The sequence below is a fragment of the Halichoeres trimaculatus genome, unplaced genomic scaffold (genome assembly GCF_033239565.1).
Source record: "Halichoeres trimaculatus isolate MK-OKI-2021-1 unplaced genomic scaffold, fHalTri1.1 fHalTri1_scaffold_18, whole genome shotgun sequence".
In the NCBI taxonomy this organism is placed as follows: Eukaryota; Metazoa; Chordata; class Actinopteri; order Labriformes; family Labridae; genus Halichoeres; species Halichoeres trimaculatus.
The window spans coordinates 6804137-6932400 of NW_027437196.1; the positions used below are offsets into that span (position 1 = coordinate 6804137).

The following is a 128264-nucleotide window of genomic DNA, read 5'->3' on the forward strand; positions in this document are numbered from 1 at the left end:
ACAACAACATCTACAGAAACTGTACTTCTTTAAGCTCCATTTTGACCCCTTTTGAGCTGGTCCACTGTGTTTTCTGCCCGGCGACAAGCTGTCAGCTCTTATTTGGAACAAATGAGTGAGAAAAATACATTAATGTTCAGTTTTCTGCTTTTACAGAGGTTTTATGAAATGCATTTCAGGGGAAAAACACACACGGCAGAGAGGAGGTATTAATTATAGATGCAGAAAATAGTGCATTGTTGGTGAAATCAGTGACCTCTTAAATATGAAAACGTGGAGAGCTGAGAAAGACAGAGGAGAGATTGATAAATAAAGTATATTGAAAAGTGGTTTGAATAAGTAGGTTTGATTTGTCCTTTTTATTTACACACAGGGTCATATTTACATCTCTATCAAAGAGGTTTGTTGAGCACAGCCTCAGATCCAGGTTTTTACCATGTTTCCAGATCAGATCACTGTGAGTTTAATGTAAATTAATCTAAAAACACCTCGTCCATGACTCCCCTCTCTGCCCATTAAATAGTGTGGTTAAAAAAAAAGTTTGTGTATAGGAGGATAATGTATAATGAGCAGGCAGTTATGAAAATCAAAATCCCCTCAGGGTGAGCAGAGGGTCCTGTTTATCCTGTTCATTATTTCTTTCTTAACTCCTAGTTATCATTCCCTCAAGACTGAGACAGATAACTGAACATATTCACAAGTTTCTCCTCATACTAACAACAATAAATGAATATAAGAATATATATAAAAATAGATAAATAAATAAGGGGTAAGTAAAAATGATTGAGCACCTGTAGTGATCAAGTATTCACACAAGTTCAAATAATTTGATCATTTATTTATATTTATTTTGTTTCTTTAAAGTTTATAACCGAATAAATATGCTACTTTTTTATGTGTATGGTGGCCTTGAAGTGCAAAACACAACAAACTTTTAAAAAAGCACAACAACAAAATAAAAATAAAGTAAAAATATTGTCTTATTTTGTAACTACTTTTGATTTTTTCTTTTTTTTTCCTGTTCATTATTCTGTTGTAGACTCATTATGATTATTTTTTTTGTTCATTTTTTGTTGTAAACTAATTTCAAAATTTGTGTTTATTGTTGTTGTTGTTGTTGTTTACAGATTTTTTTTTTTTTGAAGATTTTTTCTTTTTGGTTCTTAACTACTGTTGTTGTTTCCTTTTGTTTTTTTCTGCCTTTTCCTAACTTCGTGTGGTTCTAATGTTTCTCTTATCATTTACTTTTTGTTGTTGTTTTTTCTCTTAATGTTTTCTAACTTATTTTCCTTGATGTAATTTGTGATTTGTTTAGTTTTTTTTTTTTTTTTTAAGTTTTTTTTTAAAGTTTTTTTTTTTTTTTTTTTTTTTTAAGTTTGTGCAATGTCTGCTACTTGTTGAGGTGTTTTGCATTTCAGGGCTACCGTAGTGTTCTTTGAACAGACTCAAATCACAATAGCTGCTCAATCTAACATAACTTCAGCTACTTCTTCTTTCAAAAAATAAATAAATAAATAAAAATAATGACAACTTAACGATATATGTATTTGTCCTGTAAATGTACAGCAGTGGAAGTGGGAGGCAGGAGGTTTTTGGAGGTGTGGACGCAGAGGAGGTGTTAGGAGGAGGTGTGGACTTCTCCGCAGACTCTCGTTGACTCCCGCAGCTCCTCTCACACAGACACACGAACAGCTCCAGCTCACTCTCTCTGCTGCTCATGGAGAAACTTTCCGCTGTCTGTGCTCAGACTCCACCTGAAGACAAACTTTACGGATTTTAACCAGAGGGGACATGAGGCTAACCGGAGGCGGAGCGGCGCTGCTGCTGCTGCTGCTCGGCCGCTGCTGCTGCACGAGCCCCGGCCGGAGAGGTAAGAGTCAGCCCGGGGACAGAGCTCCGGAGAGAGGGGGAGGGAGGGCTCATCTCCAGGCTGCTAACTTCACTGTTTTATTACACAACTAATGAATGAACGCTGCAGAGGGCTGGAAAAATAGATAATAAGAGTAAAATAAAAGCTTTGTGTAAGATTAAATATGTTAAGATTCAGACAAATGTGAAGTTTTGTTGCAACAGTTTGAGCTCTTACATAAATATTACAAAGTTAAAACAACCAACATGCAAAGGAAGGTTCTTAAAGAATTCGTCTTTTAATGTGTCTTTTATTGCCAATGTTTGAAACATTCACCACGTCTTATAATAACGTAGCTGAAGCAGAGTGACATCACTTAATAACATTTTGTGTCTACAGTAAATAAAAATCCAGAAGCTGCATCTTCGACCTTTTTTTTAAAAAAAAAAAAAAAAAAAGTTAGCAATTGATAAAAAGTTACAAAAGTCTAACTTTTATTTATCCCTTAAAATATATTGACACACATATTATATTAAGTGTCAGATAAACAGGTGTTTTCCTATATAGAGCAATTAAGCTGATAAATAATGACAAAAATGCATTAAATTCAGGAAATTTCCAATAATACAGCTTTAAATAATACAGTTAAACCAGTATGCATATGCCAACAATAATATATGAGCATTAGTCACCCCGTTCTCTGTGGTGAAATCTGTTAAAATATTACAAAAGGAAAATTCAGAGACAGTGAGGGTCAGTAGGTATCGAAAACCTGAGCTGACATGAACCCTGAAGTCACTAAGCCCAGTTTGTCTCATCACAGAAACTTTACAGGAGATCTGTTTCACTACAGACTGAATAATCACCAATTAAAGCTTCATTTCCTGCTGTTTACTTTGAATCCGAGCCAGATCGCACCGACTTGTCTGTCCCAGATGAGGGCTCTGAACCTGCAACAGAGCAATCTGACGTTAGCATACAGGAAGTCCAGTAACAAAACGATGCTGTACGACTGCACACCTTAACATGTTTATATCAGGACAGGAGCTGATGATTGTTCTCATCATCAGTCGTAGAAACACCTGATTCAGTCTTTGCAAGTTTGTCAATCAAGAAGTCCCAAACAGAAGATTAAATCTCCAGATTGAGTCTGAGATTATTGATTGTTTTCCTTCCCAAACACTTTTAGATTAGACTGTCCAATGAAGAGGACAATGAGAACTCCAATGATGCTTAGCAAGCTTGTTTTTTTTATGATGAGTCAATTATGAATTTGGAAATATCTCCAACCAATCAGGTCGTTTGTCTGAGGAGAACAAATAAGTGAGTGATGATGGGAGGAAACGCTGAGCTCGACCGTTCAGACTGTTATCTCAGTGTGTGTCTGTGTGTGTGTGTGTGTAAGTGAAAACAGCTGACTGCTCCGTCTCTTTGTCTTGACAACAATTTGATTATGTCGAGGACTTTTAATGACTCTGTTTGTCCTTGTTTTTCATAGACTCTCCTTGTGTTCGACGCTCCAAAGACGCAAACAGATGCTGAGTCTCATCTCAGACTTTAGGGTTCGAGTAACCCCGATAAGGCGGCCAATCAGAGAGCAGGATTCTCTGTGTTAGCATGAATATGTACGTGTAGTCTAAGCTGGAGCTGTAGCTCTGGTTAATCTGCTGCTACAATGTTGTAAAGCTCTACCTAGTGTTAGACAAACTGCAAAGACTTTCATGCAGGTTGCAGAAGTCTCAGAGGAGTGTTTGGACATATTTTGAGAAGCCCATGAGAGAAAGGGTCTCCAAAGAGGTTCAGGTCCCCAAACTGAGAGTTTTTGAGGGCCATAAGGATCTGGTTTAAAGGTCCCATATTGTGCTCCTTTTCTGCAGTTTAATACGGATCATTGATGTCTTCATGAAATGGTAGTAACATGTTTTGGTCCAAAAAAACAATAAATCAAGCACAGCAGCATAGTTTCCAGGCTCTCATAGTCCCTCTGTTCAGAACGGTCTGATTTAGTGGGCGTGGCCTTCATATGTAAATGAGCCACCGCTGATCCCGCCCCGCTCTTCCACGTCACTGAGAGTGGCGCCACGAGCTCTGAGTGCACAATGTTTAGAAAACAGCAAAGCTCGTTTACCGTAACATTACAGGCTAAAACAACAGGCTAACCGCAGCTAGAGTTAGCATCCTGAAGCTAACACAGAGACAGGGGGGACACTGAGGAAAAGCTCTGCTCCACAGCACACAGCATTTAAAATACTCACATTTCCAGGGTCCCAGGTTTGTTGGAGGATGGTTGGTAATGCGCCTGGATTCAGGACCAGTCTATTCTCTAGCCCTCTGTTGTACTGTCCAAAGTTGGAAAAGCAGTCGGCTGTGAAGTGACTAGCACACATGCACAGTTTTACTGAGTGTAGCTGGCACATTTCCTTGATAAATGAACTCTAGACACTTAGTCTTGTCTTCTTCCGAGATGGGAAGCTTGTGCATTGAACTATGTGGCTGTTTACAGCCAAAAACAGAGCAGTGATGGCTCTTCAGCTTTGGCTTTCTTAACAGCAGCAGGGAGGGCAGTGGGCGGGGAGGGGGTGCGGGGGTATCTGCTCTGGTGGACCAATCAGGTCAGACCTGCTCCTGATTGGTCAAAAAAGGGAATCGCTGATGTCGATAAATCCCCAAAATCCAAACAGCTCGTTTTAGGTCAGGATTTTACATTCACAAGCACTACTAAATACAGGTTTTGTCATTAAATATCACATTTTGTGGGCTGGGAGGAAAGCAAAAGACCCACAAATCTCACTAAAAGACTTAAAGCGATTTTTGCATAATATGGGACCTTTAAGGGCTTGCAGAGACTTTTGCAAACTGATTTGAGGAAACTTTTGAAAGTCTTTGAGAATTACAATGTGATCACGAATGGTTGATTTTGGACATGGATAGTGTCAAAGAAGACATGCTCTTACCCATAATGCACTGTGTCACACCCATCCCATGCCTCTTGTTGATGTGCAGACCTTTTTTTATGTAAAATCTGATCATTCCTTATCATTTTTTTTTTTGCATAACAGACTTTTAAGGTGTAGCATTGGCTCTGATTGGTCGTAATACGTCAGTGATAGTAATCTGCACATTGTGCAACATTTCAGAGCCGACCTGTAAGTGATGCAACCACTAACACTCTGTTCAGATCAGAGAGTTTGGTTAGTTTACTCCGTGTGTGTGTGTGTGTGTGTGTGTGTGTGTGTGTGTGTGTGTGTGTGTGTGTGTGTGTGTGCGTGTGTACTGGATGTTAAAGCTGCATTTGGACCTCAGCTGCTGGTAAACTTGAACACTGACTGTTATGTCTGCAGAGATCTGACCTTCAGTCTGCAGCAGAAACCTCCACCAGGCTCTAACGTGTATTTGTGTTTGCGTGTGTGTGTGTGTGTGAGTGTGTGTGTGTGTGTGAGTGTGTGTGTGTGCTTACTCCAGCTTCATTCCAGCCTGTTGAGTTTGACTTTTGGGAAAGACCTTGGCGCCGTGTTTGTGCGTGTCAGTGTGTTTCTTTGGAGGCAGCTGAAATGAAACCCTATAAAGAGCAACGTCGGAGCTTTGTGGTTGCCATGGTAACACTATTAGCATACTGAGCTGAACTGTATTGACCGAAAAAAAAACTTTGACAACAACCAGCCAGTCTGAGGACAGCCAGAGGACATGCTGTGCTCATGGACGGATTATAAGACAAGAGGCCGACAGGGACACAGATTGATTAGCATGTCTTTGAGTCTCAGTGGCTCATTCACGTCTTTGGACTGAAGTTTTCATGAGTTAAAGTTCTGCTTTCTTATATTCAAAACATGGATATAAGGTCACAGAAATGGATGTTAGTACTGAAAGTGTGCAGATTTTCAGACCTCTTCATATTCACTTGTTGTAGGAATTCCTGAATCTGTAAACTTCTTGAAGTGGTCCATCCTAAAAATAGCATGAGATCTTAACGAGATCTTTACGAGACTTGCTGAAATGATGATGTCATCAGCCATAAGGATCTGTCTGTTTTCTTGACACACTGGAGGGCCTGGCCTCAAACACCAAGGTCTGCCTGTAGCTCTGTTATAACTGACCTCCAGAGGGCTGGCCAATCAGAAGGAAGGGGGATCTCTTAAAGAGACAGTAACTCAAGAAACAGAGGCTGAAATAGAGGGAGCCAGAGAGACATTATAAACCCTCCTAAAAGGACAGTACCCACTCTTTTGCTGAGTGTTATATCAATATTTTGTCCCACAGAGTTGCTTTGTATCGTTTTGTTTGGTAGTCACGTGTCTCTGTTATTGCTATTTTGTGACCTCTGTTCAGGTTGTTCAAGTTTCAGGTGGTTTTAGTGAATTGTGGGTGTTTTGTATCTAAGTTGTGTTAAGTTTGTATGTTCATGTTCTTTTGTGACCTTCTTTAATTTATAGTTTTTTTTGTCTGACACCTCACTCTGGGTTTTTGTGGGTTTCTTTGTTGATGTAGATGTCGTCTAAGGCTGCAGCTAATAATTATTTTAGTAATAGATTACTCTAACAATTATTCGATGAATCAGGGAAAACTAAAGGATGAGAATGAATAATAGCAAAATTTGCAAAACCAAACATGAGTTGATATATTAGTTAATGACTATTGTTTGTTTAAAGATATATACAAAGAAAAAACATGTGTTATCACAGTTTAAGCTAACCAGATGCTACATTTATAAAGTATAAAAAGTGATATGAATGTGTTATCACTACAGATGGGTACAGAATTGGGTTCTTTTATAGGTACCAATCGACTCCTGTCTATAGTACTGGGTACCCTTTCATGTAAAATCAAAAGGTAACATGTTAAGGTACTTAAATGCATCCTTGTGACTGTGAGGGAGTGGAAGAGTAGGTGAGTTTCCATACTGGACACCAACACAGCATTGCAAGGTTATATATATAAGAATAAATATGTTAAATTGAAAAAAAAATGTATACCTTATTGTTAAACAAATAGATATTTTTTACCAGTTAAACACAAAAAAGTACCAAAAATTGGTACCGTTTAGTACCAATACTGATCCCAGGTACCGGGCATCGGTACTGTATCGTTTCAAATGTGAAATTGTCACTTAAAGGATCAACAGTTTGGGCAAAATAACAGAAAATATAATATTATGTCATCAGATTAAGAACTTATTGGGCCAAAAAGGCAAATAAATAAAAATGTGTCCTCAATCTTTTCACCTGCAGGTAAAACAGTTCACCCCCTCTGCCCTATCACTGTCTGTAGCAGGTAACGCTAATGCTAACGTTAGTTTAATGACCTTCTAATGGTTTTTCAAACAGGGTGATGATTTAATAAAAAGACTAAAAGTGTTAAAAGACAAACCATGCATTTCACAGCATTTTAAAAGAGTGTATGTGGGATTTTGTAGCTCCCGGCTCGTCATCAATGAGCCCAACATGTTTGTGTTTTAGGTGCTGCAGTCGCACTGCCGTGCCATGCGAGGTCACATTTGTCAATTAACATGCTGTGTGCTTTTACTCAGCGTGAAATACTCACAAACTCTGGCATTTTTTGGACGAACAGCTTCTCCAGCTCTGCCATTATTTGTGTGTTTACTTGTTTCCCTCACCTGCTGGCCCGGCTTCCCCTCCACCACGCTGATCTGTTTACTTGTGACGCATACAGCCCCACAGCCCAGTTGATCAACTCCAGATCCAGCTCCAGTCAAGCAGGTGGTGGTAATGCACCTTCAGCTAGTTGCTAACCGCTAAATAATCCAACAAAAAGGAAGAAGACAAGTGAAATGAAGACAAACTGATACAGTAATGGCGAAACACAGTGCATAGATGATGGAAAAACATTGTCAGCGCTTTAACTAATTGATTTTTATCAATTTTATTGATTTGTTGTGGCAGACCTAATGTTGTCCTTTCACTTTCCTGATTCAAAGCACAGCTGGAGGCATTTCCTAACTGGAAGAAGTGATTTGTCATCAATAATCGTTTGTTTGCTGGACTGAGTCATCTTTTTAAACACATACATTAACTTGCACGTCGATGTTGCACATTGAAAGAGACTCTAACAGGTGGAGGTAGATTATCACACGCTCTCTGACTGGTCGAGCCTGTCTGTTGAAGTCTCACTCCATCACCTGTCACTCTGCGGGCTTATTAAGGCTTTAATTAGGTTGGGTTATGAGTTGGAATAACAGCGTGCAGTTTCCCAGCGGTGACAGAGAGGACACGGAGCGGCAGAGCTGCAGGTGTGACCTCAGGCTCAGAGGATGGAGGGTGTGGCGTGCTCGTCGTAAATCCCTGAAGGTATTTCTTTAATTGTGTCACCGTGCTGTGCGAATCAAACTCACTCCACTTCTTTTTGGCTTGACCTGCTGCAGCAGTGCAGCCTGGGGGATTTCAGAGCAGGAATTTGAGGAATGTCAATAATGGAGCTGAGAAACTGTTAGCAGGATTAAACAGGCCGCTCTCGCCGTACTGTAACATGTAAACACGATATTTGGAGCGGGAGAGGGAAAACATCTTTAACCTGAGTTTGACTTTCACAATAAACCTTTCACCTCAAGGTCAGAGGTCGCTCAAAGCTCCACCTGTCACATGTTTCACCTGGTCATGTTTCTGATATTTGCACCTCGTATAGAATTCAGAAGACTTTTTTTGTTTATTTTCTTTCAGATCTTTACCCTGGTTGCTCAGTTTTAGCCCCTTAAAAGCAGAGAGAAAATTAAAGCTGGTCATTCGAAAGAAGAAAAACATACCTGCTTTGAAACGGTGTGCTCTGGTGTCCCACAGGGCTCACTGCTCGAGCCTCTGAGATTCTGATACCCTGAGATAAATGTTTGTTGTTATTCAGATTATCTCTTTTTACACTTTGCTTCTGTTTGCAATCTGAAACGCCTTTTTAAGCTTGAGCATAACCCTGCTTCCACAGCTCTGTTCGGCTTTTAGTGACCCAAAACAGCTCCCTAAAAACTGGAGGTGTTGGCAGCATTTCAGAAGTTTGAACCAGGCTGTAACTGTGCAATCACACGAAAGCCTCTTATGAGAATTATCCAATTATCTTTGAATCGAGCAAAAGTACAAAAATCTCAGTCATGATGGGATATTTTAACCCTTCAGCTACTGCCTGATAAAGATATGTGCATCTTAGAAGTGGGAGAATGAATATTTCTGTGGAGTTTTTGGGGAGTTACACCCGTCTCGTCTGCAAAGAGAAAGTTGCCGTCCTTAAGGAGTAACTTCACACAGCAGTATTCAAATGAACGGGAGCAGTATGCAAAGTACTAGGGAGATAAGGCAAATTTAAGAATAGTGATGTCCATTTTCAAGCCATACTCAGGGTTTCAACTGCCACCTCCCTCAGATCAAAGGTAATCCAGCTGTCTCTGGGAAGAAGCGAGCGCTCTCAGGTGTCTGGCAGCAAACATTCGACAAGAAAAGACAAATATGACAATAAAATAATTCATGTTGGGAAGGACAGTCGTTCCAACAGTTGAATTTTTTTTTTTTTTCTTCTATTTTTTGGGGGGAATACTTGAAGTGCCCCCTATGCAGGACTAAAAGTGCTAAAATGAAGTAAACATAAAATAAATAATAATGAAATAAAATGAATAAAAATAAATAAATAAATAAAAAAATAAAAAAATGTGTCACTAATTGTTTAAAATTGGAAATAAATCAATAGATAAATAAATATAAAATCAACCATTTTATTACATGAATGTTTTATTAAATACTTAAATAATTAAATGTATTTTTTATTGTTTTTAATGTTAATTTGTCAATTGAAGCAAAATTAATTTATTTAATTATTTATTTCACCATTTAATTAATAAATTTAGTCAGTCATGGTTACTGAAATATGAAATACATGAAATAATTTTTTCCTGTCACTCTCACCCATCAAACTCAGTCGGCGGGACTTACACTGGTCAACTCACCAACATTACTTAGGCCGTGAGCTCTCCTGTGAGTTGATAACAGATTTTTTTTTAGACCTGGCAGAGAATACTGATGCTGCAATTTCGGACTCTGAACATGTGGCCTGCAAAGCAGAGGGATTTAATGAAGCCATTTGTGTTATTTCCGATCTCTTTGACCAAGATATTGACCGAAGCGTGTATGCTAACTTAGAGGACTTGTTCTGTGCCTGGAAACAGATTAAGCTACATCACTGTAGCAATAGATCAATAAACTTAAACTTAAACCTTTTTTAGGAAACTGGATCTAAAGACCCCTCTGTCTCCACCCCCTCTCAGCTGATAGGGCCATTCATTGCCGACATAACAACATCATAATGCAGATTAGTCAGAAGTCAAGATTTGTCAGGTCTGAGGCGAGAAAAGGAGTTCTAGAATTCTGGGATCAGAATTCTTTCTTTGATCTCAGAATTCTAGAACTCCTGGTGTTACTCTCTGTCCAGACTGTTTTTCCTGCTGACACCTGATTGGTTGATACTACTCAGACGACAAACAGAAACTAGATCACGCTGGAAATCCAGACCTTGAGTACAGATTGTACATTTTTGTGTAAAATCTGGGAATAGAGATTAGCTGTATTCTAATCCTTGCACACGTCAGTGATCATCTGATAAAGATTTAGTGCTGAATGCAACCAAGCTAACAATCTCCTCTAAGATGTTGACTCTCACGCTCTATGCTCTGGCGGGACTGAGATCCTCTTAAAGTTCAGGCAGCGCAAGAGACCCACTGCTAGTTAGTAAAACTGAGGCGCAAGTCCTCGATCCTCCCTCTGTTTTTCTGAAGTGACAGAGACTTAAACGTCTGCCAATGAGTCTGTTAATCACTTTGCAGCATGTAACACCTCCAGCTCTGACAGACATGAGGGGACTTGTCATCCGTCTGTCACCGGTCCACATTACCGACTGTCAAAGTGTCAAAAAAACACAAAACGGGAGTTGTTGGTTTGGAATTTTCCTCTCACAGCAGCAGAGTGCGAGAGGAGCAGCTTCAGCCCGGCAGACAAGCAGAGTCTCGCTCTGACCTGCACACACTGCTGCAGGCAGGGCACACATACACGATACACACATACATGACCCGACACGAGCTGCAAACACCTCCACATGCACACTGCAGATTTTATGATTTGTTTTTGATTAGGGAAGCGTTTGTTTAGGAGTTTTCATTCACTTATTTTCCTCTGACAGGATCGTGTTTCTGCTCACAGCTGAGAGAGAAGAAAAAGTGTTTGCACTCTGACAAACCGCACAAGAGACGTTTTTATTGGTGCATTGCAGAACAAAGCAGACAGAAGCAGCTGGACTGGTTTTCAGTATTTCTGATCCAAACTCACACAGCCCTGAAAACATGATCAACAAACGCTCGCTGAGTGAATCTGTCAGAGTGTTATCTCATCCACAAACACCGAGAGCCATGTCATGTTTCTGTGTCAGCGCAGAGCCACTCTGCTTCCAGGGGAACCGAAGAGGGATTTCTCCGAACCTGCTGAGTGTGTGTTCAGGAGGGTGAGCGTTTCTCAGCTGGTCGAGAAATTCCTGAAGAGTGTGTGTGTGTGTGTGTGTGTGTGTGAAAGAGAGAGAGACATTCACACACAGAGACAAGGCCGATGTGTTTCTGTCGTGGCATCCTGCAGGACAACATCGTGTCTGTTTTGGCCTGAAAGTCCCAACGCAAACAGAGCACGGCATGAACACAGTTTATTTCAGCTGGCTAGAGGGTGCAGGAACTTTTAGTTCCTGGTAAAACATTCCCAGGAACTTATGTGTTTCTGTGGCCCAATGTTTGTTTACATTTTGACCCTCGGTCCGAAAACAGGACAGTTACGAATGGAGAAGAAAATACAGGTGGATGCAAAAACCACCAGACCAGTAGAGGGCGGTAAGACAGCAACGAAGGTCGTTCAGCAAAAGTAACACCATAGAGGGAAACAAGCTGCCATCTTTATGTGTAGCATTAATTATCATCAGGACTTTTTCCGTGTTTTCACAGCTGTTGTAAACTTGATATCCAGGTGGAGGACTCCACTTTACAGGGTCACTCTTTAAACTGGAACACCAGGAGCTGAGAGAGACACATTCACACTATCAGGCTCAAAGAAGACCGTTGTTTAGGAGTTATTAAACCAAGTCAAACACAGCTGTGGGTCATGATTTTGTGGACAGATGGAGAACTTTAAACACTGGCTGCTCCACCAATCAGGTTGCAAAAAGTCCCTGGACCACTACACAGCACGACCCCAGGTTAGGGCCGTTTTCAGGGGTAAATTTGACCCCAGAACTAAATTTCTGCCATAGGTCCGACAGTTGAAACACAGTTATAGGTCCTCTACTGAGGCTAATAGCTCAAATAGACCAGATGCGTCTCTGGTCTGGTTCCATTCCATTGCCTGTTGGCAAGGACCAGGGATGGGTACCGAATTAGGTACTTTTATAGGTACCGGCTGATTTCTGGCTATAGTACTGGGTACCGATCCGCATAAAACCGAAATGTATCATGTCTGGATACCTTTCGATTTTTAAGGCATCCTTGTGAGTGTGAGGACATGAACACATCATTGCAAGTTTATATATTGAAGACTAAATGTGTTAAATTGAAAAACTTTTTGTTTTTATTACTAAACGAATTGATATTTTTTTCCACTTGAACACAAAAAAGTACGGTTTGTTTTATTTCGAAAACCACTGGGGTGTTTTGGGGTAGTTTCCGTGCACTACTTCCTGTCCCGCTCATCTACTTTTTGTTAAATTGACAGCGCTGGCATCAGGCAAAAATGGCTGGGCTCCAATGGAGTGGATTCAGTGTAAGTTGACACTTCAAGTTGACTGGAAACCTATCTGATCCAGTGCTGTGATAGAGCCGAGCCGAACCAGAGACTCATGTGGTGTATTTCAGCTGTAAGGGATGTAATTGAGCAGAGGGAACCATGAAAAGCAAAAAATGTATTCTCTGAAAAAGTTCTCAATGAAAAAAAAAAAAGCAATGGCTGCAGTATCTGATAATTTCCATAAATGATAAAGAAATATTGCCAAGTCAGCATTTTTTTTCATTACATAACTTTTTTGTCCATAACTGTAGTAAGAATTCAAGTTTTCCTGTAGTAGTTGTAATAAACATTCATCTTGCTTCTCTGTGACATCACCCACCAGTTTTCAAAGCAGAGTTTTGAAGCCTGTCTTTGTCAGAATACTGCATCAACCTCACTTCTGGTTGAGGTAGTTAATGCAGAGAAGAGGTCTTTAGCCTACTTGCTAACAGCTAGTGTTGGCCTGTCAGTTAGATCAGCTTCCCCTCTGCCTTGGCTAACTCGTTACTCTAGTTGTCAAATCTGTGAGACTATAAGAAAATTCAGTCCCGTAAAGCATGTGCTGTTTGAGAAATGAGCTATTCTGATTGTTGTCATTTTTTGAACCAGGGTGTAAACATGTTTACCGCTGCTGTATAGATCAACATTTTTGAACAGGTGTTTATCTGGTTTCTGTTGCTTTGAGACCCAGCCTCTAGTGGACACTTGAGGAACTTCGGTTTTTAGCATCAGCCTCATTTCTTTTCTTTCAAACTTACAGTTAGACTGTACCAGAGCACCATTAGCTGAGTTCAACCATAAAACTAAAACTGTGACCAAACTGGTCTCAAAGTCTCGTTCCTCTCCACAGGTTTGAGTCACCAACTTTATCACCTTTGTGTAAACCATCATTCAGTGTTTTGTTCCCTGTAGTTTTTTCTGCTGCTGCCCTTTTAAAAACATCAATAAAAACATGTAAAGCACACTTTAAAATCTGACGTTTGATCGAGCAGAACGATAAACTTTCATTGATTTTTCTGGAGTGAATATTTGATGTTCGGCTGCCGGCAAGGTGACTGCAGGTCAAACACTCCACGTATTGATCTCTTAACACAAGCTTTTATGGATTGTCTTCCTGTTTTTATCTTTTTGTTTTCAGCTCAGCAGCTCTGGCTTCTGTAAATCAGTCACAAGCTACAAGTTTTGATTCATCTTTGAGTCTAAAACAGTCGGGTTTGGTGTGCAGATTTGCTTATACCTCGACTGTCTGAGCTCTCAGCTTCATAAATCTTAACCTCAGACTTTTATTTCTTCACTTTTATCAGGAAGCGGCAGTTTTTCTGAACACAGAGGAGCTCAGTCAATAATTATCGATAATTATGTGACTAACTCACCCAGTTTCTTGTAAATCTCTCCCTGCAGGCAGGTTTCTAATCCCAGACAAAGATTGTTTATAAGAGTGAGACGCTTCACTCTGTAAGTTTAATTTTTATAGTATCAAGTCAGGACAGAGAGGGAAAACCACTCTTAGCACACCTGACACTTTATCATAATCTGATGATACAGATTTTGCTGACTTTTGTAGGCTGTAAATCTGCTTGATTATTTTGTAGTGCTCACCTACTTTACTCTAAATTTCTGAGATTTGTGGATTTGATTAGGCGTGCATTTCAGTTCCAATTCATAAATCAAACCGAAATAATTTCTCGAAAGTTTTAAGCAAGCTACTGTGTTGATATTTATATGGTTAGAAAAGAAGAAAGGCAGACCGCAAAATACAGTTTGATGATCGCTGCCTCACATCAGATGATATAAAGCCTGGTTTGGGCCTGATTTGCCTCCCTCTGCAGTTAAAAGACGTGACCTGAATCTGGGCTCGTGGAAACAATTTATTTGTCAAAATAATCCTGACATACGTGCAGTCAATATGAAAATTTTACTGCTCCTGAAAGCAGCAATAGCATTTTCTGTTTTTTCCTCATTGAAACAAAATAAAAAAGGAAAATTCCTTTATTTTTTACTGTCCTAGGCCTGTATGCACGCTCAGCCATTAAACAAAGAGGACCATTAGTCCTTCTGTTATGGAACAGCCTGTTTGGCTGCAGCATTAGCCGCATGCACGACTGCAAATAATCAGCCAGTCAACTAATTACACCATGAAAGAGACGCAGGTGCAGATTATGTCATAATTCAGGGGAACCTCCTGAAAAAAACCCATCAAACAAAGTCAAACAGGGCACGCCTACCACTCAAAAAGTGATAAACCTGGTGAGCAGTAACCAGTGGCGATTGCTCCAAGACTGCAAAGGAAGCTCAGCTTCCCCTAAAATGTCCCTTAAAAAAGTGGTGATATGTTCTGCTGTGTGTACATTTCATTGACAAAGTATGCGCTAGAATTCCTTCATCTTTTGTTCAGAATCAGCTCCTATCACAGTTAACTGGCTCCACCTCCTTCTCATTCATCCCTGCAGCGTCTCAGTGATTTAACACAGTCGGACGCTGAGCGTCTTCTGTCTTCACCGGGGAAGTGTAGAGTGGGTTGTTCCACTGTGGAAACTGGACGGTCATTGGATAAACGCTGGGCTTTGTCCCGCCCATCGGACGCTCAGCGTCTCTGGGGGTCTATGAGGCAGTGGGCTGGCCTGGACGCTGGGCTTCTGCATGATGATTGGATGATCTGTCTGAGGCCGAATCCCTTTTTGATTGACAGTGAAATGAGCCAAGGAGCGATCTTGAAGTATAACCCTCCACTGGAGCATCTTCTCAGTTATACATTCAGTTGTTCTGGACTGATCCGGAGGCGAGTTTACTTTTCTTAAAAACGACGAGCGTTGAGTTTAAAGATTCTCTCTCTTTCCACCAATAAGCAGCTACAGCTACAGCTGTCGAAGTCTCACGTAGCAGCTCCAGCTACTAACAAGCTGGCTCGGAGGGTAGAATTCACGTTTAAATAAATAAACAAATTTATGATGGAGGCCAGAAAAAAATGAGCTTCCCCCCCCTTGACTGACCAGCAGCTGCCACTGGGGGTAACACAGTGACAGAGAAAAGATCTAGAAAAACATTTTTCAGCCAGAGAAGTGGACATTTTATTTCAAGAATACACAAACAGCTGTTATCAGTGAGTCAATCAGGTAAACAAAGAGAAAGAGAAAGTTTGGCGATCTTCAACCTATGGGGATTATCAGACAAACTAAATAATAAATCAAGATCAGACCCATACCTGTGATTCAACTACCCTTTATATGGTCTATATAAACAAATGAGAGGAAAAAAATAACAAATTTTCTTTTATTTATATTTATTCATGAAAGAAAAAGAACAAAAATTAACCGTTTATAAATGTTCTGTTTTTTGGTTCATATTTAAATATCAATTTAACATCCCTTGCTGTTTAGTTTGTGTTATTGTGTTGCTCAGTTTTTGTAAGACGTCTAAGTTTCTTTTGATTAGTTTTTCAGTCCCAACACCAAAGATCCTCTTCCCTGAAAATATTTCTGCTTTTGTGTTTTCGTTTCTCCGTTCTGCAGAGGAGCAGAGATCTGTCATGTTGAAGGTCTCAGCCAGGATCCCTCTCCATCTTTTTTCTCCTCTCCTCTCCTCTTTGATCTTTATGAAGACTGATTTCATCCCGCCGCCCTCTGAACGAGCCGCCACCTCGCAGTCACTGCGCTGACTTCACTTTGAGCCTTTTCTTTGGTCTCAGAGGGTTTGAACGCCTCAGTGAGGGCCACATAAATTCAGACGGCATGAGGAGAAAGAGAGAAGAGAGGAGAGGAACTCACGGGGTGTCTGTTCAGGTTTTCTGCTGATGTTTTTTTTTATTAAGGCTCAAAGTTGAAGCACTTTGGTGATATTTTAATTTAGTTTGACAGAAAGTGCAGATTACTTACTTTAAAAACAAGTCAGACAAAACACAACGGCATAAGTCCAGCAAATTCTATACATGAGGGGGTGTTATACTGTCCCTCTCGTCCCCAATTTGTAGCTTTAAATGATTTACAAAAACGACCTATTTTTCTCACACTGGTGATTTAGGGGCCGTTTACACCACAACAGTTTTAGGGTGAAACCCAAAAGTATTGTTGCGTTTCTGTGCCACGTTTACACAGAATTTTTCTAGAACACTGCCGACACTGATGCCGTCAAACATTAAGCCGGCTTTTTCATTGGACTACCATGCTGCACTTGTGCTGCTCAATCTGTCTTTGTCTCTGTCTTGTCTTCTAACAAAGTGTGCATCTGTTGCTCCACTTCTTTACTTAGCATTCACCAATACACCAGATGATCTGCCCAACTCTACTTTGGTGGAGATCTACAAAAGCTTCCTCTGGACAAGACAGCAATAGCCCCAACTACAGGCCTGGCATGCTTACTACAGCATTTTCAGACCCTCAGTGTCTCCGTGCAAACTAGGTTTTAGCGTTTTCGAATGTAACGTCGTGGAAACGGGGCCCCAGACACCTTGTTTTAGCCCTTGTTTGAAACATTTATTTTGGTTGCTGTCTCTTTAAGGCTCCCTGCTCCACAAACCCCCTTCACTCTGATTGGCCAGCCTTTTGGAAACCTGTCAGGGGTTGGAGCCCTTAAAGTTTTAGACTTGCCTGTCCTCTAACATACCATAGGCTGTCCCTTCTTGTAAAAGGGGCCCCAGAAAATCTTGTTGTAGCCTTTTCTTGAAACACTTTGTTTTGGCTGCCGTCTCTTTAAGGCTTTACCCCCTTCACTTTGATTGGCCAGCCTTCTGGCAACCTGTCAGGGGTCGAGACCTTAAAGTGTTAGGCTTGGCCGTCCTCTCGGGACCCCAGAAAACCTTGTTTTAGCCTCTGTCTGAAACACATTGTTTTAGCTGCTGTCTCTTTAAGACTCTCCGCTCCACAAACCCCCTTCACTCTGATTGGCCAGCCTTCTGTAAACCTGTGGAGGAGTGGAGACCTTGATGTTTTAGGCTTGCCTGTCCACTTGGGTACCATAGGAGGTCCATTTGTGTAAAAGGGACCCTAGAAAAAAACTTTGTTTTAACCTCTGTTTGAAACACTTTGTTTCGGCTGCTGTCTCTTTAAGGCTTAACCCCCTTCACTCTGATTGGCCATCCTTCTGGAAACCTGTCGGGGGGTTAAAAACCTTGATATTTTAGGCTTGCCTGTCCTCAAACCTACAATAGGAGGTCCATTTGTGAAAAAGGGACCCCAGAAAACCTTGTTTTTGCCTCTGTTTGAAACACTTTGTTTTGGCTGCCGTCACCTTAAGACTCCCTGCTCCACAAACCCCCTTCACTCTGATTGGCCAGCATTCTGGAAACCTGTTGGTGGATGGAGACCTTGATGTTATAGGCTTGCCTGTCCTTTTACATACCATAGGACATTTTAATATGATGATGTCATAATTTCAGCTTGCCTCGTGTAGACCTTGTGGTACTTTGGAAAGCAATGTTTTAATCAGTTTACAGACAGATTCATGGATTTTTTTCAACATATGAATATGCAGCGGTTTGAAAATTTACACAGGTTTAGTTTTAACATCCAGTGTTGTTGTTTTTTTACACTCATATTTAAAATATGTGAAAGCTAAGTACCCCCCTCTTTAAGTTCAGGGCGACCCTGCTAGCCTCAATCTCCTGCTGATACACCTGTACTTGTGCTGCCCATTAGAAAGCACAGTGTGTGATGACGTTAAACTAAAACAAATGTCTCTCTGTCTTTTCTCTGTCAGCGTACCATCACATGTATTTAACAGCTGTTATTGTAAGCTCAGAGTGCGACGCCGTGGTTGATCTCAGGTGAGTCTGAGGTCTTCAGAGTCCATCAGCAGCTGATTCAGACGGTGAATGAACGACAAACAGCCTCAGCGCTGAAAACAACATGTTGACGGGTTTTATGGTGAACAGTGACTGTGGTGTCAGAGAGCAGCTCCTCACTCATTACCCATAATTCATTTAGAGACGAGGCTGAACGAGCAGCACATTCCTCTGACAGAAACACACACTGAGACTTTGTGTGTGTGTGCAGGTACTCGTCCCTGTGTTATCTCATCCTCCATCTCTCGCAGGTTGTGAAACATAAATTCTTCTCTCCTCTCTGAGCTCTGATTGGCTGCTGCTGCGATTCGGATCAGGAGAACTTCCAGTGGAGCAAAAAGACATCGATCATCGTAAAAACCACTGACGGCAGTAAAATCAAACCTTTTCCCTCCGCTGCAGAATACGGGTTTGATGAGTCATACTGTGTTTGTTTATCAGTCAGGAGCTGACAGATTAAAGAGTGATTGAGAAGTAATAATCTGTATTAACGTGAGAGACTCCTCCAGCCTGTCAGATCAGTTTATCCAGAAACAACCAGAGGAGCTGAGCCAAAATACCTCACCGCTAGTGCTCCTGAATCTGTTTCTGTACAAGATTAAACAACACTTCAAGCCAGTGATGCATGATACAGTATCCAAGTATCGAATAGAGTTAAAATAAAATGTTCTGAATGGGATGTTTGAGAAAAAAAAAACAATTATTGGGGTTACATTTTTTTTTAAAGTTTGCAAAAAATATGAGACTAAATAAACAAAAAGGAACAAATGAAAGCAACGTGAAAAATAAAGTACAGAATTTTTTTTCAAAAGTACAACAGGCAACAAACTGCAACAGAGTAAATTAAGACAATATCAAAGTGTACACTTAAAAAAAACAACTTTAAAGAAGAAAAGGAAAAAAGAAATGAAAAAACCCTGAAAAGTAACATAATTAAGCAACATTAAAAGTTTAAAAGAAGTTAAAGTAGAGAAAGTTCAAGTGGCAACGTTAAAACATCAAAGTATGAAAAAATATCAACAAAGTACCAAACATGTATACCACCCCCCCAAAAAAATAAATAAAAATAAATAAAAATAAAAATAAAAAAAATAATAAAATAAACTAAATAAAGTAAAATAAATAAAAAAATAAATAGATTAATAAATAAATTGAAATCAATCAATCAATAAATAAATCAATAAATAAGTAAATAAATAAAATAAATAAATAAATAAAATAACATGCAAAACAGGAACAGAGACCACCTGAAAAGGGAACATGCAATAAAGTGACATAAAAGCATCAGAAAGCAACTAAGAAACAAAATTCATCTGACACATTTAAACAATAAGATATCAGCAAACACTGGAACTGCAAAAAAGTAAAAACAACAATTAAAGCACAAAGCAACAAGTCATAAGTGACAAACATCTGAGACTTAATTAAAGGATAAATAGACATACACGAAAAGAAAAAAGCAACCTTCAAAGAATTAAAGAAACAATCTGCAAAAGAACAACAAACGTGAAGTGGGCAATAAGAGATCCCGAAGCAACAAAAAGCAGCTCGGCAACAAAAGAAGCAAAAGATAAGACAAATGGTGACATTTGAAGCTACAAGCAAACAACAAAGTTCACAGAAAGTAAAAAACATGAACCGAGCTACAGAAGAAAAAAGACGCTCCAAAAGCAGAAATTTCATTAATTTTTGTTCCTTTCTTACTTTGAATCAAACAATTGACAAAAAACTTCTTCCTCAAACCTTTCAGTGCAACTTTCCCACCTTCAAACCATAAAGTTGTTTCTTCTCATCCCTTCTTTCCCTGGATTAAACAACCAGTGCTTAGCATTTAGATAATAATTTCAAAGGGGACCCAGAATGGAGCCCTGGGGGACGCCACAAAGAAAGAGTAACTTCAGTTTCCTGCATTACAACATGGTTTCTTTCAGTGAGTACAGTGTTTGGTATTTTGTTTGGCTTTTACAGGTGAACAGTTTTAACAGCTCTTAAAGGAGAAATGAGTCTCTGTTTCAGATTTTAACTCAAACTAAAAGATTTATAACTCAGGCGGGGATTATTTGTTAAATCAAAACCTCTTGGGATTAAGGAGTGTAGATTTGGTCTAAATTCATATGATGAACAGCGGGTGGAGTTTTTAATTAGTTGTACATTAAATCAGGTTGACTGTCAAACGTCAGCGTGGAAACAGGTGACCCTGTCTCTGAAAACATTCAGTGTTTGTCTAACCCTGAACAAAGGTCCAACCCGAACAACGTCGGCACATTTCCAGGCAGAAGCTTTCCTCTAAAACGCAACAACTCTGTTTGAAGAACAGTTGAGTTCAAGTTTAGTTTCATGTTGACATCAAGAAACATTACAAGGCATTTATAGCTTAATTCAATAAAGGGGAAATTTTGTAATGGTCCTTTAAATCCTGTATGATGCTGCTGATGATAATAGTGTGTGTGGGAAAGATGAGGGTTTCATAGAGATAAATAAGGCTGGTTGGCCCTGAATTGGAACAGTTTGTACCACACACACACACACACACACACACACACACACACACACACACACACACACACACACACACACACACACACACACACACACACGCACCTTTCATGTGCAGTGTGCCATACAGCGACTGAGGACGTCATCCAAAAAATGATCCAACAGATCAGACCTGTTCCTGTGCAAACAAGTGTGTGTGTGTGTGTGTGTGTGTGTGTGTGTGTGTGTGTGTGTGTGTGTGTGTGTGTGAGTGTGTGTGTGTGTGTAAAACTTTAGGGATATGTTACTTTAAACCAGTATATTATTCTCATATTCTTAAAGGAACATTCTGTAGTATTTAAAGGTACAGTCTGTAATATTTAAAGTTGCGGTGTTTTATATTTAAAGGTACAGTGTTCCATATTTAAAGTTGTATTAAAGTCTTCCTGCTTTTCTTTCGAAATCCTTCGAAAAGATCATTTTCTCACTGTTCTTTTTCACCATTTTAATTTTCAGGGTTGAACAAACTCATAAGGTTCCTGTGAAGTCTGAATGAGTTGTGAAACAGTTTTTTGTAAAGAAGAGGAGGAAGAAAGAGGGGGAGACAGCGGATGAAGATGTGGGAGGATTGATGAGTCAGGGAGTAAGGGAACAGGGGAGGAGAGGAGGAAGGAAGAGGAAGGAGGAGAGCACAGGGAGAAGAGAAAAGAGCCCACAGAGGAAGACAGGGGGGAAGTGAAGAATGAGTAAAACGAGATGAAGACTTTTAATCTATAATCTAATTTAGCTTTGTTTGTCAGCGTGATGACATCACACACGCCTGGATCCATCACCATTAGAGTAAAAGAGGACGTGTGATGAAATGTGTGTCCAGCTGTGTGCAGTGACCCCTGAGGCTCTGTCCAATGAGCTGCCCCAAAAGTTGCATCATTAGCCAATCAGAGTGAGGCGGGGAGAGGCGCTGGCTGCAGCTGTGTTGTCTTTGTGACATCACAGCAGGGAGCCGGCCAATAGCAGCACAGCAAGAAAAACAGAGAGAGAGGAGACAAGTTCAGACTCAGTTTGAGTCAAACCTTGAGTCGTCTCTTTTATTCATGTTCTGACATCGAGGTTTATTTATTTAGTTTAAAATCTCTGTCGTATTTCAGAGGTTAGCTTTGTTTCTTTCTGATCTGGAGACTTCAGACACCTGCTCTGAGCCACAAATCAAACCTTCTCCCTGATCTGTTGAGCAGCTGAAATCCTTTACCAGGCAAGAATAAAACATTTGGGTTGACAAACACTGACAGAGGGTCATTAAAGGAGGATGCTGTAGGAGAAAATAAATACTTGTTTACATAATGAATGCGTAATTTGGGGCATGGGAACACAGCCTCTGTCTGAGCTTTCTGTGTCACCTTATTGCTTCATATCCTGAACCACCTGTTTAGTTTCATCCTTGGTTTCTCTGATGACACTTTCTCACCTCTGATCCCGTAGAGTCTCATTCCTCAGGAGCTGCTGCTGAACTCGTTCTCAGTTTGAACGCTGTCACACCTCTGCGAGCTCCTCCCTGGCCAGTTTCTAAAAATACCTCTCTGTAATGACCTCATATGTTCACACAACCGTGTCACCTGGTTCAGCAGAACGCCGCCTGAGCGGATGTTTCCGAGAAAGCAGACACCGATGGTTTTGCCTCCTCAGTTGTAGTCCTGTGAAGATTATGGAAATCAGAAAAGTGACGTTAAAGAAAAGTGGTGAAATGAGCTGCACTGCACCACCAGGCCAGTAGAGGGCGGTAAGAACGAGACAAAGGCCAAAGACGGAGACAGACAGGCTGACATCGTCATGTGTGATGCTACAGTTAGCCTGTTAGCATGGGGGAGCTTGATCAAAATGTATAAAAAGTTTGAATTATTATTATTTTTTTTTTTTTTTGCAAAACCGAAAAAGTTTAAAAAAAAATCAAACTTTCATTTTTACATCTACAGTGTGGGCAGATTTAAATGATTTAAAGCATCATATAAAATATGAATTGATATGATTTGGAGAAAAAGAGTCCATAGTTTTACTGCAGAGGTGAAAAAAAAGCCACAAACTCCATCTTTCAAGTCAAAGAAGGAAATTAATGATTCTGTTTACGTACTTACTGTGAAGAAGAAAAAAAAAACAAGAAACCAGGGTCTGACAGAGGGGGCTGACAGAGACATGTTTACAGTATCAGGCTCAAAGAAAACCATTGTTAGGTCTTAATACTGGTAAATCAGCAGAAACTAGTATCTCTTGTGCTTGCAGCAATATTTTTAAGCATTTAACAGGTAAAATAAAAACATAAATAAATAAAAAGAATAGAGACATGTTTAAAAAATACTGATTTAGTGTCAAAAGAAAAAAGTGAAAGCATTGATTTTTTTCTCAAAAAAGTTGCACTAAATGGCTCTATCGTTTACTTTTTGTTATTGTTTTGCAGACATTTTTTTTCTTTATTTTTTTAAAGTGCAAAAAGACAACACAGTGACACTGACAGACAGACAAACAAGTGGTGAACAAAGTGTTAATTGCACAGATAGTTATGGTGATGTTAATAGCAATGGCTATATATATATATTTTTTTTAAAAATAAAAATGAAAATATAATAATAACAGTAAACACAATAAATAATAATAATAATCATAATAATAAATAAAATAATATTAATGATAATAAAAATAATAATGATACTACTAATAATAAAATCACAAAAAATAATGATGATAATATAACAATATATAACAATAATCACAATGAAAATGATAAAAGCAACATTAAAAACTAGAGAAATAATATTATTATGAAAAATGATAATGAATATAATTATAATAATTATAATAATAATAATAATAATAATAGTAATGATAACACTTACTACAATAAAAGCGACAAAGAAAATAAGATTTATTTATTTATTTTGGAGGGGGGGGGTTATATCTTAATGTACATACACACATTTTTTAGAAATATGTATATGTTTTACAAATGCATTGAAATTAGTGTAACACTGCCTCAGAATCCCCACAGATCTGCCCCTCACCCCAGAATAGCCCAGGATGCATGAGGCACAAGCCCCTGTCTTGAGTATAATAGATATAATTTTGCAGAAATTATTTTTATCTAATAATGTTGAAAAAAAAGAAAATTGATAAAATAAAACCTATAAACCAAACCAAAGCAGTTTGCAGAGTTATTATTTCCAAAAACTGAAAATTTTGTCATTTGATTCCACTTAGGAGAAATTTAGAGGAATTAGCACCCTCTGGTGGCCGTCAGAGGGAGTGTGAACCAAACAAACCTCAGCTCTAAACTTTCAAGTGTTTTTCTTCTTAATGTGTGTGTTTCAGTGTGTCAGGGGATGAGTAACCAGCTGACTCTGCTGGGGACTCGTGAAAATCACTACGAGAACATGGTGAGGATGTACTCCAACTGCTCGGTGGTCCTGGAGAACCTGGAGGTCACCTACACCCTGGAGCACCAAGACCTTTCCTTCCTCCAGGTCAGTGCTACAGTTGATGTTTTTTTTCTACAGGAAGTTGTGAAACTTGAGAAATCTTCCTCTCGTGCAGCTGCAGATGTGAGCAGGAAGCTTTCTCTGAACTCTGAGGATAAACATGGAGTCTGAGGGGAGTCATGGAGTCTTTTCCCCAGAGGGAGATCAGCCTTCGCTCACAGCTGTGTGTGTAACTATGGATCAAACTGACATGAAAATAATCCTGTGTTTTTCGCATCCTCAGTCAATTCAGGAAGTTGGCGGCTACGTCCTGATCGCCATGAATGAAGTCGCGACCATCCCGTTGGTCAACCTCAGGCTGATCCGAGGTCAGAATCTCTACGAGGGTCAGTTCGCCCTGCTGGTGATTTCCAACTATAACAGGAACTTCTCGTCTATTACCACAAACTTCACCAGCGGGCTGAAGCAGCTGCAGCTCAGCAGTCTAACAGGTACGCTCAAAGAAACACACAAAACATGACACAGGCTCAGTCTTCAAAGATTTTAATTGTTTTCACCTTGACTTCCTCGTTGACAGGAAGTCCCCGGTCTCTCTTCAGGGATCACGTTTCATAACTGTGTTTACTGCTCATTGTTTTCTGCCTCATTTCCTTTAACGACCTGCTGAGGAGTGTCTGTGGTGCTGGCAGCAGGCCGCGTGGGCGGAGCTGCTACAACTTTTAGAAATCTTCAGTCAACATGGGATTGAGCTCTGACAGCAGGAAGTAGACCTCACCTGAAGACGTAGACGCCTCACTGTTCATGTACTCAGGATTCTTTCGTAACGATATCCGGTGGATTAACTGTTCTGAGTGTGAGCTCTTTGTTTGTGGCTCTTACATGCAGATACCTGAAGTGTCATTTCATCAGGTTTGTGTGTCCTAAAGAAAAGCTGATGCATCAGAAATCACAACGCTGCTCACACTGTTACGGTTGGATCATCTTTAACAAGGGTGACAAGTTTACAGATATTCTGTATTTTGTGAATCATTTTCTCCAAATCAGCCTGAAATAGTCAAGATGTGAAAACAGAAACATAGTTATCACTCCTCTTTAGGCGTCTTTGATTCTTGCTTGTTGGACTTAAATTGATGCAAAACGACAGAGAAGCATTGGCGACTGACATTGGCAGATAATTTGCAGAAAAGTAAAGGTTTGTTAAGAGGTGAAATATTGGCCGATACTGGAATTAAACTCAGTGTGAAGACGTTACAATGAGAGTCCAGGTGTGGTTCTCTGCAGGAGAGCGGTAGGAGTGAAGGAGCTCCTCTGGCTCTTGTCCACGATCCTCAGAGATACAGTTTATAAGACTGGTGGAAAGAAAAAAAAGGTTGTGGACTAAAGAATCTAACATGAGTTTTCTCAAAAGAGTAGCTTAGCTTAAGCTAACAGAGAGGGCCAGAATGCTATCTCAGAGACCTTTAGACCGTGAGAAACGAAGCCAATGTGAAAAATGCTTCACTTCATTAGGTAGACTTTTCTAGTACCAGGTTGGACCCCCTTTGCCTTCAGAACTGCCTTAATCCTTGGTGGCATAGATTCAACAAGGTACTGGAAACATTCCTCAGAGAGTTTGGTCCATATTGACATGATAGCATCACACAGTTGCTGCAGATTTGTCGGCTGAACATCCATGATGAGAATCTCCCGTTCCACCACATCCCAAAGGTGCTCTATTGGATTGAGATCTGGGGACTGTGGAGGACATTTGAGTACAGGGAACTCATTGTCATGTTGAAGAAACCAGTCTGAGATGATTCCAGCTTTATGACATGGAGCGTTATCCTGCTGGAAGTAGCCGTCAGAAGATGGGTACACTGTGCTCATAAAGGGATGGACATGGTCAGCAACAATACTCAGGTAGGCTGTGGACTTTAAACCATGCTCAGTTGGTACTAAGGGGCCCAAAGTGAGCCAAGAAAATATCCCCCACACCATTACACCAGCAGCAGCAGCCTGAACCATTGATACAAGGCAGGATGGATCCATGCTTTCATGTTGTTGACACCAAATTCTGACCCCACCATCTGAATGTGGAGCAGAAATCCTGACTCATCAGACCAGGCAACGTTTTTCCAATCTTCTATTGTCCAGTTTTGGTGTTGCTGTGTGAATTGTAGCCTCAGTTTCCTGTTCTTAGCTGACACGAGGGTCACCTGGTGTGGTCTTCTGCTGCTGTAGCCCATCTGCCTCAAGGTTGGACGTGTTGTGTGTTCAGAGATGCTCTTCCAGTGAAAATCCCAGTAGATCAGCAGTTTCTGAAATACTCAGACCAGCCCGTCTGGCACCAACAACCATGCCACGTTCAAAGTCTCTTAAATCACCTTTCTTCCCCATTCTGATGCTCGGTTTGAGCTGCAGCAGGTCGTCTTGACCATGTCTACATGTCCTAAATGCATTGAGTTGCTGCCATGTGATTGGCTGTTGGAAAGTAGTGTTAACCAGCAGTTGGACAGGTGTGCCTGATAAGAGTCTTTCAGGTTGACCAAAGTTAGATTGACTCTCGATTCCCAGTATGTCTACCATCAACGATAGGCTTCAAAGCTCAGCCATCAACGTCACAAAAACTACACCCATATTTCATACGCTCTATGGTCAAACGGACCAGTTGAGGAGGTTCTGGTATTTCGGTGCTTTCCTGTCAGAACTTTCCTGGGCTCGTATTTCTAAGAGGAGGCCAAGATTAGACCTAACCTGCAGGTGGAAAACATTGCTTTAGAGTGGTCTCTTGAACTTCAAACCAAAACAGCATCAACAATAGGAAGAGGTGTTACCACTCGTCAGTCTAATCACGACTGAACTGAACAGTTTGAGAGACTTCAACCTGAATTCAACACCTTAACTGATGATATTTCAACCGTCTCTTCCTCAGAGATCCTGAAAGGAGGGGTGAAGATGAGCCACAACCATTTGCTGTGTAACGCCGAGACCATCCAGTGGTCGGACATCCTTGACAAATCCAGCAACCCCAGCATGCTTTTCAAGACGGACGATTTCCCACGGAAATGTATGTAGACTTACCAATAGACTGCTACAGTCTCTGAAGTGTTGCTAAAGGTTATTGTGTTTGATTCAGGTGAGAAGTGTGACCCAGGGTGTATTAATGGCTCGTGTTGGGCAGCAGGACCAGATCACTGCCAGAAATGTAAGCACACACTTTTCTTCCTCCTTGACCTGAGAGACATTGATGAAGCATCAAGATTTACTTTAAACCCCTTTCTGTATCCTCTAGTCACCAAGCTGCAGTGTGCAGAGCAGTGCAGCCAAAGGTGCCGCGGCCCCAAACCCAGCGACTGCTGCAACGAGCATTGCGCCGCAGGCTGCACCGGACCTCGAGCCACCGACTGCCTGGTCAGTTTCTCAAAGTTCACACATCATAGTCTGCTTTGCTAACGTATCACTGCCTCGTCCTGATTCAGTTTGTCTCTTCCTTCTTCTTCTTCTTCTTCAGGCTTGCAGAGCTTTTAACGATGATGGAACCTGTAAAGATGCTTGTCCTCCTCTGACGCTGTATAACCCCAAAACCCACCAGGTGGTCAACAACCCCAACGCCAAGTTCACGTTTGGGGCCACATGTGTCAAGGCGTGCCCACGTACGGACATTAAACCTCCTATAAGAGCAAATCTAACAGTGTTATTCAGCGTTAATGGATGTTTTATTCCAACTGTGGCGTGATTAAGTCTCTCAGTCGCCCCCTGTTGGCAACAGTATGTATTACAGCCGCAGTATCAAAGTGGTTGAAGAGAGGTTTTGTGCTTTTTTAAGGCCTTATACTGTATCTGTAGACCTTAGTGTTTGAGGCCCAACCCCCAATTGTGTCATAATCCTTATGCGATGATTTTCTCATTTCAGAAAGTCTCTTGAAGATCTCTACGATTGCGATTTCTACAACATATGAATATGTAAAGATTTGAAAATTCCCAGAATTTTCCCATTTAATATTTTAAATGCAACTTATTTTTCCTTGAGTACAGATAACTACGTGGTGACAGGTGGATCCTGTGTTCGAACCTGCAGCCCCGGGATGTATGAGGTGGAGGAGGGTGGAGTCCAGCGCTGCAAAGTCTGCGATGGACCCTGTCCCAAAGGTCAAAAAGGCGAGAATTAAAGACAGACGTGAGTACTTAAAAAAAATGTCTGAGTCTTTCTCCTCTGTCTTACAGCCTGTGACGGAGTCGGGGTCGGCCCTCTTGTCAACACGATGGCCGTCAACGCCTCAAACATCGAGCTTTTCAGGAACTGCACAAAGATCAATGGGGACGTCCCGCTCATAGAGACCTCCTTCACTGGGTGAGGAGACAATTATCCAATGACCGCTCAGCTAAGCAACACAGATTGTCTTCTACGAGTTGACATGAAAACAGTTTCAAGTTAGTCTGAAATGTGACAATATGTCAAAGAATTTATGAACCATAAACAAACAGCTGCAGATCAAGAGCAAGGTGAGTCATGCTTCTAAATCAGAAATATCCGCATCTATATGACATTAACATAATCAGAAAAATCACTTATTTATTTGTGAACTTTACGATAAGGTTCCTTGAAGTCTGTCAAATTATAAAACATGAGGATTAAAGATCCCATATCCCATAGTATGCTCCTTGGTAGTAACATGTTTTGGTCCAAAAAGCCAATAAATCGAGCACAGCAGCATTTTTTCCAGGCTCTCATAGCCCCTCTGTTCAGAACGCTCTGATTTAGTGGGCGTGGCCTTCATATGTAAATGAGCCACCGCTGATACCGCCCCGCTCTTCCACGTCACTGAGAGCGGCGCCACGAGCTCCGAGTGCACAATGTTTAGAAAACAGCGAAGCTCATTTATCGTAACATTACAGGCTAAAACAACAAGCTAACTGCAGCTAAAGTTAGCATCCTGAAGCTAACACAGAGACAGGGGGGACACTGAGGAAAAGCTCTTCCATCTGCTCCACAGCTCACAGCATTTAAAATACTCACATTTCCAGGGTCCCAGGTTTGTTGGTGGATGGTTGGTAATGCGCCTGGATTCAGGACCAGTCTATTCACTAGCCCTCTGTTGTACTGTCTGAAGTTGGAAAAGCAGTCGGCCGTGAAGTGACTAGCACACACATGCACAGTTTTTCGGAGTACTGGCACATTTCCTTTATAAATGAATTCCAGACACTTAGTCTTCTCTTCTTCTGAGATAGGAAGCTTGAGCATGGAACTATGTGGCTGTTTACATCCAAAAAACAGAGCAGTGATGGCTCTTCAACTTCGGTGGGGAGGAGATTCAGGGGTATCTGCTCCAGTGGACCAATCAGGTCAGACTTGCTCCTGATAGGTCAAAAAAGGACTTGCTGACGTCGGCAAATCCCCAAAAACCAAAGAGCTTGTTTTAGGTCAGGATTTTACATTCACAAGCTCTACTAAGTACAGGTTTTGTCATGAAATATCACATTTTGTGGGCTGGGAGGAAAGCCAAAGACCCACAAATTTCACTAAAAGACTTAATAAAGTGATTTTTGCATAATATGGGACCTTTAACTTTTGTCAGTTATGACAAAAAATTAATAAATAGGTCATGAAAATGTGGTTCCATCAGTGTCCACTAGAGGCTGCTCTGTGCAGCGAGTAACTCCCCATAGAGGCCTATGTTAAAATGTGTCTTTACTCCCTGTTTTATTTTATAATCCTACACCAAGGGCCGTGGCTGGGTTTTAGAGACAGGCTGGAAGGCCAGTTTGTTTTTTGGACCAATCTAAAATAAGTTGCAGTTAGCATTTCTGATATAGCACCCATGATTTTTGCCACTTCCAAAGCATTTTGATCCGTCAGATTTTTCTGATATTACAAATTTTTGACATTTTAAAGACTGAAGGATCATCCATGAAGGGATAAACAACAACATGTTGATCTTGAAGATTATTTTGTTTCAGGGACGCACACTATAAAATCCCTCCCATGGACCCGGCCAAACTGGAATACTTCAGGACAGTGAAGGAAATCACAGGTAGGTCAAAGCTCAGCAGAAGGGAAAATAAATTCATCCATGGTTCCTTGCAGATGTGGTCATGTTGAGATGTTAAATCTTTGGTATTTTAATTCTTGTTATCATGACTTTTACCTCTGGAGCTTCACATAAAGGTTGTTATCCTGTGTGCGAATATGTTTTCAGGGTTCCTGTTGATCCAGTCCTGGCCGGAGAATATGACGTCTCTGTCCGTGTTTGAGAATCTAGAGATCATCCGAGGGAGAACAACACGAGCGTGAGTCGGCTAGTTTTATTAAAGCCAGTTGTGTTCGTCTAAGAGCATTTTTTAATGCTTGCTGTAGTTTGTATTTGGTGGTAAGATTTTGTTCTGGGAGCTCCCTCTCCTTCCACATGCACATGTGGAATCCCAATGTCTGAGGCGGGCAGAGCACACCCCTTTCTTTGTGCATACATGAGAAGTCAAAGCGTGCAGAGCCTACCTTTTCCTTCTTTTCACGTGCTGATGATAAACAGAGTGAGGGAGAGCATCAGCAAAGACCCCTGGGGTTTGAGCAACAGAGACCCTTTTCAAATTAAACACAGAATAAAAGAAAAGCGAGGTGGGGGTGGGTTGTAAAGAAGTTTGCAGACTAAAGTGGATTAAAAAGAAAAAACATTTTGCTGATGTTCTGTCAGCCAAGCTTGACTTCATGGCCTGCCTGTGTTAAACCTCTCCCCAGCCAGCACAGTCTAGCAGTGGTCAGAGCGAAGCACCTCCGCTGGCTGGGTCTGCGCTCTTTGAAGGAAGTCAGCGCCGGCCGCGTGTTGATGAAAGACAACTCCGAGCTCTGCTACACCCGACCCGACCAGTGGACGCGCCTCTTAAGGTCGAAGGACCAAGTGGTCAGTATGCGTAACAACGCCCTCCCCGAAGTCTGCGGTGAGTCTCTGGATGTGTGGGGGGATCTCTGCTGTAGATAAAAACAGACTAAATCAAGTGAGTCTCTCTTGCACAGAACAACAGAACCGAACCTGTGACCCAGAGTGTACAGACGGGGGATGCTGGGGTCCAGGTCCCACTATGTGTGTCTCCTGTCGGCATTTCAACCGCAGGGGGCGCTGTGTCCCACACTGTAACCTGCTTGAGGGGTGAGCAACCTCAGCATGTTCTACTTGTTTGAAATCTGTAGTACAGACATTTCTTTAGATGATGTTGGCAAACTAAGAAGTTCCTCTGTGTGTGTCTGCAGAGAGCCCAGAGAGGTGGAGGTGAACAGCAGCTGTGTGGAGTGTGATCCCGAGTGTCTACTGCAGAGCGGGACCCCGACCTGCCGGGGCCCGGTTAGTCTGTGTTATGTTTTGTGCAAGTTCCATAGTTTCCCTGCAGCTTTAATGAAGAGACCATATTCATTATTTAAAAAAAGGGTCTGCAGGAATTTTCATGACTTGTTAGTACACAAGGGCTCAGTGCCAGCGGCAGCACACACCCACTGCCTCCGACCGCAACTACATGAGCCCAGCAACCACCTGTAGCATCATGTTTCTACGTGGAAGAAGCTTCAGAGCTGTGCATCTGACTTGGCATGTTAGCACAAGCTAATCATTGGTATTTGACACATACCTGGTTAGCAGAAAGCTAACTTGGGCGAGTAAAAGTCAAACCAAGCTCCATCCTCGTTAGGAAAAAAAGCTTTATGTGTTTGGCGTTTCGTGTCACTTTGGTTGTGTTTTTTCCCCTCCGTGCTACATCCACTATCCTAGCCACTCAGGATAGCTTCTGCTACTTGCTAATCAATATGCAAAGCTACTCTCACTCTGGGCGCTCTTGGTTGGCTGAGGTAACTACACTTACTCTCTGCCCAGAAATATCCTCATCAACATACAGGCAGAGGAGAGGGTTCAAGGCAGACACAGACACTAACACACTTTTGAAAATCCTGCAGACTCTATCTTTAATTAATACAACAAAAAACTAGAAAAGCACTCAGAGAGCGCAGACCTCCACCAAGCGTATTGTGATTGTCACCAACACTTTAGTCCGACTTTAATGTTATACTTCCTTTCAGTAGACTGTCTGCTACAATTTGGTGTTAGCTGCAGGTTTGTACGATAATTTGTTTCCTGACAGTGTTGAAAATTAGGATGACCCAGTACATATTTCATATTCTGGATCTTAGTATCCAGAATATTACCAGGATCTGGATCGTACTTTTACATCTGTCAGAAATTATGGTGACATTGTCTTGTATTGTTTTGCAAAGCAATTTGACCATTTATGGTGGAGTTATATACACATATGGTGAAAACGGCCCTATCTCACAATGATAAAGAATCCTTTAAAAGAATCCTGGATCCAGACAGGGATCTGGATCACTTCCAAAATTTTATCACTTCTTCCTTATCCCATTTGGAACATTTCCTGAAAATTTCATCAAGATCTGTTTGTTACTTTTTGAATTATGTTGTTCACAGACAAACAAACTCTCCCAAAAACATAACCTCCTTGGTGGAGGTAAAAATCTGAGGCAGCCACGCCCCCTACAGGAAAGAGGAAGGAAGGACAAAACTGACACCTGTCACTTTAAGATATTGTGGAAATAACCTCACACCTCTCCCCTCTTCAGGGTCCAGACCAGTGTTCCCAGTGCGCACACTTTAAAGACGGTCCACACTGTGTCCCTCGCTGTCCTCACGGCGTGATGGGAGACAAAGACCTGCTGATCTGGAAATACCCTGATGGGACGGGACAGTGTCAGTCCTGCCACCTGAACTGCACTCAGGGGTGAGGGTCCTGCAGCTGATTGGTCGTTTGGAGCCCAGTGCCATCTTTTATTAAAAAATGACTCACACTTTATTCTTTGTGTGTCTGCAGGTGTACTGGACCTGGACTTTCTGGATGTAATGGGTAAAAACAGCAACTTCAAAAGTTTCAGAGATAAAATGCTGTAACATGTAACATCACTTTAAAAAATACAGAAATATCCCTTTAAGGAGGAGAAGGATGTAAAAGTACATCCTGTTTCTTTTGTCTCCTCACAGCGATCACTCTCACTCCACGTTGGCGGCGGGAGTGGTTGGAGGGCTTTTGGTCGCTGTCATCGTGGCACTCATCATCTTTGTGCTGACGCGGCGACGCCGGATTCGGAGAAAGAGGACACTGCGCCGCCTCCTTCAGGAGAGAGAGGTGAGTGGGTCAGTTTTTAGTAGAGACTCCAAGTTTGCTGCTCAGGTGTGACGTTTTTAACTGTGCTTCCTGAAGCTGGTAGAGCCGCTGACGCCGAGCGGCGAAGCCCCCAACCAGGCGCTGCTGAGGATCCTGAAGGAGACGGAGTTCAAGAAAATCAGGGTGCTGGGCTCAGGAGCTTTTGGGACTGTGTACAAGGTGAGAAAGATTTTCACTGTGTGAGTGTGACAGAGAATAAAGGAGAAATAAGAAGAAATGAATTTCTTTACTGTTGTTTTTATCATCTTTGGTTCAGGGTCTGTGGATCCCTGAAGGAGAGAACGTGAGGATCCCAGTGGCCATCAAAGTTCTCAGAGAGGCGACTTCACCCAAAGCCAACAAAGAAATCCTGGATGTAAGAGACGTCTTCATTCTCAGTCTACTCTTCGGTTTTTGTTTTCTTCTCCTCCGTGAAAAGATGAAGGTCAAAGGGTTTAAGGTCAAAGAAATACACTTACTGGCCACTTTATTAGGAACACCTTGCTAGTACTGGGTTGCATTGAGTTGCTGCCATGTGATTGGCTGATTAGAATTTTGTGTGAAGGAGCAGTTGGAAAGGTGTGCCTAATAAAGTGGCCGGTGTGTGTATATTAAAGACATCTCCCAGTGATTGTGGACTTCATTGTGACTTCTTCTTTTGAATAATTTATTTGTGTATGTTCACAGGAGGCGTTCGTGATGGCGAGCGTGGACCACCCCCATGTGTGTCGTCTCTTGGGAATCTGCCTCACGTCGTCGGTCCAGCTGGTGACTCAGCTCATGCAGTACGGCTGCCTGCTGGACTACGTGCGGCTCCACAGGGAGCATGTTGGGGCCCAGTGGCTCCTGAACTGGTGTGTCCAGATCGCCAAGGTGGGCACAGATAACGCTTATCGTTAAAACCTGCTGTCTGTGTGTTTCCCTCTCTGCCCGGGGCGTCGTCTCTGCCTGCAGCTCACGTTAAGCCAGCTGAGGCCTATTAACCTGAACACAGCAGGGAAGTGTGTGAGTGTGTGTGTTGGTGCAAAGGTACTTTCTGCATCTTGTTTGGATCTTAAATTGCTGGGAAAATCACAAACAACAAGGTCACAGGCTTAGAGTAAATCTTCATGATGCAAGTTAACTTCATTAGAGCTTCAGGAAAATCTCCCTAAAATAATCAGTTTGTAAAATGAAAAAACAAACTTTCCTTTTCTCTCATTCTATTGTCTTTTTCTCTTTTTAAAACTTTGATCTTATTCTTCAACTTTATTCTCTTTCTATTTCTTTGAGCTTATTTTATTGTTTTTTTTTTTTTTGATGTTGTTGTTTTTTTTTTAATTTAGTCTTTTGGCTCCGTTCCATCACAGTGAACGGATCCTGCTCCTTCGTGTTGCAGGTAAAATGCAGCCATCTTCTTTTTGACGGACCCGGAACTGTGACGCATGAATTTGGCGGAGGAAAGATCGAGCCGGACAGGAAGTCGTGACCGGAAACTGTATAAAAACACCCAGTGACTTTCAAAATAAAACAGACCATGTCAAAATCAGTTCGTATTTAGCTTGACTATGACGATAAACGGACATAATGAGCAGAACTAGACCAGGGTCCGTATGCATGACAAGCCGAACTCGCAAACCGATGAGGCTCGATGCTGTTAGTTTTACAAGTTTGGGTCGCTTTGTTTGCCTAATCGACTCACTGATAACTGCTGTTTGTGTAGTCTTGTAACAAAATCTCAATTTCTCCGGCTAAAGTTTGTCTTTCTTGATCGACTCTCAGTCACAGTAGCTACGGTTACATGAGGAGTTTTTCGTCTTTCCAAATGGAATTTTTCTGAATGACTTTTCCGAAAACACTAGTTTACATGGAAAGGAATATTCCAATCTCTGGTCTACATGCGCCACTATAATCACATAGAATACTCAATGGGCATGCGCAGAAAAATGTAAACATCACCAGCAGTCCAGTGCTGACTGCTTGTCACCTTTTTTTAAAGTTGAGGAACGTCTCTAGTTGCGTCTTACGTCATATCTGAGCATGCGCTGAAAGAACGCACCCTGACAACTTTTCATTTGAGTGGATATATGATACCTCAATCGGTTTGAGGAAAGGAATATTCCACCCCTGTGAAACCGATTAAATGTCCATTCGGATTAGCACTTTTCTTTCAGAATGAGGTGTAAACAAAGGTTAAATTCTATCTGTTTGAGCAAATAAACCGAATGCAAGCCGAATGTTTGGGTCCATGTATACGTGGCTACTGTTACCAGTGGCCGGTTTATGAGTGGTAGACATGAGCAGTTTGAGTTTATTAGATGGGGTTTTCCTGGAGGTTCCTCTAATTATTAAGCAATCTGCACCTGTCTCTCTTTCATGGTGTAATTAGTTAACGATTATTTACAGTTGTGCATGCGGCTAACGCTGCAGCCAAACGGGCCGTTCCATAACAGAACGTTAGACTAAAGGTCCTGACATGCATTTGGGCCCAGGAGTCAACAGTTTTGAGGTTTTACAGCCCAACGTGAATGAAGAGAGACTTATCAATGTAGCAGGAAGTGCAGGACCTCCTCGGTCTGTGACTCCAGCTGTCTGTCAGTCATGCTGTTTGATGGACTGACAGACAGCTGGTGTAAGTTGACAAATGCAGTCAAGACACAGCGCAACAGAGTCGCACTGCAGTCGTATCTGGTGAATTTGAGGCGTATTCTGTTTTTTATTTTTATTTTAGGGGGGTTTATTTTATACTTTCGCTTTAATTTCATTTAATTGTTTCAATTATTTTCTGTTGCTTTGGATTTCATTCAGTGACTTTAATGTCATTCCTTTGCTTTTTCTATTTCTATTATTTGTTTTTTTTCTTCAAATTTTTTGCATCAGTCTCATTCTATTGTTTTTTGTTTTTTTCATTTTTTGCTTTTATCTTGTACTTTTGCTGTGATGCCATTATGTTGCTCTGATCTCATTCAAATATATGATCTGATTTTATTATTTGTTGTTTCATTTGTTCTCATTCTTTAAATTTTTTTTCTTTTTGGGGGTAAAACCTGTCTTCTGCTTTGATCAGTATTTTTTGTTTTTGTTTTCTTCTCATTCTTTTGCTTTAATCTTAACCAATCTCTCCAATCTTATTCTATTGATTTTATTTTTTTCCATTTTCTTTTTTTTTTTTGCTGCTTCAGTCTCATTTTATTATTATTTTCTTCTTTCTTTTATATTCTTCTTTTGTTTTGATCTTATACTTTTGCTTTAATCTCATTACATTTAAACAGTAAAACTTGTCTTTTCTTTTGTGAAATCAAATCCTTCATCCCTCAAACACAAAGACTGATCTGACTTGTTGCTAATACATTCACCTCCACCCCACACTGAAACCTGTGTGTGTGTGTTTCTGTGTGTCTGCAGGGGATGAACTACCTGGAAGAGCGCCACCTGGTGCATCGAGACCTGGCAGCGAGGAACGTCCTTGTGAAAACTCCAAACCACGTCAAGATCACCGACTTCGGCCTCGCCAAGCTCCTGACGGCTGACGAGAAGGAATACCACGCTGACGGAGGAAAGGTAGGAGCTGTGATCTGTAGACCACACCTGAACAGTGACTGTCCAGGTGAGCAGGATGATACTGTAAGCTTGAATTCAAGGTCCATGTTTGTCCCTCTCTTCTTCCTGTAGGTTCCCATCAAGTGGATGGCGTTGGAGTCTATCCTCCAGTGGACCTACACTCATCAGAGTGACGTCTGGAGCTACGGTGAGTCCACCTCAGGTCAGGTCTTTGTTAATCCTTCCTAAAACAGTCAACCAGACCTGATAGTGATCCTGTCCTGCAGGTGTGACCGTGTGGGAGCTGATGACCTTCGGATCCAAACCCTACGATGGGATACCAGCCAGTGAGATCTCCTCAGTGCTGGAGCGGGGAGAGCGTCTTCCCCAGCCTCCAGTCTGCACCATCGACGTCTACATGATCATGGTCAAATGTAAGAGCTGGACGCAGCAACAAGCTAAAGAGCTAAAGACAGGGGCAACTGTAAACATCTGTAAACTGTAAACATCTCTTTCTTCAGGTTGGATGATTGATCCGTCCAGTCGGCCCCGGTTCAGGGAGCTGATAGCAGAGTTCTCCAAAATGGCCAGAGATCCCTCCAGATACCTGGTTATACAGGTACATAAAGAGGGAGGGAGAAGGAGAGGGAAGTCTTAAAGACGAATACGCTGATTTATCACAGATTTAGTCTTATTTTGGTGGTTTTGTCCTTAAATTCATGCCTAATAAGTTACCATCTGAGATAAAAATAATAGAATGAGATTAAAGGAGGGAATAAATCAGCTGAGGAGGACGAAAATGACATGACAGTTTTAACAAGTCTTGGGGGGATGGTAAATAAAAAAAAAGTATAAAATACAAGCTGCTCAAATGATTTATTTTTTTAATCCCCTATAAAAAATAATAAATTAAACACTAAGTCAGTTTTTTTCCCCAGATAATTTTTATTTATGAACATTTTTTTCTTAATAATGAGAAGATTTATAAAGAAGAACTTTTTTTCCTCAGTTTATTACTTAAAAATAGCCCAAACAACACGTTTTTACACAGTAAGACGAAATCTTCTTTAATATTTGAGAAATACAGTCCCATAGTTGTTGTTAGAAATCCTTCACAGCTGGATAAATCAGGACTCCTTCTGGAGTTCAGCTGTGTCCATCATCTTTGGTGTTCACGTGCAATGGATCTTGGGATACGTGAGGCTGCGAAAGATTCACCGAAGGAGGCCGTATTCGTCAGCCGCATTTGGAGGAGCCTTTGAAATGGGACGGCCTTTGACGCACTGCTGTGATGTTATCAGTCTTAAAATTCAGCCCTTGTAGTTTGCAGCTGCTGAATTGGGACACAGCTGTAGCGTTCTCCCCCTGCTGGCTGTTAGAAGAATTGCTTCACCTTTCAGTCACTTCTTTTATCCCACGTTTTAAACTTTTGTTTGATGGAAAAAATAACCAAATTTCTGTTTTATTTGAATGAAAAAACAACAGACTTTTTATTTTTTTCAGTATGACCATAATCTAATCTGAGTCCTGTCTCAGGGGGACCTCCCGAGTCCGAGCGACAGCAGGTTTTACTCTCGCCTGCTGAGCTCAGACGACATGGACGATGTGGTGGACGCAGATGAATACCTGCTTCCTTACAAAGGGCTGGACAACAATGACAACCGCCGCTGCCACACCTCGGTACACACACACACACACACACACACACACACTTGGAGAGCTCACCATGTCTGATTTGGTGTTTTCTGCCTTTGCATTTAAATGCACCCATCTGAAATCTCCTGCCTTGAAAAAAATTCAGGCAACCAATCAGCATTCGTACTCTTTATGAGGATAACGTTAGAACTTAGAGGCTGAATCTGTTTATTTTTATGCAACTAAATTCAAAACTTTGCTCAAAAACATCATGGGACGCATAGAAAAGTTCAATCATAAAGAAAAAATGTGATTCTTACCTGAAAACCTTGTCTGTCTACTTTTTTTTTCGTCAGAACGGTCGTCCAGTCAGAGAGAACAGCATCGCCCTGCGCTACATCTCTGATCCAACCCAAAACTCAGCTGAGAAAGAAGACTGCAGCGGTCACGGTAAACCTCTGAGAAAACTCACGAATAAGACGTCCATTAAGATGAATCACTGATCTGAAAAATCCCTTTTTTCTCGTTTCAGAGTACATGAACCAGAGTATGAGTGACACCAGCCGGAGCAGCAGGCTGTCAGATGTCCTGAATCCAAACTACGAGGACCTGAGCCAGGGCTGGGGTGCCACCTCGCTCCCACCCCCTCTCGGGGATCCTGGCAAGCCTTTTTCGAGGGTTCCTGAGGGACCAGAGTATCTGAACACTGCTCAAAGCTCACTTCCCTTAGCTGCCTGCGACAGCCTCGATAACCCTGACTACCAGGCTGACTTCCTGCCACAGGCCCCGCCTTCTTCTGTCAGTAACACCACGTTAACGAGGAACGGACTTTTCCTCCCAGCAGCAGAAAACCTAGAGTACCTGGGTTTGGGGACTGCACTTCACGCCCCTGTCCGCTAGGGGGCGACATCTACCTGCCTTTCACTGAAACTGTGAGGCTCTGTGGAAATACAGACTTTAATTGAGACGGTATTTAATTTATGTTTTTACTCTGAAGTGTCGCGGGGAATGCTGACCGAGGAGCGGCATCTCAGACAGTTTCTGAGCAGTGACTTTTTAGATTCTTGAATTTTTACTTCACAAGCAAAAGGATTGAAAGACAAAACTGCCAGGAGACGTAAGGACAGTTTTTTGTACAAATGGGTTTTAAAATGGAATGTTAAAGCACTACAGCATGTTTAATCATCTTCTTCTCGTCCATTTTTCTCTTTTTTGCATCAAAAAACTGGAAGCACTCTGAAAGTAAAATAAAATCTCACACAAAACAAAATCTCAAAACAGAAATAAGACCAAAGATTAAAAACTGGAGCAAGCACAACACGACATGATCGCTTTTCTACAAAAACTGTGAATAAAAATAATAATTTGATGGTTTACATACTTTTAATCATTGTTGTGAAAGAAACAACTGGAAAGAACTCAGACACTGTGTGAATAATCCTCCAGCCATCAGGTATCAGGCACAGTGGCGCCCTCATGTGGTGGTCACAAACACACACACTGCAGCATTAATCACTTACTGTGATTGCACTGAACTTCTAGAAACGACACTGAGGATTTGTGATGAATGTGTTTTGTTGTGTAGCATTTTTAGTTTGGATGTTTTTAAATGTGATGTTTGATTTGAGAACTCTTGAACAGGGTAAGCTAACATGCTAACAAGCCTTCCTGTCAGAGGAGACACTTGGAAGTTGTAGTTTCTGTTGGTGACGCATCTTTTATGGTGAATCTGCATGATAATGTGACACGGTGATTAATTAATCTGATTTGGTTTCTCAGTTCAACATTAAAGACCATGTGAGGACTCTCTAAATGATCCTGAAATAGTCTCAACTTTCATGTTTGATATGAAAAGATGCTATGAGGAGGATCTGTTTTAATTGCACTCCGTCGCCACCTTCTGGCCCGGAGTCTCCGCACACTGTGGTAAATTACTTTTAGCGAGGCGTGTGTTTGTGTGGGATTAAATGGAGATCGGATCAGAACAAATTTTCTTGGTTTAAGACAACTTTTTACTGGGTACTACGCGCTGAGGCAAGGTATTTATCAGTACAGTTACGTAGCTCTACGGTTTAAAACGTGACATCAAGCAAACGTTGAAGCAGCCGGCTATATGTTATCACGGTGTTCCAACGTATCTGCAGGCTAACGTGCCAACAAGTTAACACTGTCAGTTTGTAAGTAGTTTAGTAGCCGTTTATATTTGGCGCAGCTGGCAGTAATGTGTAACGTCAGTTAATCCTGGTTAGCTATGTCCTGCCAGTCATCTACCAATCAGAGCTAACGTAACCTCACTCTTCATTTTATTGATAGACTCAAAAGTTTGAACAGACCACTGCAGAATAACTGCTGACTGTGGGTTGAAATGGACATTAGCACAAACAGTTTAGCCCCTGTGATATAAAGTGAAGCAGCCCGAGCTAAAGGCTAATTTAGCCTCTAGCTCGGGCTGTAACACTCTCCCTGTTAGCTTTTCTGTCTAGCAATTTGGCCCGTGTCCACCATCACTACAAAATTAGTCACATAAATCGTTTTTAGCAGATAAAAACACAGATTTAAGACCTAGATGTGAAGTAGATAAAACCAGCCCTAAAAGACCTGAACTGGAAGCTAAGAAGTAGCAATTTAAAATAGAGGCAGACCGATATTGGATTTTTGGGGCCGATACCGATATTGGGATCAAAAAAAAAAGCAGATATCCTATATATTGGCAGATATATATAACAAACTCATTGATATATACTGTATATAATCACAAATCATTATAATACCCATATGATTCAAGACAGAGACAGAACACTATTAAATTAAAACAAGGAACTTTAATTATAAAACTGTCAACATAAGAACTGTAGTGTAAACCAATGATAAATAAGAACACGCTGTAAACAATAATAAATAAAGAAGTCAAACTGTAAACACCTTTAATAAATACGTCAAACTTTTAACGCAGTAAGTATAAAAAAAAAATTAAAAATGTAAACACACAATGAGCAATTTAAACAACATTAAAACGCCAAATTATAGTCCTACATTAGATAATGGTGGACGTGTGAATTAACAGTGGCATTTATCTCTGTTTATCTCACAAAAAAGCAACTAACACAATGTTAAAACGTCATTCTATAGTCTTACATTAGATAATGGTGGATGGAGGGGGCGGGCACTCGGGCAGTGTGCAGCCCACCACACAGACACACAGGAGCCACAGAATCTCTGTGGAGCAAAAATTTTTATAATCGGCTACATTTTGGCCGATGTTGAGTAATCGGTGACAGGCATAATCAGCCTGATTAATCGGGCTCTAATTTAAAATAACCTGTAACCAGCAAAATTGGTGCAGATAATCTCATTTTAAAGTGTGAACGACCAAGGAATATTTCTAGTAGGGAGACTTTTTCAAGATCACTTTAAAACTTCTCCCAAGTCCCTTTAATGAGATTATGAGCGCCAAAATTTGTTATGCTGTATATTTGTATTTCTGAGCCGTTTTAAGCACATAGACCAAAAGTCCCTTTGATGACACGACGCCAGCTGTAAAAGTATAGTAGTTGGAAGCAAGATCTGTCCTTTCTGTTAAAGAGGCCAAAACACCGGTTGCTCTGTGATGGTCAAAACTTGATAGACGTTGCCTCTCTTGTATAGTATTGTTTCTAAAAACTGACCACAGAACAACCGAAAATTTTATGCTGATAACAGGTTTAATTTAGTGTTTAAAACCCGCTAACTTGTCTAAATAAATAAATAAATAATAATAATAATATTTGTATAGCACTTTTTAAAACAAAGTTTACAAAGTGCTTTGCAAGCATTCAGCACAAAATAAAACACAAACAAACAAACAATGAGCACAATAAAATAAAAACAAAAAGCACAGTTTAAAATAAGACTTACAGTGAGAGACAGTGTAAAAGGACATGGGGTGAAAAGGTCCTTTCCATAATTTATAGTACTTAATAGAAACCCAGACAATACAAGAACCATGCAGTCTAAAAAGAGACCATGAGGACCAAACATAAAAAAAACATAAAATCAGCAAGAATAGGAAACGCAATTAAATAAAAAATGAAAATAAATAAAATAAATAAATAAACAAATAAATAAAAACACATAATAGTATTAATAAATTAACTAAAAGGAGTAAAAGTAGGTAAAGAAAAACAAACAATAAAACAAAATAAGATAGAGATAAAAGACATTAAAAGATGGTAAAAATGGAGCTAAATGCTGCTTCTGCGGTTAAGATGCGTGCACATCTTTATGATGACGTAGACTGATAATACCTTTATGGTTAGAAAAACACAACCACAGGTGTTACCGCCAAATGGACTGTCCTCACAGTGGCTGTAAAAGAATTCACACGTGGAAAACATCTGACACAGTGTAATATTTTTTCAAAATCTCGATTTTTAATTAAAAATAAAACCAATCAGTTACATTTCTTGAAAGTATTGTCTGTTTTTCCATTATTGCACTCATATTCAAATAAAGAAAGATGACACGTTTCATACAACACTTTGGAATAAAGAAGATTTCAAGATTAAAAAAATAATCAACTCATAATCATTAGATACAATAAGTTAATTTAAGCTATAAAACATAGAGTCTTTCAAAAGCAAAAAATTGCTTTGAGAACTGTTGAAGCTTCTCCAATCATCTTTTCTTTTCTTTTCTAACAAATCACATCAGAAATTTTTGGGTAAATTCCCAGATCTGGATGATTCTGTTTGGTAGATCTCAGAGACACTTGGATGGAATCAAGCTTTCTGTATGTTCGGTATTCTTTTGTTTCCGATTCACAAACGTTAAGGCATCAGAAAAGATCTGAAAAGTGCTTTTTGCAAACAGATTGATCAAAAACTCATAGTATTGATTCTAAAAAAACTAAAGAGTAAATTTTTGGCCATTGATTTTCAAAGAAAAAAAATCTTCAGACAATAACATAAGTCATCTAAAATGATATAACTACTTTTACGACTTTCCTGCATTGTACATCTTAATTTATAATCATTTTAAGTTGGATTCATTGATTGTTTCACATTTTATGGCTTTTTTGAAGCTCAAAAAGTATGCCGTATATTGGCTTCTAAAACTCACACACAGTTTTTTAAAATGTTGTTATAGCTTTTCCTGTTTCAAAAAAGTGAAACAACAGTGTCAAATGTATAAATTGTAACATTTCATCTGAAGTCACCTTGCAATGAATATGCAAAAGTTGTGTTAGAAATAAACTGAGCAGCTGAGAGTGTATTAAACAAATATAAAAAGTCTGCACATACGTAACATACATCAGTTTCCTGCTCTCACCTTGTTTCGCTTCACCTTTTGGACTACCTGCTCCCCACACTTTCTGTCCCTCTCTGCCTGTCCCATCATTAAAGGCAAAAAAAGCCAGAGAAATAACCTCAGGTCCTCCTCATATGTCTACCACAGTGTGTCTGACCCTCTATCAGCTGCTTTACACTGCTCAAACTGAAACCAAAAAGAAAGCTTGGTGAACAAAGCTGGAAGAGAATCAACCATAACCATATTCCCCTCATGGTTTTAAAGAGCTTTATAATTTCTGAAGCCACATGATTAAGCTGAGCATGCTTGGTGGATGCTTCCACCTCCTGAATCTTAACAAATTCAGTCATTTCTCAGCAGAACCTCTTCATCGATGACTAAGACAGAGATCATCTCCAGCTGAGGAGGGAAAGGACAGAAACAGAGATCAAACACCATAATTCCAAGAGAAACAAGAAGAATATGACTTCAGCTGTTTGGATCAGTACATTCTGGACTGGATTTTATCTGTACTGACCATAGAGTCTTCAGATTGCAGTTTGGACTCTCCATAAGTGCACTGAGCCCATCCACTCCAGATTCCTGCAGATTGTTCTCACTTAACTCCAGCTCTCTCAGATGGGAGGGGTTGTACTTCAGAGCTGAGGCCAGAGAAGCGCAGCTGCTCTCTGACAAACGGCAACCCCACAATCTAAATGAGAAATTATCAAAATTATAAATATATGAACACACCAGTTAACAGTTAAGCCTATTTTTTGCTTCTATTTCAAGTGAAAACATTGTAAATGAACAAATCTACAAAGGATTGCACGGATTGGACTACAAAAGAGAAACAATATAGGATTTTAAGAACTGACCTCAAAGTTTCAAGTCTACAGTCTGGACTGGTTAAATATCCACACAGCAGCTGTACTCCTGAATCTTGCAGCTCGTTGTAGCTCAGATCCAGCTTCCTCAGGTAGGAAGGGTTAGATTTCAGAGCAGAGGCCAGAGAAGCACATCTGTTCTGTGACAATCCGCAAGAACTCAACCTGAATGGAGAACAGACAGCTTTACAGGTTGATGCTCAAACTTAAAACCATTTCGCACTAGTGCTTTGGAAATTACAGGACGTAAACATTTTAAGAAGTCCTGCTTAAATATTATCTGACCTCAGAGTCTCCAGTCTGCACCGCTGACACATCAGAAAGCCACAGAGAAGTTTGACAGCTTCATCCTGTAACTTGTTATTGCTCAGCTCCAGCTCTAGCAGATGGGTGGGGTTGGACTTCAGGGCTGAGACCAGAGACGCACAGCTGCTCTCTGACAAACTGCAGTCCTTAAATCTGAGCAGAGAGGAAATGTTGGATGAAAATCATTACTTTATAAATTCACATTTGAAGTGTTAAGCTGAGATTAAACTTGTACATTTAACAAGAAGATACTGCAAACACAAGCAATACTTAAAAAAAGTTGTAATAAAATGTTTGCTAAGACTAAAAAGCACATGTATGGGGTTGAATAATGAGTATACACAAGAAATTACAGTGACGTGAGTTGATTGTACTTCTACCCTTCTCTATTCTGTGTTTAATATTGTTGGCTTGTCTGCCCAACAAAATCGTTTTTCCAGCCTCTTTGCATAAAGCCCTTTATATAAACCAACTTCATATACTTATAGACCTTTGAACCTTACCTAACAACCTCCAGTCTACAGTGTGGATTCTCCAGAAAACTACATAGCATCTTCACGCCTGGATCCTGAAGCTCGTTGTCACTCAGGTCCAGCTCTTTCAGCTGGGAGGGGTTGGATGCAAGAGCTGAGGCCAGAGAAGCACAGCTGATCTCTGACAACCTGCAGGCTTGCATTCTAAACAAAAATGAAAGGAAATCTTGTCTATAACCAAAGTTTCAACAAGGAACAAGGAAAAATCCCACTCTGTTTTCAGAAATTGGATTGTTTTGTTTAAATTGCACATATTCAATAGACACAAAACGTGACAATAGTGACATCACTATTGTCACTCTTACATAATTTAAATCTCAAGAGAAACAGAAACACTGTCAAACCTCAGAGTCTCCAGTTTGCATTGTGGACTCTCCAGATAACCACACAACATCTCCACTCCTGAATCTTTCACATTGTTGTAGCTTAGCTCTAGATGTGTCAAGTGTGAGCGGTTGGACTTCAGGGTTGAGGCCAGAGAAGCACAGCTGATCTCGGACAATTTGCAGTGTCTTAATCTGAATAAAAAACAAATTGTGGAGGCATAGATCCATTATAAAATTAGATTTTTTAAAGATACATTTGTAGATCTATACTGATTTACCCCATGGGTTGAGCCACAACCTAGCTTCAACTATTTATCAGTTTACAACATCTTCAGGGTAAGTGAATGTACCTTAAAGTCTCCAGTCTGCAGTGTGGACTCTGTAGAAAACCACAGAGTATCTTCACTCCTGAATCCTGAATATCGTTGTCACCCAGTTGCAGCTCCCTTAGATAATAGGGATTGGATTTCAGAGCTGAGGCCAGAGAAGCACAGTTGGTCCCTGATAACTTACAGTCACGTAACCTGGGTAAAGAATAGTAAAAGACAAAAATAAACTGTGAGTATCACAGGCTAAAAACATGACTCAAATCAAAAGCAGAATTAGCTTTTCAGCATTGAAGAGAAGAGAACTGAAAAAAAATGAGCGCAATAAGCTACCAAATACATTCTTTCTTACTTATTGTGATAGATTTTTGATGATATGCTATGATAAATGAATGCAGAAAAAATACACATCGACTGACCTCAGACTTTCCAGTCTACAGTGTGGACTCTCCAGTCCAGAGCACAGTAGATCCACTCCTGGGACCTGCAACTTGTTTTCGCTCAGCTCCAGCTCTCTCAGGTGGGAGGGGTTTGATTTCAGAGCTGAGGCCACAACTTCTAAGTGAACCTCTGAGAGTTCACAGTTAGAGAATCTGTTGACAGATACACAAAGTGAATTCCAACACTTTTATTAAATAATTATTTCTGTGATTTCAAAATCAGAGCCTAGGCTGCATCTGTATTTCATACTTATTAGAGGATGAAAGAAAATTCTTTTGTTAATAACCTGTATAGATTTACTTACTGAGCCTTCCTGCAGTTCCTCACAGCTGAGATCAGTCTCCGTCGTCCCTCCTGTGTTGTGTTGTAGTCCTTCAGGTCCAACTCATCAAGAACCTTCTCCGACATTTGCAGCAAGTAGGCCAAACCAGAGCACTGGATCTCAGAGAGTTTCTCTGATCTCTTCTTGGACTTCAGGAACTCCTGGATCTCCTGATGGACTGAGAGGTCCTTCATCTCCATCAAACAGTGTAAGATGTTGATGCTTCTGTCAGGAGCGGTTTTGGTCCTCTTTTTCTTCAGGTTGTTGATGACTCGTTGGATTGTTTCTGGACTGTTATCGATTCGACCCAGCAGGCCTCCTAAGAGCCTCTGGTTTGACTCCAGAGAGAGTCCATGAAGGAAGCGAACAAACAGGTCCAGGTGGCCGTTTCTACTTCTCAAGGATTTCAACGTTGCTCCATTGAGAAGGACATCCAGGGTTGAATTCACATGTTTATCTCCCCAAAAAGATGCCAGCTCTTTTCTGTTCCAGTCCGTGTAGCAGTGGAACATGTAGACAGCAGCCAGGAACTCCTGAACACTCAGATGAACAAAGCTGTAGACTGTTTTCTGGAGGATCACACTCTCTCTTTTGAAGATCTCTGTACAAACTCCTGAGTACACCGAGGCCTCTGTGACATCCAGACCACAGCGCTCCAGGTCTTCTTGGTAGAACAGGATGTTTCCCTTTTTCAGGTTTTCAAACGCCAGTCTGCCCAGCTTCAGGAGAACTTCTCCATCAGCCTCCATCAGCTCCTGAGGGCTCGTCTCTTGTCCTTCATCGTATTTCTTCTTCTTTCTCTGAGTCTGAACCAGCAGGAAGTGTGAGTACAGGTCAGTCAGGGTCTTGGGCAGCTCTCCTCCCTGCTCTGTGCTCATCATGTGCTCCAGAACCGTAGCAGTGATCCAGCAGAAGACTGGGATCTGACACATGATGTGGAGGCTCCTGGACGCCTTGATGTGTGAGATGATTCTGTTGGACAGATCTTCATCCCTGAACCTCCTCCTGAAGTACTCCTCCTTCTGGGCGTCAGTGAAGCCTCGGACTTCTGTTACCCTGTCCACACATGAAGGAGGGATCTGATTGGCTGCTGCAGGTCGAGATGTTATCCAGATGAGAGCTGAGGGAAGCAGATTCCCCTTGATGAGGTTTGTTAACAGCACGTTTATCGATGACTTCTGTGTGACGTCAGACACGACCTCAGTGTTCTTGAAATTCAAAGACGGTCTGCTTTCATCCAGACCGTCAAAGATGAACAAAAGTTTACAGACAGCCAGCGTCTCTGCTGTCAGCTTCTGTAGTGTTGGATGGAAAACATGGAGTAGACTGAGGAGACTGTAGCGCTCATCTCTGATCAGGTTCAGCTCCCTGAATGAAAGAGGAACCACCAGACTGAGGTCTTGGTTTTCAGAGCCCTCTGCCCAGTCCAGAGTGAACTTCTGCACTGAAAGAGTTTTTCCAACACCAGCGACACCATTTGTCAGAACCACTCTGATGAGTTTCTGTTGGTCAGGTGAAGGTTTGAAGATGTCCTGGCACTGGATTGGTTTGTCTTGGAGGGTCTCCATCTTGGAGGCTTTCTCGAGTTGTCTAACCTCATGTTGTGTGTTCACCTCTTCACTGAGGCCCTCTGTGATGTAGAGCTCAGTGTAGATCCTGTTGAGGAGAATTCTACTTTCTGCTTCCTCAGTCCCTTCACTCACACATTCGTATCGTAGCCTCAGACAGAGCTTATGAATATCTAAAATTTCTCTGGGATCATCTGACACTAAAAAGAGAAAAAAATGAGCAAGAGAGAAACAGACATTTTAAAATTCAACGGAAATTTCCAGTACCTAATCAGTGTGAACATACACAGACCTGTTCGCACAACCAGACAGGTGTACAGTCTTACTTGGTTCAGTTGTGGTCAAATCAATTGTGAGGAGTCCAGGTCCCATTCTGTATCTTCGTCCACACCGGGGGCAGCTGAAGACTTCTGATGAACCAGACTGGTCCCAGATTAAGAAACTGCACTGTCTGCAAAACGAATGTCCGCAGTCAAGAGGGATTGGATCCTTCAGGATGTCCAGGCACATCGCACAACAGGACAACTTTTCCTCCATTGAAAGTGTACTTCTTCTTCGCCTGTGGAGACAATAATTTACTGGTTTGTTCAATAATTGACATTTTTTTTTACCAAAAACTCAATCAATCCCTGAAGTTTTCATTAATCATATGGTAGACCAAGTTTGTGCATCTACACCTTTACCATCAGCTCTTCTTTCAACAACGCTTTGACAACATTTGTGAACCCAAGAGACCAATTTCTGGAGTCGCCCACACTGCTCAGATGTGATTTTGGCGCATTCCTCTGCACAGATTGTCTTTAAATCTTGAATATTCTTTGGGGAACCCTTTTCTTTTGTTCTTTCCACAAATGTTCAATTGGATTTAAGTCAGGTGATCCACTAGGCTATTCTAACAGACTGATTTTCTTTTTTTGATACCATTTGAGAGTCAACTTTGCCGTTTGCTTTGGATCGTTGTCCTGCTGGAAGGTCCAGCCACGTCTCATCTTCATCATCCTGGTGGATGGCAGCAGATTCATATCAAGAATTTCCCCATACATGGCTCCATTCATTGCTCCGTCAATTATATGAAGTTTGCCAACACCATGAGATGAGAAACAACCCCATGCCATGATGCTTCCACCTCCAAACTTCACTGTTGGTGTAGTGTTTTTTGGGTGATGTGCAGTGCCATTTCTCCTCCAAACATGGTCTGTAGTATGACAGCCCAAAAGTTCAGTTTTGGTCTCATCTGACCAGACAACATTCTCCCAGTATTCTAAAGGCTTGTCAAGATGCTGTTTAGCAAACTTTTAAACCAGCTTCAACATGCCTTTTCTTGAGGAATGGACTCTTGTGGGCTGAGCGTCCATAGAGGCCATGGTGGTGGAGTGCATTGCCTATTGCTTTCTCTGTAACAATTGTACCTGCTGCCTTCAAGTCTTTCTGGAGCACTTTCAGGGTGGTCCTTGGCTCGTTGAGTACTCTTCTGACTATCTTTTGGACTCCCTGGTCAGAAATCTTCAAGGAGCTCCTGTGTGTGGCCTGTTGATGGTAAGTTGGTGCTTCTTCCACTTGCGACTAACGGCCCCAACGGTGCGGACTGGAATATTCAGGTGCTTTGATATAAGTCTGTAACCAGTTCCATTCTGATGCTGAGCAACAATCAGGTTGTGAATGTCTTCAGAGAGCTCTTTGCCTTTACCCATCATGAGGTGTGTCGCATTTAACTGCTCGGTGAAAAAACAACCTTTTTTATAGGACCATCAATTTGCTCTAGCCCAGGTGATGTTGGTTTGCACTAATTGGAAGTTCAAGTAATAATTACTGACAGATTTCAGGTGGTATGGTGCATTTCCTTGCCAAAGTATACAGCCTATCCATGGTGTGTTCAATACTTTTTTTCAGTGTTGTCATACTTAATTCCATATAAGCATTATTTATGAACTTGAACATTGTAATTTCTTTTCATGTGTGGATTATTTGAGTTGATACCAATGTCTGGTAGAAATTTAGTTTGTATTGCAGCTTTGGAAATAAATGTAATGAGAAAAAAGTTGATGATTTAAATTAGCTAAATATATTGATGTAGAAGAGTTAGTCATCTTTACTGCTATGTGTGTTTGGTCAACATTGCTGTCTTTCATTCTGACTCAACAGTTTTTTAATCCATCCAACATTCTAGAGACTTGAGTTTATTTCAAATGATGGTTTCACGCAGTGCACCCTGGGAAAATTAACGAAATGAATATGGAAATTGGTAACTTTTCTTACTTTGAATCTGAGGGTCCAGGCTCATTGCTAAGGTTTAGAGGAGGATCCATGGCTAGGTCACTCAGAGTAACTTCACTGTATCCAGGACACTCAGCTGTCCGTCTGTTGAACTCAGCCCTGGAAAGACCAACACGTTAATATCAACATATCAACATTTTCTTAAGAAAAGATTTAGATTTCAGTGCAAGATTAAAAATCAAATATGATGATTCTGCTGTGATATGATTAACAAAACAACTAAAATGTTGAGATCTACCAAAAATTGGTTTTGAACTTTATCCTAAGGCAAAATAAATCCACCAGCTCCGCTTTCCAAAACTGAAAACCAGAGTAGTATACTACAAAACAGACCCAACAGAGCAGTCATACTACATGCGAAAGCAGTGAGCAGTAAGCAGTGCGTTTGGAAAACAGCCACTGTAAGTAAATTGGTGAAAGTTCTTACATTGTGTCTGAGGGTCCAGGGTGACGGTTAAAGTTTAGAGGATTTTCTTTGGAGAGGTCGCTCATCATAGACATGCAGCTGGGAGCAGGAGACTCAGGTTTTAGTCCATTTACCTGGTCCCTGAAGATAAAAATAAAACATATTTTTTAATTTAAATCTATGAACCCTGAGATTTGATTTTGAAAAAAATACTCAAGGGAATAACTGATTTCAGTTTCTTGAAATAAAAATGTTAAATAAAAGAAACAGAAAAAGTATATTTTTTAGCTTTAAAAAATTGTGTCCATTGTCTTAACAAGTTATTTTAATTTCTTCTTAGTCTTAATATTAGAAAAAATATATTTTATCTGGACTTGAAAAAAGAATTAGGCAAATAAAAGGATACTATAGCAAATTTTTTACTGAAAAAGGACATAAAAACTTAGTAAGATTTTGTTTTTTTTGTGTAGGGGATTGGCTCCCTGCATAAGCACGAAGTTTGCCATCAGTATGTGAATGAATAAATGGGATATGTAGATTAAAAGTTCAGTCAGAAGACTGAAAAGCACTCAAGACTGCAACTGACAGTCTTTTTCAATGTTAAGGACTCAAAATTAGCAGTTGACTCTGAGGAGGGAATATCCGTAAAAGATCTTACATTGTGTCTGAGGGTCCAGGGTGATGGTTAAAGTTCAGAGGATTTTCTTTGGAGAGGTCGCTCATCATAGACATGCAGCTGGGAGCAGGAGACTCTGGTTTCAGTCCATCTACCTGGTCTCTAAAGATGAAAATAAAACATATTTTAATTTACATCTATGAACCCTGAGCTGTGATTTTAAAGAAACTGCTCAAGGGAATAACTGATTTCAGTTATTACACAGTGAGGTGTAACTGTAAGAAAATCAGTAACTTCTTACAAACTTGTAACGTTAGAGCCAATCAGTGTTGGCATTATCTTGATCACATGATTAACCCTTTGGGTACCAAAACTTGGCACAGAAATACGATCCATGGTTTGAAATTTGGTACAACAGAATCTATTTGGTTGGTGTTATATCAAACAGAAGTTGGTACCCAGCCCTCGCCATCAGCGAGTGACTGGAATAAAGGGATATGTTATTTAGAGGTACTTTCAGGAGAATACACAAGCTCTTAAAAAGTGCAACTCGCAGGCTATTATTCCATTTAAATCACTAGATTATTGTAAGCAGATGACTCTGAGGAGAAACAGTCAGTAGATAATTCCAGTGCAGGTGTGACTGTGAGTAAATCAGTAACTTCTTACATTATGTCTGAGGGTCCAGGGTGACAGTTAAAGTTCAGAGGATTTTCTTTGGAGAGGTCGCTCATCATAGACATGCAGCTGGGAGAAGGAGACCCAGGTTTCTGTCCGTCTACCAAGTCTCTGAAGATAAACATAAAAAATATTTGAATTCAAATCAATGAACACTGAGCTGTGATTTTAAAGAAACTGCTCAAGGGAATAACTGATTTTAGTTTCTTGAAATAAAAATGTCTTACCACAAATAAAAACACCAAAAGTACATCTTTTAAATTTTATTTTTTGTCCAAAGTCTTTACAAGTAATTTTGATTTCATTTTAGTCTTTATATAAGAAAAATATATTTCCTGGACTTGACAAATGAATTAGGCTCGTATAAGGGAACTATAAGACATTTTTACTAAAATAGGACATAAAAACTTGCTAAGATTTCATTGATTGAAACTACATTCAGAAGACTGAGAAAGCACTCAAAATTGCAACTGACAGTCTTATTTCTCATGTTATTGACTCAGAAGAGAAATGAACTGTGGAGAAACAATCAGTTAAAGTTCTTACATTGTGTCTGAGGGTCCAGGGTGATGATTAAAGTTCAGAGGATTTTCTTTGGAGAGGTCGCTCATCATAGACATGCAGCTGGGAGCAGGAGACTCAGGTTTCTGTCCGTCTACCAAGTCTCTGAAGATAAACATAAAAAATATTTTAATTCACATCAATGAACACTGAGCTGTGATTTTAAAGAAACTATTCAAGGAAGTAATTGATTTCAGTTTCTTGAAATTAGAATTTCTTAATACAAGAAACAAAAAGTACATATTTTAGTTTATAAAAAATGTCCTTTGTATTTACAAGTAATTGTAATTTCATTTAAGTCTTTATATGAGAAAAAAATAAATATTTTCTCTGGACCTGACAAATGGATGAGGCTCATATAAGACAATTTTTACTAAAAAGGGACTTCAAAACTTGCAAAGATTCCATTTTTATATGATATTGGCTGCCTTTACAAGCACAAAGTTTGCCATCAGTATGTGAATATATCAATGGGATAAGTAGATTGAAATCTACAGTCAGAAGACTGAAAAAGCAATCAAGATTGCAACTGGCAGTCTTTTTTCCATGTTAACTACTTAGTAACAGTTAGCAGTTGACTCTGAGGAGTAAAAATCAGTGAAGGTTCTTACATTGTGTCTGAGGGTCCAGGGTGACGGTTAAAGTTCAGAGGATTTTCTTTGGAGAGGTCGCTCATCATAGACATGCAGCTGGGAGCAGGAGACCCAGGTTTCTGTCCGTCTACCTGGTCCCTGAAGATAAAATTTAAAAAAAGTTACATCTATGAATCCTAAGCTGTGATTCTAATTCTTGGTATAATTAATAGATAGATAGATAAAATAGTTTATTCATCCCCAAAGGGAAATTCATGATAATAGTAGACATGGTCTCACTGGATTTAACATTGGCCACAATGACCTGACAAGTTCAGAAAAACAGCATATTACAAGAAACAAGAAGAATAAATTGACATCTGACCCGGCAATGAAGAGTAAAAAAATCTGACCATTGGATAAGAAGAAACTGCCTTGAATTACGTCTGCATACAAGAAACTTAAAAAGTACATTTTTATTTATAAACAGCTTCTTACAATGCCTCTGGGAGTTTAGGGTGAGGGCCAAAGTTTAGAGAAGAGTCTATGGACAGGCCTCTCATCACAGACATGCAGCTGGATACAGGAGACTCAACACGTTTACTGCAGATATGATCCCTGAAAAGAAAGAAATTCCACAAAAATATCTAAATCTTAGATAATAAAGACTTGAGTGGAGGTGTCACTGTGAGTAAATCTGTTCTTACATTGTGTCTGACGATTCAGGGTGAGTGTTGAAGTTTAGTGGATTTTCTCTGGAGAGGTCTCTCGTCACAGATTTACGGCTGGGATCAGAAGACTCTGTCCTCTGTCCTTCTACCTGTTCCCTGAAGAAAAAAACAAAACATATTATGTTTCACATCTATGAACTCTGGCTGAAAAGCTGTGATTATAGATAAAACTGCTCAAAGAAGAATTTACTTTTTCAAATAAGAATGTCTTGATACAAGAAACCAAAATTACATCACTTCACTTCTATCTCACAGATTTTCTAACGTTAGTGTTGTTGTATTGTAGCTGTAATGCCGACTCATTCCAGTAGATGGCAGTAATTCACAGAAACCTGCCACCCGCATTGACAAACAGCGTCAGCGCCGTGCATTGTAAATAACTCCAGTGGAAGTGTGACTGTGAGTAAATCAGTAACTTCTTACATTGTGTCTTAGGGTCCAGGTTGACGGTTAAAGTTCAGAAGATTATCTCTGGAGACGTCGCTTATCACAGACATGCAGCTGGGAGCAGGAGACACTGCTCTTTGTCTGTTCAACTAATGCCTGTGAAAGAAAATAAACAAGTTTTATATAAACCTTAGAATCCTTGATACATTATCTGATGTCAAACTATTTATGATGGATCAATCATTTTTTGCATAAAAAATCCAGGGAGTTACACCTTCATATTGTGATTTCAAATTGTACACTTTAATTAAATTTGGGATATAAGAGTTTTTATTAATGTACAGCAAAAGTTTTATGTAAAAAATGACATTACAGCATGTAAAAATGTAGAGATTTGCTCTGGCAGACTTATTATGATGTGTCATTAAGGGTTAATAAGCTTTGCAGCCTGTTCTTTTCATTCTTTATTTTACCCCTTTTTTATCTTAACTTATGGGTTGTTATGTTTGTATTCTAATCAGTTTATTTCTTTCTATCCTGATATATGTTGTCTTGTATTAACCGTCTGTTCTCAAGTTTTTTGTGCTTCCTGCTTTTATGTTTTAGTTCCCTGTGTGTCTAGTTCAGTTTTACCTCCTGTTTGAAAGACTCATACGTTTCACCTGAGTCTGTATATAAGTAAATGAAATAAATAAACCGTTATTGTAACTTCTTACTTGATGTCTGAGGATCCAGGCTCGGTATTTGAGTTTAGAGGAGGATCCAGGTCACTCTTCACAGACACACAGCTTGGACCAGGACAGTCAACTCTATCCCGAGGCAAAACAGTGACAACCAGCGTAAGGGCAGAGCACAAGATCTAGAAAAACCTGCTCGATTACACACCAAGGGTGACAAACACAATACAGTTAATTTGGTAAACACAGCCAAAACTTCGGTGTCGCCGTTCTCATCCAACTGTCAAGCTCATTTTAACGTTCTTTGACGCGTTAACACGACAAAAAACAATTATTTGAGGAGTAGAATTGTAAAACTACCTAAAAATTACTCACCATACTTGTAACTTGTATGCTCTCTGTCGACACAAAATGGAGAATCTGACAGTTAGTTTCAGTTGTAGCACTCGCGTGCCCTGGAGCCCCTCCCTTCACCATTTCCGGGAAATCACCCTCTGTAAGTGAATGCGTCGTCAGTCAGCTAAAAGGTTTTTAACCTCACTTGTGACACAAGCTGCCTTATTTGGCTACGTGCTGGTTATAATATGTTAACCCCAAATGATATGCATTTTCTCAGCCTCTCCGTTTTTACCGGCCGCCCCCTTAGCTGAATTCACCCCTTTACCCAACTATCTTCACAAAAAAACATTTTTTATAGCATGAATTTTAAAATAAACATACAGGTCTAGAGCCCATGGGAAGAGACACATAAATAAATAAATGTAGAAAAAATCAACCTTAGGCCACTTTACGCAACCAAATATTGACAAAACTTAATTAGCCTGTTTCAATATTTGGTAATGTCCACTCAAAGCCTGTTTGTAACTGAAGTAACAAACTGGTTCAGAGTGGCCTGAGGAAAATCATTTTAGAAGATCACAAAAAAGTATATGACTGCTAATAAGCTACTAGTAATTCTTCTCCCACCTTTTTCAGTGCGAACCGAACTGAACCTTAGAAGTTTTCACACAAAAAAAAAACGTCTGCTGATGAATGCGCCTGCGCAGATGGTGCGGCTCGTTAAGTGATGAGGTTCGACTGTTGCGTGCCGAACTAAAAAGGAAAGGAAGCCTGGAAGGCCATGATTAAATACAATTTTTATTCTGATTTCTCAGATTTCAACTGTACGCAATCAAGATACATTAAATCTTATTTCACAAAATTAGTTGGATAATTTATTGTGCTTTTGGGGATTTTTTTTTTTTGCAGGAGAAAAAAACAGTTTTCTCTCAATCTAAAAACAAATCAGTATGTTGATAGGTGCATAGCTGCTTTTCTGCCGCTACCCCATATTTTTTAGGTATATAATGTGTTTGTTCTGTACAGCACTGTTTGATGATGCAGTGCACCAGTAACTGTACAGCATTTTTTTTTGCTCTTGTGATTGTAGTTTCAAATGTTGCTTAACAGATGTACGTTTACTAAATAAATAAAAAATAAAAAAACAAATAGATAGATTTATTGGCTTTCATGCCAAAAGATGTCAGTACCCAAAATTATTTTGCATTTTAAAGTCAACTCTCTGTCCATAACAGATGCCACCTGAGCTGTAACATCCCCCTTACCCAAATGTCTTTACAAAACAGTTTCACATGGGGAGGGATTAGTGAAATAAATAGTTAAAATTCAACCTTAAGGCCACATCACCCAACCAAATATTGATACAAGCCAAGTTCCAAACTGGTTTGGAGTGTAATTCTTCCCCCACTATACTTTTGTCATACGCAAACTCTACCAAACCTTCTGGAACAGTAGTTTCCAACTCAGGCCCAGTTTTAAGTCTCAAAACACCATTACATTTAGAAAAATAAATAAGCAACTTCCTATTTCTCATCCTTACAACCTGCTGTACAAGGGCATCACATTCTAGCTATATCTATCAATCTACCGAGTTTATATTGAGATTGTTGAAAAAAAAATATTTCTAACAATAAAAGTCTGAGAAAACAGACAAAATAAATTAATTTACTCATAGAAATGTAGCAAAGTAACCCTTTCTGTATTCGTATATATTTGTCCTGTAACTACAAAGCAAGAACGATTACTGCATGGTCTCTTTAAGAGAACCGTTGGTAAGTAAAGCATCTGATTGGCTGATGCGTATAGTCAGCCAATGAAAGAATAGAATTCTGCAGAGTGGGCGGGATCATCAGTGTAAACAGCATCTCCTCTGGTTCATACATAAATTGCGGGTCCCATGCATTAGTTAACTCCTCCACACATCAGTCTCTTCCTTCTGCACTTTGGACTTCCGTCTCTGGATTTAAATGGCCGGCGTAGCCCTGAAGATCTCCGCTCCGTTGCGGTCAGTCAAATTGAGAAGGTGAGGATGAGACTTGTGTCATTTCTGAATGTCAATCTGAGCTTCTTGCAGATTATTGTTTCTTCCAGTAAGAGGAGTATTAGCGATCATTTCTACTTTACCCTTTACCTTTGGAGTCTGACTAGGTTGAATAACCTCTATGCTACTAGTTAGCTTGGCAAAGTTACCGATATCAAACTAATCACATAACGGGGACACATTTGAGGGCTCGAGGTTTTGCTGGTTGACGCCTGACAGCTTTTATGCAGCTAAATAAGATGAGCTAACAGTGTGGCATCAGTCAGCCTGACCTCTGGTGCGTAACATTAAAAACAAACAATGAAAAAAAGATAGATTTTTAAAATCGGAGATCCTCACACAGTTTAATTGAAGAACTGTTCGATCGATTCGATGTTTGTACAAGAAATGCGCCTATGGTTAGCTCGCAGCGCTAGCTATGAACTTTGCTCCAGATTTTCACAGCACGGTCAGAGGTAGAGGTGCCGGCACAACCTGACATCCATGCTTTCCTTCAGAGACTTGTAAGAAGAAGGGAGAAACATGAAAACAGCTCTGAACCAGAATCCGTTAAATTGTGAGTGTCTAATTATTTAAATCAAAGACAAACAGCTAATGGCTTTAGGGCTTCAAACATTTGAACCTTTAAAGAAATGCAGACACCAGTGGAAGCTTCTTTCCTCAAGGTAAAAACAACAACAACAACATAAAAATATGTTAAATATATGAAAGCAAAAAGGGAAAAAAATTAGAACCTTACCCTTATTAAGAAAAAAGTAGAAATTATGACATTTTAAATCGAAATAATGAGGGATAAGTCTAAAGTATTAGAAAAGGAGTCAAAATAATGAAATCAAAAACATTTGAAATATGAAATACAATACACTAAGTCAACCTGGAAGTAAATAATCCTAATAATTAAGTTCCACTTTATAATTTTTAGATAAAAAGTTGAAATTATGAGAAAAAGGTAGAAATTATGGGTATAAAGTTAAAATAATAAGTTACCAAGTCATTGCTGTGAGATAAAAAAAATGAATTCATATAGTACTTGTTCATAATTTTGCAATTATTATTTTTTGCAATTTTAAGATAAAAAGCCAAAATTCTGAAGCATTGAGTCGTACCTATGAAATAAGTCATTGTCAGATCAAAAGTTAAAATTACAGGAAAAAAAAAGTTAGGAGACCCAGCTTTCTGTCCATCTACCTGGTCCCTGAAGATAAAGATAAAAAAAAGTTACATCTATGAATCCTAAGCTGTGATTCTAATTCTTGGTATAATTAATAGATAGATAGATAAAATACTTTATTCATCCCCAAAGGGAAATTCATGATAATAGCAGACATGGTCTCACTGGATTTAACATTGGCCACAATGACCTGACAAGTTCAGAGAAACAGCATATTTCAAGAAACAAGAAGAATAAATTGACATCTGAACCGGCAATGAAGAGTAAAAAAATCTGACCATTGGATAAGAAGAAACTGCCTTGAATTACGTCTGCATACAAGAAACTTAAAAATTACATTTTTATTTATAAACAGCTTCTTACAATGCCTCTGGGGGTTTAGGGTGAGGGCCAAAGTTTAGAGAAGAGTCTATGGACAGGCCTCTCATCACAGACATGCAGCTGGATACAGGAGACTCAACACGTATACTGCAGATATGATCCCTGAAAAGAAAGAAATTCCACAAAAATATCTAAATCTTAGATAATAAAGACTTGAGTGGAGGTGTCACTGTGAGTAAATCTGTTCATACATTGTGTCTGAGGATTCAGGGTGAGTGTTGAAGTTTAGTGGATTTTCTCTGGAGAGGTCTCTCGTCACAGATTTGCGGCTGGGATCAGAAGACTCTGTCCTCTGTCCTTCTACTTGTTCCCTGAAGAAAAAAACAAAACATATTTTAATTCACATCTATGAACTCTGGCTGAAAAGCTGTGATTATAGATAAAACTGCTCGAGGGAAGAATTTCCTTTTTCAAATAAGAATGTCTTGATACAAGAAACCAAAATACATCACTTCACTTCTATCTCACAGATTTTCTAACGTTAATGTTGTTGTATTGTAGTTGTAACGCCGACTCATTCCAGTAGATGGCAGTAATTCACAGAAACCTGCCACCCGCATTGACAAACAGCGTCAGCGCCGTGCATTGTAAATAACTCCAGTGGAAGTGTGACTGTGAGTAAATCAGTAACTTCTTACATTGTGTCTTAGGGTCCAGGTTGACGGTTAAAGTTCAGAAGATTATCTCTGGAGACGTGGCTTATCACAGACATGCAGCTGGGAGCAGGAGACACTGTTCTTTGTCTGTTCAACTAATGCCTGTGAAAGAAAATAAACATGTTTTATATAAACCTTAGAATCATTGATACATTATCTGAAGTCAAACTATTTATGATGGATCAATCATTTTTTGCATAAAAAAATCCAAGGAGTTACACCTTCATACTGTGTTTTCAATATGTACACTTTAATTAAGTTTGGGATATAAGAGTTTTTTATTAAAGTTCAGCAAAAGTTTTATGAAAAAAATGACATTTCAGTAAAAATGTAGAGATATGCTCTGGCAGACTTATTATGATGTGTCATTAAGGGTTAATAAGCTTTGCAGCCTGTTCTTTTCATTCTTTATAACCCCTTTTTTATCTTAACTTATGGGGTGTTATGTTTGTTTGTATTCTAATCAGTCTTTTTCTTTCTATCCTGATATATGTTAACTTGTATTAACTGTCTGTTCTCAAGTTTTTTGTGCTTCCTGTTTTTATGCTTTAGTTCCCTATATGTCTAGTTCAGTTTTACCTCCTGTTTGAAAGACTCATACGTTTCACCTGTGTCTGTATATAAGTAAATGAAATAAATAAACCGTTATTGTAACTTCTTACTTGATGTCTGATGATCCAGGCTCGGTATTTGAGTTTAGAGGAGGATCCAGGTCACTCTTCACAGACACACAGCTTGGACCAAGACAGTCAACTCTATCCGGAGGCAAAACAGTGACAACCAGCGTAAGGGCAGAGCACAAGATCTAGAAAAACCTGCTCGATTACACACCAAGGGTGACAAACACAATACAGGTAATTTGGTAAACACAGTCAAAACTTCGGTGTCGCCGTTCTCACCCAACTGTCAAGCTCATTTCAACGTTCTTTGACGCATTAACACGACAAAAAACAATTATTTAAGGAGTAGAATTGTAAAACTACCTAAAAATTACTCACCATACTTGTAACTTGTATGCTCTCTGTCGACACAAAATGGAGAATCTGACAGTTAGTTTCAGTTGTAGCACTCGCGTGCCCTGAGGCCCCTCCCTTCACCATTTCCGGGAAATCACCCTCTGTAGGTGAATGCGTCTCAGTCAGCTAAAAGGTTTTTAACCTCATTTGTGACACAAGCTGCCTTATTTGGCTACGTGCTGGTCATAATGTGTTAACCCCAAATGATATGCATTTTCTCAGCCTCTCCGTTTTTACCGGCCGCCCCCTTAGCTGAATTCACCCCTTTACCCAACTATCTTCACAAAAAAAACATTTTTTATAGCATGAATTTTAAAATAAACATACAGGTCTAGAGCCCATGGGAAGAGACACATAAATAAATAAATGTAGAAAAAAATCAACCTTAGGCCACTTTACGCAACCAAATATTGCCAAAACTTAATTAGCCTGTTTCAATATTTGGTAATGTCCACTCAAAGCCTGTTTGTAACTGAAGTAACAAACTGGTTCAGAGTGGCCTGAGGAAAATCAGTTTAAAAGATCACAAAAAAAAGTATAAGACTGCTAATAAGCTACTAGTAATTCTCCCCCCACCCTTTTCTATGCGAACCGAACCAAACCTTGGAAGTTTTCACACAAAAAAACGTCTACTGATGCAATGCGCCTGCGCAGATGGTGCGGCTCGTTAAGTGATGGGGTTCGACTGTTGCGTGCCGAACTAAAGGAACCCTAGAAGGCCATGATTGAATACAATTTTTATTCTGAATTATCAGATTTCAACTGTACGTAATCAAGAGATATTAAACCTTATTTCTCAAAATTAATTGGATAATTTTTGTGCTATTTGAGAAAAAAAAAAGGATTTGTTCTTTTTTTTTTGCAGGAGAACAGAACAGTTTTCTCCCAATCTAAAAACAAATCAGTATGTTGATAGGTGCATAGCTGCTTTTCTGCCGCTACCCCATATTTCAAGGTATATAATGAGTTTGTTCTGTACAGCACTGTTTGATTCTGCAGTGTACCAGTAACTGTACAGCATTATTTTTCACTCTTGTGATTGTAATTTCAAATGTTGCTTAACAGATGAACTTTTACTAAATAAAAAAATAAATATTTTTTTTGGCTTTCATGCCAAAAGATGTCAGTACCCCAAATTATTTTGCATTTTAAAGCCAACTCTCTGTCCATAACAGATGCCACCTGAGCTGTAACATCCCCCTTACCCAAATGTCTTTACAAAACAGTTTCACATGGGGAGGGATTAGTGAAATAAATAGTTAAAATTCAACCTTACGGCCACATCACCCAACCAAATATTGATACAAGCCAAGTTCCAAACTGGTTTGGAGTGTAATTCTTCCCCCACTATACTTTTGTCATACGCAAACTGTACTAAACCTTCTGGAACAGTAGTTTCCAAATCAGGCCCAGTTTTAAGTCTCAAAACACCATTACATTTAGAAAAATAAATAAGCAACTTCCTATTTCTCATCCTTACAACCTGCTGTACAAGGGCATCACATTCTAGCTATATCTATCAATCTACCGAGTTTATATTGAGATTGTTGAAAAAAAAATATTTCTAACAATAAAAGTCTGAGAAAACAGACAAAATAAATTAATTTACTCATAGAAATGTAGCAAAGTAACCCTTTCTGTATTCGTATATATTTGTCCTGTAACTACAAAGCAAGAACGATTACTGCATGGTCTCTTTAAGAAGAACCGTTGGTAAGTAAAGCATCTGATTGGCTGATGCGTATAGTCAGCCAATGAAAGAACAGAATTCTGCAGAGTGGGCGGGATCATCAGTGTAAACTGTAGCTGTGTCCCAATTCAGGGGCTGCAGCCTACGGAGGCTGGATTTGAAGACCGATTACGTCACAGCGGTGCGTCGGAGGCTGTCCCAATACGGAGGCTCCTCCAAATGCGGCCGACGAATCTGTCCTCCGTTTCGGGGGCCGCGAAGGACGGATTTGGTGAATCCTTCATAGCCTCACATATCCCAAGATTCATTGCGTATGGATGCCGAACATGATGGACACGGCCGAACTCCAAAAGGAGTCCTGATTTATACAGATATGAAGGATTTCTGGCAACAACTATGTGATTGTGTTTTTAAAACATGAAAGAATATTTTGTTTTTCTGTGTGAAAATGTGTTGTTTGGGCTCTTTTCAAGTAATATACAGTGGAAAAACAGTTCTTTATGAATCTTCTCATTATTTTATAAAAATATGTCCATAAATGTAAATTCTCTTGGGAAAAAAACTTACTTGGAGTTTTTATTTATTTATTTATGTATTTTTTACAGGGAATTCACAAAAGACATTAAATCATTTCAGCAGCTTTTATTTTATACTTATTTATTTATCATCCCCCCAGCACTTTATCAAATGTTGAAAATGTACGTTGTTGCCTTACTCTCATGTAAATGGTAGATCTATACTCTATCAATAGGGATAATAATAATACAAATGATATAATGATAAAAATGATGATAATAATAATGATAATAATAATAACAACGCAAAGTAATAAAAAGATAGTAAAAATCATCCTGTTTAAATGTGAGGTTTTGGTTTACGTGTGTTTAAAAGTAATGTAAGCCTGACAGGTGAGGGCGGTGCTGTGTGACGTCGAGGGTGACAAACAGGAAATGCTTCGTAGACCAGACCGTCTCAATTCAGTTCGGCCTTTTCGGTCTTCGCAGGCTATAAAGGCCGGGTCCTCCGAAGGCTACAGCCTCCGTAGGCTGCAGCCCCTGAATTGGGACACAGCTAGCATCTCCTCTGGTTCATACATAAATTGCGGGTCCCATGCATTAGTTAACTCCTCCACACATCAGTCTCTTCCTTCTGCACTTTGGACTTCCGTCTCTGGATTTAAATGGCCGGCGTAGCCCTGAAGATCTCCGCTCCGTTGCGGTCAGTCAAATTGAGAAGGTGAGGATGAGACTTGTGTCATTTCTGAACGTCAATCTGAGCTTCTTGCAGATTATTGTTTCTTCCAGTAAGAGGAGTATTAGCGATAATTTCTACTTTACCCTTTACCTTTGGAGTCTGACTAGGTTGAATAACCTCTATGCTACCAGTTAGCTTGGCAAAGTTACCGATATCAAACTAATCACATAACGGGGACACATTTGAGGGCTCGAGGTTTTGCTGGTTGACGCCTGACAGCTTTTATGCAGCTAAATAAGATGAGCTAACAGTGTGGCATCAGTCAGCCTGACCTCTAGTGCGTAACATTAAAAACAAACAATAAAAAAAGGATAGATTTTTAAAATCGGAGATCCTCACACAGTTTAATTGAAGAACTGTTCGATCGATTCGATGTTTGTACAAGAAATGCACCTATGGTTAGCTTGCAGCGCTAGCTATGAACTTTGCTCCAGATTTTCACAGCACGGTCAGAGATAGAGGTGCCGACACAACCTGACATCCATGCTTTCCTTCAGAGACTTGTAAGAAGAAGGGGAAACATAAAAACAGATCTGAACCAGAATCCGTTAAATTGTGAGTGTCTAATTATTTAAATCAAAGACAAACAGCTAATGGCTTTAGGGCTTCAAACATTTGAACCTTTAAAGAAATGCAGACACCAGTGGAAGCTTCTTTCCTCAAGGTAAAAACAACAACAACAACATAAAAATATGTTAAATATATGAAAGCAAAAAGGGAAAAAAATTAGAACCTTACCCTTATTAAGAAAAAAGTAGAAATTATGACATTTTAAATCGAAATAATGAGGGATAAGTCTAAACTATTAAAAAAGGAGTCAAAATAATGAAATCAAAAACATTTGAAATATGAAATACAATACACTAAGTCAACCTAGAAGTAAATAATCCTAATAATTAAGTTCCACTTTATAATTTTTAGATAAAAAGTTGAAATTATGAGAAAAAGGTAGAAATTATGGGTTTAAAGTTAAAATAATAAGTTACCAAGTCATTGCTGTGAGATAAAAAAAAATGAAATCATATAGTACTTGTTCATAATTTTGCAATTATTAATTTTTGCAATTATAAGATAAAAAGCCCAAATTCTGAAGCATTGAGTCGTAACTATGAAACAAGTCATTGTCAGATCAAAAGTTAAAATTACAGGAAAAAAGAAGTTAAAGTTTAGGAATACTAAGTTACTTTTCTAAGATAGAAAGTTGAAAGTATAATACAAGTCAGAACATCAACATTAACTTAACAAAATTATGAAATACTAAGCAATTGTCACAAAACATGTAATAAGCTAGGGTATTATAATGAGATAAGTTAAACTAGAAGAAATAGTTGAAATAATGACGTAAGGAGCAGAAACTATGAGATACTTAATTATTTTTTTTGAGAAAAAAGAAGTTGGAATTATGAGAGGAGAAGACCTTTCAAGTCATAACTTGTACATAGTGTCTTGAAATGTTTACTTAGTATCTCAAAATTTCACCTTTACCTTAAAATAGGACTAAAATTAATTAAATACACTCACCAAATCTAAGCTAGTCAACTGATACCCCCCAAAACACTTAAAATGAGCAAAAATAAAGGAGAAAAACAGCAGGTCTGATTACCTCTTCCATTTTCAAATACATGAAATAAAAATACATAAGTGATATAATTTTATTCTCCTGAGCAAAATAATTACTGAGTGAGTCCTCTTTAATAAAATGATCTCACTCTCTCTTTTGGGATTCTTTCAAAAATGTTAGACACTTAGAATAACAACCTGGGCCCATCGGGACAATTACAGCCTGTTTGCCTTTTATAGGATAAACTCATCTGTAGTAAAACTTTCTGTGTGAAGACGGGCTCATGTTTAAAACATCTGAAATCCCCTCGGGGTGTGGGTAAATACTCTGAATATGATCTTTTGTCTCCAGCTTGGCCCGAGTTTCCACCATTCCCAGTCTGAAGTTCCACACCTCGCACTCTGCTCTGATGGGTGAGTGTCTGCCAAACATTACACAGTGTTTCTTACATTTTGAGAAGTGGTGAATTATTATTCATTTGACATAAAAACAACTCACAGGCGTACACGACCGGATCATTTAAGAGATCAAGCTTTGGGCTCAGTTCACTAAGATCAGAGGAATCTAAAGTTCCTTCCAGGAGCTTCTATGTTCAGTGATGATGGTGTTGTGTGCAGGTGCCACGGTGGAGCAGTTCGAGCAGGCCAAAAGCAGACTGTCAACGCTGAAGAATGATCCAGGGAACGAGACCAAACTGCAGATATATGCCCTCTTCAAACAGGTGAGATATGTTAGCTTTAACATGCTGGGTCAAATCTCCAGCCCTGTATGTGTTGACGCTTGTCATTGTAACTCATATATCATAAATTATCCTCTTCAGGCCACTCAGGGTCCCTGCAACACCCCCAAACCAGGCATGATGGACTTTGTCAACAAGGTCAAATGGGATGCGTGGAAATCTCTTGGCTCTATCACACAGGTACAACAGCTGCAGAGTCAAACACCGTAGATTCTCATCACAGGTGGCATAAAAAGCTTTGTCTTCTGTTTCTGACACAAGTTAAACAGCGCAAAGAAATTTACAAGTGATTTTTTGTTATTGTTGATGAAATCCATAACAGTGAGCTTTTAGGAATTAAAGGTCCCATATTCTGCTCCTTTTCTGCAGTTTAATATGGGTCACTGATGTCTTCATGAAATGGTAGTAACATGTTTTGGTCCAAAAAGCCAATAAATCAAGCACAGCAGCATTGTTTCCAGGCTCTCATAGCCCCTCTGTTCAGAACGCTCTGATTTAGTGGGCGTGGCCTTCATATGTAAATGAGCCACCGCTGATACCGCGACACTGAGAGCGGCGCCACAAGCTCTGAGTGCACAATGTTTAGAAAACAGCGAAGCTCGTTTACTGTAGCATTACAGGCTAAAACAACAGGCTAACCGCAGCTAAAGTTAGCATCCTGAAGCTAACACAGAGACAGGGGGGGCCACTGGGAAAAAGCTCTTACATCTGCTCCACAGCACACAGCATTTAAAATACTCACATTTCCAGGGTCTGAGGTTTGTTGGCGGATGGTTGGTAATGCGCCTGGATTCAGGACCAGTCTATTCGCTAGCCCTCTGTTGTACTGTCCAAAGTTGGAAAAGCAGTCGGCCGTGAAGTGACTAGCACACACATGCACAGTTTTACTGAGTGTAGCTGGAACATTTCCTTGATAAATGAACTCTAGCCACTTAGTCTTGTCTTCTTCTGAGATGGGAAGCTTGTGCATGGAACTCTGTGGCTGTTTATAGCCAAAAACAAAGCAGGTCAGACTTGCTCCTGATTGGTCAATAAAGGGAATCGCTGACGTCGGCAAATCCCCAAAATCCAAACAGCTCGTTTTAGGTCAGGATTTTACATTCACAAGCACTACTAAGTACAGGTTTTGTCATTAATTATCACATTTTGTGGACTGGGAGGAAAGACAAAGACCCACAAATTTCACTAAAGGACTAAATAAAGTGATTTTTGCATAATATGGGACCTTTAACAGACAGCAGTTACCGGTTTCAGCCTGTGCTTTATACTTTTTTCCTGATCTGTGCTTCGCTCAGGAAGAAGCCCGACAGAAGTACTGTGACCTGGTCGGCTCTTTGGTCGCGGCTGAGGGTGGAAGCTCTGCCGAGGTGGCGGCGCAGCCGGCTGCAAGTGGGGCAGAGTACAAGTCGCTGTTGGTCACCACAGAGGATAAGATCACCACCATCATGTTTAACCGACCAGCCAAGAAAAACGCAGTCACCATCGAGGTTTGATTTGAATAGGAAACATAAAAAAAAAACCCAGAAGAAACAGGTTCATCAGCACCAAGCTGACCCTCTCTTTTCTGATTTTAAGATGTACGGTGAGATTGTTGCGGCTTTGGAGCAGGCGGCTAACGACGACTCAGCCATCACTGTTATAACTGGTACACACACACACACGCGCACATACACACACTCATCAAACCTATCTGCAGATATTACTTTTGTATTTATTTATTTATTTTTCTCTCTCCATTTTCATTTCCCTTTTTTGTTTTTTCTTTCTTTTTCTTCTCAACTTCATTATATCACTCTTTCTTATTTCTTGCCCTCTCAATCTTTTCTTTCCCTGTTCTTTGTTTCCATCTCCTTCTTCACTTCTCTTTCTATCTATTTCTGTCCTTCTCTGGTTTTCTTTCTTTTTTCTCACTAACTTTCTTTCCCTTTCTCCCCTCCTCCATCTTTTTACCTTTTTCCTGCTTTCTCTGCCTTTCTTTTTTCTTTCTTATGTTGTCTTTCCCCCCAGGTGCTGGTGATTACTTCAGCAGTGGAAATGATCTGTCTAACTTCACTCAGGCCGCACAGGGCGGGGCTGAAGAGTTGGCCAAAAGCTCGGGAGAAATTCTCAGGTGAATGCTCAATGATGTGTTCTCATTGCTTTTCTTTAACTAATTTTTGAAGTTATTAATAATCACAATGATATAAAAATTAGAAATAATTTGTAAAATCCTTGCTTCATATGTAAACCTTGTGCAGAAAGTATGTGCAAGCCTACATCAACTTCCCGAAGCCGCTGATCGCTGTGGTGAACGGACCAGCTGTGGGAATCGGAACAACAGTGTTGGGACTCTTTGACCTCGTCTTTGCTACAGATAGGGTACACACACACACACACACACACACACACACACACACACACACACACACACACACACACACACACACACACACACACACACGCACTTACAGATATTTACCACACTGGTAGTTTTTGGCTATTTGGCTAATTTCTCACCCTGCCCTCACTGAATGAAAAAAATGACCTCAGTTCCTCTCTCTGCCAGGCGACTTTCCACACGCCTTTCATTCCTCTGGGTCAGAGTCCTGAAGGCTGCTCCTCCTACACCTTCCCCAAGATCATGGGCACCGCAAAGGTAAACACTCACACACAAACACAAACAAATAAGGGCTAATTTTGTCAAAGGACTGCCAGTGAACACAAGGCTGACAAAAAAAAACACTCACCAAAAAAAGATAAAAGTCATTGTGTTATGAGAAAAAAGTTGCCATATTACAAAATAGAAGTTGTCAAAAGTTGCTACAACAAAATGGTCTTCATATATTTTAAAATGTCATCATTTACTCTCAGACTCTGTTCAAATAAATCCTGAATTATTCAATCAACTCAACCAGAGATCTCAGTTTTCTCTGCCATTGATTGGTTTGTTTAAAAAAGAAACGAGAAAACGACGCTTTGGAGCAGTGCTCCTCAAACCAGAAGTGGGTCGAAGAATCGTTAAAGCTGGTTGCCAGTCTTTGCCTGGAGAAAGAAAAAAAATCTGATACTTTATTTTGAAAGGTCATCATGTAACAAATTAAAATTCAAAATGTTGTGAAAAAAGTTGGTGTGTTGTGGCAATAAAAGGAGAAAAAGATTCTTTTCCTTTGAGAAAAAAATAAAAAAATAAATTAAAATTTTATGATGCTTTTTTGGTACAGCAAAAAAGTTGAATAGCTACTAAAATAGCAGGAATGTAAAAAAAATATTTTGAAAGAAATGTGCATAATTTTACAAGAAAAATGTTAAAAAGGTAGAAGAATAAAGACATGATGTTAAGAAGTTATGTTCTCCCAAATTTGTAATGTTAGGTTAAAATTACAGGAATTTTTAAGAAAATGTTTGTTATGTGTCAAGAGTGTTGTTTTGGTACAGAGAAAAACTAGAAAAGCACTCAAAGAGCCCAGACCTCGCAACACTGTTGTAGTCCGACTTTAATGTTATACTCCCTTTCAGCAGACTGTCTGCTACAATTTGGTGTTAGTTGCAGGTTTGTACGATAATTTGTTACCTGACAGTGTTGAAAATTATGATGACCCACATCATATTTCATATTCTGGATCTTAGTATCCAGAATATTGCCAGGATCTGGATCTGGATCGTAATTTTACATCTGTCAGATATTATAGTGACCTTGTCTTGTGTTGTTTTGCAAAGCAATCCGACCATTTATGGTGGAGTTATATACACATATGGTGAAAACTGCCCTATCTCACAATGATAAAGAATCCTTTAAAAAAATCCTGGATCCAGACGGTGATCCAGATCACCTCCAAAATTTAATTACTTCTTCCTTATCCCATTTTGAACATTTCCTGGAAATTTCATCAAGATCTGTTTGTTACTTTTTGAGTTATGTTGTTCACAGACAAACTTTCCAAAAACATAACCTCTTTGGTGGAGCTAATAATCAAGAAGTTAGAAGAAAATAACAAAAATAATATGAGAAGTTGTAAAATTTGAAGAAACAGATTTTGTTATAAGAAAATAGTTGTAATATTAAGCGATTAAAGATGTCATTTATATCAGGACGTTAACAGACAGTGGGGGAGTTATGAAACCATCATCCACCTTAAAGCTTTTCTTTAAATATGTCCTCGTCTCCTTGTCCCTTCAGGCCTGCGAGGTGCTGCTGTTCAATAAGAAGCTGACGGCGACCCAGGCCTACAACTACGGTCTGGTCACAGAGGTTTTCCCTGACACCAGCTTCCAGAGTGAGATTTGGCCCCGACTGAAGGCCTACGCCAAGATGCCTCCAAATGTAAACACACACACACACACACACACACATGCACTTGTTTGCACAGGAACAGGTCTGATACACACAACATTTAAAGATGCTGTGAGGAGGATCTGTTTTGATTGCACTCGTTTGCCACCTTGTGGCCCGGAGTATCCGCACACTGTCGTAAATTACTTTTAGTGAGGAGTGTGTTTGTTTTGGAATTAAATGGAGATCGGATCAGAACAAATCTTCTGTGTTTAAGACAACTTTCTACTGGATTCAACGCGCCGAGGTAAGGGACTTATTAACACAGTTATGTAGCGATACAGTTTGAAACATGACATCAAGCTGGCTATATGTTAGCATGGTGCTCTGACGTATCTGTAGGCTAACGTGACAACATGAAAACACTGTCAGTTTGTAAAAAGATTAGTTGCTGCTTATATTTAGCAAAGCTGGCTAACGTAACCTCACTCTTCATTTTATTGATAGACTCTCAAGTTTGAACAGACCACTGCAGAATAACTGCTGACTGTGGGTTGGAATCAACATTACAACAAACAGTTTAGCCCCTGTGTTATGGAGTGAAACAGCCTTAGCTAGAGGCGAATTAGCCTTTAGCTCGGGCTGTATTACTCCTCTTGTTTATCTTTCTTCTGCTCTTCTGTCCTTTTTCTGTCTGACAGTTAGGCTCTTGTTTCCACCATCACAACAAAATTAATCACAGAAATCGTTTTTAGCAGAGAAGACCCAGATGTGTCATTGATCAGTCTGGTCCTGGTTGACCCGACCTGGAAGCTAAAGTAGCAATTTAAAATAACCTGTAACCAGCAATATTGGCGCTGAATTACAATCAGGCATATATTTAGAAGGGAGACTTTTTCAAGATGACTTTCAAACTGAGGACGCTCTCAAAAACCTGATTTAATCATGACTGAAAGTGACTCTGTCTCACTCTCTGTCTTCCAGTCTCTCGCCCTCTCTAAAAAGCTGATCCGGTCGGTGGACAAAGAGCACCTGCTGGCGGTGAATGACGCAGAGGTGGAGCTTCTAACAGCGCGCTGGTTGTCAGACGAGTGCAGGACCGCCGTCATGAACTTCTTCATGGCCAAGTCCAGACTCTGAGGGAGGTGTGTGTGCGTGTGTGTCTGTGAGAGAGACGGAGAGTGTGTGTCTGACACATTCAGCTGAAGATAAACACTCATTTTAAATGTTTTGAGGCATAGAAGCTGGAAAAAGGAAACACATAGATACTGATACTCTGTTAGCTGTGTCAAAGAAGTGGACTTGAAGCCAGAGTGGAGGAGCTGTGTAAGTTGCTGTGTCTGTTGACCAGCAGGGGGCGACTTTGCACTTTTTTTGCCACAAGAAAACTCTGGCTAAAACTGTAGTTCTCAAACCGACAACAACCTCATGGTGGCTTAATCCACTTCTTTTATGCAGTCTGTAATCTGAGCTCAACCTCGTACATGACGTCGTTTAAATGTGACTTAACCTTTTTTTAATCTGCACAGATCATGAGTTTTAGTTCTTTAAAGGTGTCACAAACATGAATTAGATCCAAGTTCTTTGGATTTTGACTGCAAACATTTCAGCCTTCACTTTTTAATAACCTCTGTTTTGTTTTTCATGATATGATCTAATGTTTGTGAATTCAGCTAGAGGAAACACAGCAGCATCACTATGTGAAAACTCAGTCCTTTGTGCCTTCAACACTTTGTAACATCTCAGAGCAGCAAGTTTACTGATCTTTGTCTTTGTCTCTGACTCCATCACTCAATAAAAGAGCAGAATGTGTGGTTAATAAAAGAGAGAACTGTGATTTTTGTGAATGAAACAAAAGATACAAAGCAACACACTCACTGGCCACTTTATTAGGTAAACCTTGCTAGGACCCCCTTTTGCCTTCAGAACTGCCTTAATCCTTGGCGTCACAGATTCAACAAGGTCCTGGAAACATTCCTCAGAGAGTTTGGTCCATATTGACATGATAGCATCACACAGTTGCTGCAGATTTGTCGTCTGAACATCCATGATGAGAATCTCCCGTTCCACCACATCCCAAAGGTGCTCTATTGGATTGAGATCTGGGGACTGTGGAGGACATTTAAGTACAGGGAACTCATTGTCATGTTGAAGAAACCAGTCTGAGATGATTCCAGCTTTATGACATGGAGCGTTATCCTGCTGGAAGTAGCCATCAGAAGATGGGTACACTGTGCTCATAAAGGGATGGACATGGTCAGCAACAATACTCAGGTAGGCTGTGGACTTTAAACCATGCTCAGTTGGTACTAAGGGGCCCAAAGTGAGCCAAGAAAATATCCCCCACACCATTACACCAGCAGCAGCAGCCTGAACCGTTGATACAAGGCAGGATGGATCCATGCTTTCATGTTGTTGATGCCAAATTCTGACCTTACCATCCGAATGTGGAGCAGAAATCCAGACTCATCAGACCAGGCAACGTTTTTCCAATCTTCTGTTGTCCAGTTTTGGTGTTGCTGTGTGAATTGTAGCCTCAGTTTCCTGTTCTTAGCTGACAGGAGGGTCACCCGGTGTGGTCTTCTGCTGCTGTAGCCCATCTGCCTCAAGGTTGGACGTGTTGTGTGTTCAGAGATGCTCTTCTGCAGACCTCGGTTGTAACCAGTGGTTATTTGAGTTACTGTTGCCTTTCTTTCAGCTCCAACCAGTCTGTCCATTCTCCTCTGACCTCTGACATCAACAAGGCATTTTGTCCCACAGAACTGCAGCTCGCTGGATATTTTCTGTTTTTGGGACCATTCTCTGTAAACCCTAGAGATGGTTGTGGGTTAAAATCCCAGTAGATCAGCAGTTTCTGAAATACTCAGACCAACAACCATGCCACGTTCAAAGTCACTGAAATCACCTTTCTTCCTCATTCTGATGCTCAGTTTGAACTACAGCAGATCGTCTTGACCATGTCTACATGCCTAAATGCATTGAGTTGCTGCCATGTGATTGGCTGATCAGAAATTTGCGTTAACGAGCAGTTGGAAGGTGTGCCTCATAAAGTGGCTGGTGAGTGTATTCTTAGATGTGTGTCCGTTTCGAACCAGTTTCTCCTGTTTTGGCTTTGTATATGTGCACGTTCACCTTTGATCCACTAGGTGGCAGCACCTGCCTGCCTGTGAAGTGTAGTGATGCAGTTCCTCTGTACAGGAGCTGTTGGTGCCATACATTGTTTAGAAATAACTTTATTAGCTCAACATTGTCAGTCTGATACTGACACTGACTAAATTGATTGTTGAACTTAAAAAAAAAAAAAAAAGATTTTAGATCAGGCCTCTTTCTTTGAGTTTTGACCACCTGCTGTTAAAAATGTTTGACCTGGATCAGATTGTCTTCTCTTACAAGGATCATGTAATCCAACTTCTTCCATAGAAACCAGATTGAATCAACTTGACCCAGACTTCTAAAAATGACCAAAGCTCTACATGGGCTTGCATATAACAAACTCTGTCCACAGGTGGCGCCAGAGTCCACAAACACCAGTAGATCCTCTGAGCTGCCTCATGTTTGATGAAACTGCTAGAAGAACAAAACTGCAGAAGTTTGAGTTCAAGAGCAAATCTTTGAATGAAACAACAGTTTGGTAACTGTTGGTGGGGTGTGTCATCCAAATTATTTCCTGCATTTCCTGTCTCTACCCTAAGCTGTCCAGTCAAAGTAAAACAATGCCAAACATGTGCCAGGTCTGGTAAATAAAACCTTGAAATCTTGTTTTGAAAGTCGGATATTTTAAATGTGGTTTCAGTGCGTGACTTCCTGTTCTGCTCTATCTACTCTATCTACTCTCTGGCATCCAGCAGTATTAGTAGTCTTGCGTATCTGATCTGTAGCTAGATGCAACCAGAACTAGGCTATAGGCACCGCCCTGTTGGCTATGGCTGCCTTTTGCAGCAGCTCTCTTTTCGTTGTCCGTTTCTTGTAATTTTTTTTGGTCTCTTTTTTGTCATCTTTGTGTTTGGAGTGGATCATTCCTTTGTATGGCTCATTTGTTGGTCATGGACACCAAACTTTTTATGGCTTCAGTGATATTTTTACAACTTTTTTCTCCTGTGTTTGTCTGGAGATCCTACATGTAACCATGGCTGCATTGTTTACATGTGAACTTAGCTGTTAGCAGCCTGTTGCATGTCAATGCTAACTGGTGCAAGGCCTGATGTCTTCCCACAAGGTGAGGAGAAGGAGGTGAGGATGAAGTGCTGGTTCACAGGTGTGAGCTAAGAAGTGACGACATGGACCTGTCCGTCCATCCATCGTTACTGGGAATGTAAGATCTATCTACAATAAGATGGACGAGCTAGCTGTGCTAGCCCAGCAGCAGCGGGAATACCAGAAAGCAGAGTAGCATCATGCTATTCACAGACATGGCTAACGGAGCTCCTCTTGATTTTATCCTCTCTGATAGCTATGATCTGAACAGATTACTCCAGAGGGTCTCAGCCCTGCAGGTCGCTCCATTCATAAAAACAGCCCCGAGCATCGGGCCTTTCAGCTCATTTAATTAAAGAGGGACGTCCCAGAGTTTTTCCCTTTTTGTCTTCAGTCTGAAATATGTCGAGCTACCTCCCTGGAGCATCATACTCAATCTCCAGATGAATAAATCTCAGCTCAACCCACTACTGGATCCTGATGGAGCAGAGAAAGAGGATACGGTGACTGTACCCATCACTGCTTTGACAAAGGTTGTCCTCCAACGGACTGTCTGCACAACACAACTGAGTTTTTAAGAAACTTTAACTATCATTCAGACATCCTCCCCATCTTGGATCTTAACATTTCCTCTGAGTTTACCGTGGGAGAAAAGAGTTGTCAGGAGTTTCACTCAGATGAACTTTATAATGAATTTAATCTGCTGAATTTTTTTGCATCGTGACGTAAAGCGGCGGACTCCCCGCAGAGCAGAGGAGGTGTGCTGGAGCTGTTGGTGACATTTAAGAAGCGTTCCAGCGTGATTTCATGTTTTAAACATCGTTTTAATGAGCTTCTGTTTGAACCTCTGAGTGGAGGAGAAGTCATCAACGTACTCGGAAACAACAGAAACACTCGTTGGGGATTTGAGATTCAAGCTGGAGCCTGGAGAGTGCAATCAAATGTCCACTTTATTTACCACAAAAAACCTGTGTGGAGTGCAATTTAAGATACCGTGGAGCAAAAAGAGAAACAAATATTATGACAAAGCCTTTGAAATCAACACCTGAAATATATTTATTCATCTATCCATCCATTTGTTTTCTTCCGTTGATCCAGAGCCAGGTCATGGAGGCACCAGTCCACCTCGACACCTCTCTCCACAGCAACGTTTTCCAGCTCCTTCTGAGGGAAACCAAGGTGTTCCCAGGTTAGATTGGACATACAATCCATCAAGCTCGGGGTCTAGCACAAGCAGTAACCTCTGGTCAAAACATGGGAAGCCTTTAAGGAAATGCTAAAAACTGCAGTTCCTCAAGTGTCCACTAGAGGCTGGCTGTAGAATCACTGGAGCAACATACACAAGCAGCCAAGGAAGTTTGTTTGCATTCAGGCTTTACCTCAAAGAATAAAGCTTGGTTGAGTTCAACATTTCCCATATGCCCCCTGATGATGCCAGGCTTCAAATCCCTGTATTGGAAACAAATGGGGGACGTCACAAAGACTACGCATGTAAACTGTTCAGTCTACAGTCTACTATAACACCTACTCCCAGTCAGGCCACCTGTTGGGTCCACCACCTGCTAAGATGGTCCAGGGGGTTTGGGTGACTGGATAGCTTGAGAGCGGTCAAAGTTGTAAATTGGATGCAGATGAATTTAGCCCTAGTTTGTTGAAGTATACGCTCTGTTTAGGCATTTTTCAGCACTTTTCAATGCCATCAGAAGGCCATATGAATGTAGCACGTATAGGCACTGCATACCAGTGGCGGCTGCTGGTCAGTCAAGGAGGGGAAGCTAATTTTTCCCGGCCTACATCATAAATTTGTTTATTTATTTCCAGTAAATTCTACCCCCCGTTCCTTTCCAATAAAATGATCTCTGACCCTGTCGTACCAACCAGGTGTTTTTTCCAGGGATTTTACCAGTGTTCTCTCAATGGCCAGCAGCTTAAATAACCTTGGCCCATTGTGTTGTGGGCGAAAGAGTTGAGCCGCTTAAAACAGGGGAAGCTCCTCTCTACACCTGCAGGCTGTAAGTGTGAGTGACAGGGGGAGAAGCTCCACAGCTGTAGCTGTAGCTGCTTATTGGTGAAAAGAGAGAAAATCTTTAAACACAACACTCGTCGTTTTTAAGAAAGGTAAACTCACAGGGGATCGATAAAGCCTCTGAATCAGTCCAGAGTAAGTAAATGTACAACTGAGAAGATGCTCTGGTGGAGGGTTATACTTCAAGATCGCTGACTGGCTCATTTTACTGTCAATCAAAAAGGGACTCGGCCTTAGACAGATCATCCAATCATCATGCAGAAGCCCAGCGTCCAGGCCAGCCCCCTGCCTCATAGACCCCCAGAGATGCTGAGCGTCCAATGGGCGGGACAAAGCCCAGCGTTTATCCAATGACCGTCCAGTTTTCACAGTGGAACAACCCACTCTACGCTTCCCCGCTAAAGTCAGAAGATGCTCAGCGTCCGACTGTGTTAAAACGCTGAGACGCTGTGGGGATGAATGAGAAGGAGGTGGAGCCAGTTACCTGTGATAGGAGCTGATCCTGAACAAAAGATGAAGGAATTCTAGCTCAGATTTTGTCAATGAAATGTTCACACAGCAGAACATATCACCACTTTTTGGGGACATTTTAGGGGAAGCTTAGCTTCCCTCACAGTCTTAGAGCAATCACCACTGCTACATACCGCCTGTAGTAGTATGTAGTATGACTGTACTGTTGGGTCTGTTTTGTAGTTTACTACTCTGGTTTTCAGTTTTGGAAAAAACAAACTTTGGGGAGATCTTGACATTATAGTTAGTTAGTTAATCATATCACTGCAGAATCACCATATTTAATCTTTAATCCTACACCAAAAATTATATTGTGTACTAAAAATAAATCTGGAATGGATTTTATTTTTACAGCTGATGGAAAAAACACTTCCATATAATCCACGTATGGTTTAGAAAAGGGTACTTAGTCTTTTATACGGCTTTAATGAATTTGTAGAGGTAAACACCTCCTTTATAACTGGAACAAGATTTACTTGTGTTCCCCCTTCTATCTTACAGACATCCAACATTAGTGTTGTTGTATTGTAGTTATTGTGCCGACTCATTCTGTTAGATGGCGGTAATTAACCTGCCACCCGCATAGACAAACTGTGTTAGAGTCGTGCTTTGTGGGAAACAGTATGCCAGGTAGACTGGTTCGTTGCATACTGAGAAATTTTCTTGGATCAGTAGGACATCCAGGGATTTTTGGCATATTGCAAGTCTTCACATACTACCTACTACGTACCAAATATCAGCCAAAATAGTAGGCACTGCTAGTGTAGTAGGTGGTTTTAAAAGTAGCGTGAGTTGTGATGATGATGTTTGCCATTTACCACTTACCCAACAGGACGTCTTTGTGAACCAGAGTTTACGGAGGCAAAAGGAACTCAATGTGCTACAGTGAAAAGTGGAGAAACTTCTGTGCCAACTGGAGAGCAGGTGGTGAAGGTGAGTAAATTGCTGTCAGGACTGGGACTTGTTCAGGACAGACAAGAAGTCGTCGACTTATTATCAAGACAAACTTTTTGACGACAGCAGCTTTAAAGTTACTTAAAGAAATGTCTTTCCATTATGCTTTTGTTTCAGCAGCTGCTCTGTTTTATTCCAGAGTGAGTCTTCAGGGGAATAACTGTAGCTAATTCAATCTCTTCACTGAACATTTCTGAGATAACAGTTTAGGGAGTCGTCAGTCTGTCAGAAACTGATCATGTACGCCTTCACCCTTTAAATATCAGTGAAGAGAGTAAAAACAGAGCTGCCTGTGGGCTGTGTGTGTGTGTGTGTGTGTGTGTTTGCTGTCCATCAGTCAGTCAGTGTGTGGCCCTTGAGGTGGAGGAAACATCCCTCATATGAAACATAAGACAGGTGTCTGGAAAAAGTAGCTGCTGAGTCCGCACTTTCACAGTCCGCTCCTCTCCTTCCTGCCTCGTCTTCCTCTCTGACCCCATCAGTCAGTCTTCTGTTTCTTCTTCTCAGACTCCACCAACGCCCTCTCTGTTTTTATTACTTCTTCTCTTTCAACAAACCCAAAGTCTCACTGGGCGTCTTTCTCATTTCCAGATTGGTTGTTCTGGTGGTCCAGTTTTCTATTTTAGCCAAAATCATCACAGTTGAGCAAACGTTTATCTTTGCATAAATCAAATTTGGACAATAGTTATAAATACAGTGTCTTCTCATTTCCAAGAGCCAAAAACTACAGTACCTCAAGTGTCCACTGGAGGCTGCCTCCAGCCATGAGCCAGTTCCCAAAGAGCCCCACTGAAGAAGAACACATGGAGCAGGCAGTAACCTCTAAAGGGCTAAAAAAGTTAAGCTAACCCTGAAGTTCCATAAAACCTGCAGTTCCTGGAGTGTCCACAAGAGGCTATCTCCAGCAGTTAGTCAGTCTCCATAGAGCCCTATGTTAAAATAGAATAGAAATAGAATGGAAAATACTTAATTTATCCCCAAGGGAAAATTCAGGAGGAGTCACAGCAGCAATCAAGAAAACTAAAGTAAGAAAGTGTATAGAAAGTGCAAAAAGGTCCAAAAGAAAATAGATGCTGACAGCTTGTCCATCATTGTCCAGTCAGCCAGTCTCCACCTCCACAGGGTCCAGGACTGAGCTTCTTCAGCAGTCTGTTCAGTCTCTGTCTCCTGGATCCTGTCTGCTCACAGCAGGTGAAGCTCTTCCAATGAGGCGTTCATGTCTAGTGTTAGCTCCGTTAGCCATGTCTGTAAATAGCATGATGCTACTCTGCCTTCTAGTATTTTCCTCTGTTGCTGGGTTAGCACAGCTAGCTCGTCCATCTTATTGGAGATAGATCTTACTTTCCCAATAATGATGGATTGAAGGACAGGTCCATGTCGTCACTTCTTAGCTTGTCTCTGCCTCTTTCTCCTCATCTTGTGGGAAGACATCAGGCCTTGCACCAGTTAGCATTGACATGCTACAGGCTGCTAACAGCTGATTTCACATGTAAAAGATGCAACCATGGTTACATGTAGGATCTAGAGACAAACACAGGAGCAACAGTAGGAAAAATATCACTGAAGACACAAAAAGTTTGGTGTCCATGACCAACAAATGAGCCTCACAAAGTACAAATCCACTCCAAATTCAAAGATGACGAAAAAGAGACGAAAAATTTACAAGAAACTGAGCAAGAGGACAGAGCTACTGCAACAGGCAGCCACAACCAACAGGGCAGGGCCTAGCAAATAAAATGATCAACAACTTGCTTGTTTACAGCAGATTAAGGTCTTGTTTACTTGACAATGTTTCACCTCAAAAACACAAAAAATGTCAATTCACACTGGATGCATCTCTGCGCCCCCTTATATAAAGGATGTATTGTGTCATATAAAATTATGAAGTATTTCACCTCCAAGATTAACTTTCCTTGTCCAAAAGCTCAGATTTCTTCTAGATCTGACCCGCTGATGACCCCTGGCCATGTGCCAGTGATGTGGTTTTGATAAACAAGGATGAGATTTACGACAGGGAGCCAGAGCATGGAGCTTTATTTTGACATGGCTGGATTCGCTGATTGTTGTTGCGCCTGAGTTCCTGTTAGGTACTATCTGCTCTACAGAGATTGACGGGTTTCTGCGGCGCACTCTGTCCAAAATAGACAGGCAGCGAAACAGCCGCGCTCAGCTGTTGGTGATTGCAACTCGTGCTACGTGAATGCAATGATTGACTAGCGTGGTTTCTAAGTACAGCGTTATGCATGGTGCAGCGCTCAGGCTTTGTGTGTGAACTGGGGGTTATGCTACATTTCAGCTACTGCGTCTTTAAGACACTTCAAGGCACTCTGAAACTCGACATTTTGGGACATTCTGGGACATTCTGGGCCATTCTGGGACCAGGGGCGTATTTAGTCGTTTGGGGGCCCAAGGCAAACCCAGTCAATGGGGCCCTTCATGTCCTTGTAACTTATCTTCCTCAGAGCTAGACTGGCCTTCCCTGGGTCCACTATCTCTTTCCGAGAATCAAGGCATGAGACAGTGCTAATCTTCTACATGGTAACTTAACGCAACTAAATGCATTTCCTCAAGTTCTGTACTTTAGTTTGATTTAGAAAAAAAGTGAATACATCATTTAGTCCACTTTGTCCTGGATTTGAAATCTTTTATGATCAATTGACAGCTTATTTGTCCCACAGTGGGGAATTTACAGAGTAACAGTAACAAACACGAAAGTCTGTAGTTAAAAACATCACAAAAGGTAAATATTGAAAAAAATAATTTAGTAAGAAAAAATATGTAAATATCAAGCACAACATAAAGCTGGAAAAAAAATCTACTGAAAGAGGTGATATTTATAGTTACCATACTTTTTGGTACTATTATCTTAAAGTTAATGTATTTTTATTTGACCCTCTGTCCAGTGAGTTATGTATCCAAAAAAGAGATTTTGTACAATAATGTTTATCACCAACTCAAAAAGTTTGATTTTGAGAAAATTATCCTATTTCCTGGGCTAGATAAAGTCCTTAAAATCCTAAAAGTCTAATATGTTTATCTCAGATCTCAGAGCAACATTGTTTTTATTTCTGACTTGATTGAAAATAAGAAAAAAAATGGGAAAAACGTGTTTTTTATCACTTTCTTCCTGAATCAAATTTTCAGATGTGTTGTAACATGGAATAGCCCATTGAATAAGAAGGGAGGGGGAATACCCAAAACGATCATTAAAGATTAAGCCTGTTGATGTATTTTGAAGCATGTGAAGTAAGATTTAGAAAAAAAGAAATGCGTTCAATTGAAGAGAACTTCATAAATCAGTTTTTAAGAGATGCTTTGGGGGCCCCTGGGAATCTTGGGGCCCCAGGCAACTGCCTGTGTTTGCCTAATTGTAGCTACACCCCTGTCTGGGATATTCCTTCATGGATCACAATTCACTAATTAGTGATGTCACAGATTGAGCAAATCACGTGACCCTCCTGTGTGATTGTCATGTGTGAGCTCATAAATTGTAATTGTGTGCGGAAGAAACAGTGAAGATCCAGGTTTTAAGTGTTGGACAATGCACATTGTTTAAGTCTGAAATGAATGAATCCTGGAAAGCTGAAACATTTGTTTTCATACTCTCTTGCCCTCTGTCTCTGTCTCCTGGGGTTTGGTTGTAACCGTAGCTCTTTGGAGCGGATGGGACGTTTCCCTCAAACTGTCAGGGAGCCAATCACAGGACGGTCTCTGAGGGGACCAATCATCAATCAGACGCTGTGACACCTGGCTGTCGACCTGCCATCTGTCCGTCTGTCAGAGAGAAAGTTGGTAAAAGATTCTTATTCATAAACTCGGGTTTTTGTTTGTGTTTCTTTTTCTTACAGTTTGGGAGAGAAGAAGGTGAAGCTGGAGAAGTAAACTCTTCATCCTCCATTAGCTCAGGTCTCCATTAGCAGCTGATGGATCACCATCAGGAGACACGGCGGCCCCCTGAGGTCAGAGGTCACTGAGCTTTACCTACAAACCTCTCAGACTCTTTCCTGTCCACCTCATCCTCTTCCTCGCTCTGTTTTCTCTTCTCACACATCACTGCTGTCTTATCTTTACCTCTGTCTGATGTCTTTTTATGTCAACTTTATCCTTTAATCTCAAGCAAAGGGAAGTAAAAATACATCAACCTTCTCCCTAAAGAAAATATAAAATACTTTGTAGAAAGTGAAAAATAAAATCGGAGGGGGGATGAAAGCATTTTCTCTTCCGATAGATATAAAAGTCTGTTTTATGGAAGAGGTTTCTTTAAGCGTGGTGACGTACGAAGCCGTTTGAAATAATGTTGGATAAACAAGTGACCACAAGAGGAGACACGATTCATTTCATGCGTTTTCAAACACTGCTGCCTTTTTATTCAACTTAGATGAAAAGTATAAAACCTTTGTAGTTTCTCCCCCGACATTTAAAAAAGTTTTATGTATAAATAGAAATGTTTCCAGGCCTTCAGCTGGAAGTTTTTGGAGCATTGTTAACATCCATGACACTCCCAGCAGCAATGTCTCCTCAACCGCTCATTAATTATAGATGTGGGACCTGGAGTTCAAAGACTCTTTTCAGGCAGAAGATGAAGTGGATGGTCAAGGAAAAAGTGTGGATTTAAGAAGAAAAATAAAAGATTAAGAGCCAGAAAATAAAGTTGTAGTATCACAGGTTTAAGTTACACTACTCTGAGAGTAGAATCTGGGAAAAGAGTTATGTTACAGGAATCAATCTTAATGTCACAAAATTTAAGCTATACTACTACTAAAGTTAAGTCATAATCTTGGGAGATTCAGACTCTGGCTGCACAACTGCTACAATGGCATCGCCTGTGATGGGGGTATTTTGGCTTCAAAACCGTACAATGGTAAATGGCGGAGCCACGCTGTCCAGTTCGTTATTCACAGTTAGCTACAGCTGTAAAGTTAGGAAAATGAATAAGTTATGTTATGTTAAACGATTGAAGGTGTAGTCAGCGGTCTGGGAGAAAACGAGTGGAGTGGATAAACAAATTTAGGATGTGCATCGTCATGGAAACGACCGTAGAAACTGCGTAGCTAACCAACATGGCGGAGGCCCGACCAGTGAATACTCGAGGGTCAGTTCGCTTTAATACGTGAAGCTGTATTTATTGCTTTAAAAGCAGTAGTGGTGTGATGAGTTTAAATAGTATTGTAGCAAAAGATATTATAATATTTAGATATATAAATATTTTCCGATCAAAGACGTGCGATGCTTCACAATAGAAAGGCCCAGGTTGTTGAGCTTGCCTTTGAAATATACTTGACCCGCAGATGTACGACGGATGGAGTGGTAGGACGCGGTCCTCAGGAGATGTAGCTGCAACACTCGCCGGCTCCAGCTGTTTTAAAGGTATTTCTATCTTTAGCTTGCTACTATTGTTTGGGTTTCGTGGTTCTTTGATTGTTGAATGGTGTTTCATGTTCACGCTAATCTTGGTGCGCTAAAGGCGGCACCAGAGGAAGAGAAAAAAGAGAGGGAGGGGCTTTCGTTGTGGTACAGTGCCTTGTATATGTGAATTACAACTTTACACAATGGTTATGAATCCAGTAATGAACAAGAATTTGTGCCCCCCTGAACCTATCATAATGCCCCCCTGTTTAATTTTGTCTGATGCCGACTCTGGGTTAGCGCACTGCTAAGCTGCAAAGCCAAGGTAACCCTGACTCGTCAGTCAACACTCAACAGTAGCCACAACTCGACTGCCATAACTGATAACATCACAACAATAGTACATTTAGGCAGATTAGACAATAAGATGAATGCCCGGCGGCTGTTAATGTTATGTGAAGCACCACAAAGCTAATGTTGCTAACCTGTCCAGCAGAAAAACAGCTCTATTACATCGCGTAGTTCCCCCCACCGTCGGAAAGCCACACCAATGTTGACACGGGTCTTCCCTCTATTACGGTCATAGACCTTCTTTTTCATTTCATGCTCTTCTCTCCTTTTTCTTTTGGGCTGTTTTTCGGCCATTGCTACGGTTGGCATCATACTGCTTTCTTACGCTAACTGCACACGCTACGCACATAGACTGTATAAAACATGGACGTAGTCTCGCCGACGTCGCCAGTCTGTTTCTGAAACGGAAAATGAAGCACATCGGCTATGGCGGCCATACTGGTAGTGGCAAGGGCTTGGCCTACAGCCTTAGGGCGCCTGTCGGTCACATGACCCTCAGCTGTGCCTCTTATTGGGTGAGCTCGTGATCTTAAAATCCTCTGAACGGCCGAGTTAAGAAAAAATTCACCCCCGTACAGTGGGAGCCGGTAGTAAAATTAGCGACTCAGACATGAGACGTTTTTTAAACCAGGCTGTAAATAGTTTAATTTCTGCTTTGAAAACGGCTTTTTTTGGCTTGGTGTGTATGTGACTTCCGCTACTTCCAGAGCCAGCCTCAAGCGAACACTCGAGAAACAGCAGATTTTAGCACTTCCACATTGTCTCATATTCTCAGACCGGAGGTTGCTGCTTCGCTATGCAACACACTACTCCCCCTACCCCCTCTGTCTGATCTGCTCATGAGTATGATCTGCCCCCTGGTTGTGTGGGGGTGTACCCTGTTTTGGTGGCTCAGTCCGAGCCACAGTATTTACCTGCTGAAATCCAGAGCCAAGGCTGTGTATTGAAACCGGACTTTTTTCAACATGCTGTCAGTGATGATGTCTTGTGGAGGAAGAGGAGAAAAACTGCGATTTTTACAAATAGTGCAGATTAGACTTTTAGATTTTTAGAAAGTTGTACACCTACTACTGGCCTGGCATGTATACTGCAGTTTTTTTTTTCCCCAACTCAAAATTCGATGAGAAAGTTTCGACTCATGAAATCAGACACAGTGAAACTTGTGTTTGAGTGAATGTTTGTTTGTTGGGTGAACATTTGAAGCTGCCACACTGTCAGGAGTTCAGGTGAAGTTCATCAGTGACTTTATGTAGGACAGCTTACAGGGGAGAAGCTGTTTTCTTACTAAGTCTCTCTTTACGACGAGCAACACGGACCGTACCCCCCTCCCCAACATCCAGGCATAACCTGAGATCAACGCTCACAGATCAACACTAATGTACAGAGCGCTCAGACACGCGGCGGGGGGAAGAGCGGGTGAACAGGTTCAAAGTGAAGAGATAATGCTGCTTCGGAGTCCGTGGGGAATAACCGTCAGAAGAGCTGCGGCGGTTAAAAGCGTCGAGTGTTTATGTTTGAACTTGTTTGAAGCTGCAGACTGGAGGTTTCTCCTCGTGTCAGAAATATTCTCACCCTGCTCACACTCCGCTGAACCCACTTTAACCTGCACACGCTCCGATGGAGGTTTCCTCTCTTTGAATGCACCTGTGCATGCTGGGAGATTTAAAAGTGAAGGAGGAGAGTAAACAAAAAGGAGGCTCTGCAAGACAGAAAGGAAGAGAGGGAAGAACAATATGCAAGGATGGAAGGTAAAAAGGTGAGAGGATACAAGAGAAGGAGAAAAGGAGGAGGGAAGGGGAAGACAAAATAGGCAACATGCGAAAGGACCGGAGGGCTAAAAAGCAAGGAGGAGGAGGAGGAAGTGGTAGGAGGAAAGTTTTTCTTTAAGGACAGAAGAGTTCATGGGGAGGTAGAGGAGGTGAAAACAAGAGGAACATATGTTAAACTGAAGAAAGACAGATGGAGCGAAGGTGAGAGCAGAGAGGGGAAAAAACTCCCATTACAGCCACTAACTAATAACTAGCAAACCTGACAAATGGCTAACTACTTAGCGCTAAGTGTATGAACTGTTTCTAAGCCTTCTTGGACTGTATGGGTTGGCTCACCTTTAAAGACAACCTCAGGTGGACACTAGAGGAACTGCAGCTCTGGATGTCCTTATTTTTAACTTTAGTGTATAATGTAACAAGATAAAAGTCTACAAAAATAAAGTTGTAAAGTTGCAAGATCAAAATGTGTCACATTACAAAAACATAGTTTCAATGATGGGGGTCATGAGCCATTATGCTATGAGAAAACAACTTGTTACTATACAACTCGACAAGGTAGGCTCATTATGTCGGTGCTCATCTACAAAGCAGAGCTAACGAAACCTCACTCTTCATTTTATTGATAGACTCTCAAATTTGAACAGACCACTGCAGAATAACTGCTGACTGTGGGTTGGAGTCAAGATTATCACAAACAGATTAGCCTTTAGCTTTGTAAAAGCCTCTAGCCGTGTTTAAGCCTTGGGGTTGTGTTTTGGCCCTAAGCCTACGTTTAACCCTTTAGCCCATGTTCTAACCTTGGCTTGTGTTTAAGTCTTTAGCTCATGTCCTAGCCTTGGCTTGTGTCTTAGCCTTAAGCTATGTTTTAGCCCTTAGCTCATGTTTGAACCTCAAGCTTGTGTTTAACCCTTTAGCTCTGTTTAAGCTATTAGCTCGTGTTTAAGTCTGTGTTTTGGCCTTTAACTTTGTTAAAACCTTCGGCTTGTGTTTAAGCCTTTAGCCTGTGTTTTAGCCCTTAGCTCATGTTTTAGCCTTGACTTGCCTTTAAGCCTTGAGCTGTGTTTTAGCCTTTTTGCTGTTGTTCAAGCCTTTTGCCTGTTTGTTAGCCTTGGCCCATGTTTAAGCCTTTAGTCCATGATTGAGGCTTTAGCTCATATGCTAGCCATGGTTTGTCTTTTAGCTTTTAGCTGTGTTTCACTATTAGCTTATGATTTCTAGATAAGCTGTTAGCTTAAGATTTAGCTTTTCGCTTGTGTTCAAACCATTAGCCTATGTTCTAGCCATGGTTTGTATTTAAGCTTTTAGCTATGTTTTAGCTATGTTTTAGCCTTTATTCCATGTTTTAGCCTTTAGCTCGTGTTTTGGCCTTGGCTTGTCTTTTAGCCTTTAGCTCTGTTTTAGCCTTTTTGCTTATATTCAAGCCTTTTTCCTGTTTGTTAGCCTTGACCCATGTTTTAGCCTTTAGTCCACATTTGAGACTTTAGCTCATGTTCTAGCCATGGTTTGTCTTTTAGGTTTTAGCTGTGTCACCCATGTTTTTCTCTTGTTTTAGCCTTTTGCCTGTTTGTTAGCCTATGTCCGTGTTTTAGCCTTAGTCCATATGTTAGCCTTTATCATGTGCTTTAGATTTTGGCTTCTGTTTTAGCCTTTAACTGGTGTTTTACTCTTTAGCTTGTGTTTTAGCCTTGAGCCCATGCTTTATCACTTACCCCTTTAGCTTTCTTTTGCTCTGACCTTCTTTTTCCAGCTCCTGTGTCCATTTTTACTGGAGAAAACACAGATTTGTCTTCTCACTGCTAAACTTGTCAGACAGTGTGGTGTTGTCATAGAGTCTTAGATGTGCCGTGAATCAATCCGGTCCTGTATATAAGACAATAGTTTTTATGTTACAAGATTAAGGTTATAATGCCATGAAAATAAAGCCGTGATGATTTCTAGACTTGAATGCGACGGGGAAATAATTACGTCAGAATGTCACAAGACTGAAGTCATAATACTATGGGATTAGTACCAAGATGAAATGAGAATCAAGCTGTAACTTTACACTATCAAACTTATAATGTTACAACATTAAAGTCGTCATTTACTGAGACCAGTGTTTAAATGTTACAAGGCTTCGATCATAATGCTAGAAAAATTTGGATATGATGACATGAGAATTTCAAGATCAAAGTTGTAAAGTTCCAAGATGAAAGCTTTAGTCAGAAAAAGTTTTATTAAACTTAACAGTAAGAAACTGAAGCAGCCTGTGTCTGATATGTGAGCTGGTTTAGTTCACATTCAGGATGTTTGAAGAGAAACTTTATGTTGTTTTCAGCCTGTTTGCAGCTGTTGTTGTAAAGAATCTATAAGTTTGTGGTGATTTAAGGTGGCTTTGTGTCCTGAGCCGACTCTCAGCAGCTTTAATCCCTCAGTACGGATGTACAGGCTGTCTCAGGGGGATGCAGAGAGAGAGCGCGAGCAAGCGCGATGTTTCCCTTTGAGTTTCTAATGCGAGCATCAGGGTCGCTCGCCCACTGAACCAATCAGATTGATGCATTTCTAGGTTGAGTTCCTTCAAAGTTTAATAAGGGCATAAGATGAAACTCAGCGCAGGGAGGGAAAAAAAAAACAACAAAAGATAGAATTCACCTGAACCGGCCTCACAGCATCAAACAGGGGCGCTGAGGAGGAGGAGGAGGAGGAAGAGGAGATAAAAGACAAAAAGGAAATCATTGATTTGTTGAAGAAGAGGAGCAGAAAGGGCAGGAGCTGGGGAGTAATGAGAGAAGAGAGAAAGGTTTAGCTGCAGGGGAGAGAACACGAGGAGATAATAAGTTCATGTGTGTTATATAACGTCACTGATAAATCATGGATGTTGTTTGAAATGTGCTGCAATTAATATTTCAATAAACCATGCGACTGTAATTAAACTCATTAATAAAAGATGAAGAAAAGTAAGAAAATTTCTGAATAAAATTGATTAAAACAAAAACATTAAAGGGGGGCGAAAGTTTTTATTTGAGTATCTTTACATTTTCAGCTTTAAAGGCGACCAAATGGAGTGACATCACTTCCTTTAACTGGGTTTTCTGCTGCAAATTCCTGCAGCCACCATCATGGAAAATAACACAACATTGTGTGATATGTATATCTTAAATTGCTAATTCTTAGCTTCCAGTTCGGGTCGACCTGGGTCGAATTGATTTACGGCACGTCTAGGTCTCCATGACAACGCCACGTCGGCTGATGAAGTTTAGTAGTAAGATGAGATAAAACAAAGAAATTTGTGTTTTTCTCTGTTGAAAACGATTTCTATGACTAATTTTGTAGTGATGGTGGACACAGGAGCCTAAAGCTGCGTTTCGACCAAGCAGACTGGTTCGGTTCAGTACGGTTTGGCACAGTTTGGTACAGTTAAGCCTGATCCTGTTTGCGTTTCCACAGCAAAACTGTGGTCTCTTGTGGTGGGAGGCGTGTAAGCAGGATACTGAAAGCTGCAGCTGTTAAACAATAGCGTGACACCGTAGTAGTGCGACAGAGTTTACCCAGCTAATAAATCCAACGAAGAAGAAAAACGGGACACAGTAAACAAAGAGCAATGATGGAAGACATGCAGCATTTTGTCCTCTCTGTGATTGGCATGTAGCTCTTTGATATAAAGTGCAATCAAGCTTTGTTTCAGAGAAGTCTGTGTGCTGCCAGGAGAAATGCAGCCGCTGTCGGGGTAAGTGACGATTCTTTTGACCAATCAACGGTCGTAGCTCCACCTTCCGAGAGTGGATCGGTTCAGTCTGGCACCCATACGAAAAGGGTCCCAAAAAGTGGGACGGCTCGTCTCGGTTATTTGGGGATCTGTTCCTGGATAAGTCAGTGGAGACGCCACAAAATGCGCACGGTACCGAGACGAACCAAACCGGTCTGCTTGGTGGAAACACAGCTTAACTGTCAGACAGAAAAAGGACAGAACAGCAGAAGAAAGCTAAACGGGAGAGTGATACAGCCTGAGCTAAAGGCTAATTAGCCTTTAGCTCAGGCTGTATCACTCTATAACACAGGGGCTAAACTGTTTGGGATAATGTTTATTCCAACCCACAGTCAGCAGTTATTCTGCAGTAGTTTGTTCAAACTTTTGAGTCTATCAATAAAATGAAGAATGAGGTTACGTTAGCTCTGATTGGTAGATGACTGGCAGGACATAGCTAACCAGGATTTACTGATGTTACCCATTATGGACATGTCTTAAGAGGGCTTCACACCGTTGCGCGGCAACGCGCTGCCTCCAGTCATTTTAATGAGGGACGGGCGGCAGACGGCTAGCGGTTTTGGCTGAGGCGGTAGGACCCATAAGCGGTTGCCGCCCACGTGCACGCGCACAGATTTTCCCCTGCCGCCTGGAGTCCAGCGTGTTGAACTTTCTGGCGGCAGCCGCCTGGGAACAGTCAATCACACCGAAGGAAAAAGAAAACCCGGGAATAGCAGGCTTCGCGGGGCAAAATGAGCAATGGAGGAGCTAATACTGCTGGTAGATGAATATACAGAGCTCTACAACAATAATAAAATCTTTCATGTGCACATCATACAGTAAACAGAAACTATAAGGTACTACTCGGGGGTACGTTTTTTTGAGGAGGGAGTGTTGTGAAGGACTTTTGGGCGGGCTCTGCTGTAACGTTTGCCGAATCACCTCTACGTCACTGCCGCCTGTTACCCCATGCTCATGCTGCGACGGCAGGAGCCGCTTTGAAAAACGCTCTGCATTTCAGGGGCCTCCGCCGGCAGAGAAGCGGTTTCGGGGCGGTTACCGCGCAGCAGTGTGAAGGGCGCTTTAGAGCACCAGACCACCGGCTGCGCTAAATATCAACGGCTACTAAACTACAAACAAACTGACAGAGTTTACTTGTTGTTATGTTACCCTACAGATACGTCGAAGCACCGAGCTAACATACAGCCGGCTGCTACAGCGTTTGCTTGATATCACATCAAACTGTATCACTACGTAACTGTACTGATAAATACCTTGCCTTGGCACGTTGTGTCCAGTAAAAAGTTGTCTTGAATAAAGACAATTCTTTGCGATCCGATTTCCATTTAATTCCAAAACAAACACACACCTCAGTATAAGAAATTTACGCCGGTGTGCGGGGACTCCAGGCCACAAGGTGGCGAGGGAGTGCAATCAAAACAGATCCTCCTCATAGCATCTTTGAGAAAGTTGAGGAAAAGAGAAGAAATATTGATCCCTCTCTGTTCCATACATCCCCCTTTCTTCTTGTCCTGCGTTTCCTGATCAAACCTGAGCCTGATCTTAGTATGGGACAAGTTTTGGGTGACCCTGTTGAGGACATGCTGCTTGTGTGTTCACTGAGACCCCCCCTCCTCCACCCACCAGTGGATCTCTGCAACCAGCTCGACATTCACATTCAAATGAACGCTCCGTGGCGTGTGCCTGCCCGGGCCGCTGGAATGTAAATTTACCCAGAGATCAGCCTGGGAGTTGTGTAGATTAAAAAGGGAGGAGGAGGCCGGTAGGCTATACCAGCCACACACCTGTCCTCACATGACATTTACCCGCCCGTCTGAAACCTTAATCACCAGGATTTTATTAGCGGAGGGTTCATAGAGTGAATATCACCTCAGTGTCAAAGTTTCTCTATGAATATTTAAACAGTCATGCATATCTGCAGCCTCATTAGAAAGAACTACACACATGTCGTTCAGATGATCAGTGTGGGTTTTTGGTACAGAGTGAGACATCCCTGCAACTAACACATAACGTCTTATCCTCAGGGGACCATCACCGTTTCACCATCTTTCCAATAGTAAAGCCAAAATATTTAAAGCTCCTCCTGCTGACTGTCCGCAGTATCACCCCGCCTCCTCCATATAAACGGATGAGACATGGGTCAAACTCTAAAATCCAAATCCAGGCAAGATAAGTTTTTATAAAACATGGTTTCTGTCTTTGAAGGTAGTTCTTATTATGCTTATGTGTTTCACAAGGCTCATTTTTGCTATGAAGTTTAGTTTGAATTAGTAATTGGATGCCATTAAGAGTGGGGTAAAGTAGAAATGAGGGCAGAGGCAAACGCAATTACTTTTCATATTTCACCTATCTCAAAAATTTGACCTTATTCTTGGAATTGTAAGCTCGGAGACAAATTTTGTTGTTGGAATCTAAACTCTGCCTTTCACCTTTGAATTCTGCCTTTGATCTTAGGGTTCCGTCTTTGATCTTTGAATACTGCCTTTGATCTCAGAATTCCGTCTTTGATCTTTGAATACTGCCTTTGATCTCAGAATTCCATCTTTGATCTTTGAATACTGCCTTTGATCTCAGAATTCCGTCTTTGAATTCTGCCTTGGATATCAGAATTCCGTCTTTGATCTTTGAATTCTACCTTTGATCTCAGGGTTCCGTCATTTGATCTTTGAATTCTACCTTTGATCTCAGGGTTCCGTCTTTGATCATTGAATTTTACCTTTGATCTCAGGGTTCCGTCATTTGATCTTTGAATTTTGCCTTTGATCTCAGGGTTCCGTCTTTGATCTTTGAATTCTGCCTTTGATCTCAGAATTCCGTCTTTGATTTTTGAATTCTGCCTTTGATCTCAGAATTCCGTCTTTGATCTTTGAATTCTACCTTTGATCTCAGAATTCCGTCTTTGATCTTTGAATTCCGTCTTTGATCTTTGAATTTTCAAACATGGTATCACCTTAAATGTATGAAACCATAACTCGTAGAAAATCTGATTCCTTGGATAGTAGATTTAACGATGTCCATGTTACCAGGTGGTAAGACATCAGACAGCAGAGAAACAAACCTGTGGTCATCTCAGGTCACATACTCCACACAGACAAGACAAAAAAAAGAAGAAAGCTCATTTAGATTCATGGAGGGAGGCTGAAGTCACCCCGACGTGACTCCAATCTCCGGCCGAAAGCACTGACCCGCTGAGGAGGGAAATCAGACGGCAGATCCTTCTTTGTTTCCTTCCTGCTGGGGCTCACAGATGGAGTAATGACTCACACACACACACACACACACACACACACACACACACACACAGACACACACAGCTTCTGGTTGGCTGACTTTAGAGCAGTGTGGTTTGGTTCTGAGCGGGGATCAAAGTGTGATCTCTTACCCAGAGACTGGAGGAGTTTGAAGGCTCTTTCCATGAAACAGAGACCCGACCAGCGCAGTGCAGACCAGAACACATCGAGACGTCCTGTAAAAGTGTTGGGCAGATGATAAAGACTCATCTCCAAATTGGCTTTTGGAAAAAATTAGATTTATGATCTGACTGGAGAAGGTCTTTATAAAGGAGCCCTAATCCATCGAACCATCAGAGATGTTCAGGACTGACTGAGCATGGAGAAATCGATTGCTAAGAATTTACTCAAATACACATTTTTGGTTGATATTCTATTGGGCAGAGTTTAACATGTGGTCTTCAAAGCACGTTCCAGTGGCTGAAGATGCTGCGACAGGTGTCAATGAGCTCTGTGTGGGGCAAACAAAACTCTGGACTCTGTGGACATGGAGGGAGGGAATTTTTAATGGTACTCAATTTTTGGTTACAGAGCTTAAAGACTAGTTGAAGGTCAATGCTGAGAAATTTCCCGAAGCTGGAATGGCAATATGACTACGGACTACCACTTTTCATTATTTTTTTTTTATTTTATTTAAATATTTTACATTTATTTATTTTTTTATTACTTTATTTATATTTACTTATCTATTAATTTTTGTATTTATTTATTTATTCATTTATTTTTGTATTTATTTATTCTATATTTTTGTATCTATTTATTTATTTATTAATGATTATTATTTTTTGGTATTTGTATTAATCTATTTTTGTTATTTTCATTAATTAATTAGTTTATTAATTTTTTAAAACATTTTTGGCATCACTTCTGCAGTCATTTTTTTTTTTTTTTTTTAATCACTTTTGGCGTCAGGAATTTTTTCATGACTTTTGGTGTCCAGTCCACGTCTGAAATGGTGATGACTGCGTTTTGATGAGCTAATGAAAAAAAGTCATAACCACTGACCTGGTGCCATAATTGTGAAAGGAAATGATGATGCCATAAATCTTAAAAAAAAAAAAAAAAAAAAAAAAAGATGACCATGAACTCTTAACCCCAAAATCACAAGTCCTAAGGCACCAGAAATCATGAAAGAAAGAAGACGACCATGGATCTCTTTTCAAAAATTAAGGGAAAAAAAGTGATCATTTAAAAAAAAAAGATTATTTTTTTAACAAATAAAAAGTGATGACCCTGTCCCCAAATTTAGTGGAAAAAAAATTAATGCCTAAAAAAATCGTAAAAACAAGATGACAAAGCATGTCATGCCAAAAATCATGAAAAAATTGCTGACAATAAAGATGATTAAAAAAGTGATCATATCAAAGATCAGGGAAAAAATAAATAAATAAAAAAATTGGAGACCATAGACCTGACTTCAAACTGACAAAAAAGAAGAGATGACACCAAAAATCATGAGAGAAAAGAAAAGACAACCCTGGCAAAAAAAAAAAAAAAAAAAAAAAGACGGCAAAAGCAAAAAAAAAAAAAAAAAGTGATGATGCCAAAAATCACAAAGAAAATCTTGTATACCAAAAAATCATGAAAACAGTAAAAACCATTGACCTCACACCAAAAATCATCTTTAAAAAAGTGATGATGCTATAATGCGTGAAAAATGTGCCGCCCTATTTTGTCATATCATGGCATGTGAGCTTGGACAAAAGAATACAGTAGCACAGTTTGACAATATCAAAAGAGTAATCTATTACAAAATTAGGTCAATGAACAGCTTATTTATGAGGAAAATGGTGTGTGTTCAGTCTGTAACATCAGTAGTGTGTATGTGGTTGTGTGGATAATGTCTACTCAGAGGTGTTAAGGGGTTCACTGACACTAAAGGGAGACAGACTCTGAGGTAACAGTAGACTGACTCTTTTCAGAGATGGAGCACCAGGACCAGGTTTACCATATCTGAGATGATGCAACCTATCAGCAGGCCTTGAGGGAACGAGGACTGTGAGACGACAAACTGAACTCACTTGGTTTCACTGTCTTGCTTCCATCAATAGGTGGCAGCAGCGCAAAAAGAAGTTCAGCAATGGGCAACAAAAAAAGACTGCAAGCTAGCAAAGGTGCATGTTAACACAGAACAACAGACGTGAGGTAGCACTGAGTGTAAACAGAGACTTTATTTGTTTAAAGGAAACTCAACAGTGAACCAAAACCAAAACTGTGAGGCCAAATATTTAAAGTGAGTAATGTGCGGCCGAGACTGAGGAAGTTTACACCAGTTTGGTTTATTTTCTAAACTGAGATGAGCTTGAAACAGCTGGATTAAAGGAGGCGCAGAGCATCGTCCTCTGTAGGATAAAGTTTTGTGTTTCTCTCTGCAGCTCATCTTCTCTCTGAGCCTTTAATCTGGCTCTGATCCCTCTAACAGGCTCCTTTGTTTTCTGCTCCAGCCCCAGCAGCGACACCTGTGCTGAGGCATACCTGTGTGACCCGACCAGATGTGACCCCGCCCGCCTGCACTCCTTCATTAAAACCGCTGAACCACTTCAACAAGTCCACATCAGCTCCAGAGGCGGCAGCTGCCTCCACAGGGTCCTACCAGGACACACACACACACATACACACACTCACGGGGTGAATGTTTGAAGTGGCTGAAGGTGTTTAATGTAATTTCTCATTCAGTGCTATATTCCTGAGAGGGGCCTGCTTTGCTATGCATGAGAGACATTTACATTTAACACGACCTACATGCACCAAAGAGAGGAGGAGAGCAAAGGAGGAGAAGATGAATGTAAAACAGGACGAGATGAGGTGCAGAGCCGACAGAGGGAGGGCAGAAAAAAGAAAAAGAGGCGCAGTAAAAAGAGTCTGATGGGATGAGAGGCTTTAAGTGAGTCGCTGTAGGCTGAATTTAAATATGAAAGCAGATTTTTTCTATACCGCAGCAGTAACAGAACAACACATGAGTTCATACCATGTACTGAGATGAACTTTAGCCGTCCTCTGTTCCGCTACAGCTCACGATTTCTCTTCTGATAATACGATACTGAGCCCAAATATTTCCACAGATTTTCAGGGATTATGGCTTTGACTCCCTGATCGGATTTCTCCCCAAAACATTCCAACACTGGTGACCATAACGCCACCGAAAATTCAGGCCTGCTGGAATGAGTCAACAAGGAGATTAACCACCGAACACTGAGTCCCATCACCCGGCTGTCAATCAATATGGACACTTTAGAGTTAGACACAGCTCTGCCGTGGTGACCTCTCAGGTGTCCTGCCACCTTGAAGTCTCCTGGAACACCTGGAAGTTTATCAACCCAGGATTGGAGGCCTCTCTGTAAAAAGACTTGGGAGTCGTTCAGAGATACATTTGTAAACAATCATTTCTAGGTTCACAGCTTTGGACTCGTTATTATCACGAAAGGGAACTTCAGTTGTTATCAACCCTGGAGCACACCTGAGAATTGTTGCAGCCCTAACCAGAAATTTGGAGTTACCAACTCCTGAAAAGCATCTTGGAGTCGTTTCAATCCATAATTGGTAAACCTGGAGTTGTTAACAACCCCTTGAGGACACCATGGAGTCGTTTCATTCCCTTCCTGGAAACCTTGGAGTTGTTATCAACCCTTGTAAGACACTATGGAGTGATTTTATTTTCCTTCCTGGAAACCTTGGAGGACATCATGGAGTCGCTACAATCCCTTTGTCGAATGCTTGGAGTTGTCAACTTCTCGTTGAGGCCATTGGGGAGTCGTTTCAACCTGTATACTTTGCGGTTGTTATCAGCCCCAGGAGGCCGCCTTAGAGTTGTTTCAGTTCTTACTCGGACAGCTTGGAGTCCTTTCAAACCTCACCTAAAGTTATCATCGACCCCTTTACATCACCTGTGACTTGTTTGAACCCCTTGATGTTAACTTTGGGGTCATTATCAACTCCTGGGTGTCACCCCCCCCCCCCCCCCCCCCCCCCTCCATACCAAATGATAGGAGTCATAACCAAACCCAGGAAGACACCTTGAAGTTGCTTGAATTTTTACCAGGTCGCATTAGAGTTGTTTCCGTCCCTTCCTGTGATGCTTGGAGTTGTTAACTTCCTATTGAGGACACCTCAGAGTCATTTCAACCCCTATCCGGAAACTTTGGAGTCGTTTTCAACCCTTCCAAGACCCTTAGATGTAAAAACTCCACACTTCAAAATTCATTGTAAAATGTCATTGTTTTAAAATCTTTAAACAAATTAGTACTTTCAAATGTCTGTACTTTCTCCTGGTCCTTGAGGTCTGCTGATTGCCTTCGTATCGACATCTCCAAGACCTGATTAGAAATCCAAGGAGCCTTCTCTGGGGTGGCTCCCAAGTTGTGAAAGTAAAAACCTCCCCCACCCTAAATTTAAATCACCTGTTAAAACTCTTTTTCGCTCTTCGGCTTTTTAACTCAGCATGAGAGTTGTGTAATCTCTGACTTTTTATGTCTTTTATGGTCCTAACCCCTTGTGTTTTTATGGCTCTTATTTGTTTTTATGTGTTTTTATTTCAGTTTCATTTGTTTTAATGATGTTCTTTCTTTGTTTTTATGTGTTTTTGTTTAATCTCAATTGTTTTATTGATGTTCTGTCTTTGTTTTTATTGTGCAGCTCTTTGGTAAACTTTGGTTTTTAAAATGTGCCATATAAATAAAGTAAAGGGGGTTGGATTGGTTTACCACGGACAAATTGGAGTTGAATCATTCCAGCCCTGGAAACTTTTGAATTGGCATCAACCGCTGGATTGAAACCATGGATTTATTTCAGTCCCTACCTAGAAACCACAGATTCACCAAGGAGGACACCTGGGAGTCGTTGCAGTCACTACCTGGAAAACATGGAGTCACCATCAACTCCTGGATACCTTCTAGAATCCTTGGAGTCGTTATCAACCCCTGAACAGTCATTGTTCTCCACCTACAGTGCGTTCACACCATAGACTGTAAAAAAAATGGACGTCCGCTTGCTCGGCTCGAAATGAGGTCTCCACAAAAACTGCTCCCCCTGGTGGCTGGCTGCAGTATAGGTAAAAAAATCAGGCTTTCCAGTTGTTATCAAACAGTCTCCCACTGGATCCTTCTGGATCCTCCTGTGGATGGCTTCGTACCGGACTGTGCGTCAGGATCCGAACGGATGGAATTGGGGTGACATCAGAGCTATTTTTTGGTACTTTTTGGCCTGATGTACAAGTGGTTTTTGTTTCTCGATCCAGTTTTTTTTTTTTTGGGCTACCTTTTTTTAACCTTGCAGAGTAGACCTGCCTGATTCAGTTTCTGAACTCCTGCAGGTCCATCTTGCCAGGCTCCAATGACCAACGATTTCACTCGGCTAAATTCTGACCGGCCCAATCAGGGAAGAGAGGCGGGAGCTGTGGGAGCAGACGTGACGTCAGCAGACTTTCATACTTGTCAGCGTTCCTTTGATTCTTAAGTTAAATTTATAAAAACGGAAGCTGTCGTCTAACGCCTTTTTCTCAGCTGTTTCTCGTGATTCAGTAGTTGTTCATCTATTGTTTCTTAGAAGCATCGGCTCACATAAGCTACGTCATACATCATACATACTTGATGTGGATTGGTCCGTGGTGAGTGTGTTAATCAGAACAGTCGTCCAATCACCAGCTGCGGATTTTTTTTTAAGTCCCGCCTCTGAAAACAAATGAGAAGAGCTGCTACCCAGATGGACTTGTGAAATAATTTCGTGGCGAATAAATGAAACTGTCCGTCTGGTGTGTCAGGTTAACCTTTTTTCTTCCTTGAGTATTTATCTTTAGTTTCTTGTGGATTAATGTTGTTTTGTGTTATGGACTTACGAGGACCCTTTAAAATAGTGTGAAGAAGGACAGCTTGTATTTTTTCGTTAGTTGGGAACTTTTTTATGATTTTGGTTTTATGAACTTTGAGATTATTGTTTTATTTTGGTTGTGATTTATTTTGTGCTGTGTGGCTCCTTTAAATGACAAGTGTAATTTTACTTTGACGTCAGCCACTTGACGAGGGCCAAAGCGGCTAAAATATTTTGCCGCTTCGGTTGCTGTCTGCTTTCTTGGGCAGGCTTGCCACTTTTGCCTCTTTTGGTGTGAAAGCAGAGTTAGGAGTGGATCCACTTCACACCTGCCGTGTCAAGGTAAAACTCACCTTTCTCAGTTGTGTTACTCAGAATCTTGATTTACAGCTGAATAAAGATGTTATTAAATGAAAAAACTCTTGGTTTCTGGGGTCAGCATGAAGTCAAAGCCATGTTTTAATGTATTCCAGCAGGGACTAAGTGAGGCGCCTCAGTATGTTAAGTTACTGGAGGAGAAATGATTGCTCAGCTCAGCTCTCGTCTCCGTGTTTCACTTTAGGAGCTCAGCCTGTCGTCTACTTAAATCTCATGTGCACCCTGACGTAAACCCTCCACAGGTCGACCTGCCGCTCTAAGGCCAGCTTCCCTCTTCCGGACCACGAAATGAGGTACGAGCACATAAAAGTCAAACCACAGGACCATGATGTCCCACTCATATTAAATACATAATGCATTACAGCTTTTTATGACGGAGGTAGGAAGCATGTTTAAATTAAGCTGTATGGGGCAGAGAGGTCTTTCGTGGTGCTGGTGTAACTTAAAAAGCTGCTGGAGTTACATTATGCATCACTGTAAAAGCTACTGGACCACTCCTGAGGAGTTTTTGGAAAGCTGTACCGGGGACACGCTGGATGACAGAAATGTTCTCACCACAAGTCACGAAAGATCACGCTAACATCTGATGGGAAACTTTTTAATGTCCTCCTCATACATGTAGAAGCAGTTCATCGGGGCACATGAGAACACCACAGGCCGGGACAGACGACGGGGGCGGGAGCAGGAAAAATAAACTCTTGATTAAATGTTTATAAGTGACACAACACTGAGGTTAGAGTGCAGATTTGTGGGTCTCAAGCAAAAAAAGGGTGTAGAAAAGTGGTTTGTTCAGCAACATGTGAGTCTGAGTTCAGAGAAATGTAGAGTCTGTACTCAGTCTGGATTTCAGCAGGGAAAATATCCTGTGTGGAGAGCAAAAGCAGGTGATCTAGAGTCCTGAGACCAAAGACAGGTCTGTCTTTGGTCCCAGACCTGATCCTCCTCATCCTTGTTTGTAGACCTCAGTTAAACAAAAGTTTGACTTTTGATTGAAAACCTGCTTATCATGTGAAAATCTGCAGAAGGAAGTCAAGCAAAGCCTCTGTGTAACTATTCACAGTGAAACTGAGACTCATCAGTTTACAGGACATATCTGAAAGGCGGGACTATCCTCATCATCTGAACAACCAAAGTTACTGATTGGATGGTAAACAGTGTAGCGCAAAGAAACAGAAATTTAGGCCAAACAGAGAAGCTAGCTATTCATTTATGGCGTGTTATCCTCAGGCCCCATTTACATGACATTTCACCCAAGAACGCAAAAAAAAATGACGTTCAGCCAGCTTCTAATAAACAAAACAGGAGATGTTCAGAAGCAACGGATGCACATTTTGTTAAAAGGCTGTTAGATTCAATGGAAATGAGGTGAGGTGTATGAGTGTTAATTCTACTGTTTTCCCACACTGCCTTGCAGGGTACCTTTAACTGTATGCTCAGTAATTTTCCCACACTGCTATCCGGATAGAGCTACTTTTCCTACACTGCCTTACAGGGTACCTTTAACTATGCACTCAATCATGTTCCCACACTGCTTTCCTGACAGGGTACCTCACAGATATAGTTTGTCACTCAAAATGATGTCTTACTTCTAAATTTCCCAAATACTTGAATTACTTCTTATAAGAAATGTGATGCTATCAATCTGACCAAAATACCTTAAAATTATTCATCTGACTCAGTTTTCCTCTCACCTCTTTCCGCGCAGTTCGTTGATGGGGAAGGATCAGGAGACGTCCTGGTTCTCAGTTGAACACAAATTTATTAACAGTAAGTCAAGAATATGCATTTACAGAGATCTCTGGTGCAGCCTCATTTCCCTGTTCCCTACATGTTGCAGAGACAGTTCATGAGACAGACCCTGACTCTCTCTCAGCACCAATATATAACAAAGTTAGTGAAATGTGTTAGTTAGGAAATGTGCCAGCTACACTCAGTAAAACTGTGCATGTGTGTGTTAGTCACTTCATGGCCGACTGCTTTTCCAACTTTGGACAGCACAACAGAGAGCTAGCGAATAGACTGGTCCTGAATCCAGGCGCATTACCAACCATCCACCAACAAACCTGGGACCCTGGAAATGTGAGTATTTTAAATGCTGTGTGCTGTGGAGCAGATGTAAGAGCTTTTCCTCAGTGTCCCCCCTGTCTCTGTGTTAGCTTCAGGATGCTAACTTTAGCTGTGGTTAGCCTGTTGTTTTAGCCTGTAATGTTACGGTAAATGAGCTTTGCTGTTTTCTAAACATTGTGCACTCAGAGCTCGTGGCGCTGCTCTCAGTGACGTGGAAGAGCGGGGCAGTATCAGCGGCGACTCATTTACATATGAAGGCCACGCCCACTAAATCAGAGCGTTCTGAACAGAGGGGCTATGAGAGCCTGGAAACAATGCTGCTGTGCTTGATTTATTGGCTTTCTGGACCAAAACATGTGACTATTTTATGAAGACATCAATGATCCATATTAAACTGCAGAAAGTTTCGTTACAGAGATATTGAGGGCTGAGATTTGTGTCTCTAGAAATTGAATTTAAATTGAAATATTGAATTTTGAAAATGTGATTAGTGTTGATTTAAATGTTTAGAAACTACATTTATTTGCTCTGAAAGTGCATTTGATCTACTAGAAAAAAACCTATTTTTTCCTTAAATTTTAAAATATACCGTGAAGGAGTTTTCGCAGATGTGAAGAGAAATCTGTGCTTGATTACTCTTCCTCACTGTGATAGATGACGTAATGGTCGTGCCACTCTGGACTGGAATTAAACTGTAAAACTGAAGCTGAGTTGTGCAGACTGAAATTGAATTTTCTCCTTTGAACTCAAGGAAAAGAGAGAGTTCAATTCTCCAAGTAGGTCAAAAACAATTTCAAAGCAGATGAATTCAATTTGCCTTTAAAACTCAACATAAAGATTTAAATTCTGTTTCTAGTGGCATCAATTTGAGCCCTTAAGATAAACAGAGTATGGAAAAGGAAGTCTTGGCTGGATGATGCGACAGATAATGAGACGTGGTGATTGTAGATGGGTTTGGACATAGCAGAGCAGGCATCCTGTTGCAAATACAGTTTTTGTTGGACTAAGTGAACCACATCAACCAAATCTTGATCGAAATCACCTATCTTCTTGTGAATTTGAAGAAACTTTGTTCTTATGTTAAGAGTTTCTGTTTTGTCCTCTGTGCTGGGACATTACACAGACGCTGCTGTAAAAACCTGCTTATCTAACGTTTGGTTAGTGTTTCAGTCTTTTATGAGACCCTTACATTGAGAAAAAAGAGCTTACCGACATGGAAATATTTAATTAAAGCCTCGACCTGAAGGCAGCACAAAGCGTGGTTAAAGCATTCCAGTTAAAAGCAGCCATGTGTGATTCCTGTGCCTATGTGAGCTCGGCGGTTTTTCTCCGAGCTGCTGCTCTCTAACCGTGACGTCATGAAGACACAGGATCTTTGAGCTCCTCCGCCGGGCGTGAAATGGAAACCGACTTTGTGGCCTGGTAAAATGTTTGAGGTTTTTAAATCCAATTCAGACGATTCTGCCGCGGGCAGCGCTTGCAGTTGTGAAGCAGAAAATTTGTTCATATCCTCGGAAAACCCTGCTGTGCTGCATGTCCGTGAACCTCCTGCTGCATTCAGCTGCTCGCTTCACTTTAACCTTTAGTTATCCACAGAGCCAGCAGGAGCACAGTCACACATCACACAGAAATATAGAATAGGAATCCTGCGGTTTATTTTTAGAATACAGAGATCATGAGTATGAGACTTCTTCTGGAGCTGGGCAAATATCTGACTGTCTTTACAGTGCATCCTCATGAGACCATGACCAGAAAAGTTGTATTCCCCTGAGGATTTAACCTTTTGGTTGAAAGCATAGACTGTATAAGACATGGATGTAGTCCCAGTGACGTCACCCATCTGTTCCTGAAACTGTGAAATGAAGCCAATCCGCGGCCACATTTGCTATGACGCTGGCTGTGAGTTTTTCTTTGAGCAGCTACAGGGCCGAATTGGCTACTTTAAGCGCATGTCACGCCAGAGTCTGGACGCTGGACTATTTTGACAAGCTGAGGGGCTGACGCGCGTCACTGCGCATGCGGAGTAGAGAGCCCGCTCATTTAAAGACAGAAAGCCCAAAAGAGCATCTGAAAAACAATGAGCTGTGGTTTCAAAAGCATGACAGGAGAGTGTGTGAAAGCCTTAGAGATCACAATCAAGGTCTTCTGCCTCTCCCTGGTAATCCACCTCCACTGGCCCTGCCTGGCTGTTCCCTGCGACCTCATCCTCAAACCCCCTACCCATGTTCCCACTCCTTCCTCCTCTCTATCAGGCTCAAAACTCCACTGAGGAAAACACAGTCGGACTCAGTGATGACCCGTGCAGGCAAATCCAGCTGGAAACGAATATTTACAGAACTTACCTTCAAAACCTGTCTCCTCAGAGACTTTTACCCAAGCCTGCTCTTTTTTTCCGGTCTCTGTAGAGTACACACGTCATATCGTATAACTGGATAATGACACACCTCACAGATTATTTTCTCCTCCATCTTCCAGCTGGAGTCCGAGCAGGTGGCGGGAGCGTCACATGTCATCAAATCAATGACGTCGTGGGGGAATGTCATTGCTGACTGGCTGCTGCGGCACAGCCTCACACGAATTTGCGCTCCAAATGGGCCGACAACGCAAACGCGCCGTCTGGGGCGAATCAGTGTCCAAATGTGTCTTTGCATTGACTTTGTGTGTAATTCCAAAGCAAATTTGTGTCCGATGTGGCTGTACCATAATAAATTCTGAACTGCTGAGTAAGAAAAAAATTTACATACCATACAGTGTGTGCCCAACCTGTTTTTTTTGTTTGTTTTAACCAGGCTGTAAATATGCTTTTTTAAGCTGTAAAAGTCAGTTTTTATGGCTGGGTGTGTACATGACTTCAGGTCTTTCTGCAGCCAGCCTTAAGTGGATTCTCGACAAAAAACAACTTTTAGGTTTCATTTTTACTAGCGGATGTTGCCCCTTGGTTGAAATGCACCAGATATGTCACCAGTCTGTCTACTCTGTCACAGCACCAGGTCTGCAGTTTGGCTCCACTACGTTGCTAATTGACTGCGTTTGTCAACTCACACCGACTTCGAGCATGGAAATCGAGACCGAGAAGTTCCCGCACTTCCCACTCCATTGGTAAGTCTCTCTTCCTTCATGTTGGGCTGTAAAACCTCAAACCTGTTGACTCCTGGTTAGACTCCACTCATTATGTACGTTTGTTGTCATAGTCAAGCTGAATACCAACTGATTTTGACCACAAACTGTAAAAAAAATGGACGTCATCTCGCTCAGCTCTCTGTGGAGTCGCCACAAAAACTGCCCCCCCTGGTGGCTGGCTGCAGTATAGGTAAAAAAAAATCCATCTCCCGTGTCATTCCAGATGGGCTGTGGTTAAACTGACAAACCTGGTGTATTTAAGGTGTTACAAGTTGCCTGATTTTTCTACCACCACCATGAGGTTAAACACATTCATTAAAACACCTCTGATTGAGACGTTAATGTTCTCCTGAGGATGAACCAAGTTAACTTGGAGACAGTTTGATCTTTCACTGAGCCTTTTTGTGGCTCCCTTTAACCTCGCTTTATGGGTATAATTCTTCTTATTGTAAGATATTTCGATCAGGCTTAGTCCTGTTTTTGTCTTTACCAGTAATATTAGCATGCTAACAAAGTTAATGTTATTCTAAAGTAAATCCTCATACGGCCTCTGTTCTCTTGTTTCTGCTGCAGCATCTCCGTCCAAATCAGCACCACGTTATATTTTTATTCATTCCGCTTTGAAAACCTCCTCTGATTACCTTATCAGCCTTTAAATGTCATGATTAAAGCTAATTATTCAGCCGCTCTGAGGAGCTATTGTTGTGCAGAGAAGCTGCTCCGCTTTAATATTTCCCTCTGATGATGAACAGGTTTTTGTTACCTGCCGTGAGTTCCCACGGTGTGTGAATGAATACATAACGCTGTGGTTAAACGCTCCCTGATGATGCCGTGTGTGTGTGTGTGTGTGTGTGTGTGTGTGTGTGTGTGTGTGTGTGTGTGGTTTCAGCGTCCTGATTGCGTGGGCTCTGATTTTTGGATTGTTGATTAGCTTCATTAGTTTTCTGCTCACGCGCCCCCCCTCCTGTGTTGTGGTTTTTCTTTGGTGGCCTCTGCCTGCCTGGTAGTCTCAGATGAACTCCCTCGAGGTTTTTCAGATACAGGGTGGCTACGATAGTTAGAAAGGAGGTTTTTGTGGTTGAGGGGTTATTAAAAAAAGTCATTTTACAAGTTTCCATTTAATCAAATGGGCATTTCCGGAGATTTCGGCAGCTTTTGTGGTGAAAGACAAGGTTCTTCATGTCCTGTACTTATGTCCTGAGGTCTTTAAGGTGGTTTAACATGTCCTGTTTTTTGCCGTAGAGGATCCAGCTCTTATGTAAGCCCTTTGGTATCTTTTTCAGTTCATTCAGGAGGTTTCAGTTTTGTGCTGGATTCAGAAACTCTCAACTTTCAGATTTTACTCACGGCTCCAGAGATGGACATCCACCAACACTTCTACAGTCACCCAAGTTAAAATAAGCAGCACGTGGAGAGCTCTAAAACTCGCTGCCAGCTGTGTGTGAGTGTGTGTGTGAGTGTGTGAGTGTGTGAGTGTGTGTTTCAGTATTACAGCAGCCTGATGCCACCACAGTAGCATTATTTATGTCTCAAAGGTGGTGTAGAGGTGTGTTTTCCAGTGTAGGTGTGTGACGTTTGTTTGAGAGCATTAGTCCTGAGTGTGTGTTCATGTGTATATGTTTGTGTGTGTGTGTGTGTAGTGTAGCAGCCCACCATTATGTGCTGAATCATCTCCTGCCATTGTGTGTGTTTACTGTGGCAACCACTGCTGCCACACACACACTGAGCTGGGACACACAGCTCGCTGGGCGTTCAGTGCTGACTAATCACTTATGGAGGATTTTACAGGTGTTGGAAAAAAATACACACACACACACACACACACACACAAGCACATGCACGCACCGGGGCAGCCCTTTTACACACAAACACACACACATACACACTTCCTGGATGTGTGGTAACTCCTTTTATGGTCATCATTAACGTGGAAAAGTCCTCTTGAACTATGATGTCATCCTGCCCGTCAGAGTGACTGCTGGTCTGGATTCGTGTGAATGTGTGGGCGTCAGAAAGTGTGTGTGTGTGTGTGTGTGTGTGTGTGTGTGTGTGTGTGTGTGTCACTTTTGATATCTACTGACTGATTTCCTTTTATAATTCCCAAAAGCAATCATTCAGAAGTTTCACTCTGAGGTTGTTATTTTAGGAGAGGCTGAGTCTCTCAGGAGGAAACATGGGAAGAGGTTTACCTCTCTGTGAACAAATAATTTATTGATCTCAGGATAAAGTTCTTCAGAATGAGTGGATTTCATCATCTACAGGACCAGTGGCGATTGCTCTAAGACTGTAAAGGAAGCTCAGCTTCCCCTAAAATGCCCCCAAAAAGTGGTGATATATTCTGCTGTGTGTACATTTCATTGTCAAAATCTGCGCTAGAATTCCTTCAACTTTTGTTCAGAATCAGCTCCTATCACAGGTAACTGGCTCCACCTCCTTCTCATTCATCCCCGCAGCGTCTCAGCGCTTTAACACAGTCGGACGCTGAGCGTCTTCTGACTTCTGTGGGGAAGCGCAGAGTGGGTTGTTCCACTGTGGAAACTGGACGGTCATTGGATAAACGCTGGGCTTTGTCCCGCCCATCGGACGCTCAGCGTCTCTGGGGGTCTATGAGGCAGTGGGCTGGCCTGGACACTGGGCTTCTGCATGATGATTGGATGATCTGTCTGAGGCCGAATCCCTTTTTGACTGACAGTGAAATGAGCCAGTCAGGGATCTTTAAGCATAACCCTCCATCGGAGCATCTTCTCAGTTTTACAGTTAGTTGTTCTGGACTGATCCAGAGGCTTTATCGATCCCTGTTGAGTTGACCTTTCTTAAAAACGACGAGCGTTGTGTTTAAAGATTCTCTCTCTTTTCACCAATAAGCAGCTACAGCTACAGCTGTGGAGCTTTTCCCCTGTCACTCACACTTACAGTCTGTCGTAGCCTCACGTAGCAGCTCCAGCTGCTAGCAAGCTGGCACGGAGGGTAGATTTTACGTTTAAATAAATAAATTTATGATGTAGGCCAGAAAAAAAGAGCTTCCCGTCCTTGACTGACCAGCAGCCGCCACTGGTCTCAAGACATCTTAAGATGTGTCGTAGGACACACTGGTTGAGATGACTTCAGATGTCTATAAGACGTTGTAGAAGTGGTCTTAAGATGTCCCTAGACAATTTGAAGACAAGAAGATTCATTGTTTAAAACAAATTTCAATACATTACTTTATCCTTCTTCATCTGAAGCAATATTTTACATTTTTAATGTGTTCATTCAGTTATTGTTTGTTTTTACTTTAGTAATCAGGTTACTCAGGGCTCTCAAAGCAAAGGAATATAATGCAAGTTTAATGTTGAAAAACAAGTCACTAATCACTAAAACAAGTCAAATTTCACTCTCCATCAATGTAAAAGTTTTACAGTGGACTATAAATAGCCCATTATACTATCATTGAAATACTCTAGTTGAAACAAAACAACCTGACCATGTTTTTGAGACATACGTACCATGTCAGAAACAACAAAGGAAATATGTCTTAAGACGTCTCAAGACACTCGATGTCATCAAGACACAAAAAGTCAGGTGTCATCTGAATATCATGATAAATATTTCTTTTGGCACATTATAACCAGACAGGTAAAGGTAAAATTAAAATCAGAGAGGACCAATGATTGAACCCTGAGGAACTCCACTGAAACTTGTTCTTCAACGCAGAGAAAACTTTGTCACATTTAATGAGAAAATACAAAAATAAAGGAAAACATTAGGTAAAGACTGTGTTACAGAAGCTTTGTTCAACAGCCGGGAAGTGATATCCTTGTGTAGTTTTGTGTGTGTGTGTGTGTTAATGAGTGTGTGATGTGTCGACTCATCAAAGCACAGATCAGATGTGTGTGAGCACGATGTTGTGGGAAATGTTTGTTTGATCTTCTGCTGAGTCACTGAAGAAAGTGACTGCACACGACACCTTGTTGTGGTCGCAGGCTGATGTAAGCCCAGGTGTATGTGGTAGAGTGTGTGTGTGTGTGTGTGTGTGTGTGGTAGAGTGTGTGTGACCTCATGACCTCATGACTATGTTCCCAACATCTGTGTTAAACCATTCAATCTGCGATCAGAGGCTTCAAAGGCTCCTGGCTGGTAGTGCTGTCACTGCGGCTTTTCATCAAACACACTCAGGATGATGAAGACGTGAACACACACACACACACACACACACACACACACACACACACACACACACACACACACACACACACACACACACACACACACACACACACACACACACACAGGAAGCCACAGATGTTTCTTTTCATCTGTCTTTAAACAAACCAGCCATGTTTGTTTTTATTACCAAAAAACAAAAACAAACAAAACAACAACAACAACAAAAAGTAAAAAAGCAACTTTGAAGGATGGAGGAAGTCAAAGTAAAATCCTTCAAGAATAAAAGCCTCAGGAGTTCTGGATAAAGAGCTTGATTATAAGTCACGAGATTATTTCCTCACTAAATTTTCCACTCGTGTCCTTGAATGATGAAATACTTTCTTATTTATTCTTTGTTTTAGTAGATTTCTACCCATATAAATAAACTATTTAAAAAACAACCCTGAGAAAAAACTGTTTATGTTACATAAAGTCATCAAGTTACAATCAAAAAACATCATATTACATAAACACCTCTAAAGTTATGTCTGTGGATGAATAAATCAGCAGATGCAGACAGTGTCTTTTTAATATGAAATGATTATTTTTTGTTTTGGTGTCTATGAACTCAGGGTGGACATGTTTTCTCCTCTCTCTGACGGATGACTTCAGGATATAAATGGAAAGAAAAGTCAAACAGGAAAACCAAATTTTGGTCAAATTGTGGACTTTCCAGCAAAGATTGTTTGTACAGAGCAGCAATTAGAGAAACAATGGAGACTCAGGTTACAAACAGAGAGGCCTCATTTATATAACCTGTCTGCTCCAGATCCCACAATAACGCAAATACACACATATATGGGCAACCGACTGAATTATGATGGTGTTGTGTGTTCACATAGAGGGAAGTGTAATCTGAAAGGTAATAATATGTATTTTCAAACCTTTAAACCCTTTTTTATGACCTCTGGAAATGAAAAAGTGAGTAGAGATGTTTGGCAGTGTTACTTTCTTTTTCTAAAGGTCCCATATTATGCAAAAATCACTTTATTAAGTCTTTTCGTGAAATTTGTGGGTCTTTGGCTTTCCTCCCAGTCCACAAAATGTGATATTTAATGACAAAACCTGTACTTAGTAGTGCTTGTGAATGTAAAATCCTGACCTAAAACGAGCTGTTTGGATTCAGGGGATTTGCTGACGTCAGCGAATTCCCTTTTTTGACCAATCAGGAGTAAGTCTGACCTGATTGGTCCACCGGAGCAGATACCCACAAACCCACTCCTCTCCCTGCTGCGTGCAAGAGAATGCCCAAGTTAAATAGTCATCACTGCTCTGTTTTTGGCTGTAAACAGCCACATAGTTCAATGCTCAAGCTTCCCATCTCAGAAGAAGACAGACTAAGTGGTTAGAGTTCATTTATGAGGGGTAATGTGCCAGCTACACTCAGTAAAACTGTGCATGTGTGTGCTGGTCACTTCACGGCTGACTGCTTTTCCAACTTTGGACAGTACACCAGAGGGCTAGCCAATAGACTGGTCCTGAATCCAGGTGCATTACCAACCATCCTCCAACAAACCTGAGACCCTGGAAATGTGAGTATTTTAAATGCTGTGTGCTGTGGAGCAGATGTTAGAGCTTTTCCTCAGTGTCTCCCCTGTCTCTATGTTAGCTTCAGGATGCTAACTTGAGCTGCGGTTAGCCTGTTGTTTTAGCCTGTAATGTTACGGTAAACAACAATTAATACAGGTATTTTTGCATAGTATGGGACCTTTAAAACTAACACAGGGGGAGAGTCAACATAGGATATCGTGACTCCAAAATAATGGACATTTATCTTTCTGTGGTGTTGACAAAAGCTGAAAATGTGGAGGATTTTGTGATGGTGGAACTTATGGTAGTTATTGGATGACCAAAATTTCACTCTAGGAATTCATTCGACAAGTTGGGAGCAATGATATTGAGCTATCAGTGTCTCCTTGGACACCACAAAGCAAAATCAGTTGCAGGACTCAAAGACTGGGTCAAAATCAGCCTCAGTTTGAGAAGTGGACAGCTTAGGTGTCTGACATTACAGAAAGGATCCCTCCGGCTTTTTTATTAAAGAGGATTTTAAACCTGAAACAGCTGTTACAGATAAAAACAAGAATCTGAACTCGCTGAGCTGTTTTTGGGATCGTGTGACTTTAGTTAATTCTTATCTAACGCAGTATTTGTGCAACAAACAGGTCTAATCTGAAACATCTGTGTCCTGTGGGGGTAAAATTAGTGGGTTTGTTTAATCAGGGAGGCTTTTTCTGCTGATCCTGTTGGTGTTAAAACGTATATTGATGTGATGCCTTTGCAGCCTGTCTTACAGGTGTCAGCTGATCTAGTGGAGCACTTCCAGAAGTGTTTGTATCTGTAACTCCATTGGAGCCCAAACATGTAATCACAGAGCTCAGGATTCACCAGCTGAGACGTTAGGCTCTTTCTGGCAGAAGGTCTTGGTTCTGGTCTGTTGCTTTCAGATACTGAAGATTTCTGGGAACAGAGCCGAGGACAAAGCAGAGGTGTGGTCCATTACTTCAGACAAACACCTCGATGACAGCCTTCGATAAAAACTGTCAGATCTAGTTTATTATAACGAACCCTCTCATCGCTCTCCTCTACCCTCTGAAGCCTCAGAGAGCAGCTCGGCCTGCTGCTTTCTTTTTTATCTCCAAGTGAAACTATTTAAGAAAGTATGCGAGTCCACCCAGAGGGCTGAGCTGGGATGATTAGGAGGATTAGGAGCTTAAAGCAGATGTTTGGACACACAGCACACACCTGCAGTCAGCTCAGGTCATGTCTATTTTAGATGCCCACACATTACTCTCTCCACGGCTACAGTGTTTACTCTTTGCTCTGTTTCTGAATATTTTCCCCCTGCTGTAACCTCTGGCTCTCTCAGCTTTGGATGATTGGATTAAAGATCCAGTTGTGTTGTCAGTTTCTCAGAAATCAGAGTAAAGAAATCTTCAAATTCAGGGTAGACCTTAACGACTTCTTAACACCAAAGCAAGCAGACAATGCAGGAGCAGCACAGGTAGAGTTTAGCTGATAAAGACTGCTTTACACATTTTCTTTCATTTGAAATGTCTCTCAAACACTGAGGCTGAGAGTCAGGTTAACGTTACCTGTGGACTTTCCTGATCTGACTCATGTTGGGTGGAGCTAGCATAAAGGCTTACACTTTTTACAGACTCTCACCATCACATCATCAGCGTATCGTCACTTCACACACATTAGGTCTTAACGTTCCTCTAATGGTTGTAAGACTAAACTCTTCTGTCTGATGAATTCATCCTTTTGGGTCACTGTAGGCTAGTTGCTAGTTTCTCTTTTGATGAAAAGCTAATAAAGGAAGGTTCACAAAAATTTGCGCAACCAAAAAGACCTTTACCTAACTACCTGTATTAAATTAGACTCAGTAAATCCACAGAAACCATCTGTATCATGAGGACAAAATTTGCCTAGAATCATTGGCTAGCTTCATTGTTTGTGGCTGGTTATATTGTACATGTGGGTCCAGGACTGAGCTTCTTCAGCAGTCTGTTCAGTCTCTGTCTCCTGGATCCTGTCTGCTCACAGCAGGTGAAGTTCTTCCAAAGTGGCGTTGGTGTCTGATGTTTGCTCTGTTAGCCATGTCTATGAATAGCATGATGCTACTCTGCCCTCTTGTATTCCTTCTGTTGCTGAGTTAGCATGGCTAGCTCGTCCATCTTGTTGGAGATAGATCTTACGTTCCCAATAACGATGGATGGAAAGACAGGTTGATGTCGTCACTTCTTAGCTATCACCTTAGAACCAGTACGTCGCACTCACCTCCTTCTCTTCACCTTGTGGGAAGACATCAGGCCTTGCACCAGTTAGCATTGACATGCTACAGGCTGCTAACAGCTGAGCTCATATGTAAACAATGCAGCCATGGTTACATGTAGGATCTCCAGACAAACACAGGAGAAAAAGTAGTAAAAATATCACTGAAGCCACAAAATGTTTGGTGTCCATGACCAACAAATGAGCCATACAAAGTAATGATCCACTCCAAATACAAAGATTATGAAAAAAGAGACGAAAAAAATGACAAGAAACAGACAAAGAAGAGTGAGCTGCTGCAAAAGGCAGGTATAGCCAACAGGGCGGTGCCTAGCAAGTCACGGAGTGTCACATGTCGGAGTATCCGGCTGCTATGGGCGCTGCGCTCCAGAGACGCATCTTCAGATCAAAAGTGGAAAGAAATTCAGCTCTCCAGATATTTTTGTAGAAGAAACTGTCAAGTCTCAGTTTCACTGTAAATAGTAAGTTACACAGAGGCTTCCCTCTGGTTTCCTTCAGTGATATGAGGCTTAAAAAGAAACACATGTTCTTGTAATTACAGGCTCTTTAATGTACTGAACTTACTAAAATTATCCTGAAGCGATTAGTAAAAGTAAAACGTCCAGCTTTGTTAGGTTTGTCTTAATGTTGAACTTGGAGGATGAAGGTGTCCCAGAATCCTCAGATTGAGGACAAATTCTGACCTTGATCTCAGAATTCAACATCTCCTGCTGGTGATCTCCACACAGACTGATGTACATGCACACCTGATTGGTTGGTACAACTCAGACTACAAAATAAATAATCAATTAAGAGATTAACTGGTGTATTAACCACAGTATTTAATGCCAAAGAGGGTCTGGGGACGAGGTTAAGAGACACGCTTTTGTTCATACTCTGAGATACTTATTTGGTGGACTAAGAGTTCAATAATAGTCCCACTAGTGTCTCACTAACCAAAGGTAACTGAGGTCAGAAGCTGTAGCGTGGACGCTAGAAAGAGAAAAAGGTAATGAGTCGTTGAATTGGCGCTCTCCAGCACCGTAAACACAGAAAGTCTCTGAAGTCTGGTTCAAGGAATGTTTTCGAGGACGACAATCAATGCTGACTAAACTTTCTCTGTCTGACCGCTTCAAAGAGTTAGAGGTTCAATAAGATCTGTGTGTGTGAGCGTGTGTGTGTGTGTGTGTGAAACGTCATCACCCTCTGATCCAGAGATCAACAATGTAGCTTTAAGCCTCAGCGTCCTGAACCCCCGACTCCTCATAGACACGACTAACACCTGGGCTCATTCTCTGTGTGTGTGTGTGTGTGTGTGTGTGTGTGTGTGTGTGTGTGTGTGTGTGTGTGTGTGTAGGGGAGAATGGTTACATAAAACACTCCAAACTCTTCAGAAAATAAAAAGTCAACATTAACGCACGCACACACACACACACACACACACACACACACACACACACACACACACACACACACACACACACTGGGGAGCGATGATTCACAAAGTGAGTAAAACAGTGAGATGACAAAAAGAGCGTCAGGAACTCGAGCGGATCTGAAGAGCCGCTCTCCTTCACATCTGCGGAGACGTGTGAACGAGGGGTGGGGGGGGTGGTGTTGGTGGGGGGATTAATGACGAGAGAGAGAGCGGCGAGGAGAAGACAGAGAAGAGGAAATGAGGAAAACAATTGTAGGTGAGATGAATCAGGAGCTTACGTGGAGAAAGAAGGAGGCAGAGGAGACAGGTCGAGCAGAAACGAGTGACAGAATCAAAGCAATGGAAAGTCAAGACGGGGAAGAGAAGTTAAAAAAACAGTAGGAGTAACTTTAAGTGCTTATTGATCAAAATCTCTAAATTTGACCAGTTTGAATCCTCGTAATCTAAACTGGTTTTATTGCGTCTGTTAATTCCAACATTCATCAGGTTTTGATTTATTGTACAAGCTCAGGTCAGAGAAGTCTCAGGTGTTTCTGGATCATGTTTGTATCTGATCTCCTCTTGACGGTTCAGGTTAAACTCCATTTGTGGATTCATTGGTGAACTGTGTTAACAGATGGTCACCATGTGGTGGCTTCCACTACAGAGACGTGTCTCTTTTGTCCCTTTTGTTTAGAGATTTCTCCAGATTCCACCAGATCCACTCATCCTATTCAGGGTCAGGGGTGGGTGGAGCCTATCCCAACTGTCTTAGGGCGAGAAGTAGGGTACGCCCTAACCTTGTCGCCAGTCAGTCAGAGAGCAGACACACACACAGAGACCGACAACCTTTTGTGCGCACACTCATACCTACAGACAATTCAGGCCATGTCCACAGGTAACTGCTTTCCTTTTTTGTCCATGACGCGAAAAAGGTGAAGATACCAAGAAAATTACGGAGCAGAAAAACAGACAATCTACACTTGACGCGACTCGAGACAAAGTGGACGATGCTGATGACTGCGTAGCTGTGTATTCATACGCCTCAAAAAGTAGTACACGTTGTAGGAGCTTACAAATAAGGCGGCGTAACTTCAAAACCTCTATTTTCTTACATACATATATTTATTGGCGTCGTACAGTCGAAACAATGTAAGTCGAAAACCATGCAGGTGGAGGACCTCCTGTATATTTCTATCTGTTTAGGCCGGTCATCCTCGTAGTTTTACGCAGTTTTACGTCACTAAAAACGATGTTTTCTGAAAGCTCTGGCCAAAGTGAAGATTTTGGAAAACAATGGTTTCCATGGTTATGGTTCTGGAACGTCACTGCTGAATGATGGGGGCTCATTCTGATTGGCTGGCATGGTTTCACGTCTGAAATACACTGCCTCTTATGGGTTTGGACTGCTTTTGAGCCGTTTTGTCTGGTTACTTGTGGACAAAAGTATTTTTAAAAACAATTGAGGGGGAATATTTGTTTTTTAAAAATACCCAGATATGTGTGTACAAAGCCTTAAAACCAGCAATCAGTCTGATGAACATGTTTTAGAACTGTAGTAAGAGAACCCACGTGTGTACAGGGAGAACATTCAAACTCCACACAGAAAAGCCCACTTTGCCTGAACCAGGATTTGAACTAGCAGCCTTCTTGCTGTGAGGCCATAGCGTCCATCTTCCTATAGTCAACCTACCGCTTTTAAACAGTTCAAAATGCAGCATCTAGGCCTAAAAATGGCCAAAAATGAGATGGATATTATGGTGCTTTTAATCACATTTGAAGTCTGCAGAGTCCCTGGTATATGATCTCAAGTCCAGTGAACAGAGAGTAGGGAGAAGCCAGGTGAGTTGTGATGAAGATTTGCACAAAAACCCCAAATGCTCAGCTCGGAATAAAAAAAAAGACTCATTATTGAGTAATTCTTACGCAAAAACAAAACAAAAAAAACAAACAAACAAAAAAACAGAGCAAACGAACGTGGACGGCTGACATAAAGACACAACTATCTGACACAAGAACATGGGAGACAGACGTCTATACAAGAGGTAATGTGTGTTCCATAGACTGTAAAAAAAATGGATGTCTTCTTGCTCTGCTTGAAGTGAGGTCTCCACAAAAACTGCTCCCCCTTGTGGCTAGATGCAGTATAGGTCAAAAAATCTCCCTAGTCATTCAAGATGGGCTATGGACAAACTTTAAAAAATTAATACACCTCATAGAAATGTTTCATATGTCTAATGGTTGTGGTGATTTGAAGATATCATTTGGCTGTCTTATATTCAAGTCCTCTTTTTTCGAAAGAGTATCGTTTTCATTAGTTATAAGAGGTTAAAAACAAGGGTTTACGTCACGTTTAATGATGATTGACAGCTGCCGTTCTTGTGTATTTTTTTCCGGGATTGTAAAATATGTTGGGGGAGGAGAGCCAAGAAGTGATTATACTCTTGAAAGAAAAAAATAATTATTATTTTTGTCACCCGGCTCCGCACACACCTGTGACGAGGAGATTTTGGCTTCAAAACCGTGCAATGGTAGATGGCAGAGCCACACTGTCCACTCTATATACACCCTGTGCAAAATGGTTTATTGATGTCTTACGTATCCTATCGTTACAGCCCAAAGTCAGATCTGGTGTTATTTGGCTGTGACAAACCATAGTGCAACCATCCACCACTAGATGGGGCTCTAGCTCTGGTTAATGTCTCCTGCCATTGCGCTGTTATGCTCTACTACCTGGATGTAAACAGGTACAGATGACGGATATTGTCTCGTACTGCAGCAATGATTTTGCAAAATGGAGATGGAGTAAACCTTTTTTTTTTTGTATGAGAGACAATAACTTTGGTAAAGACACAGTTTCTACTCTACTTTATAGACAATGATCCAATGACTTCCTGTTAAACTTTTTACAAGAGCGTTTCAGGTCTGATCAGTGATCAGGAAGTGATCGTTAAATGTCAGAGCCAAAGAAGACGATAAAAAGACTTTAAAAAAAAGTAAAGAAAACATGTGAAGAAAAGTGAGACACAGAAGGAAAAGTCAGGGATAAGAGGGAGGCATAGAGTGGAGAGAAAGGTCAGTGGACAAATGAGCAGAAACAACAGAGGGAAAGAAGAGGGAGCCGCAGATGTGAGGGAGCTGACAGGTGAAGTTAGGCGATCGATGCCAGGCAAGATCACAAAGACAGGTGTACCTGCAGTGAGTCATCCCTGTGCGTGTGTGTGAGTGTGTGTGAAGTGAAGAACAGAAGAGGAAGCGGTGATGAGGGAAACCTGTAGTGCGTCACTGCTCAACATCCCTCTCAAAGTTTTCTCTGCTGTTTGAACTCGGCCTGTTTCTCGGGGGAGATGCCGTTTCAAGCAGAAGTCAGAAAAGTAAAGTTTGTGTTTATGGTGAATGTTTTAAAGGAAATCAGCCACAAATAAGATATTCACAAGTACAGATTCAGGACACATCTTTATCCAGCTTTTTTTTTCTGTGTGTTATGTGACAACAGTTCTCCTCCATAAAGTCATGGCTCCTCTTCTCCTGGAGGGACAATAGCTGGAAGTTGGGATCAAACCTTTGACCTCCTCCCTCTGTGGGTTTATTTCTTTAAATCAGTGAGTCTAAGAAGCAGATTTTCTGTTTTCCCCAGCTGTGAAACCACATGATTTCCTAAGTACAGTTTGTCTTTCCCTTCTCCGCCCTCTCTGTTTCTCACATAATTCCCCTTCTTCCTTGTCATGTTTGGACAGATTGCATATGGCGGTTTGGCCTAAATATACGCTGCGGTCAGAGGTTTCTCAACATTTCTCGCTCTCCACCGAGAAGTGCTGTTACTGAGAACTGCGTCAGAGCTGAGGGGATAAACGCGATCATGCACATGACTCTGAAGATGATGATCAGGATGATGAAGAGCAGTGACACAGGACAGGCTCAGTGCTGGGATCAGTGAGCGTGTGTGAAGCATCCTGCAGAGTCATGGTGAGTGCAGAACTCCAGACAGATCACTAAAAAGACGTTCAGACCTGACATGGGAAACTCCACCACTGCTTTTAGACTCGCCTCAGTTTATAGATTCTATATGGAAATGTCTCGATCAAATCGACCAATCAGGTGTCAGCAACGTTTGGAAGGAGGGAAAAAGAAAGTGTTCTAGAATTCTGAGCTCAAGCACAGAATTCTCTCCTTGGTCTCCTCATCCTCTTTTGTAAACTTCAGTTCGACAAACAAACATTGTCAATAAATCGTAATTTTCTCCTCCTATCATCCTGTATCATGATGTTATTTTAGCAAACTTAAGACCTGTTAGTTACAGTGGCGTGGCGTGGGGATTTTTTTTGAGGAAGCCAAGTGAGACAAAGCCTCTAATCTGTATAATATTTAGGAAGTGGGGTACATAAAAAACTATGTTGCAGTTTGTATACTGCTATTTCATGTAACGGGAAGACCTGTTAGAGCGCTCAGAGAGCCGCACGCTGAAAGGCAAAGAGCCACATGCGGCTCACGAACCGCAGGTTAGCCACCCCTGTTTTAAAATGCTAATATTTCCATACTGTGCGCACTTATCATTTCCAAGATGTTAAGTTTCAAGTTTATATAAATTGCATTTCAGACCATTTTACAGTCAATTAACAAAATACATTCAGACCATTATAAGTTTCAATAGGCAAAGGGTTAAAATGGTTTTACATATGCAGCTGCTATGTGTTTTTCTGCCTGCAGCACACAATGATCAGCTGTTCAGGTCTGCAGGCCTCAGAGAGACAAAAATGCAGTAGCAGGCTCAGTTGGACACTTTTATGAGCCTGAGTTTACTGAGGAAAAAGGCACTGAAAGGCACATATGTATACTCAAATATGTCTAGCTTGTGTAAAAGTTCAGAAACTTCTTTGTAGCACTCTGAAGCAGCTCTGTTTGTTTTCTGAGGCGTTTCTGACCTTTATCCAGAGCGACATGTGTTTACATGTTTTACATGTTTTTATCATTTCAGGACGGTTCAGACTCACAGCTAACAGCTGCAGCCTCCAGCTCTCAGACTCATCAGCACCATCTTAGCTTTAATAAGTCATGTATCGCCAACTTTTCAATTTTTTCTTTGTTTCACTTTAAACGTGCACAAGATTTTCACTCTTATTTATTCATACACACTTCAGCTTCTTATAAATAAATCAGAGTGTTGTGATGAGACGTTAAGACGATGAATAAGTGCCTGTTTGCACTTTTTAAATGGATAAGACTCTAAATAAAATAACTGGAATGCAAACAGAGCAGAAAGCAGCACGCAGAGTCAAACTGGAGCTGAATAACTTCTCTAAACCTCAAATAAGAATCATGGAAATTCATGAGAAGTTGACTTTTTTATGACCTGAATTCCTTTTAATGTCAGCTTATTCCAGTATTTCCAACATTTGTTGACTTTTTAGTTAGTCACCGAGCATCCTCATGACTCTGAGCGCTCAGTGCTTCTGAAAAGCTTACTCACAGCTGAGATTAATTGCTCTCAGATAAACACTGATATTTGTGGATGACATGAAAAAAAAAAGTTTTAGAGTTTTTATGACTTTTCATCGTTTCATGTCCTTAAAAAGACACAAACAGGAGCCCTGCAGGATATTGCAGCACATACTGGAATCATTGTTTGATTTAAGCTTGTAAAAAGACACTCATTTGTCATTATTAATCACAAACTGGAGAGCAGAGCGACCTCTCTTCTCTAAATGAGGCATAAGGTTCATGCACAAAGTTTTTCCTAAGCGGTGAATCAGAGAGATAAAGTTATCAAGCATAGTTCCAGTTTTTTGCAGTATCATTAGAAGTCAGTCCCTCTGGAAAGTTCCTGTCCCAACAATTATCAGAACTTCAACTGATCCACCTGTTTCTGTGTGGTGGCAGCAGGGGATTGAACTTAACTTGGCAACTCCTCCCACTCTCACAAAGAGGAGCCAAAATATCCTCACAGAGCCAACTGTGTAGTGACTGGCATCTCGCCAGAAGAGTCCTCACACCAGCCCAAACAGCATGGACCCCCGTAAAGCCAAAGATAGATCCTGTGTAAGCCAAAATAGTAGCTTCGATCTGGGAGTGGACACCTGTGGGTGACTGTTGCATAAGCCAGAGGCTCAACCACACACTGCAAGACCAATAAATGCACATCAGTTGGCACCAAGAAGCAGAGGGACGGCGAGTAAACAAGGATAACACCGACTTAGGAAACAACCAGTTTCTCAGCCCCTTTTCTTAAAAGTGGGAATGGGAACAGGACATACACAAATCACCAGTTTTTATAAAGTGTTGTACCTTTGTGATAACTTCTTCTTTGACCAGCCAGCAACACCAAGTGATGAAACATGAATGTCTCTTCCTACAATCAAAAAAATGAGTAATAAAGTCCTTAATGAAAGGCACTCCTGAGTGACACCTACTTCGACCTCCACCTTTCCGACTGCAACTAAGGCTGAGTCAGCATCCCCAACATGGGACTGCTATTGTTCTGCGTCACGATGCTTCTGTTGGCCACGCCAATCCAAGACTCTTAGGCTATATTCAAACCAGAAAAGTCCTTTTTGGTCCACTTGTTTGGTCCTTTGGTACTTTTTTTTTGTTTGTTTGGTGCGGTTCGTATTCAGATTGTACTTTTTGCAAGTGGACAATATTCTGTAAACACATCCACGTGTGTGACGATCAGTGCTCTCATTGGACAGCACTGACAAAGGCGGCACAGAGAATACAGACCCGGAAATGGAGGTAAACATGTGTGTTTGTGCTCTTATTAGAGCTGCAAAATCATTTTCAGTTTCAAGAGCAGCTCCTTCAAAGAAAGCTTAACAACACTGTTTCAAATTTTGGAACAGCGAAGACGAATGCGCGCAGCAAGGAGATGCTATGCTCTGCGTGTCCTGACCCACAACATGCTAGCAACAGCGAGGCTTAACAGAAGACGGAGGATCAGGTATGAACCAAAGACGGTTAGGTTACGGTGGCTTTATAGGCCCAAAAGGCGCATGTATCCTGTAGTTAGTTCGGATGGACCTTGGTTTGTATTCAGACCTGCACCGGAGAACCACAAACCGCTCCAGAGTTTGTTTGGAAGCGGACCGTGACCACCTCAAAAAATGTGTCTCGGTCCGGTTGTTTGGTCCGCACCAGGGTTTTGTTTGTGTCTATTCACACCTGCATGAAAAGTCTGCACCAGCGTGGGAAACGAACCCTGGTCCGTTTAAAGTGGACCAAACAGTCCAGGTCTGAATACGCCTTTAAGTCCACCAGGGCTACAGAATGGGAGATCATGGAAGCAGAAACCAACGTATAGCAGGTATGTATACATCCTACGCTGTAAAGTACATTGCATGGGCGTCACCAAAATACAATCGTCCCCTGCGCCTTAAAAAATTAGCAGTTTCGACGCCCCCACATTTGCCGTCAAAGTATGAGTGCTTATCTGTTTCAGCGTTCTTTTCACTGCTTTACTATCAAACCCATTCCATTTTTTATTGAGAAATTATGAGGTTTTGCCAAATTTGTGCCACCAGACACTGAATTTGGATTAAAATATTTTATTTGAAAAAGCATGATGTGTAATAGAATTTAATGTTTTGAAATTGAATTTATTTTTTTTATTAAATTTATTTTTTAATTAAATTTGAAAGTGTATTTCACCCATGAAAATTCAACTCTTTTTATACTTTCGATTCAAAAACACCAAATTCAATTTCGAATCACAAAAGGCAGATTCAGTTTTACAATTCAATTTCAATTTCAACTCAGAGCGTCACGACCATTACGTCATATTGTGTCTGTCAGGGAGACTAACAGAGCAGATTCACTGACACCCTCTACACATCCGCGGACTCTTCTGTGGTGATGCGTTTCATTAACCTCAGAACTGGGAAGAACAGTCCCAGTAACCGGGCCGTTGTGTTAGCCATTGTTAGCACGCCCTGCGTTTTAGTTCACAAATACCACACAAGGGGTTTAAGTAACACTGTGGCAGCATTTCTACAAATATAAGTTGAACAATACCATGTATATGATTTAGTGTTACAAAAGTTTGTCAGAAGTGCTTATGAAATGATTATTATGGGAGCTTAATAACTGTTTAGATTAAGAGGGCAGCCATCTTAGATTGTCAACTCTTGGGTGGTGAGGATCCTCCGAGTTCCCAGTAGTTTTAGTAGTTGTTTTGCTCTGACGAAAAGGGCGTGTACGTGATTGGGTATGTGATTGTCACTGAAATGAATTGTAAAACTGAATCTGCCTTTTGTGAATTGAAATTTAATTCTGTGTTTTTTAATTCATAGTATAATTAGAGTTGAATTTTCATAGTTAAAATACAATTTTAAATTCAATTAAAAAAATGAAATAAAAAAAAAACAAATTCAATTTTAAAACATTAAATCCCATTACTCATCATGCTTTTCAAATTCAATATTTTAATCCAAATTCAGTTTCTGGTGGCACAAATAGGCTGTAACCTCATAAGAATACCCTTATCAATAGAAATCCACTCCGTGATTTACTGGTTTCCTACAGAAAGCCACTCCACATGAAAATCCGTTCCACTTTATCAGTAGGGGAATTCAAATATCAAAAGAACTCCACTCCGTGTTTTCCTGGTTTCCTACCACACAGCCGCATCATGCAGGAATATTGACTGAGGAGAATCAATGAAGAAAAGGGGGACGTCAGGAGGTTTTTATTTTTCGAAGAAAAGTTAAGTAAGTTAAAGTTGTCTGAGTATTCCCAAGTTTTTCAAGGTTTACTTTAAAATTTATAAGCTTTTCCTTAAGAGACCAAACAGTTATGTTGATGGTCAAACTCAGCCAGCTTTTCTCATAAGAGCGATGCTAACCTAGCATCTTTGAGCCATATTTAGCAAGTATTCAGACCCCACTTACGATGTTTTTTGTTTTCAAAATAGCTACAACTGATAAATCTAGTGAATTTTTCTGGTGTCATTGAAGACTTGAGAGACTGTGACGTTAAAAAAAACTTACTGTTGCTGCTCTGCTCTTCTCGGTAGCCCTTATTTATTAATCTTGAGCGGGAATTGGCGCCGATTAGGGTGTGAAAACGAGCTAACGGTAACGTTCACGTGATCAGGGGCGAAAATCTCTTTTCAACGTTAAGGGGGAAAAACTTTAAAATTTTAAAAAATTAATTCCTGAGGGGGGCATAAAAATAAATGCTTTATTTTTTGCTCTGTTGTTTTATATTGTGATATTCAACAGTGACTGCAATCATGTCATTGTTCCTTATAAGTCCAGTGTTCAACAACTAAGTCAAAGTCATAACTACATTATTTTTAAATCAATAAATCCTATATTTCAATTAATCACGGCTTCTAAAAATTCTCCTCCACAGACGGATTTCCCGCGCTGCACTGCGCTGCCCGCTGACATGAAACTTGCGTACACAAACTCAGACCTGGCGTGGGGTTTGAGTGTACCAGACGCCCACATTCAGATTGATAAATGCCGATTTGTGCATGGTAAGGAGCGTACATCCATTTTTCAGGTATACGCATGTTTGATAAATGAGGGCCATTGTGCAGTGGATGCTGGCGTGAGCCCCTCCCTGTCTCAGAGCACTTGCAGGCAGCAGAGTGTACCACACAGCAGTCCCTCTCAGCTGCAGTCAGAGCAGGAGGTGTTCAACTCTCTATGTCCAGCATGTAAACAAATAAAAAATACAGTTTGAAATATCTCTCTGAGTCATTTTTGCTGGTCTAAAGGCCAAGATAAATGATGAGGAATGGAATTGTGACGTCATAAATTAAGAACCAACTGAAGGAAATTCATTTGCTTTTCTAAACATACTTGGGATCTTTTTTCACTTTTTTCTTTTGTGATGTTATTCCTCTCTCTGACAGCATCCATTGAAAATGCTGCAGTAATATCTGTGCATTTGATATGCTGATAACATGACTGAGCTACACCACAGAAATCTTCATGTGAACAGTCTACATTAAGCTTATTTCAATAATCAATATGCTCAATGCATCTTCATGTCTCCTGATAAAGGTGGATGAAAATGGGAGTGAGGCTGAGGCAGGGACAGCATGCAGGGGCAGTGGAGGCAGCTCTGTCGCTGAGGTGAGTGCTGAAAGGTGACAGGTACTTCTGAACAATGTCACATGACTTATTGGAAAACTTGGTATTTTCTAAATCTTCTGATGCCCAGTGCCACAGCACATGTGTAGAATATTGCAAAAGCATAATACTTTAAATAAGTAGAGAACAAATACCGAAAAATGATCAGTGACAGTCTTCTGTGTATTACACCAGAGCAGGGGTGGCCAACCTACATGCGTCTCTTTGATCCATTCATAAAAAAATATATTATATTGTTATGAGTAGTGGTGTGCAAATCTAGAATATTGTTATATTGATGCTAGCGTTGTGATCAGTATTGATCAATACTTGGGTGATAGGATTGATACTTAAGTTTCACTTTCTTTTCTCGACATCGCACATGTGCTCATAGCTATCTTGATCGGAGATGGAATTTTGTCTCTTCTGCAGTTAAAACTAAAATTTTTCTTAGACACAGCTCCAAGTACGAATTTAAACACTCTTACAAACAAAAAAATATCACTACAGAATTTGGAAGTGTATTGATTTTCATCTTATGTCCTTTCATTTATATGCGAGAGGAAATGCATATGTGATGTGGCTCTTTGTAGTACCATGGTAGTTTTTGTGGCTCTTGGTCTCTGACTGGTTGGCCACCCCTGCACCAGAGCATAATAGTAGTCAGTAATTGTAGATCATGCCCGCTTAATGGACAAGAATTAAAGAGAGAGATAACTTTCAATCTGAAAACAAGATAAAATGCACCAGAATGCAGGAAATTGCATTTAATTTTCTAAAACATTTCTGGGAGAGAACCCCCAAAAGTCTTTCCTGTAAAGTGAGCAGCTGTGAGGGTTTAACAAGGCTCATCTGTGACTATTTCTCTTTTCTTGGCCTACGAACAGATTGGTTATAAAAAAAATAGCTATGCTGACTTATCGAACAAGATATGCTATGCAAAAGAAAAATGGATGCCACGTGCAGATTATATCTCGGTAAACACTTCCATGACCATCCTAGGCTGCATATCTTGGAAAATAACCTTGCAATGCCTCATCCGTCCCACGCAGAATCTTTGATTTCACATGAACCAAACAGGACGATAACAGCCGACTCAGCTAACTGGGAGGTTCAGCAGCTGAAACAGTGACACTGCCAGGAACCTCAGGGGATTTTTGGACAAGAGACTTGAAAGAGAAACAGAAAGAGAGAGGTTTTAACAGCAGCTGAGTGTCTGCACGCGAGTACACACACACACACGCATACACACACATTCACACTCTGAAATACATGAGTCAGAAGTTGCTCCAGCAGCGAGAGTGTTGGGGGGTCTTTCTTCACTGTTTGTGATAGGTGTGTGAGGCTGCCCTGAATCACTTCAGATCCTTTGTAGTCTGGAGGATGTCCGGATACTTGAAGAACCCCACAGAGAGCCTGAAGACAAGGACGTGGGAAGTAAAACCCATGAGCTCCTGGGTGCATAAATTCATCTTTTTTCAACCAGAAACAACATATCATCGCTGCATTCAAGGCCACCAGACTCCATTTACAAAACAATTTAAGTTTCTAGTGAAAATGTGTTCTTAGACTTTCTTTTGTCTTGACTGAATGAATCTATAAAGCTGAAGTTACAGGATAGCAGAAAAAAAGCTTCAAACATTGACGCAGCAAATTCAAAACCTGTAAGACAAGATTGCCTATTTTTTAATAAAGTTTGGTGGCACCAAACTTTATTAAATACCAATAATTTTTGACACCCTACATACTTCCAGTTTGGGCCAAAACAAAAGTTAGAGGAAACTTTTCAACTTTCCTTTTTCCTCTCTTGTTTGTTCCTTCTTTTCTCATTAAAGTGGAGAGAAAGAGGAGGTAGAGCATACAGCCTAACCTCGCTGAGATAAGCTCTGGCCTCTCACCTTGGTCCTGCATTCCCTGTCTTATCTAATATCTTGGTATGAAATATTCTATTTGGTTCATGTCTTTCCACTCCTCTCCTTTGTTATCGGGTACCAATGAGTAGGGGAGGTAGAGCATACCGACTAACCTGGCTGACATTAGCTCTGGCCTCTCACTCTGGCCCTGACTTCTCTACCTTTTACAACATCTTGGTACAGACTCTCTGTTTGGCTCATGAATTTCCACTCATATCTTTTTTAATAAGGTACTAATAAGTAAGGGGAGGTAGAGCATACAGGCTAACCTGGCAGGGTGAGCTCAAACCCAAATCAGCTTTGTGTTCTGGTCTTACCTTTGCTACCTTCAGTCTTATTATATCTCCTAAAGCCTTTTCTTTTCATTTTCCTCTCCCTTTGTCGTCATTGGAGCGGATGAGTATGAAAAGATAGAGCATGCAGCCCAACCTGGAAAAATTACCTTAAATAGACTCCTTTCTTTAGCTCTGATTTGCCTGGGTTCTTTTAAACATCTCTTTATAGAAAATCCTCTTTTTGCTCTCCCTCCTCATTAGAGGGGAGACATTGTGGAAGGTAAGGCATGCAGTGTAATCCAGCAGCAATAAGTTATTTCCATTACAGGCATTTTCCTTAATTCTAACTTTTTGTTTTCTTCCGAAAGTCTAGCTTTAGACTCCCTTTTGTCTTCTATCCTCTTCCCTCCAACATGCAAGTAGGGAGTTAGGGGAAGGTAGAGCATACAGCCTGACTCTTACAGGCTTCTCAAACTGGCTTTGTCTTTCCTGTTAACTGTCCTATCATTTCTGTAACAGCCTATTTGCTCTCTATCTTTTCTCTCCTCTCTTTTGTTGTTTGAGTGAGATAGTAGAGGAAGGTAGAGCATGCAGCCTAACCTGGCGTGGGTGAACTCAAACCCTAACATTTTCCTCGTCCAGGCTCTGCTCTTCCCGTTGTCTTTAAAACATCTCTCTATGTACTTTTTCTCTCTTCTTACACCTCATCAGAGAAAAAAAGCTGGGGGAAGGTAGGGCATACAGCCTGACACTGCCTTCTTGTCTCCTTTCTAACATCTTACTATCAACTTTTCTCCTTGCAATCTCTCTTTTCTCTCCTCTGTTCTCCCATGCAGATGGGAAGGTGGGGTATGCAGCCCAAAGCTATGAATGGTGGTCAACATTCGGACTATCATTGAAACGAGAGATGTTTTCTCTGCACATCTTTAATGCTATTTCCTTTACCTCTTCCTGTGTTTCTCTACCTTCCCTCCCCGTTTAACTTCTCTTCCTCCTCCTCCTCTTCCTCACTTTATGATACCAGCGCACAACAGAGGGACGCCTTGTAGCAGAAACTTTCATTTCTCCCACAGTGAGGGGTCAGAGCCATGCTATCCATCACACACACACATACACTCTGAGACTTTGTGTGTGTGTGTGTGTTTGTGGAGGTGCAGACACATTCACTGCCTTGCTGCTTCACACACTGAGGGTTTTGTGAAGCAGCAGAGAGAGGAGGACAGAAATCTTACAGAGGGAAGTAAAAGACGGAGAGGAGAAAGACGGAAAATATGAAATAAGTAAAGAGAGGAATGGATGGTGTTTAAAAAAAAAGACGGTGTATACAGAGATGAAAGGTGAGGATGAGTGAAGGTACTTTGAGGTCACATTCAGGTGTTGCAGCTGGTGGCCACTAGATGGAGCAGTTCAATCTGCATTCAGCTCAGTGACACACAGTCACACCTGTCAGGCCACAAATACACACGGATGCACTTTTTTAAGTTGGCAAAGTTTATTATTTAAGGAAAGATCTGCAAAAAAAAGAATCAGAGATGAAAAATTTCATTGGACATGTTTTTGTACACAGTGAAGCTCTCTTCTGCTGGACAACAAAACTCTCTCTGACTCACAAAATGAAACATCTTCCACTGGCCTCAACTCTGAAGCTCAGTTTGTTTATTTTTAAGAATTTATTAAAATTTCTGGCTGGTGCAGCTGAACTACACCCTCATAATTGGAGTAAAAACTGAAAACATGTGTCTCATGTTTAACTATGAAGTTCCCCCTGAGTGGAATTTGCAAGTTTCCCTCACACGGAAAAATCCTCCACGTCTGCTGCATCATTTGAAAACTCCATCCTGACAAGTGTGGTGTCTTCGGAAACTTCTGGATCTCTGCTCAAACTTAAATAAAGTTCTGTGGTTTTCAACAATATAAGGATATAATGATGGAGCAGGCGGAGTTGAAGAGGTTCATCCCTTGTGTACTTTTTCCAGCCGTCCTCGCTGCATGCTGGATGTGGTTTTTCAGTCCCCCGAGGCGACTTAAAAAAAACAACGTGCTTCAGCGTAGCTGCGAGCGTTAAGACAGGTTCCTGACTCACAGGTTGTGAGTTATTTAAAGAAGCCACCGGTGCAGACATGTTCGTGTCTTAAATACACCGTCCAACGCCTTTATAAGGCAACTCAGCGAGCCATGACATCACACAGGAATGAGTTAGAGATTTCTTCCTAATCTTGCAGACAATTGACGAGTCACACACACACAGAGTCACAAACACTTTCCCCTGGCGTGATGATGTCATCAGAGCGGAGGGAGAATCCCAGACGTCTGATTAAAGCAGGAAGCTTCAGTGTGTAACTCTGCGTCTTCTCAGCTTCCTCTACAGTCAGATCTGACTCTGATTTGCGGGTTTTCGACGTTAACAGACCACATGTGGGTTGGGGGGG

The 128264-nt window shown here is 40.9% G+C and overlaps 3 protein-coding genes across 4 annotated transcripts; 2 read left to right on the forward strand and 1 right to left on the reverse strand.

The window, feature by feature from the left end:
• The first annotated feature begins 1677 nt into the window (after window positions 1-1677).
• LOC141807370 (melanoma receptor tyrosine-protein kinase-like) lies at window positions 1678-40552 on the forward strand. Of its 2 annotated transcripts, XM_074693334.1 has the most exons (27): window positions 1678-1870; window positions 24236-24387; window positions 24626-24833; window positions 27254-27388; window positions 27458-27526; window positions 27614-27732; window positions 27833-27974; window positions 28357-28470; window positions 28546-28672; window positions 30280-30353; window positions 30519-30609; window positions 31055-31254; window positions 31331-31463; window positions 31565-31655; window positions 32939-33096; window positions 33187-33219; window positions 33354-33498; window positions 33574-33696; window positions 33794-33892; window positions 34204-34389; window positions 36901-37056; window positions 37168-37243; window positions 37323-37469; window positions 37557-37654; window positions 38572-38715; window positions 39027-39120; window positions 39203-40546. In XM_074693334.1, exons 1-27 carry the CDS (start codon window positions 1792-1794, stop codon window positions 39568-39570), a joined length of 3561 nt encoding a protein of 1186 aa, XP_074549435.1. In that variant the 5' UTR covers window positions 1678-1791; the 3' UTR covers window positions 39571-40546. The 2 variants fall into 2 exon arrangements, with proteins under 2 accessions (XP_074549435.1, XP_074549434.1); XM_074693333.1 differs by having other exon boundaries at window positions 27458-27732; window positions 39203-40552.
• Window positions 40553-43099: 2547 nt separating this feature from the next.
• Window positions 43100-61264, reverse strand: LOC141807377 (uncharacterized). Its single transcript, XM_074693342.1, has 21 exons — window positions 61133-61264; window positions 60797-60889; window positions 60117-60236; window positions 59670-59789; window positions 59461-59580; window positions 53791-53910; window positions 53165-53284; window positions 52610-52729; window positions 51983-52102; window positions 51346-51465; window positions 50901-51017; window positions 48971-49203; window positions 47059-48844; window positions 46733-46906; window positions 46338-46511; window positions 46006-46179; window positions 45632-45805; window positions 45108-45281; window positions 44814-44987; window positions 44474-44647; window positions 43100-44355 (listed from the first exon to the last, which is right to left on the reverse strand). Coding segments are annotated over exons 3-21 (4206 nt in total). The 5' UTR covers window positions 60119-60236; window positions 60797-60889; window positions 61133-61264; the 3' UTR covers window positions 43100-44345.
• Window positions 61265-63815: 2551 nt separating this feature from the next.
• Window positions 63816-72452, forward strand: eci2 (enoyl-CoA delta isomerase 2). The gene is made up of 11 exons (XM_074693423.1): window positions 63816-64076; window positions 66007-66068; window positions 66273-66376; window positions 66476-66574; window positions 67690-67881; window positions 67970-68039; window positions 68402-68504; window positions 68632-68752; window positions 68940-69029; window positions 70551-70694; window positions 71628-72452. Exons 1-11 carry the CDS (start codon window positions 64021-64023, stop codon window positions 71781-71783), a joined length of 1197 nt encoding a protein of 398 aa, XP_074549524.1. The 5' UTR covers window positions 63816-64020; the 3' UTR covers window positions 71784-72452.
• Window positions 72453-128264: the final 55812 nt, after the last annotated feature.

Excerpts from the sequence above, each read along its gene's own strand:
- LOC141807370 (XM_074693333.1), top strand. The coding sequence starts at position 1,792 with ATGAGGCTAACCGGAGGCGGAGCGGCGCTGCTGCTGCTGCTGCTCGGC. Across the intron at positions 24,834-27,253 it reads GCAGCTCAGCAGTCTAACAG|AGATCCTGAAAGGAGGGGTG; the intron begins GTACGCTCAAAG and ends TCTCTTCCTCAG. Across the intron at positions 39,121-39,202 it reads AGAAGACTGCAGCGGTCACG|AGTACATGAACCAGAGTATG; the intron begins GTAAACCTCTGA and ends TTCTCGTTTCAG.
- LOC141807377 (XM_074693342.1), bottom strand. Across the intron at positions 46,512-46,732 it reads TGTAGACTGGAAAGTCTGAG|GTTACGTGACTGTAAGTTAT; the intron begins GTCAGTCGATGT and ends TTCTTTACCCAG. Across the intron at positions 45,806-46,005 it reads TGCAAACTGGAGACTCTGAG|AATGCAAGCCTGCAGGTTGT; the intron begins GTTTGACAGTGT and ends ATTTTTGTTTAG.
- eci2 (XM_074693423.1), top strand. The coding sequence starts at position 64,021 with ATGGCCGGCGTAGCCCTGAAGATCTCCGCTCCGTTGCGGTCAGTCAAA. Across the intron at positions 64,077-66,006 it reads CGGTCAGTCAAATTGAGAAG|CTTGGCCCGAGTTTCCACCA; the intron begins GTGAGGATGAGA and ends TTTTGTCTCCAG. Across the intron at positions 66,069-66,272 it reads CTCGCACTCTGCTCTGATGG|GTGCCACGGTGGAGCAGTTC; the intron begins GTGAGTGTCTGC and ends TGTTGTGTGCAG.